We start from the raw sequence: 144,179 nt of genomic DNA, 5'->3' as shown, positions 1-144,179 counted from the left end.
CTCAAGTAGAGGGTTGCAAATACAACCATATCTCATTGCTATCAACAAAAATTTACAGGAACTGCGAAAACGAGGACTGATCCCCCAAAGCGCCACTCTGGGATTCGCAATACACCAGATACAGCCTGGGGATAAAGTCCTCGTCAAAGCGTGGAAGGAGCTTCCCCTCACCCCCCATTGGGAAGGACCTTTCCTGGTTCTCCTGACCACAGACACAGCTGTCCGGACCGCAGAAAGAGGGTGGACGCACTCATCTCGGGTAAAAAAAGTAAAAGAATACGACACCTCCAAGTGGAAAGTCACCACCCCTCCGGGAGAACTAAAAATTAGACTTCAGCGTCACCACAAATGACCAGTGACGACCAGATAAGTTGTATCAACCCTGAGTGTGATTGTTTTCCGTTTATACATTTTAAGTGCGCCTATTGTAACCAGATTTGAGTAACCCACTGTTGGGGAGGGTACAAACCTAAGGGATTGTGTACAAAGTGTCTAGAAAAGGAACAGGATTTGACTAGCCGTCTCTTAATACTTGCCACCAGGGCGGGGTTGTTGGAACTCGACTCTCCTGAGTGGTTCCTACTCTTTCAAAAAGGGATAAGAGGGAAGCTAGGCTCCAAGGCAGAGGCTTTGAAAATCGAGTGCCGAAAGACAGTAAAAGTACCGTGCAAGACAGACACGATTAAGTCGTCTCGGTGGGCTGCCTTCAAAAGAAGGTACGCCATAAGGACTACAAGGGCCCCTGAAGAATATCCTTGCTGCCGGGAAGATGGTAATCCCCGCTGTATATTTTTATATGGGCGAAGGGCAAGGCAGAGAGATACACCGGTGGGGAATCCTGATAGTCCTGAATCTAACCATGTGCTTGACCAAAGGAATGAGCCCCGAGGTGCCTCTGGGGGATCATCCCCTAGGGAAGTGTGAGCGGTGCCAGACTGCCACAGATGCCAGACGAATAATTGACTGTCCTCCAGAACAACAAAGGGGGTTTTGTTTATCCAACGGCACTCAGTATAATCTCTGTGAACTACAGGGGGAGGTCTGGTGTTATCACCCAGCGGCGAGTCTTAAGGACGGGCAGTCTAAAACTCCTATGAAAAGAAAGACTGAAGCTTCCCATTTCAGGTATAGGAGAGAAGTGGGAATGCTCCCTCCAATTCCAATCTGCAGTCAATGTAACAAAACTGTCTGGATAGGGAGAAAAAGACAATCCACCTTTTTGGCATATTATAAGGTTAACCCTTTATGTTACAATAAAGCAAACTTAAAAATGTGTACCATGGGAGAGAAAGTATATTGGGAAGGTAGAAATTTAAAACATGAAGAGAAAGCTTTTTTTAATAATGAACCGATAATTCTTGATTTGTTAAAAAGTGGTGATGACCGAGTATGTTTGCAATTCGACCAAGTGTTCTGCTTCTCCAGAGATGAGGAAGGGGTGGACCCTGAAAACAAAATAAAACAACTAACCCTAGAGTTAAAGAGGCGAGAAGTGGAAGCTCGGAAAAAGAGGCTAGAACAAGAGAGGCTTAACTCTCTTAGTGAGCACTATGAGCAATTAGAGAAACAATACAGCAATTGGGGATTGCCAACCCCCAACCAGAACCTTTTCATAGATCTAATGCAAGAAATAGCCACAGAATTAGGTCTATCTAACTGTTGGATCTGTGGCAGTTTAAAATCGGCTGAAAGGTGGCCTTGGAAGGGAGAGGGACTAACCCCAGAGCAACTTCTAAAATGGGAAGGCTCTAAAATATCAAAAACAAAACAAAGACCAGAGGGATGGGTTATAAACCAAAAAATAATCGGTACTGTCTGCATTAGCAGAGAAGGAAAAGAATTCACTGATTTAGTAGGCTATACCCCGTGTGTAAGCACACTCACGGTGAATTCGGACAGCAAAACAAAAACCTAGCAACCTGAACCACCCGCGGGCTATTGGAGTCGCTCCCGGGGGAATAACTGTGAATGGATAGAAATAATTAGACTTTGCTGGTACAAAAACTCTGGGGCCAATCCCTTCCATGAGCTAATAGGACTGAAGGAATATTGGGATGATCCGGCAAAGTTGAACAAGGGTTGGGAAGCTCCTGATGGTATATATTGGATATGTGGAAAAAAGGCATACAGCGAGCTACCTAGAAAATGGAAAGGATCCTGCACACTTGGAATAATTCGGCCCTTTTTCTTTACTCTACCTAAAACAGAGAGTAAATCATTGGGAGCCCCTCTCTTTGAGACATTAAACAGACAAAGGAGAGAATTAAAACGGGAACTACCAATAGCAGGAGGCAACCAGAAGTGGAACGAGGAAGAATGGCCTGCCGAAAGAATCATTCAATATTACGGGCCCGCTACTTAGGCAAATGATGGCAGCTGGGGTTACAGAACCCCCATTTATCTCCTCAACAGACTTATCAGGTTGCAAGCGGTGGTAGAGATAGTTTCCAACCACACTTCAGAAGCCCTAGAACTCCTAGCCAAACAACATTCACAAATGAGAGCTTTTGTGTATCAAAACAGACTAGCTCTCGATTATCTGCTAGCCGAGGAGGGAGGAGTGTGTGGCAGATACAACGAATCCGAGTGTTGTATGGAAATAGACGATTACGGAGAAACAATAAAAGGATTGGCTGCTGAAATAAAAAAAGTAGCGCATGTGCCAGTCCAAAAATGGAATTCAATCCTACAAGCCTCCTGGTGGGACCAGATATTCGGGCAAGGGGCTTGGTGGAAGAAGCTAGTATTTTTCATCACTTGTTCAGTTGCCGGAATCATTTTCCTTCCCTGCTTAATTCCTTGCTTCATCAGACTAATTCACTCTGTTGTGCAAGGAATGCAGATTGCCACACTTCCAATCGATCCTGAGAAAGCACAAGGGAGACCTACTTCCCTCTCTAAACTAATGAAATTAGAGGAGGAAAAGGAAAACAAAAACGCGATGAAGGCCTTAAAGAATTTTGAAAATAGACATAACCTGGCACAAGCATATAGTGAGAATTCGTTAACAGACTGGGAAGAAAATGAATGTGAATGAAAATTATAGTCCTTCCCCTGCAGAATTGGATGAAATAACACGAATTTTTAATGTAATGGATTATTAGGTGGGGGACTGTGATAAATGAACTTGTAAAAATTCGTAGAAATCTAAATAAATGTATGTAGCAATAATAATATAAAATATAAAGTACAGTCTGGCCCACAAGTCCTTCCCAGATCTAGTCGCGAATTCCCACTCAAAAGATAACGACCCTAGCCGGCGCCCATCAACGGAAAAGAATAGACAGGACATGGACCATCAGGCTGACAGGGAAAGGCTCCGACGAGATACTCATCACCGGACCTGAACACCCCGCCTTGCAGGCCACCGTTGGGGGAAGTAATCAGGTAGACAAAGGGAAAAAGTCCAGCCGAGATATCCATCAGCTCCAACCCGGATCCAACCATCCCATCCAGATGGCCTGAACCACAATGAAATCAAGAAACACCCAGAACTTCTTTACATATGAGGAGACTCTGTCCGGACGTCTATTTGACTCTATTCTCCAACGCCAGGAAATCAATTCATACAACAATCAAGGACCCTTGGTGAATGGTGCCTGCCTGGAATTTGGCCTCAAGGCACAAAATCCCTATAAAAACCCCAGACAGTCTACCCTCCTTCGTGGATTTGGGAACACCTATACCTTTGGGTATAGACCCCTGTCCACCCAGCGCTGCGCTGTTTGTTTTATTGTGGTTTTTCCTCATTGTTTATTTTTATTATAAAAATTGTTTTATAATAAATTGTTTTTTATTTAACCCAAATTTGCCTTTGCATTTATAACAGAGGGAAAAAAAGAAGAGGGAGTTTTGGGTCCCCAGTTAAACCCCCCAACCCCGTCAGCCCCTCCAGGTGTCCCCGAACCCCTTTCCCTATCTGAGAGCCAGTCGGCGGGTGGACATTGCCCCCGGGCACAGGGCTGCCACCGTCTCCCTGACGCCTCCCTACTGTCTCTCTGCCCGTACCAGGGCAGTAGTGGCCATGCCGCCCTGGGTCTTTCCTCTACCCTCTCTCCCATGCCCTCACACCCGGTTGTGTCCCCCCCAATTCCTAGTGTTAGCACAGCTGGCGCTGGCCGCATGGCCAGCCCCGCCGTTTTGTCCCACTCCCACCCCGGTTTTCCCGCCTTCACCCCTTCTCTTCCGGCCGCGTCCTGCTCCCCCTCCCCCCCCACTGCGTCGTTGGGTGTAACCGTGTCGGGCCTCCCCCCCCATCCATCGGGAAACCTTTCACTGTCGCGGGCCCCGCTCCTGTCCCTTTGTGCCGGGGCTCCGTCCTCAGCAGCGCGCCCGCTCCAGAGTCCCAGTGCCCCGGATGTCGGGACTGCTCCGGGCAGAGCGGGGCCACTCCGGCTTCCCCACCCGGCCACAAAAGGGCCAGTTCTAGGCACCCGAGCCGGCCCCGCGCTGCTAGCAAGCGCGCCCCATCTCCACTAGGAGATGAAAGCAGTGAATCTTCTTATTCAGACTCTGAGTATGAAGACCACTGGGCTGAGGTGCAGAGGGAAGCCACACGAGCGGGGAGCTCAGCTCTGTCCCGAAAAATACTTGCCTTTCCTGTAATAATGAGGAGAGACAGGGCAGGGGCACAGGTTGCTGCATGGGAGTCCCTTCATTATAGGGAACTACAGGAACTTTGCAAAGCTGCCGAAGAACATGGCAGGGGTTCACATTTTTTTAAACACTTGCTGGAAGCCTCCTTCTCTGCCCACGTCATGGTCCCCCATGACATCAAAAATATTATGAACTGCCTTCTCTCTCCAGCAGAATACATGTTGTGGGAGAGGCAGTGGAAGAAACATTTAAAGCAATTGCCAGATGTTTATGCAAGAGATGCTAACAGACCTAATTTTACTTTAGAGCAATTAGCAGGAGAAGGAGATTTCCAAAAGCCCCGAGATCAGGCCTGGGACCTGCCTGAAGCAGCCTTACAGGATATAGCTAATGCTGCTAAGATATCTCTTTTTACCACCCCTGATGATAAAGTGCCAACACAGTGCTTCACCAATATTAAGCAAGGGGCAACTGAGTCTTTTATTAAGTATATTGACAAGTTAAAAGTGGCCATTGAAAAGCAGATAGAGAGCCCACAGGTGCAAAAGGAATTATTAGTAAAAATAGCAATGGCCAATGCTAATCCAGAGTGCAAAGCAGTTTTGCAAGCCCTCCCTCTGGACCCAGAACCAACCATAGATCAGATGGCGGAAGCCTGCACCAAACACTCCTGCCTCAAGTGAAAATACTGTGGCACTTGCAGTGGCTAAAGGAGTGGCAGAGGGGATATCTGGAGCCTATGCTGCAGACCCCAATAGAAATTGTTGTTTTAATTGTGGTGAGCCTGGACATTTTTTCAAAGACTGTCCAGAGAGACATTCTATACAACCGCCAGCCCACCAACGGTTCCCCAGACAGAACTGGCATTTGGGAAACTTCAAGCAGAGCACGGAACGGCCCTGCGCTTCGACATCAAATCAAATGCCGCACCACTCCACCCCTCCTGCCAAACTCACCATCCTGCCTCCATGGGGACCCCAATATTAAGCCCAGCAGGTGGAGCGCTTCAGATGGGAACCCGGCGCCAACTGGTAACTAGACTCTCTTTACATATGAAAGGTGACTGTATTTATAAAATCCCCACAGGGAAACATGGACCACCAGGCGGTCCCTCTAACATCTTAATACTTGGGGATCCTACCAACTGTCCAGGACAAATTCATACTGTTCCTGAGGTCCAGACTATATACCCTGGAGATGAAATTTCCATCTCTCTGACCTACATAGACCCTCCTTATTATTTAAAGAAACAGACTCCTGTGGCACAGGCCTTTTTACTTCCTAGTGACTGCCCAGATCATGTTCCCCTCAACCCCAGTGCTATGTGGACTCAGGTTGTGGGCTCCTGCAAACCTATCGTGGACTGTAGCCTGTTTTGTTATGGGGAAAGGATTCAGCGCCCAGGAATGATAGACACTGGAGCAGATGTTACCATCATCGCCCACTCCGAGTGGCCAGACAATTGGGAATTACAACCTGTAGCAGGCATGATTTCAGGATATGGAGGGATGACAGCCTCCATGAGGAGCAAACGGAATATTGTTATCGAAGGACCTGAGGGACAAATGGCAACCATCAGGCCATTTGTGGTGAGAGCACCAATCACCCTCTGGGGACAGGATCTCCTGTCCCAATGGGGGGCTTCTCTGCGGATTCCCAGCAGGGATTTTTAGTCGGGGTCACTGAGAAGCGCGCGATGCCTACCATCCCCCAACTCACCTGGAAACAGCACCATCCAGTGTGGGTTGATCAGTGGCCCCTATCTGAGACCAAACTGCGCGCACTGGAAGCCCTTGTGGAAGAGCAGCTTGCCAAGGGCCACATTACAGAGACCAATAGCCCTTGGAACTCACCTGTCTTTGTCCTACGCAAACCAGGCAAGGACAGGTGGAGACTCCTTCAGGACCTCCGGAAGATCAACGATGTCATTGAGGATATGGGACCCCTCCAGCCTGGCATGCCCTCCCCTTCAATGCTCCCCCGGGATTGGAAGCTGGCTGTCATTGACATAAAGGACTGTTTTTTCAACATACCACTCCATCCTTGGGACGCTCCCAGATTTGCATTCTCAGTTCCCTCTCCAAACAGACAAACACCTTTAAAAAGATACCATTGGCTGGTCCTTCCTCAGGGGATGAAAAATTCTCCTACCATCTGCCAATGGTACGTGGCCCACATCCTGTCACCTGTGAGGACCCTGTTCCCAGATGCCGTCATCCTCCACTACATGGATGACATCCTGGTTTGTGCTGCTGACGATGACTGCCTGCACCGGACTTTACAAAAAACTATCCAGACAATTGAGGACGCTGGATTTGAGATCCGTGAGGACAAGATCCAGCACACCTGCCCTTGGACCTACCTGGGACTCCAGATCTGTGAGCGGACCATCGTGCCCCAGCAGCTGACCATCAGAGATGACCCCAAGACCCTGCGGGATCTACACCAGCTCTGCAGGTCCATCAACTGGATACGCCCTCTGCTTGGGGTAATGACAGAAGTCCTTGCACCCCTCTTGAACCTGCTCCGTGGCAGTGAGGCCCTCGACTCACCACGCTCCCTCACACCAGAGGCCCGGGAATCCATCACCAAGGTCCAGGAGGCCCTGTCTTCATGGCAAGCCCATCGGTATGAGCCCAGCCTGCCCTTCCAGCTGGTTATCCTGGGTAAGGCCCCGCGCTTACACGCGCTCATTTTCCAATGGGACACGGCATTGAAGGATCCTCTCCTTATCATCATGTCGGTTCTAGAAGACAGGTGTCTGCTAGGGAGAGCAGGAGCTTCCCTTGGGATGAAAGAATGTAGACCCCCCTCCCTCCGAATTATTATAATTTTGAAATCAAGGGGCTTCCAGGCAGAGATCTGGGGATAGGAATAACAGTTCTTTACTAGTATAACCAGGCAAACAAACAAACAATAACTACAGCAATAACAAGAAAACAGAAACAGGGACCCTGTGACAGCTTTCTCGGCTGAGATGGGATGGGGGAGAGGCTTTGTTTCACAAACCCCCTCGGGCAGTCAGTCCCGGTGCTCCTGCAGGGCTCTGAGGAACAGCCGGCTGGAACAGCAGGAATGAGCTGAGATCCTGGGCTGGTGGCTGAGGTGTATCAGCAGCTCCGCAGCGGTGCCTGGCACTGCCACACATCCCGGCAGGACAGGGGGTGTGAGGCCACCAACAAAGAGGGAAGAAGGAGAAGAAGCAGCAGCTCTGTCTGGGTGATGGCGAAAATTCCCTTCTCCCCACCGCAGCAGCTCCGCGACCCAGCAAAACGAAATGTCTTTTTTCCCGAAGCCAAAGAAAGCCAGCCAAAAACTGTCCCCACCCTCCTTTCCTGCCCCCTTCCCCCCCCCCCCCCCCCCCCCCCCCACTCCCCGGGCCCGGCCACTTTTTGTCCTTTGTCGAGCACCCTTAAGTACAGGTCGTTAGGTTGTCCCAGCACATAATGGGTAAAAATTCCACGGGCAGGCCAGAACACAAAACAAAACAAAACAAAAAAAAAGAATACCTAACCCTCAACACATCAGTGGATCTTTACACATAACCAGCCCACTAAGACCATTACCACTCCGCAGGAAATCATGGCTGAACTCATTAAAAGAGCTAGAGTCTGTCTCCGCACTCTTGCAGCCTGTGAGTTCACCTGCATCTTCCTCCCATTGGCAACTGGAAGTTTGGAGCCTTTGCTTCAAACCAATGAGAGCCTTCAGTTTGCTCTTGATAGCTATTCAGGCCAAATTTCTATACAGCCACCTGGCCTCAGACTTTTCAAAACTACATTTAATTTGGTCCCCAAATCATTACAGAGCAAAAACACTGCTCCAGGCCCTGACGGTTTTCACAGATGGCTCAGGGAAATCCCACAAGTCAGTCATGACTTGGAAGGACCCCAGGACACAGAAATGGGAGTCTGATGTCCAAGTGGTTGAGGGATCACCACAGATTGCTGAGTTAGCAGCCGTTGTCAGAGCTTTTGAGAAATTCCAAGAACCTTTCAATCTGGTGACTGATTCGGCTTATGTGGCTGGAATAGCTATGAGAGCAGAACATGCATTTCTAAAAGAGGTCTCTAACCCAAATTTATACCAATTGCTTTCTGAATTAGTATATCTTATTGTGAGAAATGAACTTGTAAAAATTCGTAAAAATCTAAATAAATGTATATAACAATAATGATATAAAATATAAAGTACAGTATGACACACAAGCCCTTCCCAGATCTAGCCACGAATTCCCACTCAAAGGATAACGATCCTAGCCGGCGCCCATCAACAAAAGAATAGACAGGACGCGGCCCATCAAGCTGACAGGAAAAAAAACTCCTCAAACTGACAAGGACAGGCTCGGTGACCATCAACAGGGAAGAATAGGCAGGACACGAAACATCAAGCCAAAACGGAGAGGCACCGACGAGATATTCATCACCGGACCCGAACACCTCGCCTTGCGGGCTACCGTTGGGGGAAGCCATCAAGTAAACAAAAGGAAAAATCCAGCCGAAATATCCATCGGCTCCAACCCGGATCCAGCCATCCCATCCGGATGGCCTGAACCACAAGAGCCACTCAGAATTTCTTTACATATGAGGAGACTCGGTCCGGACGTCCATTCGACTCTATTCTCCAATGCCAGGAAATCAATTCATACGACAATCAAGGACTGTTGATGAATGGTGCCTGCCTGGAATTTGGCCTCAAGGCTAAAAATCCCTATAAAAACCCCGGACAGTTTACCCTCCTTCGTGGATTTGGGAACACCTATACCTTTGGGTATAGACCCCTGTCCACCCAGCGCTGCGCTGTTTGTTTTATTGTGGTTTTCCCTCATTGTTTATCTTTTTATAAAAATTGTTTTATAATAAATTGTTTTTATTTAACCCAAATCTGCCTTTGCATTTATAACAGATTGGTGCCGTGACTCGGATCGGAGAAACTGCGGGGAATCTCGCTGCCCAGGACGGGTACCCCCGCTGATTTTGGCGGCCTGGTGAGTGAAGAACCCCCGTAGTTCGTTCCGATATCCGAACCAAATTTAGGCGGAGGTAAAAACCACAATAAAAAGGATAAATCCGGATCGGAGAGCTCGGAAGGCACGGAGCCTTCGGAAGCCGCGGCTTACTTTGCTCGTAAAACGTCTAGTGCGCACAAGGGACACCCACGCAGGAAAATAGCTGTAAGTACTGCTGGTTGAGCGGGCGATCGGGCGAGTGTGTGAGACGTGATCTGATCACGAAGCGAGTGCGGACTTCAAGGTCGCGTTTCCATCCTCCCGCGAGGGAATTGGCCGGCCGCGAAGGAAGCGATACAGAGTGAAAGTTTTTTTTTTCCCTCGACACACACTCGTAAAACCTGAGACCAAAGGGTGTCTCGGGAACTGATCGCAAGGTACTTGGAGGGGAAGGGACGTCTTGTCGAGCTCGAGGCTGGTAAACCCTCTTAGTAACGGACCCAGGGAGAGGTCCAGGGAAGAATCAAAAGTTCCGATTACAAGAGACCTCAGCTCAGCTCGCTGAAAGGTGAGTATCGGCAAATTTTGATTCCTAAGTACACAACGCAGAAACTGATATCGACTCACGGAGAAGTCGAAGAAAGGTAAGAATATATTTGCGAAGTATGGGGCAGAAAAAGAGTAAGCTTCAAGGAAGAAGCACAGGAAAAGATTCCTCCGATCAGGGGGAGGAATCACCTGACATCCCACTGGAAAGTCCCTTGGGGTGGATGCTAAAACACTGGGAAGATTGTCCCCAAAGGAAGGGGAAATCAAAGGAGAAATTAATACATTACTGTATGGAGATTTGGGGAGGACAGGAGTTGAGAAGTCACCTCACTTGGCCAGTGTTAGGCACATTTGAAAAATGGACGTGTAACAAGTTGTTCTCCTATGTGGAGAACAAAGTCCCCTCAGATCCTGAGGAGAAGGAATACGCTAAGCTCTGGGTAAATGCCAGAGTAGGGCTATTTCCAATAAAGCAAAAAGAAAAACGTGAGTCGAAAACTGAGTCCTGGGAACCCCTCGATCACTTACCACCCCCGTATCGAGGACCAGCGGGACCTTCCTCTGCCGATCAGGTGGTGCCCTCAGCACCCTTGGGCCCCCGAGACCAACCCACTGAGATACGTGTGTCTCAAGCGGGAGAGTCGGGGCCAGCAGCAATGCCGGCAGCCCTTCCCCTTTCCCCGCCTGTAAACACCGTAACCGCAGCAACCTCCTCGGAGGTTTTTTCTGCGCAAGGCTGGGGAACACCCTATCCGCCCCTGCCGATCCAGCCGCCACTACCGGGACCCTCCCATACAACGGAGGGGGCTCCTCCCTTCAACCGGGTGGCGGCAGAATTCCCACAATTAATAACAGGGAGGCAACACACAATCACCAATTCCCCTCCCGCAAGTAGAACCCGTTTAAGAGCAAGAATGATAGATAATGAATGGGGAGAGAGTGAAGAGGGGCACCGGTTGCTCCCTCTTAGGGAAGTACCGACGGCCCCGGGAGTGATCGGTTTTGTGAATGTCCCCCTTAACTCTGGAGATGTAAGAGCATTTAAAAAAGAGATGGGGCGGTTGTTAGATGACCCTCTCGGAGTGGCTGAGAGGTTAGATGAATTTTTAGGGAGTAGCATTTATACCTTTGACGATCTTATGGCAATCCTGAGATCACTGTTTAATCCGGAGGAAAGGGAAATGATTAAACAAGCCGGGATCAGAGACTGGGACAGACGCAATCCACAGGGGACGCCAGGTAACCAGAAATGGCCTAGCGCAAGCCCGAGCTGGAATGCACAGACGGAGGAAGGCAGAAGGAACATGATGGATTTAAGGAACATGATTATACAAGGTATAAGAGAAGCGGTCCCTAGGGGCCAGAACATTAGCAAAGTTTTCAAAGAGTGTCAAGGAAAGGAGGAACCACCCACTGAGTGGATCGAGAGGTTACGGCGAAGTTTACAGATTTATTCTGGGACTGACCCGAACTCTCCTGTGGGGGAGGTTCTGTTAAAAACACAATTTGTTGCTAAATCTTGGGAAGATATTAGGAGGAAATTAGAAAAGATCGAGGGTTGGCAAGATAAAAGTCTTCAAGAGCTCCTAAGGGAAGCTCAAAAAGTGTACATGAGAAGAGAAGATGAGAAGCAGAAATCGCAAGCTAGAATTTTAGTAACAGCGGTAAAAGAAGTCCAGAAACAAGAACAGATGCAGGGTAAGTTTAAATCACTACCCGGAAAAGGTCGAGATTCTCACCGGGCAGCCCCGGCCCCATGGAAAGAACCCCCTGAATGCTACTACTGTAAAAAGGTAGGACACATTCAGCGAAAATGTAAACAAAAATTAAAAGATGAGAAAATTTTTCAGGAAGACTAGGGGTGTCAGGGGCTCTTTAATTTGGGGACCAGAACATCCAAGGAGCCCTTGATAAAGTTAAAAGTGGGACCCCAACGACAAGTGGTAAGTTTTCTTGTAGATACTGGGGCAGAAAGAAGTACTCTGCAAAAATTACCATACGGATGTGTGGCGAGCAGAGAAAAAGTTTTTGTAATCGGTGCAAAGGGAGACCCCTTTGAAGTACCTATAATAAAAGATGTGGAAATAGAATCTGAAAATAAAATTTGCTTAGGGAATTTGCTATTAGTAGAGGAAGCAGATTACAATTTACTGGGTAGGGACATGATTGTTGCTTTAAGAATAAATATCTTGATTAAAAACTCTGAATTGGTGGTAAAAATATTTAGGTTGACTCCTAAAGATGAAGAGAGAATTAACCCTAAAGTATGGCATTCAAAAGGAGAGGTAGGTAAGCTAGATATCAAACCTATCAAAATAAAAATCGAGAACTCCGAGGACCCTATAAGAATCAAACAATATCCCATCCCGATGGAAGGGAGAAGGGGGTTAAAACAAATAATTGATGACCTCATAAAAGGAGGAACTTTGGAGCCTTGCATGTCCCAACACAACACCCCCATTCTGGCTGTAAGGAAGACAGATGGCAGCTTCCGATTGGTCCAGGACCTACGAGCGGTAAACGCTAGGACCCGGACTAGATTCCCGGTGGTGGCCAACCCCTATACTTTACTAAATAGACTCTCACCAGAAGATGTGTGGTATAGTGTGATTGATTTAAAAGATGCCTTCTGGACTTGCCCTCTGGATGAGAGGAGCAGAGATTATTTTGCATTTCAGTGGGAGGACCCAGAAACAAACCGCAAACAACAGCTAAGGTGGACGGTCCTCCCCCAGGGGTTTGTGGAGTCCCCGAACCTGTTTGGACAAGCTTTAGAACAAATATTAACCCAATTTACTTTAGAGGGCGATACAAAGCTTTTGCAATATGTAGATGACTTGCTAATAGCTGGACCAACTGAAGAAAGCGTTAGAAAAAGCACGATTGCCTTGTTAAACTTCCTAGGAAAGAAAGGTTTGAAAGTATCAAAATCCAAGCTGCAATTCACAGAGCCTGAAATAAAATATCTTAGACATTGGATATCTCAAGGGAAGAAAAAATTAGACCCGGAGAGGGTAGCAGGCATCCTCGCATTGCCTGCACCAAAAACAAAAAGGCAAATTAGACAAATCCTGGGGCTCCTGGGATACTGCAGGCAGTGGATTGAGGGTTACAGTGAAAAGGTGAAGTTTTTATATGAAAGATTAAACACTGATAGACTAAAGTGGACTGAACAGGATGATTCCAATTTTCAGAAATTAAAAATTGTCCTTATGACTGCCCCGGTACTAACCCTACCAGATACAAATAAAGAATTCCAGTTGTTTGTGGATGTGAGTGGACAAACAGCGCAGGGAGTCCTGACTCAGGAATGGGCAGACAAAAAGAAGCCTATAGGGTTTCTTTCAAAGATCTTAGATCCGGTCAGTCGAGGTTGGCCTACGTGTTTACAAGCAATTGTAGCAGTAGCTCTGTTAGTAGGAGAAGCAAAGAAAATAACTTTTGGGGCTCCTCTGGTAGTCTACACTCCCCATGATGTGAGAAACATATTGCAGCAAAAAGCAGAAAAGTAGCTGACTGATTCCAGGCTCCTGAAATATGAAGCCATCTTAATCAGTTCACCCGGTTTAGAATTAAAAACTACCTCTGCACAAAATCCTGCTCAGTTTTTATTCGGTGAACCTTTAGAGAAATTAGTTCATAACTGTTCAGAGATCGTGGAGCTGCAGACCAGAATAAGACCGGACTTAGAAGATCAGGAGTTAGAAGGGGGAGAAAGGTTTGTAGATGGATCCTCGAGAATTATTGAGGGAAAAAGAAAATCAGGATATGCGATAATAAATGGTGCATCTGGGGAAGTTGTGGAATCTGGACCTTTGAAAGCAAGTTGGTCTGCACAAGCTTGCGAGCTCTATGCTCTCCTAAGAGCCCTCCGGAGGTTGAAAGGAAGGAGAGGGACCATATACACAGACTCACGGTATGCTTTCGGTGTGGTACATACTTTTGGAAAAATTTGGGAAGAGAGGGGTCTAATAAATACCAAAGGAAAAGATCTAATTCATGGGGAAATAATCAGACAGATTCTAGAGGCGGTCCGGGGGCCAAGAGAAATATCAATTGTCCATGTAAAAGGACACCAGACGGGGTTGCAGTTTCAAACCCGAGGTAACAACTTAGCCGATAAAGAGGCAAAACGAGCAGCCCTGCTTACCGTAAGTATTCCCGAGGTGACTCCGGAGGAATCCCCTGAAATCCCCATGCTCCCTTCAGAGAAAGAGATTGAAGAATTCAAAAAAATAGGAGGAGTCATGAAACAGGGAAAATGGTGGTTACCTGATGGGAGGGAACTAATCCCGAGGGGAGTGGCAAGGAGAGTGTTACAAAGGCTACACAAACAGACCCATTGGGGAACTCGGGCGCTGGCAGATCAGTTCCTGAAATTTTTTGGATGCAAGGGGATTTTTGAAATTGCCAAACAAGAGGTACAGGGGTGTGTGGTTTGCCAAAAAGTAAATAAATCCAACTCCAAACAAACCGTTTGGGGAGGGCGGCCTCTCTCATACCAACCATTTGAGAGAATCCAGGTGGACTTCACCGAATTACCAAAAATCGGGAGATATAAATTCTTATTAGTAATAGTTGATAAACTTACACACTGAGTAGAAGCCTTCCCCAGGGCAAGGGCTACGGCCCAAACAGTATCAAAAATTTTATTGGAAGAAATCATCCCTAGGTATGGGATAGTGGACTGTATTGATTCGGATCAAGGAACTCATTTCACTTCAAAAATTATAAAACAAACTTCAGAAGCTCTGGGTATCAGATGGCAATACCACACTCCCTGGCATCCTCAGAGTTCAGGACAGGTGGAAAGAATGAATCAGACACTTAAATCCCAACTGTCTAAACTCATGATAGAGACAAAAATGTCATGGATTAAGTGCCTCCCTCTTGCTTTACTAAATATAAGAACAATGCCCCATTCTGAAACGGGTCTGTCCCCTTTTGAAATGTTGTACGGAATGCCATACAAACATGGAATGCCGGTGGGACACCCCCAAGTGGAGGATGTACAAATACAACCATATCTCATTGCTATCAACAAAAATTTACAGGAACTACGAAAAAAAGGACTGATTCCCCAAAGCACCTCACTGGGATTTGCAATACACCAGATACAGCCTGGGGATAAAGTCCTCGTCAGAGCGTGGAAGGAGCTTCCCCTCAGCCCCCATTGGGAAGGACCGTTCCTGGTTCTCCTGACCACAGACACAGCTGTCCGGACCGCAGAAAAAGGTTGGACCCACTCGTCTCGGGTAAAGAAAGTGAAAGAATACGACACCTCCAAGTGGAAAGTCACCACCCCTCCGGGAGAACTAAAGATCAGAATACAGCGTAACCACAAATGAACAGTAACGATCAGATAAGTTGTATACACCCTGAATGTAATTGTTTTCCGTTTATCCATTTCAAGTGCGCCTATTGTGACCAGATTTGGGTAACCCACTGTTTGGGAGGGTACAAACCTAAAGGATTGTGCACAAAGTGTCTAGAAAAAGAACAGGATTTGACTAGCCGTCTCTTAATACTTGCCACCAGGGCGGGATTGTTGGAACTCGACTCTCCTGAGTGGTTCCTACTTTTTCAAAAGGGGATAAGAGGGAAACTAGACTCCAAGGCAGAGGCTTTGGAAATTGAGTGCCGAAAGACAGTAAAAGTACCGTGCAGGACAGACACGATTAAGTCGTCTCGGTGGGCTACCTTTAAAAGGAGATACGCCATAAGGACTACAAGGGCCCCTGAAGAATATCCCTGCTGCCGGGAAGATGGTAATCCCCGCCGTATATTTTTATACGGGCGAAGGGCAAGGCAGAGGGATACACCGGTGGGGAATCCTGATGTTCCTGAATCTAGCCATGTGCTTGACCAAGGGAATGAGCCCCGAGGTGCCTCTGGGGGATCCTCCCCTAGAGAAGTGTAAGCGGTGCCAGACCAACACAGATGCCGGACGAATAATCGATTGTCCTCCAGAACAACAAAGGGGGTTTTGTATTTCCAATGGCACTCAGTATAATCTATGTGAACTAAAAGGGGAGGTCTGGTGTTATCACCCAGCGGCAAGTCTTAAGGACGGGCAGTCTAAAACTCCTATAAAAAGAAAGACTGAAACTTCCCATTTCAGGTATAAGAGAGAAGTGGGAGTGATTCCCCCAATTCCAATCTGCAGTCAATGTAACAAAACAGTCTAGATAGGGGGGAAAAGACAATCCACCTTTTTGGCATATTATAAGGTTAACCCTTTATGTTACAATAAAGCGAATTTGAAAATGTGTACCATGGGAGGGAAGGTATATTGGGAAGGTAGAAACTTAAAACATGAAGAAAAAGCTTTTTTTAATAATGAACCGATAATCCTTGATTTGTTAAAAAATAGTGATGACCGGGTATGTTTGCAATTCGACCCAGTATTCTGCTTCTCCCGGGATGAGGAAGGGGTGGACCCTGAAAACAAAATAAAACAATTAACCCTAGAGTTAAAGAGGCGAGAAGCGGAGGCTCGGAAAAAGAGGCTAGAACAGGAGAGGCTTAACTCTCTTAGTGAACATTATGAGCAATTAGAGAAACAATACAGCAATTGGGGGTTGCCAAACCCCAACCAGAATCTTTTTATAGATCTAATGCAAGAAATAGCCACAGAATTAGGTCTATCTAACTGTTGGATCTGTGGCGGGTTAAAATCAGCTGAAAGATGGCCTTGGAAGGGAGAGGGACTAACCCCAGAGCAACTCCTAAAATGGGAAGGCTCTAAAATATCAAAAACAAAACAAAGACCAGAAGGATGGGTTATAGACCAAAGAATAATCGGTACTGTCTGCATTAGCAGAGAGGGGAAAGAATACACTGATTTAGTAGGCTATACCCCGTGTGTAAGCACACTCACGGTGAATTCGGAAAGCAAGACTAAAACCTGGCAACCTGAACCACCCACGGGCTATTGGAGTCGCTCCAGGGGGAATAACTGTGAATGGATGGAAATAATTGGACTTTGCTGGTACAAAAACTCTGGGGCCAATCCCTTCCATGAGCTAATAGGATTAAAGGAATATTGGGATGATCCGGCAAAGTTGAACAAGGGTTGAGAAGCTCCTGATGGTATATATTGGATATGTGGGAAAAAAGCTTATAGCGAGCTACCCAGAAAATGGAAAGGATCCTGCACACTTGGAATAATTCGGCCCTTTTTCTTTACTCTACCTAAAACAGAGAGTAAATCATTGGGAGCCCCTCTCTTTGAGACATTAAACAGACAAAGGAGGGAATTAAAACGGGAACTACCAATAGCGGGAGGCAACCAAAAGTGGAAAGAGGAAGAATGGCCTGCCGAAAGGATCATTCAATATTACGGGCCCGCTACTTGGGCAAACGATGGCAGCTGGGGGTACAGAACCCCCATTTATCTCCTCAACAGACTTATCAGATTACAAGCGGTGGTAGAGATAGTTTCTAACCACACTTCAGAAGCCCTAGAACTCCTAGCCAAACAACATTCACAAATGAGAGCTTTTGTGTACCAAAACAGACTAGCTCTCGATTATTTGCTAGCCGAGGAGGGAGGAGTGTGTGGCAGATACAACGAATCCGAGTGTTGTATGGAAATAGACGATTACGGAGAAACAATAAAAGGATTGGCTGCTGAAATTAAAAAGGTAGCTCATGTGCCAGTCCAAAAATGAAATTCAATCCTACAAGCCTCCTGGTGGGACCAGATATTCGGGCAAGGGGCTTGGTGGAAGAAGCTAGTATTTTTCATCACTTGTTCAGTTGCCGGAATCATTTTCCTTCCCTGCTTAATTCCTTGCTTCATCAGACTAATTCACTCTGTTGTGCAAGGAATGCAGATTGCCACACTTCCAATTGATCCTGAGAAAGCGCAAGGGAGACCTACTCCTCTCTCTAAACTAATGAAATTAGAGGAGGAAAAAGAAAACGAAAATGTGATTAAAGCCTTAAAGAATTTTGAAAATAAATATAACCTGGCACAAGCATATAGTGAGAATTCGTTAACAGACTGGGAAGAAGATGAATGTGAGTAAAAAAATTATAGTCCTCCCCTGCAGAATTGGATGAAATAACACGAATTTTTAATGTAATGAATTATTAAGCGGGGGACTGTGAGAAATGAACTTGTAAAAATTCGTAAAAATCTAAATAAATGTATATAACAATAATGATATAAAATATAAAGTACAGTATGACACACAAGCCCTTCCCAGATCTAGCCACGAATTCCCACTCAAAGGATAACGATCCTAGCCGGCGCCCATCAACAAAAGAATAGACAGGACGCGGCCCATCAAGCTGACAGGAAAAAAAACTCCTCAAACTGACAAGGACAGGCTCGGTGACCATCAACGGGGAAGAATAGGCAGGACACGAAACATCAAGCCAAAACGGAGAGGCACCGACGAGATATTCATCACCGGACCCGAACACCTCGCCTTGCGGGCTACCGTTGGGGGAAGCCATCAAGTAAACAAAAGGAAAAATCCAGCCGAAATATCCATCGGCTCCAACCCGGATCCAGCCATCCCATCCGGATGGCCTGAACCACAAGAGCCACTCAGAATTTCTTTACATATGAGGAGACTCGGTCCGGACGTCCATTCGACTCTATTCTCCAATGCCAGGAAATCAATTCATACGACAATCAAGGACTGTTGATGAATGGTGCCTGCCTGGAATTTGGCCTCAAGGCTAAAAATCCCTATAAAAACCCCGGACAGTTTACCCTCCTTCGTGGATTTGGGAACACCTATACCTTTGGGTATAGACCCCTGTCCACCCAGCGCTGCGCTGTTTGTTTTATTGTGGTTTTCCCTCATTGTTTATTTTTTTATAAAAATTGTTTTATAATAAATTGTTTTTATTTAACCCAAATCTGCCTTTGCATTTATAACATTATCTCTCACAGAAAGCATCTATGTCATGGATGTGAGGGCGCACACTGACCTCCCAGGTGCCATTGCTGAAGGAAACAGGAAGGCAGACGCCTTAGCCATGCCTGCTGAGGCAGCCAATGTCCCTGACATTGTCGCACAAGCGAAATTGTCCCACCAGTTCTTCCACCAAAACGTGTCTGCACTGATGAGAATGCAGATGAGGTTCAGACTACCCAGAGACCAGGCTAGTGCAATAGTTGCCACCTGTCCTAATTGCCAATCCTTCCAAATACCTGTCGTTAACTCCGGGGTTAACCCCTGAGGACTGAACAGCTGCCAGATATGGCAAACTGATGTCACTTACGTCCCGTCCTTTGGGAGAGTCAAATATGTACATGTCTCCATAGACACCTTCTCTGGTGCAGTGTTTGCCTCAGCCCATGCAGGAGAAAATGCCAAGCACACCATCCGACATTTTCTCCTTGCTTTTGCTACCCTGGGAGTCCCAGAACAAATTAAAACAGACAATGGACCTGCTTACACCTCTCACAAATTAAGAGACTTTTTCAATGAGTGGGGGGTGAAACACACCACGGCATTCCTCATTCCCCCACAGGGCAATCAATAGTGGAGAGAACCCACCAAAACCTGAAAAGAGTCCTTGATCACCAGCGGGGAGGAACAGAAATCATTCCCCCCATTGAGAGGCTCTGTAAGGCTCTATATGTCATGAACTTTCTAAATTGCTCGCCTACAGAGCCTGACCCCCCTGTAATACAGCACTTCTCTAATTCAACTCATGCCAAACTCATGGAGAAGCCGCCAGTGCTGATCAAGGATCCTGAATCACAACTGACATCGGGACCTTTCCCACTGATTACCTGGGGGAGAGGGTATGCGTGTGTATCCACACCATCAGGACCTAAGTGTCTCCCAGGGAAAAATGTAAAACCTTATTTAGGACCTACAAACCCTGCACCAGATTCAGAACTTTTGAAGTCTCCTGAGACCCACACAGGTCCAGAAAAACAGCAGCCCACTGCAGCCTGGAAGCGGAGACGTCGTCGGAGTCCACCGAACTGACCTGCCACCAGACCAACAACCAGACAGAGGCCAAACCGTCCTGCTACCAGGGCCTCAACGAGACTACTGCCAACGTCACGCCTGACACCGTGACAGTACACAAGTCTTCTTAACTCGCTTCCCCTTCCCCTTCTTGCTCTCGTTGCCTAGTCCAAATTGCCAGCCTACACCAAAGTGCACCTCTGTGCTGCTGCTGGTGTCGGGTCATGTGTCCCCAACACACAGAATAACCTTGCTTATAATTGTTTGGGGTTTTTTTGTTTGTTTTTGTTTTTTTAAAGAGGGGGGAGACTGGAGAGAAAGGGAAAAAATAAATTAGCCCTCCCCCCTCCAAAAATCAGACCTAATCTTTTATGTCCTGTTGTAGAAAATGGAGAGTAAAACCATCCTTGAGTTCCTGATGTTCCTGATTATCTGGATGCTCCTGAAAACATCAGCTGTGGATGCCTGGCTAGTAGCACAGCCCCAGGAGAACATGTGGATCACCCTCGCAAAGACACTCAAACAAGACCACATGTGCTTGTCCATGGGCAGCGCCACCAACCCTCTGTCATCCTGCCTGCCCATGGACACGGCTGCGAGGAATCTAACGGACTGTGCTGCTTTGACCTCTCCAGCCCCAGTGAAGGCATCCACGCCCACATCCAGAGACCCCAACACGTGGTCCAGGAACTCCAGACTGAAAAGGAGCCCCAGTAGCTTGAGGACCTTTTTGGGAGCTAAGGGCTCAAAGGATGCCTCCCTCCTCAAAAACGTTTTTTGGGTTTTCCTAATTGTTATTATCTTCCCAAGTATGTTTTCATGTTTTAAGAATCTATTAGCTAACTCTCTAGGTGATGCCTTTTTAATAAGTAAAGAAGGGGGAGTTGTGGGTACGCAGGAGCCCGCTGGGCCCGAGATCCTGGCTATACCCTGGAGACGAGATACTTCTCTGTGAGAGAGACACAATGTATCGCTCCCAGGGATCTTTGGGTTAGATATGTTAAACTGTTGTGTTTCATTGGTGTTCCGCCCTGCTGTCCCACCCTGATACATGTATCTCGGGCTCCCCCCGCCCCTCTCCTTCCCCATAAATACCCCGGCTTTTCCCCTGTTCGAGAGATTCACTGTTACCGGCGCCCTTCGCCGAAGCTCTGCCTGAATAAAGGCTTGTGCCTCGGTGGAACGCTGGACCAGCTTTCTCGTCCCTGCTTCCTGTGTTGCCTGCCTGCCACTGCTGAGCTGAGCTGAAATCACTCTACTATTGCTGAGCTGAGCTGGGATCACTTGACTGCTTGAAGCTGCTCACACGTGCTTCAGGCCGGCCCTTCTCAGGGCTGTGTCTCTAGAGAAGTCGCGGTGCTCCGGGCTTTCCATTGCCGTGGCACAAGACTGTGCTGCACAACTTCAGTGTTTCTCAAGATTATCAGGAGTCTCCTGACTCCTTGGGTCTTGGCCAGTCCACAGCTGCTCTATGCCTTGGTGGAGGAACAGATTATGGAGTCACACTCGGGGACCCAAAGGTCCTGCCCACCAAAGACACTGTGCACACTGTCTCTGGGCAACATGTTCTGTTCCAGAACATGGGGTAGCTCCTCTCTACTTCCCTGTAGAGGACCTCAATGATCACCATCTAAATTACCCCTTCAGTGTATTTCATGAACCTTTTCAAGGGGCCCTTTGGAAATCGTTAATCAATGGACAGATTTTTTTTCCTAAAACTGGTGTCAGTAGTGTGAGGAGCATGGGACTACCAAGTAGAGGTGCTCTGATGGCATTGAGCTCAACAAGCACCCTCTATTAATACGCTTCTGATGCAAGATGAAGGAGACCACTGGAGCATACCTTCCTCACCATGAACAACCTCATGATGACCCACATGGAGTTGGTGGGAGACACTGTTGTGGAGGGCAGTGAACCGATCAGCAGTGTGGCCACTCTCCCCTGGAGAGGAAGCCATTAGGATTCAGCTTGGGACCCTCACCCCTGGGGACGAAACCCTGCCTGGTAGCCCTTGCAGTTGTGGTGGGCAAAAGAAGTCGCTTCCCAGCATGCTTGCAGCCCATGTAGATTCTAGGTATCTCATTGGTTCTTCCCCCTTGCCCTGCTCCCAGCCCTCAGAGGATGTAAACCTCATTTTCTCTGACTCCGCAGCTTTTCGTTCTGGGATTTCTTGGAGGAAAGAGCTGATTAAAATCTCCTGAGTGATCTAATACGAAAGCTCTGTCTCTTTCATCTGTGTCACCCAAAGAGCTGCATCTCACTCCAAAGCCCTTCTCAGGGCTCAGAGCTGGAGTGGTTGAAGAGATTCCTGGGCTTCCAGCACATCCTCTTATGAGGACGCTTTCCTAGGAAAGTCACAGCACCTGACCACTGCAACCAGCAGCGTCACATCATGACTTTCCAAAGGTTTCATAATCCTGGTGACAGCCCAGGCTGGTGCAAAAGAGGCTTCCTGCCTGTCCTGTTCTTTTCCTCTGCTACCTGAATTGGAACCTCTCATGTTGGCTGCCCTCAGAGAAGTCAGCACAATCCTCTTTCTCCAAGATTACGCCTACACCCCAACTTCAATCCAACACAGATCTCCCACTGGTAACCAGAAAGGTAAGAAGGGCTAACAGAAATCATTTTACCAGCAGTTTCAAAATCCATAAGATTTTTTCCACCAGGGTGGAGAATTAGTTTCAGTCCAACTGGTCTGCTTATTTATTTGTTTAAGGACAACTCCAGCAGTGAGCAGGGAAGAATTACATTCCCGCATAATGTAATGTAAGGAGTGTGACGCCAAGTTCCTCTGACTTGCAGCATTTTCTCACCAGCATTTCCTGGTTTCCTCCATCCTGAAAGGCTAGGAAGACATCTATTCTATACCTTACAGCAAACAGCAAGGTCTTTTGTATTGCAAAGGAATAATTCAGCTATGGAAAATGAATTTACCTTTTCTGAATGTACTGAAAATTCTACTTGAGTATAGCCAACTGAATGTATTTCCACATAAACTGGTGATAAATGGAGAGGAGGAACTTGCAAGAAGTGCCATTTTGCCTGTACCCAAATCAAAGCAGTTGCTACTTGAAAGTATTAGGATAGCAGCATGCGCAGAAGCACATGGAGTTCCTATTGCAAAAAGAAAAGCTTGCACATTGTGAGAATATAAAATCTTGTGAGGTATAAAATCTTACATTCTCTTCCTCATTAGCACAGTGGGACAGTAATATCACAGGTGTTAACTGGCAGGTTTGTTCATGCAGAATTGTTCATTCCTGTTGTACGATGTAGCAGAGAACAGAAGTCAGGTTTAAAAATGAACATGCATCAGGTCTCTTTTCACTCAGGCTAGGCCCTATGGCCATAATTACTATGGATAAAACATATTGTTCAATAGCAAGTTTTTCATAGATTTTAACTCTGCAAGAAGTACAATATGATTTCTAGAGGTCAAGTCCTCAGAATAAGAGGGAGGGCTGAGAAGCAGCATGTTCAGTGTAGACAGTAGCAGTAAGCTACATGCAGCAGCCCTAGCTCATGCTCCCAGGGCTCTCTAACATGCTAATATTCCCAGGCTGCTCTGAAAGAACGCATGAGTGCTGCCAGACTTTTCCACCCCAACAGCAGAAATAAGGCGAGAAAGAGTTTTTAAGAGGCTCCTGGAGACATACCCAGGATTTCACATTTTTAAAATCTTAGCATGCAAAGTCTCCAATAGGTGTAGGAGCATCTATTGCAATCCATGGAGATGACCCCTGTGATCTCATTGGTCAGAGTAACCTGTCTCAAGAGTTGACCCATTTGCTTCTCTCTGGATAAATAACTTTTCAGACAGCTCATCTAACACAAATCTGTCTTGTCTATGCATACAAGTCTAGAATTGACCAATTTATACAAATAGCAAGAAATTAGCAAGCCCAGTGATAAGCCGTAGAAATAATCAACTACATCGACTGTGGCTTTTCCTCTGTCACACATTTGTGGCTGTGATTACTGCAGCTAGGAAACACCAACTTTGTAGATGCTGCCATGCCCAGGCTCACTTCAAACTATTTTCCTTACAATAAAATCTTTTTCATTCTTTGTTCATTTTGTAGATGTTTTTTTTCTTTACACAGGAAATAAGCTACAATATTCTTTGAACAAATCAAAGGATATTGTTCCTATAACCTATGTGCTCTCACCATGCAGGAGCTGGAGTGCTTCACCTCAGAGCCTTTTTGCTGGTTTTTTTTTTTTTTGAGCGGGGGGGGGGGGGGGGGGGAATTGTTTGGTTTTTTGTTGCTGTTTTTCTTTAGATAGCATAAAGAAAATTGTTGCCAAATTGGCAAGTCCTTACAGCAGGACTAGAACAGAATCCTATTCCAAAGCTTTAAACAAAATTCATGGATACAGGAAACATTGCCCTGGATTTCTACATGCCAGGACTGTACTGATTTGATGCAGCAGGATGCTGTCACACACTGTCAGCCAGCTCCTGGCCTGGCTGACATCTTTTACTGCTCTCAACGGGAACTGAACTGGCCTCTTCACTCTCTCCGTCACATTTTGGCTGAATAAACCATTTTTCAGTCTGGATGGGATGGTAAAAATTAAGAGCCTTTTAGGAACGGCATAGCCTGAATTTCCAAGCTCTCTAGGTCACCCAGAGTCTAGCTGGCTGGTGCACTCATCCCCAGTATTTACACTGACAGTGGAAACATGCTTGGAACAGCTGCAAACAATTGCATCTCTGACCCTCTCATGGTGAGGCCCTGTAATGCAGGATACTGAATTACATATATTACGACATTCACACTGCACATTACACCACCTGCTGCTCACTTCCCATGGAAAACATCCTCACTTATTTTATTAAAGCTAATTGGCTAATTGGCACCCAATTGAATTATTTTAAAAGGTGTGCTTTGGTGTGCTGTCATCTCAAAGGATGTTTACCATGAGGAAACATCTGTCTTCTCTGTGGGTTTTCTGCTTCCACATTATATATGTATATCTGAGAGTGTCAGAGCTCAGTAAAAGAAGTGTTTGAAATTGTAGCATGCTCTGCTATTGACCAAGCTGTCAGTTCCAGTTCTGAGGCCTCCCACCCATATTCATATTTTTTCCCACCTCTCCCATCTGTCCAAAAGCATCCCCTAAGCCATTGCCCACTTTCACTACAGCATTTGTCCAAACCAAAACTCCAACCTCAAGTCATACCTACATACTGAGCCCTCTGCATTCTCCTTTATTCCCTACCTAGACCTGCGTTACCAGCCCAGAGTTGTTCACTTGATCTCAGCACAGCTTGGCTTTCAATGTCAAGACTTGCTCCTGCCCTGGGCTAGGAAGCTCATACCTTGCCACAGGCTCACAAGTGGAGTTTCAGGTAGGAACAATCACTTCTCACAACCACACTACTCTGAAAAAGCCCCCTGCACATCACATCATTTACACAGCTCTGGAGCAAAAAATATCAAGAGCTATGCCTGACATCCATGATGATCTCTACCTCCCTCCTCTACTACTGTAGTTCTGCAAGGCACGGAAAGTTATTAATTACCTCAGCAAGAGTAGATCCTGGACTGACAGGGAAAGGATTGCTATCACCTCAAAATACTCCTAGCACAGGGAATGTACAGAAAGATGGTTTAGGAACAGAAACATTAAGAGGAAAACAGAAACTAGCAACCTGGCTGGTGTGACTGAAGGCATCAAATGCCAAGGCTCTTCATATTTACAGACTCATGCAGTTTATGGGCTTAACCAAAAGCTTCAGTAAGAGAAAAAATAATAAAAATTAAAATAATGGAGTCATCAATCTAGAGCCCTTGAGACTAATGGAAAGAATGACTGGACCACAACAGTCAAGCCACACTCTTGTCTCTTTGGCCTTTTATTAGAATCTTTCCTTCCTTCTCTCATACAGACTTTTAAAGTAACATTTTAGATCTAAACTCTTGCACACAAAGAAAGCCTGAAACATGGGCAGATAAAAATACATGGAGTTGAACAGTACAACAGCCCTGGACTTTGGCTGAGCCAGCAATTGAGCAGCTTACCTTTTGCTGTACTCCTTGATGGGCTGCAAATAGACACTCATACAAGTCTTGTTTGTTGTCCTTCCTGATACAGGCTTGAGTAATTAAAAGAGAAACAGCATATAAAACAACTCTGGCTACTCTGGTGGCTGAACTGAGAAGTTTTCCTCCAAGGAATTTGTTAATTGAGAAAGCAGATTAGAAAAAAGTGGCAAGAAATATGATTGTAATCTCTCTGAGACTAGAAAATGTATTCTATTGACTAATAAGTAACAGGAAGAAATTTTACATTTCCATTTACACTAGCATTTCCAGTTATATAGTTAGAGAAGAAATTATTGGGAGGGTTTTTTATTAGTGGACTCCCAAAGGAGAAGACAGAAAACAGAAGAATATAGAGTTTGAACGTAAGGATAAGATTTTCCAGTGCTCAGGAAAAGATGTCAGCTTCCAAATGGCAGGAGAGACCAGGATCACAGCTCACTGTCCTCTACCACCTGATGTGAGTCTGCTGTAACTTGTTATTCCCTTTTGAGGACACTGTTTGTGAGGTTACCAACAGACCTGCATGGCTGGCAAATCAGCAGTAAGCAAGACAGCTGTGTAACACTCAGGCCACACCTGCTGGAGTCACCCTTTAGCCTTAAATTTTCTGAACTGTACCCCTGAGTCTTTGTAAAGACGTGGACCACTGCTCATAATTATCCAAATTATACAAATCTCCTCTTAAACTAACACACATCTTGTTGAAGATTTTCACAAACGGGACGGAACTGTCGGGTGATGTTTCACAAGCTTTATTTCAGGCACCAGTTTCAGCTACAGATACAGGAGATGGCACAAGCTCATGTCTGCCACAAGCAGCTGGAGATTTCTTTGTTACAGAATGTTTTGAAAGTTTTTCAGCCAATAGCATATTGCTAAAGCTTACAGGCAATTGTTCTACCCAATCACTAAAAATACACATGCACCTTCTTCAAACAATGCTTGCTTGTTTGCTATTATCAATACATAATACTCTATTATTAAGCTTAAAACCTTCTACTATCTTGGTAAGCATATTTTTCTGCAGTCTGAAGGTCTATTTTAGCCAAACCTAAAAACTCAACTATTGCTTCATGTCCTTGCATGTTATATTATTGTATCTTCTTTACTTTTAGGCTTTGCAGCTGCAGCTAGCTCTAAGTTCTCTGTTTTTTCTTTTCTGAGGCCTATTTGCACAACTTCTGAAAGTCTTCCTACTTTTACTGTTTCCCACACATCTTACCAAAGTATCCCTGTAACATGTAGTAAGTGCCCCAGAAAAGCAGCTCATTCTGATACTAAAATAGCAAAACACAAAACCACAAAATCCAACAAAAACATTTGTTTAACTGAAGAAAAATACTGTCATAAGTGCTTGGAAGTCTGAGTGGCGCTCAGGGCTTATTGGAGCTACAGCTACTCCCAGTGAATTATCCACCACCAAACTCCAGTGGAAACAGTGTGAAACTCACAGAAGTGGATCAGCAGTGTACAGTATGACACAGAGGCAGAGTGGTAGACTGGATCTTTCAAGTCCAGCTTGTGTGTTCAGTATGAATACCTTACATGAACTACATGGCACACTTTCCCTAAGCCTGGCAGGAGTAGGGGAAAGAGGAAAAAACTAGTTTGTAATTATTTTAAAAAAGACGTTGTATTAATTTCATGCAATAGATTGAAAAGAATAAATGACAGAGTTTCACATGTCTGAAAAGTGAAAGCTGGTTTCTAGACTGCCTGTTTGAATCAAAACATATACCTAGTATTGGTATTAGTAGAAAGAACAACAATCTGTCACTCGGTACATTATTGTGGTGTTTTACTATTGATACCATGATTTTACATGCCAGTGCTGGACTGTTCAGGTCCTGATGCTCGTGAGGTTTGGGCTTTTGGATGCATTAAGAGGGAGACTGCTGAGTCCTGATCATTTCTAGCCATTACTTGCCAAAATAAATGGCAACAAGATCAATATTTCTTGGCTTGCCACTCATAAGCTATGTTCAGGCTGTAGTTTGCTGTTTGGGCTTTGCATTGAAGATAGAAAAATACAAACAAGTAGAAGAAAAGAGACCATGGCCTTTCAGGAGGCAACAAGCCAGGAGGCAAGACAGATGAGACTGTCAGTATCTTGGAAAATAAGTTTGGACTTTAAAACTTTTTTGACTGCAGAAATGTTCTGGGAAGGTGGGGCGGGGGCGGGGGGGCGCAATTCAACACAGAAAATTGAAAGATGCTTCTGTCAGGCAGGAAGAGTCAGATTTGCAGCTAAGGGAGGAAAACAACTTGTCTAGGCAGCAGCTATTGCAGAAAAGGACCTGGAGGTGGATGGGTCACCAGGGAAACCAGGAGTCAGTTGCACCACTGTGTTGCAGAGTCAAACACAGCACTGGCATGAATAGACTGAACTAGAAGCTTCCACTGCTCATGAAGTCACACATCCAGTGCACACAGCCCTGCTCCCAAGTTCCATCTTCCTCATGCCAGGGCTAGGCACCGCATCTGACAAAATATGAGAATGACTGGAATGACTGGAATGAATACAGGGAACAATAAAAATGTTGGGACTGTTTTCTGGCCTTTCAATCAAGGAAAAGAAGGAAGATTATGAGATTATTTAATCTAAAGAAACAAAAACTGGGGAACTCATGAAAACAGTTATGGATATGTAAAGTCTGTAGCTTGGAGGAAAGAAATAATCTACTTTCTAATGTCCATAATACTCAGAAGAGTGTAGGAAGTGATAAGTTTGTTGCACAGCTGAGAAGATGTGGTTCAGGCATGAGATAAATCCTCTGAAAGGTGAAGGGGAAGAAGAAAAGCTAGAACTTACATTGGGAAAATGTAAAGTTTCTAGCATCCAGGAAAAGCATCCTTCAGAAATGAGAAGTAGTGCTGATCCTGCCTTTGGCCAAGAGCTTTTTCAGGTCTGCCTAGCTCCACAACAACACAGGAATGGTCTTTTCTGGCCTCTGGTAAGCCATGCTCAGAGTGTCATATTATACTTACAGAAGCAGGGAGTCAACTGGAACACTGCAAAGAGTTACAGCACATATTGGGAACATCAAACTTTATTTTATGAGAAGAATAATATATAGAACAAGGGCATAATTTAAACTCAAGGAAAGGAAATAATACCTTTACTGGCAAAATTAGCATTTGCTCGCATGGTCAGCCTATAAATTTTTACAGCAAGTTATTATCTAATTCCATTCTTTACTGTAAATTGGAGTTGCTTGTTTAGCAGTCACAAGAGCTTATTTCCTACAAGAATGGGGTAATCATGGAGTGACATGCAGTAGCTGGAAACAGAGAACATGACTTGTTGAGCCCTGAGACAGAGGAGGGCTATACTCACTCTCTCCCCATGAAGACACACAATTAACTGGACTGGACACCTGTGGCTAGAGAGAAACTTTTAAAAGTATCCTTCTTAAAATATTTTCTAGGCATAACAAAAATATATGTATTACTTTTTAAAAGTTGCCATATCACAACTAGACATGTAAATAAAATGCCACTTTCCTTATACTGACAAAATGCCCCACAAACCCCTCAAAAACTGTTGTGCTTTTTAAGCTGCTGCTGTGTAAGAAGGAAAAGAAGAGTCCATTTTATTTTTTTTTTTTTTTACTGGCATGAAAGTAATTTGGAGCCTTTTTGGATCTTGGCCCTAAAATACCAAGCCTGCCTTCCCATTTTGGTAGAATATGTACAGTAGGAACAGAACCCATCTGAGAGTCAACAGCAGCACTAGCCCAGGAGATATCTCTTGGCTCTCAGAACAGCCTTTTCTCTGCATACCTGCCCAGCATTTACAAGAGACCAGCATTCCCAACACAGATTTTTGCAGCAGTGCAAAGTTCCCACTTTGGTTTTGATCTAAAGGTGTTTACCTTTCCCACACAGTCCACTTTGATGTCTCTTAAATATAAAAAATAAACATGGCCTTGTTTCCATTCATATTTTAGTTGTGAAGCACTTAGTGCAGAATCATTTGCATGATGATTTAGCAAGTGGTAAATGTCACCAACAAGAGAAATACTGGTAAACACATGTATTATTGTCTTGCACAAAGGAATTTACCTTAGTAAAATTCTGTGTTGTGTTGAACAAAAAAGAGCTAAATCATAACCTCTTATCCTCTACTCAGTTCCCTAAACATTTTCCTACAGTATGAGCTCTGAGAAAGCTAGAAATTGTTGAATTATTATTCTGCACTCATATGGGCTGAAAGTGGGACAGAGAGTGACACTGATGATTTGCAACAGTCAGCACACCTGGATCCACTGCTGTGCATCAGCACTAGTAACCATCTGCCCCTATGTGTTAGAGTAGTGTCTCTCCTTACGTGGGCAACCTGTTACACCCTCTACACACTAGAGTATTCTACATGTAGGAAGAAGTTATTTAAAGAGTACCACAAGACATGGATACCCATGGCACTTGACCACTTTGTGTCACTACAGAGATACGGACTTTTACTTTAAAAAACAACAACAGAAAAAAAAACCCCAAAAAAAACCCAACCGAAAAAAAAAAATCTCAAGTGCATCACCAAGACAGCAAGGAGGTATAGCCAGCAGCAATGGGCATGCCTGGTCCACTGCTGTTGATAATTCCATTTGATCCTTTAGAAATGGTTCTGTCTGCTGTATGTGTGGTCTTAACCCTTTTCTAAAAAAGTATAAATGCTTTGTATTTGAAAAAAAGAAAAAGCACTAACATAACAAAGCTGTGTTAATATTAGAAGGAGTTGTGCATCACTGGTTCATGTTGAATGGATATCAGCATTATGTTTACTGGTGCTAGGATACCATGGTGATGGGCCCTGAAGAATTACCAAAAATAGATTAAATGCATGTGGCAAGTGATAATAAGTACAAAATGTTTTCCATACAGTAAAAATGCCTCAGAAAAGCAGGATAACACATTCTATAAATCAGCTCAAAGAATCAACAACGTCCAGGCAGGATACTTGGGTATCTGAATGTGTAGTCAGAGTTGAACTCCTAAGCCCAAAATTGTCAAGAAACCAAATTTGGCAATAGTGTTTGAACCTAGAGAAATTCAGACCAAGGAGACTGGCACAGAATCTGCTGTTGCTAGCAAAAATATATGAAAGGAGCTGAGAGATTTGTATTTAAATAAGAGACATTAATCACTGGGTAACACCTACCACAGTGACTGCATCTTCCCAATCTATTGGAGTCTCATCCCTTTTTGGATTGAGTCAATCAAAATATTAAAAATGTCATTCTTTGAAGCTGTTCTGAGCCAGGCTGCTTGTTCACTGCTGTATAAAACAAATCACTTGAAAGCGTCGCGCTGAAGCTGCCCACTGATTCAGCAGGGTTCTCATACACAGAATCAAAGACACATGTGAGCACCAGAAGCTCTTGTGTGGGAATGACAGGACACAGTGCACCCCACTTTCTCATTAACAACCACTGTGCTGCATTGCCACCACCACCAAAGCAGGTGATATCAAAGGGACAAGAAATGTCTGAATGGCACCGCTACTTGCTCACAACTGTCAGCAGCACTTGGCTCAAACCATCCCTTAAGGAGAAATATGCACAGCAAAGCCATTTGTTTATGAACAACAGCTACCTAAAGCCATATAGAAAATTCATTAACTAGGATGACTTACCAAGGCGACTCACTGTATGTAAACACATAAATATTTATGTTACTGTTCCAGGTGTTAAGATACCCTCAATCCGAAGTGACAAGACTTTCTGAAGCAAAATTTCTCTATGCTTTAGAGCTTGGAAAAGCTACCACCAAAGGGAGCTTGTACCAGAAAGCAACTGGGAAGGAATATTCCACTGCATATCAACATACCAAAGGTATTCAGAGGAAAGCATGCGGACCATGCTGGAGGAAAAGATACCAAAGGTAGGCATTTGAGAAAGAACATGTCACAGATTTCCATGGCTTTGGAACAGTGGAATTAATGCAAAATCCTCAGTGCCCATCAGCCAGAACAGATCTTTCAACAGCAGCAGGGTCCTCCTGAGGTTGGCAGGATTTTTCAAGGTGCAGGGGCAACAGAGATATCTAATTGCAAAGTCTGTTACTAGGTGACACATCAAGTCCTGACAAACTATAATGAGTATTTTGATATATCAGTGTATGCAGCAGACTGCGCAAAAAAATCACCAGCTCCACCCTCTGGTTTTTTTTGATGACTGAGACATAGGGCCCCCAGAATACACATGCCTAGAGAAATCTCCTGGAGACCCGAAGGTCAAGGATTCAAGGAGGCCAGAATGTCAAGGATTATATTTTCTGTAGGAAGTGAAGAAACATGAAAACTGCTAAGATATAATCATAGAATCATTCCTGTGGGAAAATACTACTGAGTCCAGCCATCACTGCTTGACTGCCAAGCCTACCACTAAAACATGTCCCTAAGCACCACATCTAGAAATCTTTTAAATACTTCCAGGGATTGCAACTTCCCTGGGTAGCCTGTTCCAGTTTTTTGGTAGAAATTTTTTGTAACATCCAATCTAAACCCCTCCTGGTAAAACTTGAAGCCATTTCCTCTTATCCTCTTGCTTGTTGTTTGGAAGAGGAGACGCATACACCCCACCGCCACACACACACCCTGGCTACAATCTCCGTCCAGGTACTTGTAGAAAACCATAAGGTCCTCCCTGAGCCTCCTTTCATTCACTAAACACTCCCAGCCCCCTCAGTCACTCCTTATCACATGTGTGCTCCAGACCCTTTCCCAGCTTCATTGCCCTTTTCTGGACACACTCAGCTCCTCAACGTCTTTCTTGTTGCAAAGGACCAAGAACCAGTTTCATGGTTCCTTAATAGTATGGGAATAGCAGAATGAGGGCAAGATCTGTAGCAACAAGAAAAATGATACCAGAAATATATGTACTGTATTAAAGACAAGAAATGAGCAAAGGGGTAGATTTGAGTTGACTGTTCATCTCCATTTCAGCTATAATAAAAACCACATGGTTTTTATGTACAAAGTACAAAATATCAACTATTGCTTGATGTAGCACCCACTTACAAGCCTTTTGTGCCTTGTGCACAAGTTACCTTTTATGGACGCTAACTATGAGCAAAGGCAGGGAGCACAGTGCTTGTGGAATAGCAGGCTGCATACCACTTGAGAAAGTGGCCTGGGAAATCATAAGGAGGAATTAAAACAATCCTCAGAGATAGAAAACAGCCTTGCAGGTGCTGTTGGTCAGTTTCTTGTTTTCTTGCTGAAGAAGGTCGAGGGGTGGTGTACCCCACTGACCAATGATGGTGATGTGTTAGTTTACTAACCAACAAGAGTTTTACTTCCTTGTACTTTCACGTATTGGTCTATAAAAGAATATCTGAGGTAATAAACCTTGAAAGAACTCTCCTGTTCAACTCCCAAGAGAGTCTGTGTCGTTCTTCTCACTGTTCCTAATAAAGAAACAACCTTTGTGTGCTGCCATGCAAAAGGTCTATTCACAGAATCAATTTGCTGTAGTACAGCAAATGCAATGTTGAGTGCAAGCACCCAGCACATTGTGAGAGTCATCCTCAGAGCAGCTTATGGGGCCATGCCAAGCAACTGTGATTCCAAACGACCAAAAGTCATGGAAAGGCATTGGATAGATGATACAGAAACGCACAGACACCTTTATGATAAGATCTGAAGGGGACATCTGACTTCTGCTTTATAATTTCACAATGCTTGGGCCTAATTTGCTCCACACAGTGCTTGAGAAAGCAGACCTGTCACTTTCCTGATCACAAAATACTGTTCTGAAATGACAGGACTCATTTCACTTTTTCATAACCTTCAGGAATATAAAATATTTCACATGCAAATCATAGTATTCAATATGAAAATTAAATTTGGAGACAGTAATCCAAGGAAAAATTTTTCTGAAATCAGCATGGTACTACCAACCTCACATCTTAAAAACTTAGCAAACCCAAAATGTCAAGCTAGGTAGAAGAGTTCTTTGCAGTAGAGAATTTAGGTCACTAAACTGTTATTTTTCAGCCAGATCTGATGTGCTCACTTTCATTATCTGATGTCTCCCGAGAACTCTCTAAGACTCTCTTGACCACTCTTGCTGTATATAAATTTGAGATGCTTCAGGGTCTTGATAAATTGTTTCCTTATTAAAAGGAAAGACCTACATTGACAGGACTTGGTTTTGAGGAAGTAACAGGAAAAGAGGAGCTATCAAGCAAAGGGCTTGCAAGGGAAATTCTGCTACCAACTTCCCAGTAGCAGCCTCTCTCTTGTCCAGAGAAACTTAACCACGACCTAAACTTTCAAAAAGTTTCTATTCCTTCTAGCATACCAGATCCCTCAACACTTAGAGACCCAAAAGTAAAGAACCGTATAAGCAGAGCTACTGTATGGACAAGGAGGAGACAAAACGTCATCTTTTGGGCATTACTGTCCTGGTCTTTCTCCAGCTGAAAAGATTATGTAGGTCGCATCCAGGTGAGGAGAGTCGCCAGCCGGGAAGGGCGGGCGTTGCTGCAGAGAAGGCACGGCCGCTGGGCTGGCGGGGCCGGGCAGGGGCTGCTGCCGGGACCGGGCAGGGGCTGCTGTCGGCTCCCCCGGCCGCGGGCGGGCCCCGCTGCCGCACGCAGCCCCGGCCGCGGGGCCGAGAGAGGGCGCTGGAGCCCCAGGCAGAGGCGGGGCCGGCGCTCCACAGTAAGATGCCCGGGGCCGGGCAGGTGCACTCACAGCTCCGAGTGATGCCTCTCTGGAAATCCTAGTCATAGCAAAGGGGAAGTCGGAGAAGCGCCGTAACATTTTTTTTTTCTTTAAAAGAAGTATATACAAGAGCATCTTTCGGGGCTTTGAATGGCTGAATTCTCATAGGAAATTACATAGCATATAGTAAAAGAGGAAAAAAACCCAAAACATTGAAGATGTGTATGACAAGAAAACAAAAAAGCCATTTTCAATGCACAGTCATTCACCATGACTACGTTTCCTTATCCATGACACCATCATATCTAGTCTAGAGACACTGAAAGCTTCAAATAATTCTTTTGCCTAACATATTCTCCCTCTAGAGGAGAGCTGCTGGCCAGCTCTGCCTGCCCACAGCCTCTCCCTTCAGCAACAAGGAATCAGAGAAGGCAGAGCCAACAGCCACCACATCTCAGGGACATCACATCCCAAACAGCAATGTGAACATCCATATGGAGACAAGGAAGACTCTCCAAAAGTAGAGATGTCCAAGTCCCATTGCAGATTTTATGAAAGATTCACCTTTTCTGTTGGGTTGGCCTCTTCAGTTTCAAATAAAGCAAATTCAACTAGTTTATGCTTCATAGCACTGAAAAGCATTCCTCATTCCTCATTCCTCATTCCTCATTCCTCATTCCTCATCCAAGTAACTACTCTAGACTTCCCTTGAGCACAGCTAAAAAACAATTGAATGGAGTCCTGAAAGCTAAAGAGAAGTCTGGTCCCTGTGCACAGATATCTCTTGTTAATAGTATTTCAGCATGAAAAGTAGTTTGTTCTACTCTGCTCTCTATTTTGCCATTAGGTGTTCTCCTGAATGTAGGTCATAAAGGCACAAATACACCTCATATTGGCAAATACTGCACAGCTGATCTGAGGGCAAATTTCAGTACCCTGTAATAATTCTTTCTACACTTTTTACCCAATAAACATCTTCAGATCACAGCCTAAACAAAATATTGTGATGACTTCCAAGTAATTTTGGCTTGAAATATATTGCTGATGTGATGTCCAGAGCTGGGTCAGTTTTACAATTCCATTTCAAAAAAATCAAGGTTAATTATAGCTTCTGTCCCCAAAACAGAACATGTAGGACAAAAATTATGGACTGGCATTGAATATTGCCAAGGTGAACCTCTGCACCTGCAGTCTCACTCATCTTCTGGTTCTCCAGACAAAGACATAAAAGACCTAGGCTGATTCCAGATTAGGCATAGTGCAAGAGTTTTGCTTAGGAGAACCATGAACTTTACTAAATTTTATACGTCCCACTGGAAAAGTGGAAGACTGTGTCAGTGGATTGTCCCCTCCCATTTTTGATCTGACACACATTTCTAATAAATTTTCTACATGAGCATGAGGAATTTCAGAAAGAGGCTGCAAGAGTGTGGTCACCTTGACAGCTATCAGTTGACTCAAACACCCTGAGCTCCAGTTTGGCCTCAGCTGTACACCTCATCTATGAGGGTAGTATTCAGGATCTCTACAGCAAGTAACAGATAAGCTGCTCATCTGAAATCATTCCTGAGCTTAATATGTCCTGAAGAGGTCCCCTCAGAGAAATAACAGCCTACTCCACATACCTGAAGGTAGCCTTGACTAGACTAAAATACTTTTAACTTATTTTTGGTCTCTGTCTGTTGTTAGTCTCCCAGATTCACAACTCCTGAATACATGCAGCAGAGACAAGATTATTACTCCAAGGCTTCAGAAGCAAGCTAAATTTTCCAGTAAATATGGGCTCCTAATTCATATCCTGCACAAGAGTTCAGCAGAAAAGAAACTACACAACTCAAACTACTAAATAATTTTGCCAATGTAGGTTGGCTCAGGACCATCACTTGCAAATTTGAAGGACTTGTAAATGTGGAAGTTCCCAGGGTGCTGTTCAGAGGTGTAGGATTAGAGCTTTCCAGAAGAGAAGATAGTGAAGATAGGAGAGTCAGTAGTACACAGTACTGGGAAAATCTGGGAGTTAAATAGATATTAGTACATCAGGACTCTTGAATCTTTTTCTTAATTTTGACAAGTAGGTCATTTTGCTCTGTTGTCCAGACCAAAAGGCTATATAGGGTCAGAAGGCACAGTCAGGACTACATATGTTTTACTCCTTCAGTATGGGGTGTCAAGGGCCGTCCCTTTGGTGTGATGAAACACTCTCTCTGTTCCTAGCTGCCCCAACCCTGAGCCAGTTCTTCCTGCTGGGCCAGCCTCTAGACTGGAGGTTGCAGCAGCAGCAGCATGTCACTCTAAGCTCCAGGGAAGATCTCAGGTCATGTTGACAATGGTCAGGAGTAAACATCAACTACTGCTTCTTAGCCTTTGAGGCAGGAGAAACTTGTGATAGCAAGGCCAGTGGGCAGAATTCAGACCATTTCCACCAAAGTGGGGCTTGTCATTATCTTACTCCATTATCACTCATTATCCCAGCTATGGAGGACCCAAAGACAAAGGCCAGGTTGCTCCAAATCTCCCAGCCAACTTGTATTCCAGCCTTAATCATAGACCATATACAGCCCAGACTATACAAAACTCAATCAATCTCTGCCGGTAGCAGAGTTTCTTATAGCAGTGCAGGCTCAGCAAGAAAACTGCAGAGGAAGGGAGGATGTTAAGAGGTTTGATCTGGAGTAGAAAAGTACCACTGAGGGGAAAAAATGAGCAGGGGAATGATCTCAGTATTCCCCAGGCATTATCAGCAGGCATAGATGCTACCAGTAGGAATGAAAAGGAAAGTAAGATTTGGTCCAGAACATGTATGAAAGGGAAACCTGATAGATAAGAGGACTGAAAGGAACAGAAGATGGTAGGGGAGAAAGGGAGAGAGAAGGGGAGAAGGGGAAGAAGGAGAGAAAAAAGGGCAGGGGTACAAGAGGAAGGGCAAAAACTAGGACTATATCTGTCACCCGTCTTTCCCCACCCACTCTAAGAAGCTTCAAAAGAGATCTGGAAATAGAGAGGAAAAAAAATGACAGCCAGAAATTACTGTTCCAGCCACTGAGTCATGGCAGGAAACTCCTGGTACTGTAAACTAAGTTCTGTAAGATCAAAGACAATTTGAGTTTTGTCAAGGTACACTGTAAAAGGAACAAATATTTAGTGCTGAAGATTTGCCCCTTTCATAACTCTTGATGTTACCATAGAACCATTTCACAAAGCATGTTTGAAAAAAGCTGCCTTTATTTTATCATTTCACACAAATGCAGACATTTCTTCTCTTTCTCTCTTCCTGCATCTTTGATTTCATTGCAACAGATGCATATTAAGAAAAGGATGTGGAGAAAGGAGGAAATGCCACCAGTCTTCAGTGTGCTACTGGATCCTTAGTCTACTCCAAATCTCATAATTGCTATGCCACAGAGAAATTATTTTACTATGATCTTCTTTTCTTCAAGTAAGTCACTGACAGTTGTCAACATTTATATGGCATTTTTAGACATGGTCTGCATCAGCACAGTACATCTCCTGTGTGGAATTGCTTCTACCAGAATGGCAGTCGTCCTAATTCCCACAGAAATACAACAAAGAAAAAAAGCTGGAACTTGCTGTTGTGCAGAGGGCTCAGCAGACTCCTCCCAGCCCTCTAGGAAAGCACCCTTACACTCCTTGCACTGCCCAAACATGTTTAGGTGTTTTTGATTCCCACTAAGAGTTCAACAGGTAGTGCATCATGGGATTCCCAGCTGCAAAAACAAAGGCATATGCATGCCATCCAGGCAAATTACATTTTTCAATTGACAAGCCCATTTGGAAAGGTAAGATGCTACCTAGCCCTGAAGCACTGAAGAAAGAATAACAGCAGACACTGGATTCAGAGATAATTGGGGAAGGAGAAATACAATACAGGACATGGATTCTTGGGAAACTTATCTGTGTTACTTGTTAATTGAAATTTTTGATGACCAAGTTTTGCTCTGTTGCCTAGGCATATCCACCACAGCTTTGCAGGTACCCATCACAGCGAACACAGGCAGGAGCTCTTGTCCCATTTCAGAGGTTAAGGCATTATAGGATACTTGTGCATCTGCTACAGAAACCTACCTTGAAATCTACCGAGCAAGTTTCCAACTCAGTCATCTAAAGATAATTGCTTCCATAAGTCCTGAAAGTGTCCCTCCAGTCCATTTGAGTCACTGTACCAAGCCTGAACCAGATCTAGTCAAGAACAGCTCAGCAGAAAGAAAGACATGTTGTCAAGAATAGACCTGTGCAATGCCTACCAAATCAAGGAAGTCAGTCATATCAGGGAAAGATACTGGTGACCCTGGAAACTTGTCCCATTCTTCTTCTACCGAGAAAACAGACCAAAACAGAACTTTACCTTATGAGGATGGAGGCATTCAGTCCAGTGATACATGGAACAAGAGGATGCATGAAAGTTGCAGAGCAAGGTCCTGCACAATCTTCTTATGAACTAGGAAGTCACGGCTGGAGGCAATACACTTTATGGTAGGCTACAGGAAAGCACAAACACAGACACCTGCTGCTGAGAGAAGGGCCTTGAGTGTGGAATCCCTCCACCTTTTCCTGAGAGTAGCTTTAAAGACTGATTAATAGCTTTGATGTTTTAACAAATAAAAGAATTTGTGACATTACAGAAACTAGACAGATTCTATCTATGTTGCATCACCACATGTCTGAACTTCAAAACATTCCTGTCAGAGATCACTGGCTAAAAAGAAAATCTATTCCATTTTTGTTTGGGCTTACAGGTACTGATAAACTTGATAATATGATAATGATTTTCAGCAGGGGAATAATTGTCTCAGTTTCCACACCAAAAGCAGCCATGGAAAAGGGCAAAGAATATAATGACTCAGCACCACAGGGTGGAGACTAATTAGCAGCAGATCAGGAGCTGGCAGTGGTCTCTGGAGGAAGGTGCTTTCATGAGCAGAGCACAATTTTACTCACCACTTATCTTGATCAACTGCAAAGGTTTCCATGAAACAAATGCTACGGCTGCCTCAAACTGACCAAAAAACTTTGGTGCTATTACTATATGTTCCCCAGCCTCCCTGTGACTGCAGTCCACCCAGCCGCTGCCCAGAGAGAGAGGGGGAAGATACTAATAGCGAGAACTAGAGGAATAAAAACGAGGCCCTCTTCTTCCTGGGATGGTGTCCCAGCTTTATTCAGGGAAATCCAGTGCAGAAAAGAGGAAGAGTCTGATCCCGTGCTGCCTTTTGAAGTGAGGGAGAGGGGGAAGAGTTACATGTTACAACCAACAGGGAAAAACTAGGAAGGAGGAGTCAGGGGAAGGAACTAGTACTCTGCAGCTCAGGGGGTATATCTCAGGATTATACCGTATTTCTTAATGCACTACAACACCTCACCCTTTTTTATTATATAAAATTAAAAGCAGGGCTTTGGGCTTATTTTTACGCAGAACACGAGTTTGTCCACCACTTGTGATTGGTGGGCTGGTTAGGCTGCTTTTGGTTCACTAGTTCTATGTGGTTGACTTCTGAGGTAGAGGAGATTAAAATGCTAAGGACTTTTAAAATCAAGCAATGAATAATCCCAAATGCTAGAAAGATCAGGCACAAAACAACAAAAAACAACAAGATTGTTTTAACTATGGAAGTCCACCACCTTGTGAGTCCCTAGCCTTTGAACAGTTCACTAAACCAGTCTTCGGATTCTTGTTTCATTTGTCCAATCAAGTTTTTCAAATCTCAGAGGGCTATGTGGATATTGGGAGCTTTTGAGGACAGGTTTAGGCAGCAAAGTCCTTCAAATTCCTGGCATTCGTGTCCATGCAGCAGCAGAAGGAAATCTATGGTTGCTTGGTTCTGGAGCGTGGCCTGCCTGGTGATCTTCTCATCTTCTAGGAGGGAGCTGAGGGTGGTGGATGTTAAATTTGCCTGTTTGACTACCCAGCACTCCAAATGTCCTAATTCACCTAGTGCTTTGGCAGCTACAACCCATGGAAGAAATATGGATGCATGAATTCTTTCTGCCTTTGCCCAATGGAAAATTTCAGAATCACAATTTGGGTCCAAAATATCAGTGGTTCTTTTGTGGACTTTGTGGGTCAAATTGTCTTTCCAAATCCATTTAGTGATTTGGGTTTGGTTGGGTGCTAACAGGGACAGCGGTCTGAAAGTACACGGCCCTCCTTGATGGGAACCCTGCCCATGCTCTATCCCCGCAAATAAGAAATAAACCTTTAGGGAGTTTTTTTTGGATGTGAGCCGAGAGGATTGTCTGCCGTGACATAACTTAGCATACTACACCATTTTTTAGCTTTGAATTCTTCTCAATACTGGATTATGTGGTGATATAGTTTAGTATCAGACAGCGAGTTGTAAGTGAAGTGGACACAATAGGGTGCAGGGGAAGAACCCAATAGCTCTAATTCTTGGGGTTCCTTATCTGCCTTGGGCAGTTTTGGTAGCCACTCATCCACAGGGTTCTGTACTACAGCCCACCACCTATGGCTTTCACGTGGCTGGGGGCTGTGTGTTTTGGGAACTGTGTTAGACCTGGGAGTGTCAAAGCTGGCTGGAAAGTCTCCAGCCTGTAGTGGGATTCCTATCAGGCAGGTAGACATAGGGCCTTTTGCTGTTGCAGTGGACAAGCAGATATTCTCTTGCTGCAGTGTCTGTGCCAGGGTCACCCAGATGTTCTGTCGTGGCTAAGGGAAGATCCAGGCAGCTGCCAAACTGCTCAGCATAAGCAGATTGACAGCTGGGGTAGGGTTTATCATGGGTTTGAGTGGGAGGTAGGTTATCTCTAAAAGAAAGGAAACAAACATTTTTAAAGCATGTTCACAGCCAGGGTGTTCAGGTCAGAGGCGAGAAAGGTTTCCTCTTGCTCTTTCCAGTGGCATCTTCTTTTGGAAGCAACTGTTACTTGTTTCCCATCTCCTTCCGCTGGGGCTGGGTTTTTGGGAACAAAAGGCTTTACCCACTTCTGAGGTATCCATCAGGGGCCTGTATGGGTGGACACACCTGTATAGCCACGCCCCCAGGTAACAAGTTCATAGGGGCCCTTGGTCTGCCAGGCTTCTGGGTCCCTGATTAAGATCAGCAGACGCTGACAACTTAAATTGATCACTACTGTTAAAACGCCAAGCCACCAGGGGATTCATGTTTTCAAATTAACAGTTCAGGAAATTGATAGTAAACATGGCTTTGCAGAGCATTTGTTGTGGTGACATCCACACTGTTGCACTGCTCTGCCTGGCTAAGACTTGTCTGAGTGTCTGGTGGGTACGCTCAATCACAGCTTGACCTGTGGGGGAGTGGGGGATGCTACTTTTATGTTCCACCCCCCACTGCTGGACAAATTCTAGGAACTCTTTGGATTTATACAATGGGCAATTATCAGTTTTAATTTCCCTAGGGATCCCCAGCACTGAAAAGGCCTGTACCAAGTGTTGTTTGGCATGCACAGCCTTTTCCCCGGTATGGGCTGAGGCATACACTGCTCCTGAGTATATGTCAATGCTCACATGTACATACTTGACGTGCCAAAACTGGGAATGCGTGTGATGTCTGTCTGCCACACTTCGCAGCTCCCAAGGCCTTGGGGGTTATCCCCGATATCCAGCGATGGCACAGCCTGGAGCTGGCAACTGGGACAGGTGGCCACAATGGCCTTAGCCTGACCCCGTGTCAGCTGGAACTGACGGATCAGTCCTGGCACATTTTGATGGTTATTGCTGGTGGCTCAGCTTGGCCTGCTGGAATACATCTGGAAGACGTACCTTTTCAGCTGGGGCAGCAAGGGAATCAGCTTTGCAGTTCCCTTCTGTGATTTTGCCTGGCAAATCAGTATGTGACCTCACATGCATCACATAGAAAGGATGCTCTCGAGTTGAAACTAAATAAATTAGTTTTGAGAGTAACCTAAAGAGATGCTTGTTCTTGATGTCCTTGAGAACTTCCTGCTTCGCTCTGGACACCACCCCTGCTATGTAGGCCGAGTCAGTAACCAAATTGATTGGCTCCAAAAACTTCTCAAAGGCTCTCACGGCCGCAGCCAGTTCGGCTACCTGGGGTGACTCCTCCACAAACTCAACATCACCTTCCTAATGCTGAGTCTGGGGATCTCTCCAAGTCATCACCGACCTGTGGGATGCCCCAGACGCATCAGTGAACACTGTAAGAACTTTGAGCAGCCTACAGCTCCTTTTCTCACGAAGAATGAGGTGGAATTCCTCATGAAACAATTTGTGCGACGGCACATGGACTGATATTTGCCCATTGTAGCTGTCCAGAGCTAACTGGAGGTAAGCATTTCTCTGCATCAGGTACTCAAACATCTCCTTAGTCAGTTTCTCAGGCGCGAGCTTTCCCTTCTCAGAAAGTCTGACTGGGAGGTAAATACACACAAAGTCACAACCAGCCAGATCCCGCAGCCTCACCCTGGCCTTTTGGATCAGCTGAGCCATCAGCTCTCGTGGCTTGGTGATAGTTTTGGATCGTGGGTGGGAGAGGAAGACCCACTCTATGATTAAGAGTGAGTCTCTCTGCCCTTCAGCCCATTGGAATATCAACCCATGTAAGTGTGGTAGTTTCCCCAGGACAATAAATTTGAAAGGCAGCTCAGGCTTGAAGTGATGTGCCTGTCTTTCTCTTAAGGCCCTTTGTGCATTTTCAATAGCGGTTTTTGCTTCTGGAGTCAGTTCCCTGGGAGAAAGCAGCTCTATCTCCCCCTTCAATAAATTGAGCAGGGGACTCAGGTCTTCATTACTGAGACCTAGCCAAGGTCTGACCCAGTTCAAGGACCTGTACATGGAAAGATCTCCTAGGGTTTTGGGATCACTAAAAATTTCCAATTTCTGCAGAACCACAGTCCGCGCAGTGATCTCCAGGCCCAGGTATTTCCAAAGTGACATCCTTTGAACTTTGTCTTCTTGCAGTTGGAATCCAACAGAGGTTAGAACTTTAACCACTAGGTCAAGTATATTTTGGGGTATAGTGTCATTGGGGCAGTACACAAGCACATCATCCATGTAGTGTAAGATGATGGCTTCTCCTTTTTCAGCGTGAACAGGGGATAATAATGACACTACATACCACTGGCAGTTAAAGGGACTAGTCTTCATCCCCTGAGGTAATACTCTCCAGTGGTATTGTTTCTTTTGGGCCTCCTGGTTAACTGTGGGGACTGAGAAGGCAAACCGTGGTGCATCTGCTGGGTGTAGGGGAATTTGGAAGAAACAGTCTTTGATGTCTAGGACAGCCAATTGCCAATTTTGTGGGAGCATTGTTGGAGAGGGCATCCCAGGTTGGAGTGACCCCATGTCCTCAATTTTCTTGTTTATCTCCCTCAAATCCTGAAGGAGGCGCCACTTATCCTTCCCTGGCTTCTTTATTAGAAAGACTGGGGAATTCGAAGGGCTGGTATTTCTTCTATGTGGCCTTTGGCTAATTGTTCCTCCACAAGCTCTTTGAGCGCCCTGAGCTTTTGCTTACTGAGTTGTGGGCAGCTAGGGTCCAGCGGTCGGAAGATATCGTGATGTACGGAAAGATAGAGTCACGCCCCTCCTCAATAGTTTATGGTAATTACCCCCATAATTAGCCAATAGCACCTAGCTGTGATGAAAGCAGATGGGAGTGACACTGTGAACCCAGGTTATAAAGTGTCAAACTCTTCACCAATAAATGCCATTTTGCCGTCTACCACATTGGTGTTGCATGCAGATGGACCAAGTGACCTGGGATTGGTCACCGTGCCGTTCCTGAACCAGGCCATCTGCCTCACAGAAGGCAGCAACTGCTGCCGAAACCCAGGAACCAAATCCGGAAAGTGGAGATCGCCTGGACAGGGGAACGGCAGGCGGGGCAGCACTGGACCAGCCCAGCGGGGAGGACGCTCCTGGACCCACAAGGAGATGGAAGCTCTTGTGAAGGTCGTATCACAATTACATAAGCAGTGGGGTATCGATTGTAAACCTAAGGATTTTACTCTTGCAGTTGCAAGGCTTTTGCATATTGGGGTCATAGACCAGCCAGCAGATATTCTCCACGCTGAGGTGTGGGACAGATGTACTAAGGCCCTTGCCGAGGAAACCTTGGAGGGCGGCAAAAAATCCCCAAAATTGGGAATCGGGGCTGCTACACAGATGTTACAGGTCCCAGACGAGAGCAGCTCTGCTGAGCTGAAGTGGCCACAAGAGGGCGATACGTCCCCTCAATTCCCAAATCCTGATTTGCTCATAGGGAAACAGCAAAAAGCAGAAACTTTCTGAAGAGAGTTAACAGAAGAAGCCAGGGGTGCCGCCAGGAAAGCCAGGGAGGGACCACCACCCAATGTGCCCCAAGATGGCGCCAAGCAAAAAGACAAAGAGCAAAGTGAAAATGTCCTTGGTAGGAGCAGAGAACAAACGCTGGCATTGACATGCGTACATGGTTGGGAAAAGAATGAGGACAAGAAAGATAAAGGACGTGAGAAAGAAAGAGAAGGTGAAGCAAAGGAGATAAGATGCGGGGGTGGTGCACAACAAGGACAGGAGAGGGATGTGAAAGAGAAGGGTGGGGGGGGAGCCGAGAGGGGGAAAGGAGCGAAGGGCGGAGCAGAGGGCAGAACAGAGGGTGGAGCAGAGGGCGGGGCAAACCAGGACGGAGGGAACGACCCGCCCACAAGGGACATACGCGGGGTCGGAGCCCAACCAAAAGGCACGAGAACCCGGAAGTGGTCAGCCAGTCGAGTTCCGACTCCGACCGAGACACTAGCGGGGATGAGTGGTCCGAGACTGATTCCTTAAAGGAGGAAACAACAAAGATAAACAAAAATATCCCGCTCCATATTAAAAAAGAACTGAGAGGAGATACTCCTCTTACGGACTGGGGAGAAATAAAAGCTGCATGTGCCAGCTGGGTCCCTTCAGCTGCGCTGGCGTTCCTGGTCCGGGTGACAGATGGGGGACAGAGGATCCATTCACCAATAAACCCCAAATTGCAAGGCTCCAGCCTGCAGCGGCTGATAGGCACAGACCCGACAATGATTACCCCATGCCTATCTGTTTGTGACTTTGGTGTTTCTAACGATTTTTGTGTGCAAGTTGTGATTGTTCCCAGGGTCCTGTACCACTCAGATGAGGAGTTAAACCTGCAGGTGGAGAGACCCACCCGACTTCAGAAAAGAGAACTGGTGACAGGTGTGACCATAGTGATGCTGCTTAGCCTGGGAGCAACTGGTGCTGCCACAGGTGTCTCTGCCCTTGTGACCCAACAACAGGGACTGTCTCAGCTAAGAATGCACTTAGTCACCACCTGCTCAGTGTGCCTTATGTTTGTTAATGAAAAACTGTGGTCTCTATTTTATAAGTTTTTAGCCTTTTTAGTTAAGTATAGTGCACCTTATATTTTTACTCACATCTGTTATATCTACTCTTAAAACTTTTCATAGTATAGATAAGTTAGATAAAATGTTTAAAGACAGATATAGATAAAATAATGTTAGAACTTTCAAGACTAATACACCTTATATTCTAGCAAATTTAGTTAAGCATAAGGAGGGGGGGAAATGTGGGCAGCTAGGGTCCGGTGGTCAGAAGATGTCGTGATGTACGGAAAGATAGAGTCACGCCCCTCCTCAGTAGCTTATGGTAATTACCCCCATAATTAGCCAATAGCACCTAGCTGTGATGAAAGCAGATGGGAGTGACACTGTGAACCCAGGTTATAAAGTGTCAAACTCTTCACCAATAAATGCCATTTTGCCGTCTACCACACTGGTGTTGTGTGCAGATGGACCGAGTGACCTGGGATTGGTCACCGTGCCGTTCCTGAACCAGGCCATCTGCCTCACAGAAGGCAGCACTGAGTGGCCACTGATTTACCCAGACTGGATTATCATCCAGCCACGCTAACTTTTGGGTGGGGCGCTCAACAGTGCCCCCCCCCTGAAAACCCTGGGGAGTCTCAGGAATTGTTAGTTTGACTCCCCACTGGGACATCATGTCTCTCCCCCACAGGGGACACTCGTAGTCAGTGACAAATGGACGGACACTAGCCAGTCTTCTGTCCGGGCCCTTGATCTAAACAATGTTCTTAGAGATTTTTTCCAATTTTACCCCTCCAACACCTTGTAGTTTGCCCGCCAGGGGTTGCAAGTCCCAGTGTGAAGGCCACACCCTTTCGGGTATGATAGACAAATCTGTCCCCATGTCAATCAACCCTTCCACTTGGAGATGATCTTATCCATGGGTTAGGTTGCATTCCATGATGGGTCTATCCTCGCCAACCACTTCTGCCCGGTAGACTCCTGCTGCTTTGCCATCTACTGGGACCTCTGCTGGGATAGGGATCACCTAGGCTATGATTTGGCCCTTGATCAAATAGCAAGGTGGCTGAGGGCAACACACCAAGAGAGTGAGGTATGTTAGGTGTCCCTTAATTGTCACGGGAGCCACCTCAATCTCCATGGGTGTGTGTTCTGTGTCCCCAACAACAAAATACCTACTATCCAGTCCTGCCATGTCTTGTGAATTGTCCTGCAGGTCCACTCCAATGACTGTCCAATGAGTAGACCTGAAAAGAAAAGCTTCAGCAGTTACAAGTCTGGATTGCTTTTGAGGCTGCTAGATCTTGTTAGGTATGCGTTCCCCACAATTGTTTTTCTGCAGTCCCATGCCCTGCTTCCCTTTCTCTGCCTTTTCAATTAAAATAGAGGATTTTTTTATTTTTTGGCCCGCTTCATTTGTGTCTTTGCACTGGAAGGGAAAGCATTTCATTTCTGGTTTTTTTTGTTTATTGGCTGCAGCTTCTTTTCGGTGTTCCTTTTGGTGCTGGCTTTGAGGGCAATCTGGCAAAATGTCCTGGCCTCTTGCACTGGAAGATGATATGCTGGAGCTGTTCTCATGGCATCTGTGGCTTGTTCATTCCTGGTGCTGCTGCTGCCACAGTCCTTGGATTTGTCAGTCCTGGCTTCTTGTCGTGTGCAATGTACATATCTGCTTTCTTGGCACATGCTCCTATCATCTCTGCTATAGTGGGTGGAGGATTAATGGGCAGTCCCAGGACCACTCTGCAGCAGGCCTCATTGACATTCCTCTGAGCCATCTCCTTAATTAGTTCCATCTGGGCCACTGGTCCTTCTACCTGCCTCTCTATTTGCACTTGAGGCTGATCAACAAACTGCAAAAAACTTTCTGATGGAAGCTGTTTAATATTAACATAGCTGACTTGAGTTTCAGCTGTTGGCAATTGGCTAAAAATCTTTTTTGCTACATCACAGATCTTATCTGCAGTAGATTTTGTTAGTACCTGCACTTGGTCTTCAGGTTTATCCCACACTCCTTCCCCACATAGATGTTCTAAAGTGATTTCATTCTTCTCTGCATCTTGTGCATCCTGAGTGTTTTGCTTAAGCTCCCCTAGGCAGTTTTTAAAGGACTTTTTCCATAAGCTTTCCCAAAGATCAAACTTGGAGGGAGTTAAGAGACACCAGAATAGGTCTTTGAGATGAGCAGGAACTGAATCCTGAGATTTTAATGTAGCCCTTATCATCCCTTTCAGTACTTCACTATCTCTACCAAATTCCCTTTGTACCTTGCAAATCTTGTTTATATTTTGGTAAGAGAAGGGTTGGTAATGTACTTTAATTCTTCTTTTACCAGTGTATATTACAGGAGTAGCTGAAAGCATATCTTCATCTTCCCCAGGGCCCATATCTCCTGGGTTTCCCCACCCACCCCCACCCACGCTGGGCCCAGGGGGCCCCGCCCCACCACCAGGTCTGGGGAGGGACCCAGCCCCACCCCCACAGGAGCTGGGAGGGGACCCATTCCCCCTGCCCCAGGGGGCCAGGGCCGGGGGGACACCCCTCGCCCTGTCCACCGCAGCAGCAGGGGGCAGAGCCATCTCTCACACCCCCACCCCCCTGCGGGGACAGGGGGAGGGGGCATGGGAACCGGGATTGCAACATCTGGAGGCAGGGTGGCAGGGTGACGTCACACAGGGTGGGAGCATGGTGGAGGGGGGAGGAATGTCCAAGGGAAGGAAGGGGTTGTGGGTGGGGACAGGTGGGCAGAAGGGGTTAGGGGAAGGGGAAGTACGATGGAGGTCCCCCCATGTGGCCTGCTGGCACATGGCCAGCACCATCCAGCCAGGTGGGGATAGGGGAGTTCATTGCCTTTAACAGTAGGGATAGGAGGGTACAGGGAAAGACCCCTGATAGTCTGCACAGCACTATCAGGGATAGGGGGCTGAAGGAGACACATGGAACCAGGAATGGCATTGTCAAGGTGCATTTCCTGTGTTTCTTGGTCTGTTCCATGTGTCTTTTTCAGCTCAGGAGCAGAATTCGGAAGAAGGGTTAGGGGAAACCAATAGAAACTGCGGTGGCTCCCTCTTCGCTTCTCCTTCTCTGTTAACCAGTTCTTTCCAAATTAAAAGAAAAAATGGGAGATATTTTGAAGCAGATCTGTTTCCCTCCTCTACTTTAAGGGTTAACAAGTTTCCAATCCTATCTCATTCATGAACACAATCTACATCTAGCATGTCAAGCTGTGGGAAGTTATGAGACAACCATGAGATAAAATGTTTCAACTTGTTTCTAGAAATCTTAATCTGTGGTACTTAAGAAATCTTGTAATTTGGATTCAAAATTCTTTTGGGGTGCAGACAGCTGTGATCCCATTTCTGCTGTTAAAAAGCTGTTAGCAAAACTCGTTTTTATCTTCTTTCACTGCAAAAGCAACAAAGCCAGGAGTGGCAGGTTTCGCTCAGTTAGGCTCCCTCCCCACACACCGGAGTAAGACACAAACCGCTAAACCCAGCTGCAGCCACTTCTGCTGAGCCGCTAAAAAAACACATGGCCAAGGCCATGAGGGGGTGAAGCGCTGCCGCCCCTCCCCTGCGCCAAGCTGCCAGGTCACGTGGCCTCCACGCAGTGCCCACGCGCCTCTGCCAAGTGGATGTCCCATGTGGCGCCCACACGCCACGCCAGGAAACCTCGTGCTGCAGCCACGCGTCTCCACGCCACCCGCTGCTTGCGCCACCCGGGGCCCCCCCCTGCCGCTGCGTGCACCACCTCCGTGGACCATGCTCAGAGCCACTCCACCGCTGAGTGGGGGCCGCTGCACAGCACCACTTCTGGCTGTGTGCGTGCTCGCCCGCAGTGACATTCGCTGGCAGCACGGTCACTCGCCCGCTTGCATGCAACTGCTTACCATTCCTTGTGTCTCCTGGTGTTCCTGGCAGTGCAAAGAAGGTCCCCTTCATTCTGGAGCCGACCCTCTGATGATTCAAAGGGCTATCAACTCCTCCCTTGTGAACTTACAGCTGTATAGAAACAGCATGTGTCTCGCAATGTAATTGATTATCCTCGATAAGACTTACAAATCCTACTTGTGGATTTCCAGTCGTTCGTACGGAGCTCCAAAAGGACTCCTCACACCAGGGCACCAACTGCTATTACTATATGTTCCCCAGCCTCCCTGTGACTGCAGTCCACCCAGCCGCTGCCCAGAGAGAGAGGGGGAAGATACTAATAGCGAGAACTAAAGGAATAAAAACGAGGCCCTCTTCTTCCTGGGATGGTGTCCCAGCTTTATTCAGGGAAATCCAGTGCAGAAAAGAGGAAGTCTGATCCCGCGCTGCCTTTTGAAGTGAGGGAGAGGGGGAAGAGTTACATGTTACAACCAACAGGGAAAAACTACGAAGGAGGAGTCAGGGGAAGGAACTAGTACTCTGCAGCTCAGGGGGTATATCTCAGGATTATACCATATTTCTTAATGCACTACAACACTTTGGTGTTTTGTTTGATTATTTGAAAAGTAGTGCCTCTGTTTGGGACCTTCCCTATTCTTTTCTTCCAGTATCCATTTTAATCTCGTAGAGTGGGACTCCACCTCCAGCAACCAAAATCTCACTGTACAGCAGGAGTGCTTATCAGGCAGTGCCTCTCCATCAGCCCTCTCATTTCACTGCAGACAGATAAAAAAATATTATGAGGATAGTATCATCCTTTCACTCAATCATTGTAGGTGCACTACAGGGTTATTTCAGCAACTGCTTTTTTCCAGACATACTATTCTCCTCTGTCATTTCAGAGAACCAGTGAACTAGCAGCACATGCCTTTCCACTGGTGCAAAACCATTACAAAAGCATTTTGTCTAGTTAGTTATCACATTACCCCATCAGCAAGGTGAATTTTATTCCTGCTTTAACAAACCTATCATCATTTTGGGTTTATTGGAAAGATATACTGTGAATACACTGAAAGATAATTCTGGTCTAACAAATTATTTAGTTGGTTTTATTTAGGAATATATTGGGAAATTATGGCAAAACTAAGATTTGGGTCTGGGTCTCCTAGTGCTTCTACTATTCCTAATGGGACTCACTGGATTGCCTCCTAATAAGTTTTTTCTTCTAAAAAATCTATTGCTTACTTGAGGAATCTTAAATGCTCAAAAGCCCAAGAATTGATTTGTTTATTTTTTAACTAAATCAGCAAGTGCATGTTTCAGGAGTTGATGTATGCCCATTCATACTGAGAAAGGCCTTGACGATTAGCATTTATCTTTAGCTACGCAGAGCTGAATGATGGCACTGACATGAATTTTAAAGTCTCCATTTCTCAGGGAATAGAGTGTGGCTCTTCCTACCATTCTCAGCTTGGCTGGAACTGCAGGAGGGCCAGTCAGGATGCTCTATAAACCAAGAGAATTTGGGCTGTGTGCCAAGCACACATCTCCCTGCTGGCACAGGTGCCTCCAAGCAGTTCCCCGATCTCATACAGGCTGGAACACTGGAGGAATTCCTTCTTGAAATAAGAGACTACCTAAGCACTTCTGTTTAAAAAAATTACAATAAACATGGGCAAATGCATGCCATGTAAAATAATTCTGAAGGGTTTTAACTATCACGTTGTTGTTTGGTGACCAGGAGTTTGTCAAGCAAAGGTGACAGACACCATCCACTCACCCCAGCTGAGGTAAGAAACAAGTCATCAATATGACACAGTGACAAGGCCCTCTGTCTCTCTCTTGCTTTGCTGGTCTGCCATTGCATATCTTTAATGCAGCAGGAACTCTGGCATCCCAAAAATCCTCCTCTCCTAGGCAACAAACTGTCTCAATCATTGACATTTCTTTGGGGTTTTTTCATTCATTTTCCATAACTGGCAGTTGCATCTACTAAGTTAGATCTACTTAAGATCTCTACTTCTGCAGCTTATGATTTTTTTAAGCAGACAAAGGGATTTAGGAACTTAAATCTTCCTGCAACAGCATAAGGGCAAATTTTTACCAAAATCAGCCAGGCTAGAAAAGGCACATTAAGCACTTGCTCTGATACAGCACAGTCTGGATGACACATCTGGGTGCTCACAAGAGCTGAGAAGGTGTGTGGCAATCTGTGGCAGGATGAAAATAGAGATGAGTGAGGACAGATCCCTTGATTTATTTTGGAAACACCACCAAATTAAATTTGTTAGTCAGTTAAATTTGTTTCCTGGGAAGCCTGGCCATACATGGAACAGCCCACTGTTTTGCACCACTCTGCAGCCTGAAAGGATGTGCCAGGAATAGCACCTGTGAGCAGTGGTGTGGAGGACAGTGAGCCAACCCACGGTAGACCCATCCCTCTGTGGAGGGAAGAGAGCTCTTAGGAGCCACCTGTCCCCAGCAGGTTTCTCGTTTCATGTTAAGTTTATGTTTCTCATTGGTAATCTCCTTGGAACCACCCTGATCTAAAAGGACATAAAAGGTCAGCTTTTCTGTAAACCCCTTGGCATTTGATTGCAGATTTCTTGGGGCAAAGAGCTGGATTGAAAGCCTCCAAGAGATCAGATATGAAGCCCCATCTCTCTTTCCTCTGCATTGCTCCAAAGAGCTGATTTTCACTCACAACAGCCTTGCTAAAGGCTCAGAGCAGAAATCAGAATTGCAGCTAGGGAAAAAATCATAAGCTGCAGGTGCAGGATCTCTGCATCCCACTGACTCCCCAGCTGTGATACAGTGGCACAAGCAGAAGGCAGCAGTCCCATACCTAGGACATGTACTACCAAGGCAGCTCTTGTCTCTCTCCTGGGTGCAACTGGTGAGAAGTACCTAAATGAGATGTCCATGCTGCATTGCCAGACCTGTGTCCTTCAGAGAGGCCTGACAGAATTTCACACTATGTCCAGTGCTGTGTGATGACTGCACAAATGTCCCCACTGGTGGCTTCAGCCACTTGTTTGGTGTATTAAATTCCAGCCTAACTCCTGAACATCACCTCAGAGAACACATCCCCCAGACTCAAAACTCATTCCACTCCTGTGACAGCTGCAAAAGTTACTATGGAGAAAAACAGTTCAGTATGAGAAAGTACTGCAGTAAATCTGTCTCTACAGTTTATCATTAGAAACAAGGAGGAATGCAAGAGGCCAAACTGCTTTCTTGGGTGTCACAATGGCCTCCCACAGCCCACCGTCACTGCAGCTCCTGTGCCTCCAAACTGCTCACTGGTCTTCTGCTGGATAGCTCTAGGAGCCTCCAACCAATGGATATATCTGACTTACATAGATATATTTCAGTTATGTATAAAAAGCCAAATTCATTACACATCAAAGCATGGCAGTTTTAACCTAACACTTCTAGACTCTTCCCTACTTCTGCTGGCAAGACCACTCTATTTTCTCATACATGTGAGGAAGCTTTCCTGAATAGTATCAGAGAGAAAGAAATCCCTTTGTACATCATTCTCTGTAGGATGCCCAAATCACCAAGCTTGCAGTGAGTGATCCAGTAGCTGGGGAGTAGCTGAGAGGATTGAGCCTGTGCCTGCTCAGTGGGAGGCATGAGGATCTCCTCACAAGGCATCAGCAGATGGCTGGGTGCTGAAGGTATCTCCCTGGTGACACCCACAGGAAACAGCTGGCAGAAACCTAGGGTGAGGGACATTGCCTTACAAGATGTCCAACACAATTTAGCCACTTCTGGGCGTCTAACAGGTCTTCACTGGGCTGAGATAATGGCACAGGGCACTTGGAAGGCCACTGCTCCTCTACAGCAATAACTGAAGTTCAGGCACCTCAAATAGCACTAGTCCTCTTCATTTACACACTTGAATCATTCCTCTGCAAAACAAACTAAAAACAACTGAAAGAGCAGATAACCACAAGAACTCAAGTTATAGCTCTCCTGTCTGCATTATTAAAATTAGATTTAAGGGTTCAATAAGTGAATATCATGATCTGATAACAATTAACAGAAAAATACCAACCTAAAGAGCAGTGACACACCCTCCTTGCTCTGTTTACAAATGTCACAGTCATATGAGATAGCAGTCAAACATATCAGCAGACTAAAAATAAACCACATAAGATATGTTGATAAATATTTATTTCAAAACAATATAGCTTTTTACATGACTAATACAATTTAATATGATTTCAGACTGAGAAGAAAACAACTAATGTTGATTGTTTGCTAATTGTCTTTGGAGGAGTGACAGGTAACAAACTACCATTAGCTCTGGCATTATATTCTCCTGGTAGAAAATTTGAGTAAGTAGATCAGTCAACACCATCATTGCTTTTAATACACCAGTGAGGACTAATGCAGGATGCAACTAGAAGGACATAGGTATCATCTTGGAAGAGGAGCAGCCGTTTACATGCAAAGGGGTTCACCCTTCATGACTGTGTGGGCTGTTTTCATGCACCAGCCAACACAGCCTGAAAATGTCTGCCTGGACCTTTAAGACAATTTTATTCCCAGTTAAATCACCATCCAACCCTTTTCACAATAGCATCTGCTGCTGAACCACTGCTAATTAGTCAGTCCCTGTTCAGCGAAGGAGGAAGACATGACAGCAAAGATGACATTTTTTTTAAAAACAGCCCAAAAACCCCTGCTAAAGATTGCAGCACTTTGTGACCTACACCATGCTTGTCACAGAGCAGGGAGAGGGAATTTGCCTACCACTATATGTTGCAATCACTACCGAAATGTCTCTTTCTTCTTGCTTCCTCTCCACCCTTGTTCAGAAAGTTAAGGTAAGATGGAATAGCAGCTGCAGCTTCCCATAGGTAGGACATCCTACATGGGGAGCCAGGACAGCACTGGCAATGTTCCCTCACTGTGCTCTATAAGCCTCAGTTGTTTTAATGTTTTCTCAGTATAAATTTTCTAAGTATCAATTTTCTCTAACTGTTGTGAGCACAAAGAAAATTCATGGAAGATCTTGAACAGTTCAGGTATGGTACAGTAGGGGCCACAGAACAGACAATGCAGTCAAGGGATTTACTGAAGCAAATATTTCTGTTGTGCTGGGGGAGAGAGAATTGGGAGAAGCATCTTGACTTAGGGAGAGGGATTCATAACTCAGTGAAAGTCTGTGGAATGACTATTCTAACACTTAGAAGTTTTCATTCTGCACACCAAAATCTCCAAGTGAAAAAACAGGTCTCTTCCAGGGATAAGTTTACGAGGTTGAAAGGTAAATTCCTGAGTCCCAGGAGCATGAGCCTTCATTTGGCTCTTCGGTCCCACGAATATGCCTGTATTAAAAACGAGATTCACTTAATAAATTATAAAAATAATTTAATATAAACAAAAAGACAATTAGGAGACAAAAGAAATAAAGCAAAGGGTTAAAAAGGCCGGGTGCCCTGGCAGGTTGCCAGGAACACACCTGGTATCTTGGGAACACTCTTTTTATCCCCACTTGCTGTGAGGATTTTATGCATATTCAAACTTTTTCAAGAAGTATTTAGCATGTCCCCTCCCTGGTTCCACCTATTTAGAAGATTTTTATTTTCTGCTGGTCAGCACTATTTTTGCTGGTCATCATTATTCTTGCTGATGAGCATTATTTTGGAGTTTGGTTTCCTTTCTTTTGCAAATGGTCACTTGTTGATAACCATCTGGGCCTCTTATCCTTCCTTAGAGGGCAGCTGGGCTTCACATCTTATGCTGATAACAGTTTGGGCTCTATTGTTCTCCTGATAAGCAGCTTGGGCCCCAGTGTCCTTGCCCTCTGGGGTTTCTTTGCCTTGTATCTAGGAAATTCTTTTAAACTTAAAACTTGTTAACAAGAAAAAAGTACATACATAGCTAAAAAGTATTTAACATATAATATTCATCTGCGAAAGCCAATATCACAATACAAATTTATAACACCTGGACATATAGAGCCTAATTACCTAAGCACAAGAGAAGCTTTATTGGAATTCCTTGCCCATCATTCTCCCAGGAAGACGGAGGGAGAGGAGATTACACAGTTGGATATTTCTGCAGCTCTTTGGTGAGAGCAGAAGCATACAGTCCACAAGGCTTTGAGAAAGATCTTTGAAAAGATAAAGTGGTGTGTTTCAAATGAGACACCCACCTTCTCTAGAGTGATGTACCGTGGAGGAGGCCCAGTCCTCCGACAGGCATCCTCCCTGGAGATCAATCCCCTAAGATAAGACAAAACTGCCTAGTCACTGTGACTAAGCTGTGGACCCCTTCCTGCTTCAGGAACCCATGTTATCTCCCTGTTAACTATTGGTCATCTTATCCCCTCTCAGACCACTGGTCCCCTTCCCAATCCTCCCCTTCCCTATAAAAACCCCAGCTTTTGCCCAGATCAGTGGTTAGATCATCACTGGCCCCCTTCGCTGAAGCCTGCATTAAAGACTCTGCAGAATGTCATATGGTCTTTCCGTCTCTTGTCTGTGTCGGCAGGGGGACCACGAAAGGAGCTGGCTAGGCTGAACAGAGCTGATCACAGAGCAGAAAATGCTGCTGAAAGACCTGGTCACCTAAAACCCCTGCCCATGCCCCTAAGGGTTACCCCTGGCTGGAGACTGCCGGAAGCCCCAGATGGCGGCTCTCCCCCAGGATGTTTATCTGGCCTTGTTGCCAGCAGAAGCTGGGGGTCGGACAGGGCCCTAAGACCCAGCCTGCAACAATGTGATACCAGAACAGCTCCTGGAACCTCCACCTGAAGCCCAGGGGATCAGAGCGTCGTCTCCACAGAGCGCAGCTGTGGACCTGATTTTCTGAGAGAGTTCCCAGCCTGTCAGTGGCTGGTCTGTTCCCAAGGGAAAGTCTCTTGAGAACATTTTTTCTCAAGGACCAGTTTTGTAAATAACTTCATTTTTTCTCAAAACAATTCTGTACAGCTGTGCTGAGTGTTTTTCTCTTGTTCCACCAATGGGACGAGAGGTGGTGTTCCCTTTACCACTCATGTTAAATGTGTATCATAACACCCTATAAAGAAGCTGAAAAGTTCGGAAAATAAACCTGATGATTCTCGCTCTGCCTGTTGCATACAATCCACGCTCTTTATTTCATGTCCAACAGCGACACACAGCCTCGGGACAGAAAATGCTATTTGGATTCGTCACTCCTCCAAAGACACCCTCTTTCTACAGGGAGTATCTGAAGGGGCAGTTCTAACACCCTCACATCTAGGAGAAGAAGCCCTGAGGACTAGAACAAAAAGCTGACACCCCACCCAGCAGTTTAATTTTGACCCGACGAAAATGAGAGTTGTGAGTTAACTTAGCCTTTTCTGAGCGCTACTTTATTTCTTTTGGGTATTTTTGGGGTTTTTTTTTCTCTTCTTTCTGCTGGGCTGGGATCGAGACTTAACCTTTTGTATGTTATGTATGGGGTTAAAATTAGGAAAATTTCAGAATTCCCGTACTGAGAGAGACGTATATTCCCAAATTCTACAATTCCTATCTCCTAAGAAGTTCTTTCTCTAAAGGGAATCTCTCTAAGACTAACCTAAAAGCATTTGTTCACTGGTTCGCTGAGAATTTTACTGACTTTAACGGATATTCTACTCATCTCAACTCTTTCTGGGATAGTGTTGGAGCCAGGATTTATGCATGTCAAGCTAACGCAGATTTCTGTCACGCGTTTTATTCCCTTGTTTCACATTATACCTAAAACTGTAGAAAAAAAAGTCTTCTCACTTTAAAAACTCTCTCTACAACCCCCATTGCTGTAATATATCGTATCCACCCCAGTATTCAAATGCTAATGTATCTGACTCTGACCTTGCAAAACCGGTTCTTCCACGTCGACCCACCCCCCTCCCCCTCCAGGCACACTCCTCAGTGCCAACCCCCACCCCGCTTCCAGGACCAGAGAGCAGGGGATCCGCCCCGCTCCCGCTGGGAGCCGCCCCCTCCTCCCCCGTCCCGCTTTCTGGGGCAGGGAGTGTAGGACCCGCGTCACACTCACTCCTGCTGTTCCTATATCCACCGCTCCCCTTCCCCCCACTCCCGCTGTGTATCCTGCTCCCCCACACCCCACCACACCCTGTCCCTATCCTTACCCCGCACCGTCGTGTACCACGGAAAGCCCCCGTTCCCCCCCCTATCCCAGAACACCCCCACTCACACACGGCCGCCCTGCCACCCCTGGCAGCGGCATTGTGTGAGTTGAATGCGGTGCCACCCCCCGCGGCGGCACAGCGCGAGTGCGGCCCGGTACCACCCCTTCCCGGCGGGCCCACGGCCCCACTGCCGATCCGCGCGGTGTGCACGGCTCCCGTCCTGCCCGTGCCCACTCCCGGCGCGCCCTTGGGTACACCCGCCCCTCCCGCCGTCCCTCCCGTGCCCCACCTCCCCGGTGCTCCCGTCTCCCCCGCTGCATTTCTCCCCGCCACGGCTTCTCCCTCCACCACCACCACCACCTTCCCCCGCCACCGCGACTTTTCCCCCCTGCCGCTTCTACCCCCGCCCAACGCGGCTTCTGCTGCCATAGCAACAGCTACTGCCGCTGTTCCTTTGCAAAACCCGGCATCCAGCACTGCAAACGCTGCCCCCACGGACATTAACAAGAATCCTCCTAAGTCAAATACAAGACCTACACAAAATGAACCACGTCAGCATGGAAACGAAGGCATCGCCGAGCATCCACAAACCACAGAGAAGAACATCCCGTCACACGGCAGCACACAAAACAGAAAGCTGAACAAGATGCTGCTGCCATCAGCCAAGCCATAGGCCAGACACAGCCTGGCCACAAATTGTTGCCTGGTTTATATGTTGTTATCCTTTTTCCCTAAAAACACTCGTGTCCCCATTCCTCAACCTATGCCACAACCTTCTTGAACCCTATACCATCTCCCCCATCCTCAGTTTTTAGTAAACAGAAAAAGGGGGGAAAGAATGGAGAAAAGAGACAAGGGAGAAAACCTTAAACCTCCCCTCTCCACCATAAGGATAACAAATCTTGCTCATATTCCCTGTGAGAAGCCCCATCCTTGTCTAAAGATGAAAATTATCTCTGTTGGTGCTGATCTCACTGCTGCTCTTCACCATGTCACCCACCTTCGGCTGGATTAGCCCACAGCCTAACCATAATGTTTGGTTGACCCTAGCAAGGACACTGAAACAAGATAACTTGTGTCCATAACTTGTGAGCAGTGTTGACAACCCACTTTCCACGTGTCTGGTAGGGATTCCCATGGTAGCAGATGACTGACTGGCCCCTCTCTAATTCAGAGCTCCTCCACAACACAGCTAAGAGACCCAATCTGGTAGACACTTGGCATGAGTGGACAAAAATTCTGCCAAATGCTCTGGAGGAACCCCAAGAATTGGATCTGCTGGGGTCCTCCAAAGCAACATACTGTGTAAAATTTTATTTTAGACGACCAAGTGATCATTGCCCAGGAATTGACCAGGCAAAAAACACATACAGAAAAGATATATCACCAATTAGCAAAGCCTACAATAATTTGAATTGGTATAATTACACCAGTGGCACACTTTCTGTGTCCTCTCTCCACCCCAAAGTGTTGCCCTGGGGAATGTTTTTATCTGTGGTGATGGAGTTTGGGCTGGAATCCCCTCACGTCTCCAGAGGGGTCTCTGTAGCTTTGGCAAGCTATCTATCCTCACCCCAAATATCACATTGTTACATAATTGCAAACAAAAAACCGAATTGGCATGTCAAAAAAGATCCTGTTCAGAATTCAATGAAAATTGTGACAGCCAAATTTACAACTGGAACCTAGGAAAGCGAGTTGTGGCTTCCCTGTTTTACCCATGGGTAGCCACAGCTAAAGCCCTTGGTGACATAAATCACCTGGAGTGTTGGCTTAGCAAGCAGGCCAATGTAACATCTGCTGCCCTGAGTGATCTCTTAAAAGACGAGGAGACCACTAGACACACCTCTCTACAGAATCAAGTAGCAATCGACTTCCTACTACTCAGACATGGCTGCAAGGACTTTGAATGGATGTGCTGCTTCAACCTCTCTTCAATTTCAGAATTCGTCCACGTGAACATCCAGAAACTGAAGGAACTAGTGAAGGACTTAAAAGTGCAAAACACCCTGGACTGGGTCAATGACCTTCTCAGTCAATGGGGACTAATGGGATGGGTGTCATCTTTAGTTAAGGGAATTTTGTGGACTTTTATTGATTATTGTTGTATTAGCTATGTTCTCATGCCTTCATTGCTTCAAAAGAGCTATAGGGAATGGCTTTTTACTATATACAGAGAGAGAAGTTGTGGAGAGGCCCAGTCCTCCGACAGGCATCCTCCCTGGAGATCTGTCCCCTAAGATAAGACAAAACTGCCTAGTCACTGTGACTAAGCTGTGGACCCCTTCCTGCTTCAGGAACCCATGTTATCTCCCTGTTAACTATTGGTCAACTTATCCCCTCTCAGACCATTGGTCCCCTTCCCAATCCTCCTCTTCCCTATAAAAACCCCAGCTTTTACCCAGTTCAGGGTTAGACCATCACTGGCCCCTTCACAGAAGCCTGCATTAAAGACTCTGCAGAATGTCATATGGTCTTTCCGTCTCTTGTCTGTCTTAAAAACGAGATTCACTTAATAAATTATAAAAAGAATTTGATATAAATAAAAGACAATTAGGAGACATAAGAAATAAAGCAAAGGGTTAAAACGGCCGGGTGCCTTGGCGCGCTGCCAAGAGCACACCTGGTATCCCAGGGATCTCCTTTTTATCCCCTCCTTGCTGTGAGGGGTTAATGCATATTCAAGCATGTCCCCTCCCTGGTTCTGCCTTCTTGGATCATGCTCTTCACAGTTTTATTTTCTGCTGGTCAGCATATATTTTTTGCTGGTCATCATTATTCTTGCTGGTCAGCATTTTTCTGGAGTTTGGTTTCCTTTCTTTTTGCAAATGGTCAGGGCAGATAACAGTCCGGGGCAGTCATCCTTCCCCTGAGGACAGCTGGGTTTCATATCTTCCGCTGATAACAGTTTGGCCTCTATTGTTCTCTTGATAAGAGCTTGGGCCCCACTGTCCTTGCCCTCTGGGGTTTCCTTGCCTTGTACCTAGGAAATTCTTTTAAGCTTAAGACTTGTTAGCAAGGAAAGAGTACATACATAGCTAAAAAGTATTTAACATATAATATTCATCTGCGAAAGCCAATATCACAATACAAATTTATAACATCTGTGTCGGCAGGGGGACCACGAAAGGAGCTGGCTAGGCTGAACAGAGCTGATCACAGAGCAGAAAATGCTGCTGAAAGAGCTGGTCACCTAAAACCCCTGCCCATGCCCCTAAGGGTTACCCCTGGCTGGAGACTGCCGGAAGCCCCAGATGGCGGCTCTCCCCCAGGATGTTTATCTGGCCTTGTTGCCAGCAGAAACTGGGGGTCCGACAGGCCCCCAGGACCCAGCCTGCAACAATGTACTGGCAATACGTGAAAGTAATGGGCTGCTCTGATGGTTCTTTGAAGACAGGAAAGCCTAGCAGGGAGATGGCAGATTCTGTATTTCCCTCTCTTCTACCTCTTTCCAAACAAAGCAGGGCTCACAGCACTGGAGGGGTATTTCTGGTGAAAAATAATATATATACCCCAACACTGTGTACATCATTCATGCAGAACAGTAAAGCATTCGGTGCAGTGGGAAAGTGTCATCTTCCAAATGCTGCAAAACCCATAAACAGACAAAAGTTACATTCAGTTCCTAAGTATGGAGAAATACACATAAAAAGGAGACCTCCTACCAAGATGGCAGAAAGCACAAACAAAAGGAAGAAGGACAGTATGATGCCCCCTTGTGTCCTGCTGTTTTCTATTATTATGAAGTGCTCTACACAGTATGTGCAATAAGAACATACTTGTATAGTAAGGTAGTCAACCAAAATCATCAGCAGAAAAATCATGGGAAAAGTTATTTTTTCCAAGTGCTTTTAGTAATTATACAAGTTCAGAAATTAACATAGGTGAAGTGTTATCTCAAGAAACACTTTGTCATTTGCACTGTGTTTGTGAGACACTGCTGAAAACCCACAGACCTCCTGAAATCTGCCATAGTGTAAATGTCTGCTTCAGTCATGTTCCATTTCTCTGTAGAGGAAACTAGATTAAAGACTTAGCACTCTACAGAGCGAGGTCTATGATAATCGCCAGGTGGAAACGCATCATATCTAAGAATCTAAGACATTTTTCTTCTTTTCTAAGACATCTTTAATTTAATCCTAACCAGTCACAGGAAGACAGTGAAATATATATAGTCTAAATTGTCAACTAGTTAATACACCAAACAAAAAAATCAACCTCTTTTCCCCCCTCATTTATTTCCCCCAAGCCTCTTCTATAATCTTTTCCTTTCAACACACCCCAACTACTTGAAAACCACAGGCTTCCCCATGCTATTGGATTGGTTGAGTTTTGTAATGGCTGCTAGTGTGAAAATCCTTCATAATAATCTAACACAAACTAATAGTTTTAGCCAGTTCCCTTTACTACATATGCTTATTTTCCTCAGGTCAATTTAAACAAACTTGTAATTAGTAATTTATTAAAAAGTAATTTAAATAAAATACATAATAAAACTAAAAAACGTATTTTCTAGTAAGATGTTTGAAAGCTGATAGGAACATGCAATTCAGGTATCATGTTAATTTTTAATTACCGTTTGTATGAGATCATTTCAGACATACTAGAAACATAGAAATTATCCAATATATAACTTTGGCAAATATATTTACAAATACATTCCAGAGATACTGACAAAAGTTGATACATAAGAATAAAAGCCATCAATTAAAAGGAAGGCAGTAGATAATAATCCTTATGGTGGAAAAGTTATTTCAAAATGTGACTTTAACCACATCCTCTTTAGTATGTACTTATCAACATTCCTACAGTCTTCCTGAATCTACACACAGTCTGTGACATTTTAGAAAGGCATATAAATATCTATTTCATGTTAAAAGAAAGTCTCCCTCTGAAAACCACGTATAATAATTAGACATTAATACTCAATGACTATATCCATGTTCTGACCTGGTCTGTGCTCTCTTGGAGCTGTGAGACACTGCAAAGGCTGCAGGAGGACCACCATCTCTTTGGAACAACAAAGAGCAGGAATTAATAATCCAAGGTCTTAGATTTCAAGGGAAGGGAAAGGGAAAAGAAAGGGAAAGGAAAAGGCACACTGAGAACTTCTTTCAAGTCTAGCATCTCATAACTGTAACCCAGCTCCAGTGCTTTCCAGGGTGGCCAAACCTCCTGACTTCATCTCCCACACCTGCTCATCCAGCTTCCTTATACCTTCAAAACAGAGCCCATTCTGTCCAGTGAACCTGAAGAACACTTAGTCTGTGGAAAAGACTGCATCTGAACACAACACAAAACAATTTACTTTCCAGCAGTTAACATGAGGAACAAACACACAGAATAAATTACTTCTAAGCTTTGTGCTTTTCATACTAACAGCTTAATTTCTGACCTTACGTGTAGCTGCTACATAGCTTGGAGTTTACTGCAGATCCACACCTGTCTTGCCATTTTCATCACATATGTAACAGGAAGGAGTGTTCTCTTCTTTCTAGGAAGCAAATGAAAGACACAGGTGGTTTGTGGGTATTTATTTAACCCACATTCCAGTCATTTAAGTAATGCCCAGGGGAAGGAAACAGGAAAAGGAAAAACAGAGACAGTTTTAACTCAGCTTAATAATCTCCAAGCCATCTGTCCACACCTTTACATACACAACAGCCATATAAGTGTGCCATGCTGACCATAAGTGGTGGCCAAATCAACAGTCTATGCCTCTATATGGGCGAACTCTCAAAGAACTGGGCTGCAAACAAATAGTTTGTTGCACTGACACAGCTGATGTTCAAGACTATAATCACATAGAACACACCTGATCTAATTGGGATTCAGCCTATATCATCAGCACAAGAGGACATAATAAAGCTTCCACAATTAAGTGAGCTATTAAAACTATTTTCCATCTTTCTTTCTTTTAGTAGTTTCTTTATGATAGAATAAGCACTGAAGTTAGTGCTCGTAAGATTCATGATACATGTTTTGGTTTAAGTTTAGAATTTTTCTGTGCTAAAAGCAACAAGCTTTGTCCACTGCAGTTCCTATTTGGCTGCCACAGGCTGCAAAGCAGAGAGACACTAGGGATTTGCAAAGCCCAGCACTGTGCTCCAAGGTGGAACCTTGCTGCTCAGCAATCTCTCCAGAGACTACCATGGTGTTTCCAAGGCAGAATTACCACCTCTTTTACTTATGTGCAAGTTTTGGAGTACTTTTGCCCCCCTTCTTCCATCCAAAATCCCAGTTTGTGCTATTCTATCTCTGTTCAACCCCACAGCTTCTCAGCAATGCCCCTGCAAAGAGAAGCATGGGGAGGGTGATTGCAAGTTCAGCCTCAACTCAGAAGCTTCCTGACACAGGTGCAGGGGCCAGCACCTCCCCAGCTCCTCCAGAGGGCTGGGGAAAAGGGGACAGTTAAACGCACATTAAGGGAATTAATTTAGGTCTTGTTGAGACTTTAAAATAAACATCTCCAGAAAGGAGTGCAGGGGAGAGTCACAAATCTACACTGGCCAGCCTGTGCAGCCATGTCCACAAGGCAAAAGCTGCTCAACTGCACCCACACTATACTCCAAGCCATGACAGCCCAGTGACGCCCACAGCCTTCCTGCCATTGTCTCAGCCCTTAAGGACAGGCATCCCCACAGCCCTCTATACCAACAGCCTCACCTGCTGGGGAAACCCAGACTGTCATGTGAGAGAGCAGGAAAGTGGAGCCATATGGCTGTAGGGCAGGAGGCACAGTGCCTGCCACTATGGGACTGCCTTGCCCAGGCCACTAGAACCCGTGAAGCCAGAGAATTCCTACCAATGTAGAAATTATCTTCTCTTTGAGTACCTGAGGGAACAAAACAGTCCATGAGATTACTGGAGAAGAGCAACTCTGCCCAGATACACAGGAGATCCTGCTAGAAATGTCTCAACTCCAACAAAATGCTAACAGTGATTTTAAAAAAAGAGTATAAATATGGGAGCTGAAAAAGCATGGAAAGCTGCTCTCCACCTGGTAGGCTCCTCCTGGCTGTATAAGCAATTAGGAGACCTCAGGAAAAAAAAACAATCCCAAGATGAACAACTGCCCTTATACTGTGGTGTGGTGTTTTTGCTGGTAGAGCCTGTGTGGTGTGCAGGAAACAGTGGCAACAGCGGGGAATTGAAAGCCTTGGAAGTGCTCTGAGAACCCACCTTCACAGCTTCTCCTTGACTGCTCCCTGTGGCCAAAACCACCCAGTTAGGGCAACTGGTGGCAGAAAGGGGTTGTGTGAGCATGTGAGGGCACTGGATTGAGCAGAGAACCAGGGCACCTCCCACTGTCCATGGCCCCGTGGGATGCCTCAGCCCATGCCTACATCCAACCCCCCCTCCTGGCACTTAGCCATCCCTCAGAGCATCCTCCCTTCAGGCCATCAGAATCCAAGGCAATGGCCAGTCTTTCTTACTGACATCCCCATCCCTAAATACATTTTCACCATGGAGACTGTCTCCCTCACTCATCTCTCAACCCAGGAGATGCAACTTTGTGGGACTCCAACTCCTGCTTGTTAGCTCAAGCCAAAAGGAATAACTATCAACTAAGAATAAATACTAATTAACCTGAATCTTTCATCATATCGTGATCTGAACCAGATGCTATCTCTAACTTTAGGCTGCTTTGAGATGCAACCTCTATCTGTAGCAGGCAAAAATAAGATTCCTTCTTTTGATAAAGTTAATTGTGGGCCTCAACAAGACACATTTCTTGGCAATACTGTGCTCTTATCTTTAAATGCTGTGAACTCACAAGGGTTTGAAAGGTCTTACATTTTAAGTGGCTCCCATATGAGTTTTGTGACTGAGAATTCAATCCAGGAAACTTCCCATGTCGTGCTGGAAAAAGAGGTGCAGTGAAGACAGCTTTAACACTGCACACAAGCACTGAATAGAAGCTGCCTCAGAACATGCAGCCAAAGGCTTCACAAGAGCACAGCCAAGATTTAGCCCCCCAGTGCAGGGGACAGTGGGCTGAAAGCCATACTGTATCTTCCATTGAGCTGGTTGAAATCCATAATGCTTTATACTGGTTTTAGTATCAGAGAAATAATAGAGCAGAGTTAAAACCAAAGATTTATTTGCCAAGTTGTATCAACATTTTCAAAGCTGCTTTGTTTTGATTTTTTTCATTTGTTGGAATTAGCTCCAATGCTTTCTAAACTACTGAAAACCACTGTTAAAAATCCCTGTAACAAAACTGTTTTTCATTATGACTATTGGTACTTATGCAGACAATATACACAAACCAGACTTACTGTAAAATCCAAGACCTTTCATAAATGCAGCTGTGTTCTTTTGCATAAAAATAGGTTATTTGGGGGAAAATATTCTTTGACATCAAAAAACAGTGACAGGGATACCAAATAACTCTTGGCAAAAGCTGCGCAAAGCTAAACTCTGCCCAGTTCCACCTCTCAGGCACCTTCTGTTCAACAGTCTACACTGGTAACTAGGATTAGCAATTTAATCTTCACACCACTTCAGCGTGGACATATAACAAACCTGCAGATGAGGTCATAAAATTAAGCCTCTACCATTTTGAAGTTGCATAAACAGTGTTTAAGTGGTCTAATGGTGGGATTTGTTTGTACGGCATAAATGTCATCATATATAGCAGCTCAGCAAGTCCAAAGATGTATTCAGCAGTGCCAATTCCCCAGGTGCTGGCAGACCTTCCTATCCACAGACTCTCTTCTGCAGATCACAAAGGGCCTCTTGGTCTGTAAGACATGCTTCTCACTTGTGAGCCCAGACATTACCCAACCCCTTGTTACATGGCACAAGGAACTGCTACTGTGTGCTCTGAAATAGACCTTGCTTTCCTAGAAGAAAGCCCTCAAATTCGTGCTAAGGGAACTAATGGCAGCTCCATCCTACAGGAGAGCTGAAATAGCCAAAAACACTGAGAATTAAAACACTGCTCTACCTTCTTGATGAGTCCAATCACCACCTACCTCCTCTCTGTTTCCTATGCAAATGGGTGTTTCCTATGGTAGTAAGGCACAAGTGAGCAGTGAGAACCACTCAAGATAACCAGAAGTTACCCAATTCTTACCAAAACTGATGTGAATTACATAACCAATTTTTTTTGAGAACTCTGTCAAATGTAATGCCAAAATTGCTCTTAAGTCTTCTATTTAGGGTACTGGCTAGCTGTAAAAATCTCTAAAGATACATAGTCAAGTGGAAACACCAGCCAGAGTTTCAGCCATCTGAACAGTCCCAGGTACTCAGGTGTATTTTAGGTACTGAAAACAATGTTTAAAACTTGAGTCAAGATTCCTTTCCTTGAACTGAAGGTTCATAATCTTTGATGAGTCCCATAACCAAAACTGCCAGCATTACAAATGCACAGGCATCTCCTTTCCTGGATGTGGGTGGTTTTGATGCCTGCACTGGTTATAAGCAGCAATGTACTAAGGGAATACAAAACCATGAAATTTAGGAAGATGAGTAATGTATGAAGTGTGGAGGAAGTGAGAGATGATCCTCATATTATGTGCTTTTATTTAATAATTTATAAATAAGTATCAGCTTTCCCCAAACTGCCCCTCTGCCTAGCAATTACATGTCGGCTGATTTCTGGTTACTGCTGTTCTTTTATAGTAACAAATTGTTCCCAAAGCCTCACATACAGAGAATTAGACAATCAAAGTACTATGCGCATTTTTCCACTTAATTCATTCAGTTAGCTGCAATTAAAACAATACAATTCAAGGCCTTGTGTATTTCTCTGAAAAAATACAAAACTTTACTTGTTCCTATTAATATATACAACCTACAAGAAAGAGTTAACAAAGCCCATTTTTCTTCGCTGTTGTAGTAGAGTAATTTTCATATCTTTTTCTGTAGATACCCTGGCAGTCATCAATATTTCTTTCAGTTGCTGTTCTTCAGAAGACACACACTTTTCATTCAACTGCACAGAAAAAAATGGAATCCAGTGGGACAAATTCCCTTGGTGAGCAGATCCACTGTAGCTGCCTGGGAAGGAATCTAGGTGAAGGGGCAGGGCTTGCATTAATGAGATGATAGAACCTATTTAGAAGGGAAGAGGCAACATTTTATAAAGCAGTAATCAAATTTCTCTTAGATTTCACCTAGATATTTTACCTAAATATTTCACACTTCTGGAAAAGCAGTGTTTCATGGCTACTGATCTCTGTTCACCCCCTTTGTATAAATGGCATACCAAGTTTTAGCATGACTATAGAACCTTTTTTTGTTTTATGGAGCTTCACTAATGAAACCTAGTAACAATCTAATTAATGTTATACCAGATTTGAGGGTGCAAAAGAGAACAGAAGCTGTACCTGTCTCCACAAGAAAGTGATAAGCCACCCTATTAGAGCAGCTGTTACTGTCTCCCATAACACAAAGCTCCCCCAAAACTGGGCATTATTTCCATCAGTCATGAACACAGAGTGTGCAGTGCTCAGAGAGCAGCAACATCTCTGCAATCAGAGGATGCACTGTATCTGTCTGAGTCTCATGATGTTTCCAGAGCTTCTGTGAACAAGGTGTATCTCCACACTATTCTTGGTAGAAGGCTATCTTCCTGATGTGCTGGTCTTGGGTATGTTAATTCAGTATTGCAGAAGTGGTTCTTGACAGAGGCTTGATTCAGTCTACTCCTGCAGAGTAACAAAGCACTGATTTGGATCCTGTACTCTTAATTATGATTCCACTAACATAAATGAGCATTTCACTTAAGCTCAGATCATCAAGAAAGAACTATTGTCTGCTTCGATAAGATGGTATGAAATTTACCCAAATATTTATCAAACTATGTGAAATCTTATTGGAAGAATGTATTCTGGGATTTTGTGAAAGTCCTTCAGGATAAAGTAACCACAAAATACATGTCAGAGCAGAGACTCCCAAACTCTGGTCTAAAGGGAGCTCACAGCTCATCTAGTGCTCACTTTAATTCTTTTCTTGCAATACACAACATCATAAAAAGGCCAGGACAAAAAAAGAACCAAAATCAGTATTTCTTTTCCAGAAAGGCAGACCTCTTCCAACCCCAGTTCCAAGAAACATTGTCCAGTATTTTCCTTCCAGTTACTGTTGATCTACAAAGATGTTAAACAGCGATGAATGACAAGGAAGGCAATTCACCAAACAAGGTACCTATTCCAAAGTTATTTTTATTAAAAGAAATGCTAATATCATACTCGTGGCATATGACTTTATGCTTGAAGAATCTTGCAATTTGCATATAATCTGGGTGAAAGAAATTTAGTTGAAAGACCACATCTCCAACTATTAATGAATGTTCCCAGAAAGTCTAAAAGACAAAAAAAAACCAAAAACAACCACCTTGGCTTGGCACTTTTTTTCCCAAATGTGCTTCCTTAGCTTAGGTTGCTTTCATAGAGGTAACACTGGCAGACAGTAACTGTATATGTTCTGTACTAAACATATTTTTGATATGGCATTTCAGGACAATTGGATTACTAAAAAAAATTTTTATAAAGCTACATTTATCATCAGTTTATATCAAGGATCATGTTATTACAATAAACTATATAGAGTTAGGCACTGTCCATGAAAACACGGAGATATTTCATATCACTTGAATATGCTGACATTATCAACTGACCTATAAGTACCAATAACATGTTCATTATCATCTACATTTAAGCTTCTTCAAGCTTTCAAGTGCCCTTATACCCAAAAACATGCAATTCAATTCCAGCAAGTACCTCAAAAAATCACATCAAAGAAGTTCTTTATTGGTTTCTCTCAATGACTTCCAGATTTAATCTGCTCTTCTATAATCATAGAAAATGCTTCCTGTAAATATCTCATCTAAAAACACATGGAGGAAGCTAGATATTTTCAATGCTACAACAAAGGATCATGCAACTAGAAAATAGTTAATAACTCTCCTGATGGAAAGTTATTTTTCTGGAAAAAGAAAGGTTTCACATCAAAATATTCTTCTGAATAGAAGTTAGTACACCATCTTACCATCTCTCCTTGTAAGAAAATCTTTCATTCATAATGTTTGCTAGAAGACAAGATCTTTACTATACCAGACAGCAAGAGAAACTTAAAATGCCCTTTCAGGCCCATGCGTCTTGAATAGTTTCAATTACGAGTGGACAAGTGTTCTTCACACCTCGTAGAACAGGGAAACAAAGAGGAGCAAGAGAAGTCTTTTGAGTCCTCCAGAAACTCAGCATTTCCACCTAGCTTTCTATTCAAGTATATCTACCCTTGATTATTGATACTAAATAAATCCATGGATGCACTGAATAGCAACAAATCAGCAGCAGCTAATAAAATTAAACTGAGCTAGACATCGTTGCTATACTGAACAAAACACATTCTTCCCTCCACCAGTAGTGGCTAGAGCAGACAGAAATGCAAAAGTTGTGTGATGACAGACGTTCATCAGGGAAAGCAAACGGGCAGGCCTTGGCAGCTGTGTAAATTCTGTAGTTTGGTCCTGGAGGTTGTGGCTTCAGCCCCAGGTCCCAATTCCTTATCACAAACCACTAGAGATCTCTCGGAGTAAATACATGACCAGCTCCTTCTCAGAGAGGCTCCATCAGATTTAAATATCATCCATACAAAAGGCCTGCAGCTGAAGCATCCTGCCATAGGCATGGCTACTCAGCACAGCTGTGGGCATGATACAGCTTTCAGCTTGACAACAGAAGAAAATGTCCTGAGCACCTTCCATCCCTGCAGGCTGCTTGCCTTCTTGGACAGACCCTCAGGAACACACATCAGCTGCTTTCTCTGAATCAGACCCAGAGTACCACAGATTAATTAATGCTGCCTGCATCCCAGGAATATCCTGGAGACCATAATCACAGTCCTTGGCTATACTCCACTAGGTACTTCCCATGCATTAGGCAAAAGGCAGGCTCTGTACGTCAGGGCTCCGCCAAGAAAGGGCTGTCCACCTGCAGCAGAACCTGCAGAGCAGCAGCTTTTGAACCACTCCACAGTCTAAGCTGCCACTCCCAATATCCGAACGTAGCTAGCTCAGCCTGTTACTGTCAGTCTTTCTGAAGTCTGGCAATGAGGTGAACCTGCACGACCACCAGTGGTCACAGCCATCCAGGTGCTCCAGCTGAGACAGAATATAGATGAAAGTCATGTATGGGGCAGCCTTGCTTTGCATTTTGGTGCAGATGTACACAGAGAAAGGAGTGAGGACAGAGCTGAGACAGTGGGAAGCTTAGAGAGCAGGAAGGTGACTTACTTAAAGTTATTCTAAAGCACATTACAGATCTGTTAAATCATTGTGGCTTACCCTATATTTCAGAGTAAATTAGTAACTTTTCAGAAGGAGTGAAGAAACCACCACTCCACTTTTAAATAATGAAAATGCTAAAAAACCTACACTTAACAGATCTAAAACTGCAGCAAGTCACCCACCAACACCCACTCCTCTTGTCAGCAGGCTTTTTTCAGCTTTGCCTATTATTTGTGTTAAGTCAGAGATGTCTAATGTTTGCTGTGCTTATCTGTTCAACTTTCAGGAGACCCAAATGTTACAATATGTACCTATGCCACTGACCTTTTTCCCCACAGCATTTTCATCTAAATAAGTAAAAACCATAGTTTCCAAAATCATTTAGATTCACTGCTCTGAGTGCATAGCTGTAAAAAATATGCTTTAAGATTAACATCCAATTTTATTCATGCCTGAGGCTTCACCACAGCATCTATTTTTGTAAGATTAACAGCAAGATCCCAGTTCTCCAGGAATGTAAAGAGTAACAGACAATTGTAAAAGGAAGATGATGTTTCCTAACTTGCCCTGCTCACATCAAAGAAGGTACATTTTCCTAGCCCTTTCCACATTGGGTGTAATTTCTATTTGCATTTTTGCACCCACAACATACACTATGTTTATTAGTCCTTCCACCTCCCATTAGCTAGAATGCAAACCGTGGGTGCCAAAAAATACTAACATAAATCTCACATGTGCAAAGCATCCCCTGAAAGACAGCTTTTACTCTGGAGGAGTTAAGAAACAGCCATCTTCCAGTACCTTGCACAAGAGCAGTTTGAATCATCTAACTTGAAAACAAAAATATAGAAAATGAGCACTTGATATTTTGTCTAATCCATTTGAAATGAGTACACATAAAAACATTTGTTTTTGGACATGGCAACCTGAAGACAAATTGAGGGCCATTTTTAACCTAAACATCAGAGGAGATGTTGTTTTCAAATAGTGCTGTTGGTGTCTGTCAATTAGAGCTACTGCATTGCTGTCAACTTGCATTCCTGCTTTAGTTCCAGCTTTGCTCCATCCTACACAGATCTGTACAAATCAATTGTCTCTTGCAAACTTGCACTAACCACTGGAAAGTAAAATTAATAAAGTGTGAGAAAATCTGATTCATAAAGCTGACACTCCTGTGCCCAACAACTCTTCATATAGGCAGGCAAAGTGGTAAAAGATTATCAAATTGCAACTGTCATTCCTGACAAAATGCATCTCAATGCTGGAAGGAATTTTAGGTTTTAAGCTAAACCACCATCTCAAAGAGTTCCTCAGAGCCTGTCAATACCTGTACTTTGGATGGAAAGCTACCACTGAGCGCAGTGTGCCCAACATACAGAACCTGCCACAAAATGAAGTTCTTCATAACAGCTCATCTCAGTCTTGGCTGGTAACAATAACAAGAAGACAAGATGAGACCATCAGTCTTAATTGTGAAGACAATGTTTTCCTCCCATATTATTCTGTCTGTCATGTTCCCTTCAGGTTCCAAAGGAATCCCTGTCTCATATATCATTATTTCCCACAAAGCTTGAAAGCACTCAGGGGGGGCTTCTTCCTGCCCACTCTACCAGCCTTGAAGTCTGAGTACCTTCAGAACAGTGACAGAGGCCTCTGCCAGCAATAAAGGGGAACATCTGCATACCAATTAAACTGCTGATCGCTGAGGAGTAAAAAAAAAAAAAGGGAAAAAAAAAAAAAGAGGGAAAAGCTTGAAAGTAAATCTGAGCCAAGTTCTAATTAATGCCCTAGGCCCCGATTCACCACAGCACTTAGGCATGTAGTTAACTTTAAGCATGTATTTAGTTCTATTGAAGTCTAAAGACAGCATCGAAGAGGCAAACTACATTAGCACAATTTAATACTCTTTGGGTTAATTAATCAGCCATAAAAATTTACTGTGAGATCTGTATTCCTTATTTCCCTCAGTATGACATTTCCAGATAAAAATACTTGAATGTGGCTGGAATAAGCAACAAAAAGCACTACCCGTTTGGCTGTCATGGGTTGCTTGGTCCTAAAAACACTGAAGGCCAGTCCCTAAGAACAGCTGTAGGAATTAAGCTCTCTCCACAGCCTACTGTCTGTATCTTCTGTGTAGCTGCAGCTCACAGACACAAAAAGCACAGCCCTTGTCCTGAGAAGCAGTAATTGAAGAAACAAAAAGAACTTGCAACAGATGAGCAGAGCAGAGCCACTAGGCTCATTATCAGACACATCTTTCCTTTTCTCTATAAAGGGGGATTTGCTCACTGCAGCACATCGGTGTCAGTTGTGATTGGAGATGGCAAGGAAGGGCAGCAGATGGGGCTGGGTAAGTGAGGGAGGCTGAGAGCAGATGCAGGTTTGGAGACAGAGCTGGTGAGGTTCCCAAGGAGGCACTATCAGGCAGAGCTGGGGTGAGGGAAAGAGTGCCGATGTCTAAAGGCTAGGCTTGCCCAATGTGGGCAAGGGCTAAACTCTCCTCAGTTTCAGTGCAGCAAAACTAAACCTTGTAAAAAAGAAGCCCAGAGTGCAATCTCCACTTAGCTGAATTGTCCTAGATATATCCAACCCTCTTCTCTATTTGGCAAGTCCAGCATGGAGAACAGCTGCCAACATTGCACCAACAACACGCTGGTATGTGGCCTAAACATGGTCTCAAAGGGCCAAATGTCACCAACTTTTAAGGTCCTGTTGACTTCAAAAATGCATGTGTAACAACCAACCATTCTGTAAATCAGGAGACAAGCTGGCTGACAAATGTGTTCTTGCTAGGAATTTCTGCAAAAGTGAAGCCCAAGAAAGTTTGCTATCATTAATACTATAGATGGACCTATAAAAGCAAGAAAAAAGAAAGCAGGGGACATAAGCTCCTGATTGACAATACTTCTTTATCTCATCCATCATGAAAACAAAAAAGAACAAAAACAACCCTCCAAAAATTAGAACATGAGAATAAAAGAAAGTACCAGCACAGCTTTTCAGATTAACTTTGAATTTCCTTGCTTTCATTGGTTTAAGAGCTCTATTGTTACTCCCTTGTTTTTTTTAATTGCAAATACTAAAAATTCTTTTATCTTTCAAAGTCTTTAGAGTATATTATATAATTATGTAATTAAGGCCTCTTTCAACTGGATATAATTTACTCTATAGTTTACAACAGCTGCACTAGAGTCATTACAGTTTATCATTTAAAAGCTTAATTAGAGGCTTCTTAATTAGTGGATCCTTCAGTCACTAGACTGTGACTGTGTAAAATATGCTTGGCAGCTACTGCATTTTACAAATCTACATGAAATGTTTGTGTGAAAACAGGGTGTGTAAAAGTCCAAAAACACAGTGCTTGTCCTTGCAGGTCAGCCCATCCAAGCATGCAGAGCTCCACACGACATCCCCACTCCCCTTAGTGCCTGGCTGCTCTGCACACAGCCTTCCCCTCATGCCTGTGTTGCTAGGAACTCCCAAAAGAAGACCCCAGCCTCATTGAGCTGATGTGACTGTTGCCATGTTCAAACATGATCCAAAGAGAGGATGGGGTTGTGCCCACTGACTGCCCAGGCCAGGTCTTGCATGGCTCATCAAAAACTTTCTCCAGCAAACTCAGCTCCTCACTGGTGCTGCCATCTCCCTCAGGAGCTCTACTCCATACTGGATTCTGCACACACTTCCTCTGTGCTGCCCAAAGTACTCATATCACTAGAAGGAAGAAGAGGGGGAACTAGCCTCTCCGTTTATAGCCACTGATACATATTTCTCATTAATCACCACCAAACTAGCAGTTGGTCACTGAGATTCTAAGTGCAATATTAGCCCAGAGAAAGAACTTCATCCTCCCCTCTGGGTAGCACAATGCTGGGGAGCAGCTGGTGGAACTAAAGTGAATCTTAACAAGAATCACTCCTGTGGTGAGTTTTAGCTCTAGCTAAAATCACCAGGGTACTTACTCATTTCTTGCTATGAGATATGGATTAGTAGAAGAGCAAAACAGGCTTAAAACTTAAAAGGAATAAAGAAACTTTAACAGGACTACAAGAATAAGAAACTAGAATAAAACCTCCTGAAACCTTTTCTCCCCCCACCCAAGCTTTCTTTTCCCAACTGACAACATAAAGACAAAACCTGGGATGTTAAAGCAGTACCAACTATACAATAGTCTTTTCATCAGTCTTTGTAGGGAGAGGAGTTTTATCTTGTCATTCCATGGAGAGCTCTTCACAATTAACAGTTTTCTTGTGGCTTTTCATTTCTATGACTGGCAGCCGCCTGGGCATAAACTCTGCCATCACGCTTTCCTCCCATTTTTACAGCCTTTCTAAAGGTGTGTTCATGGGCCATGAACTTAAGGGGTATTATTTTAAGGAAGAGTTATTCAAAGGCAAAGGTTCTCTCCATCTCTTTCTGTGACCATCTCTGGGAACAGAGGTTTTCTTCTTCTCTCCCTGGGGGCAAAGGGTCTTTATCAGCTCCCATCTCTCTCTCCCTCTCTCTCTCTCTGTTTAAGTGTATCATGGGATACTCCACCATTTGCATAGCTTTATCAATGGATACCTTTGCTTAGATCTACAGCTTGAATACTTCATTCCCCTAATACTCTTTCAAGAATTAAAGGAGTTATTTTTCAGAACATTTTTGTCCATTTCCATGGCTCTACCAAAAGGATATTTCAGCTTATTAGAGCATCTCCTCATTCTCTTTTCATCTGAGGCTAGACTCTTTCTTTACTGACCTTGATGTTTCATGTTGTCTCTACGTGTTGATCGCTCCCATCTTTTTCTCTCCCTGGAGAGAAAAGTCTGCAGGTATCATCTGTGTAGTGAAAGGGTTAAACCTGGCCCAGGTCTTGTGGATGGTCACGTGATCTCTGCTGGGGCCAGTGGCCAGAGCTGTTTACGACGTTTGATTTTTCGTGGCTGTGCTGGGGGAGGGTGGCCACCATTTCAACAGCCAGGCTAGCACTCAGAGGCAACAAGCTGAGGGCTGATGGCTTCCCCTCCCCCTGCCCGGCAGCTTCTGGTAAAACTCAGTGGCGGCAGAATTTCAGCCGAGCCGGGGACTGGCGTGGCCCAGCAGCACCGCTGGAAAAGGCTCGGCGGGCTCCCCGGGAAGGCTCAGCCCCCCCTGGGAAAGGGCTTCTGCCACCCTGCCGGAATGGGACCTGGAGGGCTTCCTAGGAGGGTCAGCGCCACAGCACAGCCTGGCCCGGCCTGGGGCCGGGCTCCCACAGTCTCCATCTCCCACCTGGGAACCGATGGAGTCAGCCCACCGCCCACCCTGCCCCGCCACAGGCCACGGGGGAGCTGGGCCAGCCCCACCAGAGTTCTGCTGCCTTTCAAGGCCAGAAAGAAAGAGAAAATAAGTTCCCAAGCTTGGGTTTTTAAAAGATGGTATTCACAAAGGTGAACCTACTTTTCAGTGGTGCAAAAGGCTGACAGTTCTCAGAACTGGCCAGCTACTGGCTTGATCTCAAGCAGAGAAGAAACTCCCAGCAGCCTCTCTCAGAGAAATCACTTCTGTGGGTGTTTCCCACTTCTTTCCCTAAATGCCAGAATACCAGAACTCCCTAGAAAGAGAGCCTCATGTTAACTGGAGGTTCACAAGATCCATTGCTCAGTGAGCAAAGAGCTTGTCCAGACCATACTCTGCAGGATGGGTGGGGTTTTGTTCAGTTTTCTCCAGCTTGTAACACAGCAGCTGTATTACAAAGGTCAGATTTGGGGCCTGGCAGCATTGGGAGTGCTCCTTTAAACAGTACAGTGACAAAATCATGAGTTCTTGTTGACTGCAGGATAATATAAATCAGCTATTGAAAACCTGTATCATTAGTGCTATTGCTTTCCAGTGGTAGATGGCTGCAGTAATGGATTGGCCTCTCTATCTCATCCTCCCACTGGAAAGCGACATATACAGGACTGATCAATAACTTGATCTAAGTTACTTGTAGATATGTCAGCTGCAAATATCACCCTTTCTCAAAAGGTTTTAAAGGCCAGGTATTTTTGCAAAATTTAGGCCAGACAACAAATTGGTTTGGATAAATTGTCATTATGGTGGAGAACAACATAACCAAACCCACATTGTTACACACAAGTGTTAAATAGACAGAAAGTAATTCTATTGTATGCATGTATTTCTTCATGGGGTCAACAGCTCAACATGTTCCATTTGAAAACATTTTCTGGAATAGCCATGTTGCTGAATAGCCTGTTTGATAGGAAATAATTAGATTATTACATCATGGAATTTACCACTAATTTCTACAGCTGAAATTGTAAAATACTTCCAAAATCAATACCAAAATCCGCAGTCATTAATAGGGCCAGAATTTTATCCTACTGTGTCACAACATACTACCCACATAATGCGTAGCATTGTCAAACCTGAAGTCAGTGGAGACTCTACAGGTTACAGCCTTGTTTACCCTTGGATCAGTGGGAGACTAGAGATGGGTTTAAGGGCCTCCCCTGTCTATAAAGGTGGCATGACTTTGATGCCATTACTGTGACTAAAGCATGTACATGTGTTTTTATCCCTGACCCCACCTCTGCCACCTGTATCACACAGTATGTGTGATCAAGTAGATCAAGTAGATTATATGATATGATCAAGTCGATTATAAAGCAGTTCAAAGGCAGAGATATTTCACAGTTATCATTTTACAACCCCCAAGGATGTCCATGGACACACACACACAAGAGAATGTAAGCTGAATCCTGGCTATACACTGAGTCTTGCTGTGGCATTGATATCAGGGCAGTCTTTTTGGGGAAGAAAACAAACATGGGCCAGGGCATTCCAAAAGGTGAGCTGTCATCTTCTGAAAACCCTTGTGACAAGCTGCCTACTGAGATTTAGCTAAGAACTTCACAGGGATATCATATTCTTTTGAGCTGACCTTCTTAGAAAACTTTGTACTCCAAACTTCTGGAAATCCTTGCACCTTAAATCAAATACCCTTTTAAACTAGTCCTCATACAACACATTCTGTGGCTTGCATGGTACTAATACCAACTTTCTTCAGTAAACAGCAAGTGAAGTGATGTCATAGAAATTGTTTCACCTGAATAATTTTGTACTGACTTGTGTGACAAGAGCAGGAGAGGAAAAGGAAGGTGGTGGCTAGGTTCAGGTAGCCATAACCATAAAGCAGAGGAGAAAGCTGAAGACAGAAGAAATAACATCATACTAATATACTTTGTAGTCAATTTGCCTGCTGGTCCAAGCAAGTACCCTGAACTTCCTTGTCTTCACAGCAGGGCAGCTGTGCTCCACCATGTAAAACCATGGGAGAGCAGAGCATGCGACAGCCAGTGGCTTGGCAACACCAGGGACCCTCTGGAGCATGATGCCTGCAGCAGATCCCACCAGAACACCTCACCAGCCCAGCTCCCTCAACACTAGGGCACCACAATGAGGAATCCAAGTACTTGCACTCAGCCCACAGTCACCCCAGCTACACAGGCTGGTGGCTGATGTGCTCCAGCCTCAGCTGCTGCCAGAACCCTTGGGGTCAGAAGAAAGAAATGGATCTCTCTGGCAGTCAAGAGATCCCTTTTTATGGGGGCAGGATAATGGATTATCATTTTGTGTAGATCTCTGCTCTTTTCCACTCCCACACCTTTTTTTTCTTTTTTTTTTTTCTTTTTTTTTTTTTTTTAAAGAAATGGAAACATACCAGAAAAGCTCAGTGTCTTCTTTCAAGACTTCTCTATTTCACTAACTTGTTCCAACCTCCGTCACAGCTCTTCCCTTGAGAGCAACTGTACAACTGCACTATACCTCTGCCCACACACAAATGCACTGGTTCAATGCACTGGTTGAAGGTATGAACTGGAATCTCACTATTAAAGGAACAAGCAGGCATCCCAGAGATTGACACAGATGCTATTTGCATGTAAAAGAGGAAAAGAGGTGCATGACTGAGCCCAAATTAACATGAGCAAAGCCTCCCACTGCATTTGCAAACTACAGCTTGCACAGTGGTCCTAGTAGAGGCGCACACTTAGCTCACAATGAAGGATTTATACCTCCATAAGGTAGAAACCTTATTAGGAAACATATATATATATATATATATATATATATATAGTGTAACAGTAGTCCACAGAATTTAGCATGAATTTTTAAACCCCTATTTTTTCTGAAATATATAGAATGCTAGAAAAATAGAAAAACAGTGGATGCAGTGTAGTGTGGATATGCCCATTCATTCCCACTTCCGGCTTGATTCCTGAATCTAGCTACCTCAGAGGGACATGCTTTTTAAGGCCTCTATCCCTTCTGTACCCCAGACTTCTGAATGTACAGACATATTTACAGCACTCACTGCATCTAAAAATGAAAACCAAAATAAGCAGGGCAAATGCAGATCTAATGCTCCATTTCCATCTTTCAAAAAAAGGAGAACCATTCCTTTTCAATATCAGCTCTTTCAAAGGGATTAATTTATGCCTGCAAAGTCTTGCTGAAGACACACATTTCATGAACTGTAAGATTTCCAGATTTTAACATAAGTCTTTGTCTCTCTGGCTGTGTACAGAGATATCTAAGCATCCATGTCTGTGCCTATACCTACTGAGTCAGAAAAAGAGAATTAGATGTCTCAGTAGACTGTTCAAGAAGTGCAATTTTATTGGCCCCCCAAACCAAACTGCACTTTGAGGTTTTCTTGCAGAGAAGTTATAGACTCTTTTTATTTTATCCTCATACTTTCATGGAAGCTGTTGGAACAATTCAGTGCTTCCACTATTTTTGCAGTAGGTTTAGCTCATCTGAGAAACTAGAAAGAACAGTAAATGCAAACATTAATGGTAATAGAAATCAAAGCTAAGCTCTACATGAAGAGAAACAAATTCCAAAATGAAAAATTCGATTACACAGTACCTGTCTCCTGTCTTGACTTCCTCATTATACATAGAAATTAACCCTGTCATTAAGTACTTTGATCAGGCTGTACATAAACAGCTTATAACGGCATGAAATCTACCACAGCAAGCAGACAAATGAATGAGTGGATAAATACTGACATTTGGGGCTGCTGTCAGACATCAAGTGCTCCTACCTCCCTCAAGGCCAAACTGCTAGAGTAAATGGGGTTACTCTGAGGATTAATTATTCCCTCCTGGTTTGCACTACTTCCAGAAAGTTTCAGCAATAATATCCAAGAGGCTATCATTTGGAGATCAGTACTGATCTAAGATCTCTGAGAGATTTATAAACTGGGCTTTTTATAAACTGCTCTTTAGGTTAAAATACAGTATAGAAATTCTTCAGCCCGCAGTTGACCTGAAGCAATATCCCACCTTTTTAAAGTGTTCTGATGTCAAAAGAGGAACAGCAGCATCTAAAATATGAATAGTCACTATCATCTGTCTACTTAGAATTAAGGCATGAGAGGAAATGTGCCCATGGCCAAACTGATGCAGGTTTGCATTGCTGAGAAATGAGGTATGGCACCATTTCACACACTCCAACTCCAAATATTTGCCACCTACATTTGGAGAATATCCATGTGCTAACACCCATTACAAGCAAAACTTCTGGGCAATTGAGAGTTTGTTTTCTGGTTGGTTAGTTAGTTTGTTAGTTTGTCTGTCAGGATTTTGAAGCAGAAGTTGCTTTCTTCTAGGATGCATTTAATGCAATGTAACTTTACTTAGTTGTGATCCTATCTAAATTCCTTGCACACACAGACTGCTACATGATCAGAGGTAGTCAGGCCAACAGCATCCCTCCTCAGCTGTGCCTCTGGTTTGCCATCAGTCCCTTGCCATCTCTGAGCCTTGTTGTCAAGCAGCTATGTTCCCTGCTGACTCTTCCTACCTCTTTGCTCAGAAGACCCTCAGCATGGAGACAAGCAATGAGAGTGCCCAGGCACAACATCTGCCCTTGAGCACTACCTGGAGGCACTGCACTGAATTTCAAAAGTACAGCTCAGATGCTCTCTGCTTTCCTAGGTTAGCTGTGATGGGGTTCTGGTCATTTACCAAGTACAGTAGGCACTGTAGGAGGATACAAGGGAGGAATCCTGATCCAAAAGAGGCAAAGGCAGTTTTCCACTGTATTCAAGATGGCCCAGATTTTACATTTAACAACCTAATAAAAGCTTGGAAAAACACTAAGCAACCCCAAAGATTATTTGTTTCTGTATGTATTGCTAAACATATTGCAGAGCAGACACTGTATCACTCCTAAAAGCACCAAAGTCCAGTATTTGCTTTACAAACCACAATCCATTATTTTATCACATTGCTACAATCAGCCCCAGGATGTTATTACAATCCATTGTTCAACATGGCTATAACCACAACTCAGAAAACTCAGCCACACACCAAAACAGCTGAGCCAAAACAGCACAGGCACCATTGAGCCTCCAAGAATACCACTCTCAATATATAAAGCTGCATAGCTGTGTTTACTCATGCCCCACATACCAGTTGGGTGTCAACAAAAATGCTTCTTTCCAGACCCCCAAACTCATGCACTTCCTTCTGTACAGTCAAGCAGAGGGCAACCATACCACACCAACACGGGTATACACAGAAGATATCATAGCAAGACAGTGTGCAAGGGATGGAGTTATCTGAAGGCAGCATTTTTACATCTGGCTCTGACAAACCAGCCTAATTGCAGCACCTGTGTAGTCCCTGGTAATAAAGCAAATAAGCAATTTATTTGGACTTTGCAATTCCTGTTCTAAATAATTTACTTAAATATCGCTGGGTATTTTGTCTACACTAAAAGTTGTAATAAGTGTGTACCTAAAATTTCTAGCAAACCTAGAAGCATGTCACAGTCGAGGCTGCAAATGCACATTCTGTATGTCAACTACCATAGCATTATCATTTGATATTTTTACAATATGCCAGCTTCCGTTCTAAAAACAATTCACTATTAATATCAATTTTATGTAATTAGCAGCATGCCAGGGATTTCTCACAGATTATATCCCTGAAGAATCCCCAAAATTCAGCAAGGTGATCAAATCTCATATGTCAAGTCCTTCAGTGATTACTCTCTTCAGTTCACCTCCAGTGTTCTGGAGTTTGCTTCTGCTCCCACAGATCATCCAGCCTTCCTGGTGAACTACAGGATGCAGAGCAGATTAAGGGCTCCACTCCTGACTAATCAAGACATTTTAAGCATATCTTACCCGTAAGTGCATGTGTTGCTTTAGTAATCAATGGTATCACCTGAAAGTATAATCAATCAAGTTGTTACATATCACCCTGAAACTAGAGCCTTCTGATTTTGTTTAGAACATTGGTTATTTTCTTTGTTATTTTCCTTTTGATTGTTTAGAATATTGTTCATTTTCTTTGTTCATTTTCTTTTCCTTTTTTTTAAAGAAGAAAGGGTGAGATGCCGCCCTGAAAAATAAGCTTCCTGATTTTGTTTTTCATAGTTTTAGACACTTTCCCAGGAAAGTAACTATAAACATAGATGTTTATACATTCCTTCTAAGAAACGTCTTTTGATGGACATTTTGCATGACCAGTGTGATTGGGAAGGTGGTAACTTAATTATCCAATCCCTGGTCATTGTCAAGAATCTATAAATACTGAAGTCGGAAAAATAAAGCTCTTCTTTTTTTCTATCACACCACTGAGACATGTTTGTGTGAATCATTACGTGTCCTCTAGTGACAGTTACACACCAGTCTGAATAGCTGATGCTATAAATGAGAAAAATCCGCTGATACAGCCTTTGAGCTGCTTTAGAAAAACTCACAAGTAATGTACTTAGGCACTGAAACTTATCAGTCAGGAAAAGTATAAACAAGAGAGGAGCAGGAACAGCTACAGTGGCACTGTTCCTCAAAACACACTCAATGGCTGTTGGAAAGCAAGGCTGAGCCTTATTTTAGGTTTAAAACTGAACCTGGGAAGGAAGGCAGCTGCTCAGGGTTGCAGATGAGTGACAGAAGATATGTGAGAAGTTGGCCTACCTAAAATATTTCAGAAGATGGTGAAAACTGTAGTCAAAGTTTTATTAAAGGTTTGTTTTCACTAAATCTCTGTTCCTGGTTTTACATGGGATTTAAAGTACTGTGGTAACTTTATTTTATCAGTGACAAATCCCAGCCAATGAGTACAGCATATATTCCCAAAGACAACTGAACAGCGTGGCTCCCTGTGAGGTGAGCAGATATAACAAGATGCCCAGTACCTGCAGTGGCTATTGAAGCTAATGAGAATTGCTAGTACTCAGCAACACTGATACTTGGTCAACAGGAGAGGATTTTGTGATTTATCATGAGCTTATTGATTACAGATGGAGACTGTTACAAAGACACACCCTTGAAAGGAATTGAAGTTTCCAACCCTTATGTAGCTGTGCACCCATAGGCTTCTGTCTACAAGATGATGTTTGAATTCCAGCCACATAACTGAGAAGTCGGTCTCATAGCACACATGCTGTGTCCTCATCAGGGAAAATCTCCTCAAACAGCTGCAATTAAACTCAGGTCACACAAGAGGAGATACTTGCTTTGGTATGTCTCCAAGCACTCCTGATAGCAGGCTGGGGCTTACAGGTGGAAGAACACAGGCCTTTGAAAAAGTATACTATATGCAACTGTCTTCAGGACATGACAAATGTCAGGAAGGCAGTACATAAAGCATTTCCAGACTTGAGTCAGAGAACAAAAGTGTGAAGATCCTTAATACAAGGTCTAACTCCATTTCATATCTACAGGCCCCAGAGGTGCTGTCAGGTAAAGAGCATGAGTCATGGGTATCTACAATATCCCTTCTCAGCAGTCTTTATTCATCATTGCCATTGCTCCTCTACTAAACAGCCAGAAAGTCATGGAGAAATATTTTGTCCTCATTTTACCTGCAAATACTTTCCAGAGACTTAATTCTAAAGAAAACAGAAAAGAAAATACAACCACTTGCAGATGCCTGTCCCTGGGACAGAAGTCCCCACTTCTTCATGAAAAGCATCATGGTGCCCCTACCACAACTGCTTCTATTCAGAGCCATCTCTATTGAGGTGTCTACTCCAGATGCAGGAATCCTTTGGAAACAGGCCTTGGTTGCCCTTCCATTTTTCCTGCAGCCTGTATTTGCATTCAGACTGTGTGATTTCTGAATGCTGGCTAGAAAAGGCTGATAATGACACGCCACAGGTTTCTTAACAAAATAGGACATTCCAGTCTTTTGGAAGTCTCGCTGTGCTCTTTTGATCCAAACAGACGTTATTGCTAGCAGCATGGAGTACATAATCAATGACTCTAAACGGACAGTGACTTGTTGATTTTCTTGGATTATCAATTATTTACACAATCTAAATATCCTGCATACCATCCAAACCACTGCTCTGCGTATTATGCATCATATATGCTCTGCACTCTCTTCCCCAACAAGGTCATGTATCAGGACTGTAAGAACGGCCAGTAGGAGTTGAGATGGTTTTAAACTGGGCATCTTGGCTTCCAAATAGTAAAAAATTATATGTGTAAAACTGCTTGGGCACTTGGTTCTCAAATAAACAGCCTAGAAGAAACTAAGGACTTTGCTGATCTGAAATTGTTAGTGCTTGGCACTTAAGAAAGCTCTTCAGAAGGCACCTGACAAATTACTTCATCAAGATTTGGGGGGACTTATGGGAATGCTTTTCAAGTAGTTATTGAAACAGAGGTGCTCACAATTTTCTTAGGACATATGTCAAAATTAATAAAATAATTCCAGGAGCAGAAGAACGCTGCAGCCAGGTTCCTTATTCATCTGTGTCCAAAGGTTGGACTCTTCCTTGGTATGAAGAAGGCACAAGCCATGGTTGACATTTCCCTGCACCTGAGACTGTGATGACATCTCTCTCACAAGTGCCTCTCTCACAACCTCTCCTTAGCCCGTATGTGTTTTTTTCCCCTCCCCCACATACATAATTTAATTTAATTTGGTCAAAAAGATATTTTCAGCTACCTGTCAGATTTGGATTACACTAGTCAGGATATCCAAAGTTATACTGGAGGAAGGACACACCTACACCAGAGGCCAGATTTTAGTGGCACGCTGAAAATTCCCCAAAATGTTCAGGACCTGCAGATGGAAACCTGAAGAAGAGCTTCATTGCACCTAAACAGCACCAAATGTTCCAGAGTGGGACCCCACAGAAAGGAGCAGTCCTGGCAAACCCTGTGCCCTAGAGACTGCCTGAGCCCCAGCCCAGCACTCCAGAACAGCTGTATGCTCCAAAGGCATACTTCAAGCTGCACTTCAGGAATAAACACCCCTTGAATGAAGACCCATCTCTCACTGCAGCAATGGGCTGCTTTCACACAGACAAAGGTGGGGAAGTCAGTATGCAAAACCCACCTACCTGTTAGAAGATTAAGTCTTATCCAACAGGCCACTTATTTCCTCCTGGCAGTCAAGCTCCCACCATACAGCCAGCACAATAAATGAGATTTCAATGTGGGCAAGCAGGAGGCCAGACACAAGTCTAGAAGTAAGGGGCTTTATTTCTTCCTGATAACAAAAGTGCCATGGTCATTCTTCCTAATTTCAGGGACCTTTTAAATAAAGTTCCACTCCAGAAGCCAAGCATGAAAGGAGAGGAATGAAAACTCTTTGATAGATAAGGTATTACACAAGACTGTCAGAAGTTTGCTAGAAGAATGAAGTAACACTCTGGATACTGTCATTGGAAACAATAATGAAAGAGTACACCATTTTCTTAACTGAACTACTATCAAATCTATGTTACTGCCACATGTATTTTTTGTCCAAAAGTGCCAATTTCAAGCTATGACTATTGATCTCTATCTAATACTCAAAATGAACTGCACTACTAAGGAAAAGTGGCACCAAATCGTTTGAGAACATCAAACAGTAAAAAGCCAATGGGGTCAAATCAAGGTCAGAATTTGATGAGTAGAGTGTCAGAAATTTAATCCATTTTGTCCAAGATAATGTATAGCGCCTGTATTGGGGCTTTTTTTCCCTCTCTTTTCTGTAATTTTTTTATGTTGGCTTCTCTCAAAAATATCACACTAGACTTCAACTTTTTTTTATGAACTTTTTTCCATGACTGGAGAGAGAAAAGATTAAATGGACTGCAACACAGACAGCAATTATGCCTCTGTTTATTTTCTAATGAGTCACAAGATTATTTTTTGCCTTCTGCCACATCATTTCAGAATACAAGGAAACCTTATCTTGGAGGAGACTTGAGGAGAAAAAATAACACTGTTTAAAGTTCCAGTCCAGCAAGAGACTGAAGTGCATTTAAAAAACAAACAAACAAAAAAACCCCCAAAACAACAACAAAACAAAAAAAGCCCAAAACCAACAACTAAACAAAAAAACCAAACCCCAAAACTTTAACCACAACTGAAGTCCCGTTCACTTAAACTCAGAAATGATGGGTAAATCTGTTCCACCAACTGGTGAATGTGTCTATCAAGTTCTATTAGTGGTCTCACAACAAAATATTCAACAGCTCTCAGTGACATGTTGCATGTACAACTCAGCATTCGGAGAAAGTTAATTCCCTAAAACTGTGGCTAGAGAAGGCTTCTCCTCTACCCCCACCAGAGCCATCTGTGCCCTTTAACTGCTTCCCATATCACCCCGCCTGTCCCGGATATTCCCCAGCTTCAGACAGCTGACAGAACTTATTTCCAGTCTGAGAGCCAATCCCAGAGAGCTGTGGAGGCAGCACAGCTGTGAGCACACTGACCCAGCGCTGCCAGGACTTCAAACTTGGCTGAGGCCACTTGCTTTTGAAACCCAGGCCGAGAAACCAATTTGATAGTTGCAACACTGTCTGCTTCTCATATCACAGTCTAGTAATTAGTATGCTCTTGAAAAGAAGCATGAGATATGTATTCATCAGTTCAAACCCTTGTCTCTCACCTCCTCAAAAAATGCCTTAACCACAGGGTTTTGGATAGGGGGACTCCCCTCTAAACAAAAATTCAGGCTTTGATCCTACGAGCACTGAATTCTCAGCCTAGTGATCAGGACACATGGCTGAAAGAGAAAAATCCTTTATCTGGGAACTTTTCATATGTTTTAGGCAGTAACTGGGGGTGGGTAATATGAATTTGGATCTTGTAAGGAAGAGTCTCAGTGTGACCTCCCACCTCCTACCAGAGTACAAAATATGCAAAAGAGGATCCATTTTAAAGGGAGAGCAAGATATACACTCCTTTCTGGAACAGCACTACCTCCGTGCTGGAACATGCTTTCTGCTGTAGTAGGTAAAGACATCCCTACTCAGAAGATGTCTGGTGCTTCAGAAACACCCACGTCCTCAGGACATTCCTATTTCCTGGCTCTAGAGATTCTGCTTCAGTGTCTGGAGATTCCTGCTGCCTTTGGTGAGCCTCAGGCTTATCTATCCCAAGGAAGTTCAAAGACAACGCAACTGGTGTGGTAAAGACAGGGCACAGTTAGGTTGAATAATTTGTTACCTAAAAATGCTTCTGACAGATGGCAAGGCTGTTCTGGAACACTGTGAACATAACAGATTTTGGGACAGGGTGCTGAAGAGAACTGATTTTAGTGAAAAGTTGGATTTTTATCAAAATGACCTTTTCCACTCCAAGTGCCTGCTTTGCATAGAAAATTGCAAAGAAAACTCCAAAATTTGATAAGAAATTGAACATCCCAGTGACTTAACTGGAGTTCTGGTTTGGATGTCATTATCCCTCATGGCCCATTAGCTGCAACAGGGCTCCATGTCCAACATGCATCATTGCCAAATGTTCCCATGATGTATCACAACAGCACAAGAAAAGAGAAAACCATCATTCTCGTTAAAAAAGCTCAGAGTTTAAGGAAGAGAATGGAACACTTGCCCCAAGCACTCGCAAATTCCTTAATCAGACATGGAAACCAGTTGCTTTTACCTTGCTTCCCCTGCCCCCTCCAACATTCTAATCCATTCACAATCCATTCTAATTACCAAGGCATTTTCAGGTTGTATTTCTAAAGAAATGAGGCTTAGTCGTTGGCATTATTCTCCATTTATCTGTCCAATGGTCAGTTCTTTTTCCCTTCCCTTCCTATCTCCTCAATGCCTTCAGAAACTACCTGACAGACAGGGAAGGGGGAAGAGTTGTTGGGTGGGAAGAGTAGATATAAAAATCCTTAGTTCTGTCTTGATACTTTGCAACCACAGCACAGATCTACACAGCAGGTCAGCAAGTGTCTGAGGTTTGAGAGGAAACACTGCCAAAATGTGGTATCTCTTTCCCCTTAAAAAAACCAAAAGTTAAAACAGTTTATTACTAGGTGTTGTATCACATCTAAAGCTTTCAGTACTTATGTGACCTATATATCAAGTGGAGAGGGATCTTACTAAAACCTTCCAGGACGAAAACCCTCACACTAGCCAGTCTAGATATTCTCTAGCAAATACAAAAGTGGGATTAGATGGTGCTGCTATTTTGACCTGAAATAAAAATCAATATAAATTAAATAATAAAAAATTAATAAAAGAAAAACAACTAAATCAGGTGAACGTTAGCTAAAACAAAGCTTATTTTGAGATGGTGAAATACTACAATATAGCTTAATGAGGTAAATCCATTAGAATACCTGTACTTTCTAAGGCATGTATATTTTATATGTATATAAGGAAGTATATTTTTGTCTTATGATTATGCAGAAACTTTTTTGTAAGAAAGAACTTGATTTTCTAAAGTAGAGTGGAAACCAAATCATTAGCTTCTGTTTGGTACTTAGCTTTCTACATATCTAGCTATTAAATTAAGAGCTTACTGCATTTTTAATGTCTACTTATCTCTTGGTTTAATTCATATTCATCATCTAAATTGTTTCATTTAAGTGAGATGAAAGTTGTTGATTTTTGATACTTTACTGCATACCTAGGAAACAGAATCATGGAGCATGAGGAGACACTTGAGTTAAATTATAAACATTTGTCTCTTCAAGAAAAGATTTTCTATTTGTGTTGTGATGAACTTTTTTCCAATACCTGGTAATTCTCCTGGTTTCTACATATTCCACAAAAGAGGCAAATGTTACTGGTGTATAGCATTAATTCTGTATGATGCTGTATGCTTTCAATTAGGCACTCCCACAATGATTTCCATATCTAGCCACTCGTTCTTCTTATTTCTTGATAGGTGATGGCCTTATCAGGAAGACGGGGGCGAGTCTGTTACTGCTTTGAGTAAACAACCTAAAGGTCATTTTAGATGTTGGTTTTGACACTCTTGGTTCAGTAGACACCCACCAGAGCTGTCACCAGTATGCTGAAATCACCACTGTGGAAAAATAGCCTTTCAGTGGGTCTTGCTGTCTCTTCAAAAGAAGAGACCACCAGTGGGCACTTAATGATGAAATAAGGAAAATTCTATCAAATTCCCCTCAAAGATACCTGACAGAGGCTTTTGGTCTGAGGTCAGGATCCAAGTGCTGGAGTTCTTCCCTGAGGTCTGCTAAGGTTAGGGGAAAGTCCTCAAGTTAATGGGGTCTCTGAGTCCTTGTGTGTCCCCAATGGTTGCCACAGTTCTAGCCAGTGCTCATGGACCTGTTAAAGGAGGTTTCTCCAAGAAGTGACAGCAGCAGAAGACATCCCAGCTACATGGACACAAGTGACTTTAGCAGGCATGGCTATACACACTACAGTGAGAAGGGTAAAACCCATGGCTCACATGGCACCCCCACTAGGGTGTTCATCTGCACAGCCATCACACACCCCACTGCCCTCCAACACAGGCTTCTGCAAGTACCATTTCTCTCCTACAAGGCTGAGCAGTAGAACAGTAAAAGGCACAGCTTTGCTGAAATAGATGCATCCACTGCCAAAGTGTATTGGCAGCACACACTACCACTGTGCCTCCATCAATAAAAGGTCGTTCCAACACTGTATTCTTGGCCACCTTCTCCCACACACTCTTCAGCATGAAAGCAGGAAGAACCCAGCAGACAGATCTAGAGATACTAACACCGTGCAAAAGAAGAGTTGCATGACTAGAGCTAATATCCAGAGCAAAGGCCAAAGCACCCACAGGGCTGATATAGCAATATGCCTTGTATTGACAACTTTACAGACTGAGCAAAACATATCCCACAAGGGATACCACCACCCAAGGCAGAATCCAAAGTTCACTGCAGAATAACTCCCGAAGTCCTTTCAGGAAATTTCCTACAAACAAAAGTAATTTTCTTGTCTAAATTAGGTACTTCAGGCTCCTAGGCTCTCATTTTAGGCACCTGAAGATAAGGTACTTCAATAGACTACAAAACAGATGACTCTCATTAAGTCCCAGGTAAAGAGTTACTGTGGATTCAGGTACTGCCTGGTGCTTCACCTCTCTCCCCTCACACCAGCATGCAGACAGCTTAGTAGCAAGGCATCTCAGACACTTCTCCCCAGACTGAACACAGCACCTCCAGTAACTGAGGTACAGTGTCAAATCATTCATCTTGCTGGAACATACTATCTGTGTCCACTTTACAAAAGTGGAAAGGTACAGCACAGTCCAACTCTCCTTGTCCAGCAAGACACAGGTCTGAGGTTTTCCTAAAAAGTGAGGGGACAGGTTGTACTGATACCTCCATTTTTCTGTAAAGTGAGGTACATGCTAATGTATATGCCATTAAATTTCTATATGAAGTGCACCTTGTATCATCTTTGCCTAACTTCTGTGCAGCTAAAAAAGAGAAGAGAGAAACTAGAGCCATAACAAACAAACAAACAAACAAACAAACATAACAAAATACATGTGTGTTCTTCCAAGATGATGCTGTCTTTTCAGAGCCAGACACTCAGGTTACTGCATTTACCAGCCCTTTTGCTTCAAGACACAAGACAGTAGCTACCAGAACATCCTGTTCCTCTTTTCCACCATGCCTTGTGAAATCCAGCTGTAGCCATTGTGACCTCTGGCACCACCCCCAAAACCAATACAGGCTGTTCTGCTGCCCTTAAGAAACTTCTGGTTTTCAGAAGAGATTCCTAGCACAATTCACTCTGAATGGCATTGTGGCAAGGCAGCTAGTAAAAGACAAAAACTACTGAGGACACATCCCATTGCTCTTTTTCCTCCCTTCACTCCACAGCAAAGAAGGTTCAGAGCTCAAGGATTCAGAGACCTCTGCAAAAGCAGTCAAGCCCAACTTCCACAGAGCCCTGTATGGTATTATACAGGCACAGTCAGAGCTGCTTTCTCCAAACACAGGGCTCTATTTTCCAGTACATAATTTTCACTTTGTGCTAAACAGACAACAGTGTGAAAACTCCCTTTTTTTGGGTTTGACATTATCGTACAGACAAGAAAACCATCTGCAGTTTTCAGCTTCAGCTTTTGCTTCAAGTTGGGATCTTTCTGTTACTTTTCCCAATACATTTTCAAGCCCAGACACTAATTCAGTCTACTCCCTACTTCAGCTGGTCTCCAACTCTGAGCAATGTCTGCTTTTCAGCATGATGCAGGAGTCACTAAACAGCACCTGATCAGGGTGCTTATAACCCCAGGATGCCATACCACAAAACAGGCTCCTTGAATCCAGTACTTATCCAAAAAGTGCATGAGCTTGCCAGCTACGCAGCCCAGCACTGCTCACTCATGAGGGGCAAAATAGCCCAGTGGAACTTCAGGGCAGTCTGATATCACAACCTGGCATATCTTCCTTGCTAAAGGAATCTGGGTAAAGAAAACACAAGCTGTATTTAAGCAATAATACCTTCTGGGAATGTCTAGCAACAAGTGCTCTGAGGAACAAGCTATGCCTCTGGCCCTTACCCTCACCGCTCAACATTCCCAGGCTGACTGAGTTAAAACAGCTGACTTAAAAGTCCTAATTGCTATTCTTAACAGTAAAATACCTTTTTTTTAATGTACCTTTTAACATGCTGCAAAGTTAAACATGGCTTGCATGTTGCCATGGATATGATTTCACATTTATAAGACTGGTCTTTCCTGGCAGCTAAATGGCGGCATGGGAACAAACAGCAGAACAGGGCTTTGTTTGGCATTTTGCTTCATTTAGGATAGCAGCTAGCTGCTTTTCTTATTAACAAGCTTTTGATTTTACTGGAGTTTCTCTAGGACAGAGTTCATCCCAATGGCATTAAACACATCACAAACAATCATCCAGTCTGTGTGAGCAGAGCCCAGACCTCTGTGGCACCATTTATGACAATCAGGGTATAGGGTCAAGCCTGAGTATGTTTATACATCTGCCGTGGCTGATATCAGACAGGATACAGTGCATGAAAACATCCTTCATCTCTGTTTGCTTCATCTCTCAACACAGAGAGCAGGGGTTGAGCTGGAACTAACTTTTATTCAGAATAAAAACATTATCAATTCTGACAAAAATAAGGTTCTGAAGTTAGGTTTCCATTTGAAGAGAGGAGCAATTTCATTCCATAGGGAATCCCAGGAAGAATGTCCAAAATGGAATTGCTAAATTCATATCAACTTCAAACCAGTTACATTCATGCAGAAAGGCTAATGGAGCAAGAATAAAACCCAGACTGGCAGGAAGGTGTTACTGGTTCGGAATACCAGGTCTAAATGCCTCCTTCACATCCACATCTAATGACTCATGCCCACATCTATTTCAAAGACTGTGTGTATACCTCTAGCCCTGCTGGATGACTTATGTGGCAAAAGTCACCTGGTCTTCAGAGGGACATTTCAACGCTCAGTGAATGAACCCAGGGATAACTTTTGCCTGCTGGTTGCTTACATGTAGGATTGTATCAACTCAGCTGCTGTCACTAAGAAATCTGAAAATAAGATGTAATTGCACAGACAAATTTGGGGATTACACCACACCATGTCCCTCCAAATCACACAGCCAGACTGTTTACCTCTGTCTGTGCATTGCTGTCATGAAAAGTTCTGTACCTATTTCAGTGTCAGAGATACATATCAGTTAAACCTGACTTCAGCTTTTGAAGTGGGTGGAGAGCAACACCGCCCCTCTCCTGTGCTGGAGCCTTCAACTAAGCTGCATTTTACTCACAAACATATCTGTAGTTCTGCTGTGTTCTGACTTTTTAAAAAATCTCATTGGACAGACACCACCAGCAAGTTTCTCCACTCCGTGGAGTGTCTTCACAGCCCTCCCACATAGTGAAAATGACTCAGACTAAACTACTAAATTTAGGGCATTGGTATTCTATGTGTTACGCTGGTGTTCATACAAGTAATGCCTTAAACAGTAAATTTCTGAATTAAGCATTCAGGCATCTTTTCTATGCTGCATTTGCCACTGAAAGAGAATGGCAATAAAGGTGGGCTGAGGAGGAGGTTATTTGGATCATGATTTGGCTTGTGTTTTGGCTAGAGCTATATGGGAATTTGAGTAAGGTTTGCATGCACTTTTAGAAGTATCTAACGACCCAGTATCATGATGTTAGATCTCAAGTGATGAGGTTGTGCAAGATTAGCTGCCCTTGGGAGATTTCCTTCATCTCAGGCAAGAGACAGCAGGCTTTGACTCATAAATGGAGAGGATTTCTCTTGGGATGACTAGACCAATTCCCACTCCTCAGCATCCAACTCACCCATCTTTGTGATGTTCCCTCCTGGAAGGACGGTTCATGAAGCAGCTGCTGAGCTGCTGGTTGCAAATCCGTCCAAGTTAGTTACTGATCCAACTAGATCAGTACTTCTGTAACTCAATATAAAATACAGAAAATTATTGAAAGTTTTTAATTTGCAAATCAGACCCTGACTCATTGCAACAATCATCTACGTAGCAAAGACAGGATAGTCTGGAACAAACCTGCAGTGGCCATGAAGTTATGTGGCTATCACCAACAAGTTAGGGCTTTGCAGAGAGATTGGCCATGTGGTTACCACCCGGAAAAAAGGACAGCAAGTCCCTGGCCCTACAAGGAGCAGAAGAAGCAATGAGAAGGCTGGGATGAGAAAAGGAAGGGTAGAAAGAGGAGTGCTAATGAACCTTGTCAGTTGAGGCACTCTTTCCTCTCTGTTTGCTTAAAATCACCAACAAATCAATGTAAGCCTGAAGTCAGGTCAGAACCTGGCCAAGAGACCAGAGTCTCCCCTTTAGTCTGACCACACCAAGTGACAATCAGCAAGAGTTTATGTGAGTATCTCAGGCAAGGACATAGAAGCAATGACTCATCTATTAATGAACTTTGGTTCTTTATCTGGTTTCCAGGTGCCTCCAGAAAGGCATATTTTTCTTAAATATTTGTGGCTTTTTAAACTGTTGAATAATCTTTACAAATACAATTCATGATCTGTTACCCAATTAAAACCATGCAATTGCTAGGAGCAATCTGAACTGTTTACACTGCACATTTCTATCACATCCCCTTCCTTTGTTCCTCATCATTGGACCACAACTCTTCAACAAAAATTAGGTTAATGCAAAAACATTTTAACACTTTCACGTAATCTGCTGTAGCTTCCAGGAACACTTATACTGGTGTGATGCATCGTATTTCAACCTGGGAAGCTGGGCATTCTTGTCTGAAGTTCTGCAGAGCAGATAAAGAATAATTCTTTTCAGTAAAACCCAAAACTTTTTCTTGTATGAACACCTGCCCTAAGGAAAATTTCCACAGTAAAATGTCTATCCTTGTCCTGACCCCATCCAAGAAGCAGTGATCTTAAAAGACCCCAAAGTGCCCACTTAAGAGAATCTTAAAAACCCATACCTAGAAGCAGTCTGGAGGGATTATCTCATCTCTTTCCTTGCTCTAAAACAGAATAGCTTAGACCATCTCTGAAAAACATTCATCACGCTTTTTCTTGCAAAAATTCAGACAATATGGCACTTTCTCCCTAAGTAAACTGTGCCATGATTTTACTACTCATGCAATTAGAGAACATTTTCCTAACACTTGAGCCGTGTTTCTTCACTTTATCACCTCATATTTGTCCAACCAGGCAACTTTGACTGGGTCAAATGACCCAGTTTTATCCCCCAGATTTTGACTGGTAGCAAAGTCAGAGAATATAATGAAGGAAAGATGTTGAAAGCCAAGATTAAGAGATATACCAAGATCAGAATATCTGCATGATACCTACTGCATACTAGTTGCCCTATAAACTGAAAAATTACATTAGTTAAACATTAATTATTCTTGGAAATTATGTTTTAAAATCATTTTACAATTTAGGTCCATACAAACTGTCTGACAAATCTGTTCCACTATCTGTCCAGGAATCCAAATCTCTTTCTTGAGTGAATTCCCAACTTCATTAACACTTCATTCCTTAGAATATTAAAGGGGACTTTTGAAAAAGATAGGGAAAAACTTTTTAGCAAAGCCTGTAGTGTCACATATAGGTAAAACCAAAACCTTACAAAAGAAAGGTCTTGTAAAATCATGGTTCAGGCCTTTTTACTTTGACTAGCCTTGTTACTTCAGCTAAGTATAACTAACAGCTAACAGCTGATAAGTTCCCATGAGAAAAGAATTATAACAATGAGAATCAGCTTGCATATCAATCTATCCTGTAGGAACCGATTGCACCAGTGAGGAGAAAGATTCTACCTGTGTGAAACATCCACTTGCCAGGAGACAAGAATGTAAACATACCTAGTAAGAAAGTTTTTGACTGACACAAACACTAGCAAACTCTAACCAATGAACTAAATTACAATACATAGCTAACCAATTAGAATTAAACATGATGCCTTCTGGTAACCTTATAAATATAAACTGTGAAGAATGAAGTTCGGCTATGGTGGAAAAAGAAACAGGTGTCTTTGTCTCTACTGCGACAATGTAGGATAGGACAAGGCATGATATTTTTAAACTAAAAGAAGTCAGAATTTGACTACACATAAGTAAGTAATTTTTTTACAGTGAAGATGGTGGAACAATGATACAGGTTGCCCAGAGAGGTGGTGGATGCTCCATCACTGGAAACATTCATGGTCATGCTGGACAGGGCTCTGAGTGATCTGATTTAGTTGTAGATGTCCCTGCTCACTGCAGGGGGCTTGGACTAGATGGCCTTTAAAGGTCCCTTTCAACCCAAACTTTCTGGTTTTTGAATTTTCTGAATTCTGTGATTCTGTGGACAAATAAATCTTCCTTGGTAAAATTCAGTTAAAATATCTCCCCAAGAACTTCTGCCTTGTGAAACAGAGTTGCCTCAATATATCCTACTACAGTGATACATTAAAGGAGTTTTGCTGTATTGACTTTCCAAGCAATATTCACATAAAGTGTCCCTTGCCACTAATAAGTACTTCCAAGAGTTGCTGAAAAGCATCTTTCTATTTGTCCCAGGCAGGTGGCTTAAATTACACCTGCCTATCAAAGAGGCTCTGCTCTTTCTCTTTCTATCCTCACCCAGACAAGTCTGGACTTTGTTATTCCACAACTTCAGGACAAGCATGGATAACGCTTCTCCACTTCTCCAAGCCTGTCCTTTACAGAATGAGCTGTATGAATGCTCCAGTCCTGTGACTGATCTCAGCAAATTTCTAACATATCTGAGAAATATTTAATTTGACTCTATTGCTACAATGCTCCTTTTCCCATATTTGTACTGATGTTGGCTTCTTACCCTTCCAAAGGTGCTGCTGTAATATTCACTCTTTTAAACCTTTGCACTAACCTCTTTCAAACCGATCATAAAGTTCTTTTCCCACTAGGCTGGTGAAGGTTGCACTGTGATAGAACCCTGTTTCTTCATCATCTAAGAGAAATTCACATCCCTGCCTTTGAAGTATGACATTAGCAAATGCCAAATATGTTGTTTCCACACTTTTGATTTAAAAATGAAGTGAAATGAAACACTTAATTTCAATGAGCTGAACTAAAGCAAAATATTTTGATCTGACCCAGTTTGACTTCAGTTTGTATCATCTGTCTAAAGTGAGCCTCTCTGTTCAAGTTTTTTCCCATGATACAGCACTACAGTAGGTAAGAGGAGAGACTGCAACACATCCTTGGTTAGATAATGCAGAGAAGGGAGTGGCTGTAAGAAATAATCATGATACAATGCTTCCTGTCCCAAAAATACCACAGCAGTTCACACAAATGGCTCAGACTCACTATTAAGTAACACACAGCAACCTAGCTCAGCAAACTTTTGAAATGCATCAAACTGACTCAAAGGAGAGTATTTCAGTAATACCCTCCCGGCAAGTCCCCCTTAAATTTCAATCTCACAGAATTTTTGCATAAAAGTCACTTGAACACCAAGTATTTTTTAACATCATATAATTAGCAATGATAGAAATAGATCAGTCATCATGACTTGGTGCACAGGAAGATCAGAATTCTGATTCATACATACTTTCTATACATTGAATTGCTTTAGAAACCAGGTACTTTTACATCTTCTTCATACCATGACAGTTCGAATTGAGGTCTTTGCTCTCCAATGGTTTCCACATGATGGGAAGTGATGCTAATCATGAGAACCACCAGAAAATTCTTCTGAGCCAATTAGATGGCATCAGTCACAATGATATTAGTCATCCACTCCTCAGTCTGAAAATTGTCATTCATGTACTCCTGAAGCTGCAAAATACATGAGGGAAGTGTACTATTTCCCATTCTTTTCGCAATCACAAAGTGACATGAGCTTGTATTTTGTTCCTTTTTTAGGAGAATGGTGGTTACTCTCTGTGCAGGTTATAAGAGAGACTTTGATCTCATTTAACTGCTTCATACTGCCTCTGCTCTTTCTTGATCACCACATTGCCCAGAAAGAAAATTGGACGAGCAAATGCTGCCATTAGCCTGATGCCATTACCTTCTGCTGCTTCTAAGGACAAGATGAGTGAGATGTGACTGCTGGTTAACAGTGACAGAGGAGAGAGCTATCACATATGGTGCCATGACTCAGCACAACAATGAGAATAATTAGAAAAGCATGAGAAATGGTAACCAACATGTGGAAAAGTGGACACTCAAGGAAAATCTTCCAAAAAGCTGATAGTGAAGCATCAGAAGATGCTAATTGCAGAGGGTTCAAAGTGGAGGATTGTAAGAATAGATTGAGGAATAACACTGCAGCAGAGAGATAGACTGCCCTGGAGCAGCTAGCCTAACAAACCACACTACTGAGAATACTAAGTATCACTGATGTCAGTGAGCTATGAGGTGGGGGAAGTCCAGGAGGAACTGATAGGAGGAGAGGCTGATCATACCCTATTTTTCCAAAGCAGGATGGTTTGGGAATCCCAGAAATGCTGGTGTAGCAATCTATCACTTTCTCCCAGCCAGGAGACCAGACTATCCAGTGGCCCTGGTGAGCACAGACATCTCTGTACATGATGTTGTTCCAATGTGAGAGGCACCTTTGAAGCACTCAACATCTCCAAAGAACAGGCTGGCCAGCTCTGGAAATACCAACTCTTGAAATCCCTCCAACACTTTGTTTTTGGAAGACAGAGGTAGTGAAAAAAGATGAAAAATCAGAAATATCAACCCTTCTAACAGAGGGGTAAATAGAGCAAGTTAATAGTAAAGTAATATTCTTGAGAAGGCAAAGAAAAATCTGTGGCTGAGAATGCATCTAGCACATCTGGTAAAACTCTGCCAAGGTTTTCATGGCATCTGGTCCTCTGGGATGACATTTCGGCTTACTGCCCAGTTAGAATTTGCCCTTGAAGGATTTTAGGGGCTAGATTCTCAGCTAGAGTAAACTGTGCTGCTGCTTTTTAGAAGCAGGACGATTTTGAGCAGGAGAGGGTTATGCCCCAGACCTCAGACTGGTAGGATGGTTTTCTCAGGGCAGCTACATCTGACAGCTTAACAATGAAAGGAAATGTTATCCATGGCATGAAACTCCAATTCAACAAACAAATTGGAAACTGACTTTATAAGAAGTCATGTTAATAAATGGTACCAAATCCAAGTGGCAAAGATCACAATTACCTCTTCACATTTTGCCTTTTCACTGGATGTGTGTGTGTGTGCTTCAGCCCCAGAGAAATAGATTATGACTCAAGAAGTGGAGCTAAATAAACTATAACATACTAGAAGGAGATTTGGCTGTGTTGATATATCTGGAGTGTGGTACAGCAAAATATTCCTCTGTAAACACTGAGATACCTCACCAGGATTTCTCATAATTATGAAATAATTCAGAGTATCTCCAGAAGAAGTCTTAGATTTTAATGCCAACCCTAAAACTAAAACATGCCTGAACTAGATAAATCAGATAACCTAAGACCTAAGACCATATTTACGTATCTATAAAAAGAAGATAAAGAAGGACAACTGGAATAGTAACTGCGCCCTGCAGTTGTTGCTAGGCTCAGCCTTCTACATCCAGCTGCACTGAAAAAAGATTCATTCTCTTCAAGAGATAGTATCTAAGACTCCCTGATTTGTTTTTCATACTGTCCAGTAGAAATAACTTGATCACAGTGAAATAGGACTCACAGCAGCCCTCTTTTTCTCAGAGAGAGATCTTCCAGAAACTTTGAAGATACTTTATTCCAATGTGCAATTATAACAAATGCTTTTTTGCACCATGCTAACAACATAAAAGGTCTCTGAGGCAGCCCCTGCTTTGCTTGGTGAATGAGTGAAGCAACATTGACCTAAGAGGTGTTGATGTATCCCACAGGAAGGGGAACAAACTTCCAGTGCAGAGCATCTTCACACCAGTGCACTTCTCCCTTCTCCAGCCTCTAACTGACCTAGATATACTGCTGGCAAAAGAATATTAGGAATGAGATTTCTGGTAGATGAACTCCACTAGCACCTTCTACTACATTTTAGGAGATCTCCAACCTAGTTGTCTATGCACATCCTGCCAGAAGTTACAACTGCCCCTGCAGAGACAGTAAAAGGGAGCGTTTCTCTGTGTATCATCATCCAAGAGATGCTCACTGTAGACATGGCAAAGAGGAGTTCTGGGCACATGCAGTATGCTCAAGCATCTGCAGCAAATCAGTCTGTCTGTGGGCAACAGATGCCTTTGCAGACATGCAGCACTCCAGGCTCTTTTTATGCTCATCTGCACTTAAATACTGATAATTGGAACTCAAACTCGTACTTCCCTGGCTATGAGCAAGAAAAGCATACCGCCTTTAGCCTAGAGTTAATGCCTAGGCTTAGCTAATTGTCCTGGCTCTCTCCACTTCCAACAGGCAGTGAAGCTGTATGATTCACCCTCCTAAATCCATAATGAATCACTCTGACCACATTCAGTGAAGAGCGAGACACACAAGAATGCTCATTCATGTTGCTTAGACTACAGAGCCACCCTCCAGACAGCTCAAGGAGGGTAAGACATAGCCTACCTGAATGGCCTTCTCTTTTGAATCCAGTGGTCAAGGCAAATAAAAAAGGAACTTGGGCTGTGGCTTCTTAACACAATAACTTTACGAAGATATAATGAAAGCAGTAATCCAAATGCACTAGTATTAATTACAGTAACACAGGGGGCAGTTCCTGTAGAAGTCAACAGCTGTTTCACATGAATCTCAAGCGTACCACAGCTTGTGTGTAGATGTATACCACACATCTGCCCAATATGAAGGCCACTACCAATTCACATGCTATGTATGTTTTCAGTCAGAAAAGAAATTAAGCGATTGATACAAGGGTCTAGAAACCAGGTCATGAGATTCCTTCTGCAAGATCCTGGTGTCCTGCATGAAACTTCCTGTCCAGACAAACACCTGCAACCTCATGCTTTCACCATAGCTTTGATTTATATCCTTTGCTTGGCTTCTGCAGTACTTTTAAACCTTCTGGAGAGGGTCTGCTTGGGCCCAAGCTGCACTTTTGGGGAAATGGCAGGGAAAAACAAGCTTCTGGCAGTGGGAAAACAGACTCTCCTATTGGTTTCAAAGCTTCTGCAGGGACACACCAGCCAGGGCAGGCTGCCAGGCTTCTCTCAGCAAGAGCTGCATTGCCAGAAATTACCCAAGGGATCCACTACATCATACAGAGGTGCAATACGTACATGCACAGACCTTGTGCTCCAGTGTTTCTGAAGCAGCTGCCCTTCCTGCCGTGAAGGTTCTGCCATGTCCATAAGAGGGCTGTTCAAGGCCCATTGGAACAGGCCCAGGCACTGGGTCAAGTTTGATTGGCTCTGAAACATCCAGCTGTGTAGTGTGACATGACCCTTTATCTGCTGGAGGAAATGGGATTTTATGCATTTTCATTCTGAATACATAAAGCAGGTAGCTAGATGAAATACAGCACAGTCAAGCTCTGAAAAAACTTACTGTAGGTGTGAAGACTGCAAGTGACATACATAATTCTTCATTTAACACTGATCTCTGACTTGTGGATTGTTCTCTCTTTGAAAAACCCTAACTATTCTTTTCACATGGGAATTTTGACCAGAGCTGTCGCTCTATTAGGAACGGCTGGGAAGAACGACACAGACTCTCAAGGAGTCGATCAGGAGAATATCTCGTAGTTTATTATTTCAGCTCTGTTTTATAGACTGATACGTGGAAAGTACAGAAAGGAAACTCTTATTGGTTAGTAAACTACTGCATTATCATCATTGGTCAGTGGGGTTCACCACCCCCTGACTTTCTCCTGCAAAGAAAACAAGAGACAGAGAAACAACACCTGCAAGGCTGTTTCCTGTCTTTAAGGATTGTTTTGAATCCTCCCATGAATTTCCCAGGCTACTTTCTCAGGCAGGACTGAGAGAGCTATGCAGCCTGTAATTTCTACAGGCTCTCTGTTTCAGAGTTAGACACAGAGTCCACACAGAGCCACTGAGATGTTTTTACACATAGATTTGGCATAGAGACTGCAGTGAGACATTGATCTGGCTGGGTTTGTACCTACCCTGTGGCTGAGGCAGAAGAGCAAATGTCTATGTCAGCTATATCTGGAAAGAAAAAGGGTTTCTGTTTGAGTCAGCATACAGCATCAGGTAGCCAGGAACTGACTGCTCCACTGGGTTCTGACACTTATGACAACATCACTCATCAAACAACTTTTGAAAGATCACACATTGAAGTGTATGCCACCAATTGAAATATACTTATTATGCAACATAAGCTGAATGCTTTGAGAGGACTACTTACTTTGAGAGCACTTTCTCCTGTACAACTCCCTGTAGGATCCTACTTCCAAGGCTTATAAGCTAACCAGGTTGTCTAGGCCAAGTTCTGTATGCACTGTGGATAGATACACCACAAACCAAGAGTAGCAAGAGGACACAATTTCTTCCCTGCATAATTCCCTGCATATTCCCCAGTATATCATAAATAATACAAATCAGTCTATGAACGATGGGAGACTATCAAGTGTATGCAACAGCCATGACTTACACCTACCAGAAATGTGTGCCAACACATCACATCAAATGACTTTCTTTTCACTTGGTCTGCATATGACCTTGCCGTGTTCATTCCAGTAATAGAACAGCTTCAACCTCAAAATTATCTTTCAAATAACATTTTTCAACATGCTCCCACACTTAAATTAACCAAACTTTTAACAACACTTCAGCCTATTTTTTTTCATACAGGTTTAATGCCAGAATAGTTGGGAAAATGGAAGAGTATCTTTTTAACAAAAATAAGTATTTTTGTAATGACTAAAACAGCACATGTGAAAGTCAACAATCAAATAGCTCAGATAATGCAAGGTGATGCATGTTTTCATACCAATTATTGGTTTCTTAATTTAGCAAATAGGATTTTTGACTGCATTTAAAGAGGAAATCAGCAAATCAATACTAAATTTTCTGTAGAAGAAAGTCATAAAATAACTCAGGTTACCACAGAAACAAATTTAAGCAAACTGGTACCACAAATCAAGTAATTAGTCAGAAAGAACCATTTAATGTCTTCAAAAATTAATGATTTATGATACTATGTCATGTTTGGGACATAAATATTTATTATCTTGCATTTTCTGATCCTTCAACCCTTTCTAATAAAGGGCAACTCAGACAAGTCCAAGCAGCAAACAGTAAGACAATACAATGTTGTATTTGCCTCTCCCTTGAGAAGCAGAAAGCACATTTTATGTCAAATTACTCCATGCACAGGGAACATTGCAATACTGTGTACCTACAGCCATCCATGGATTACAGAGTCTCCTGTGTATACCTGGCAGCAGTCTAATAAATTTAAATTAAACTTCCATAAAGTAGACAGAGGCAGTCTTTTTAGTCTTGCCCTACAGTACAGCAAGAAATGTATTGTGCTCTGTATTTGCCTTATTACTTAGTTCTTCCTGCCAAGAAGCAAATTTCCCTAAACACCAGAAGCAGAGAGAGAACTTTAAGGTTTAAATCCTTATGCTCTTTCAGCTGGACATCAGCAATAGCCATTTCTTCAACAAGTCACAACGCAAAGGGTTGTTATTTTCCCTGCAGGACTCTAATCTGATAAGGAGTCAAGACTCAAGCCAAATCTCAGCAAAAAGAGAAAGAAAAAATATTCTGTCTTCTTTATTTTCCCCTTGCTCACAGAACATTACCAAACTGGCCTTTAGTATAAGTTCAGCTCACAGAAGTAATTCTTGAAAGTCCATTGGTGGAATGTGCATTTCCTTCTCCTTTCAGATTGAAAAGGAAACTTTCTGTGAGTTTACTGTAATGGAGTATTTGTATCAAAAACACCCTGACCTCTCCAGACATAAGACTAAATACCAGCAGCCCACTCTGTCACTAGTTCACTATTAGGAAATTACATGGGAGGAAAGACACAACATAAAATTCACAGGAAGAAAAATAGAAAAAAAGAAAAAAATACATCAGTAGTGGTGGGAGTGAATGAACAAGCTTAATAATGAAGTCAGTAAAAAGAAAAACACCCTCTGGCCAATTGATAATAAAAGGTTACTTGAGGCAAAGGGTCAGATCCTGAGCAGTGCACACTGGCCCAGCTTCTCCAACCTCAGCAGAGCAACAGTGATTTATGGCAGCTGCAAAAAGCCCCAGGAGACAGAAAAACCCAGCTATAAAAATGGTACTGGAGGCCCACATTTTGAAAAGCTTCCACTCACTTTTAGCACCAGACTGAGGTACAGAGGTGACTCTGAGGGTTTGTTTCTGCGGAGGAGCTGCTATGAAGTAAGCTGAAGTGTGAATTTACACTGCATTTATTCTGGGTTTTAAGTAGGCTGTAAATTCACACCCAACCTATTTTACAGGGATTTCCCCAAGTATATAAGCCCTAAATTTGCCTCCTAATCATGGAGGTACATGAAATAAATAGATGCTTTCAAAACTGCAGACCCACAAAGGAATCTCTCTTGCTTGTAGGGCAAGTGGGTACTAAATAGTATATATTGTATTATAGTCCTGCAAGTGCATGGTGCCGTTCTTTCAACCACTGACCTTAAGGCCCCCTCCAGTCATCTCTCTCAAGATCTTCTGATACCCCTGGATCTATTCCAGTTTCATGGCAGACTTCCATATGCCAGCACCTGGCTTCTCCCTTCCCCATTCCAGTTCCACATACAGAGGTCCACATTTATTTACCTGACCCTCAGGGGGAGCAGTAACTCCTCATCCTTGTGCAGAGGTGTTGTATCCTACCAGCTTCCTACCTCTGAACTAACCTAACCATGCTCTGATCATTCATGACTCACCCCCAGAAGCACTGGATCCCTGGGTTAATGCATGTCCTTTGAAACCTCTTTCAGAGTCATAAGGTTAACTCCATGCCAAGAAATGCCAAGAAATGCCAAGAAATGCCAAGAAATGCCAAGAAATGCCAAGAAATGCCAAGAAATGCCAAGAAATGCCAAGAAATGCCAAGAAATGCCAAGAAATGCCAAGAAATGCCAAGAAATGCCAAGAAATGCCAAGAAATGCCAAGAAATGCCAAGAAATGCCAAGAAATGCCAAGAAATGCCAAGAAATGCCAAGAAATGCCAAGAAATGCCAAGAAATGCCAAGAAATGCCAAGAAATGCCAAGAAATGCCAAGAAATGCCAAGAAATGCCAAGAAATGCCAAGAAATGCCAAGAAGCTGGGCAAGATTATTCACACTTTTTTGGCTGAAAGATGCTTTTACACACAGCCGAACAGGCAGCCAGAGGCCTTTGTCAGGAGCCAAGAGGAAGCAGCTGGTATTGTCACAGCCTCATCAGGGTCCTCAGGATGGGCATTTGGTCTTCAGCAGGCCGGGGTGACCAGCTTGAATCACATAAGGCCTGGGCTCTTTCCCTGGAAGCAGCAATGAGGCTGTAATGGAGCATAGCATTTATGTCTTGGCTAATTTGGGATGTTGCACTGCTTGAACAGCTGCCTGTGCTGGCTCAGGTGTCAACTAAGTCCCACCTGCGGCCGTACCACTCTGATACAGTGACAGCATGGTATCCTGAAGGATCCTTCTCAATAAGTCAGTTTAGTAATATTCTCTGTCACCTGAAGCAAACACCAGGTTTCTCAAAAGCAGACTGGAAGGCTTCCCTTCAGTGAAATGCCTTATTCTGAAAAGCATGAAAGACTGAAAGTCAGTTTAGAAGTTTTAATTTTCAGGGTATAATTTCTTTCATTTGTAGCTTTCCCAGACTATAAATTTCCTGTCTGTTGTCTCTCTCTCAGTATTTAATACTCCACAGCCAAACTATTCTAAGTCCTTACTGAGCCTACCATTTATAAGGTAGCACTATAATATAATGATAACCACCAGCGTATTCCCTAAACAAGGCACCCCAGAGAATTCAGTCGCCAAAACACATTCCTCAAGGCAAACGAACAGGGCCCTCCATGTTATTTTAACAACCTACTATCCCCTGAAATCATTGACAATACTAATCTATTTATCTTGCAAGTAGACAAATGTACATGACTTTCCCATGCAATAACATACTGATTAAACTTAGAGCATTTCAGGCAGATAGTATTTCTTATTATTATTACTTCTTATTAGACCTTATTAACCCTCAAAGGAAATTCCACATAAAAACACAGCATCAAAAACCCAAGAGCATGTAAGAATTCAGTCTGTATTTCAGCCAAAATTCAATGATTCCTTTTAACTGCTTCAATTGCAAAGTTTTCAGAAGAACACTAAGCTGTCCTTTGAGAGCTAGCCAGTAGAAGGATCATGGCTCTCATCCTTACCCTGTCACATAGTAGGGAGGCCTTTATTCCCTGCTAAATATAAAATATTTAAGAAAAACAAAACCAAGAAACAAACTGGGATTTGGTCAAGAGTTCATGCTGGCTGAATCACTGTGGTATGGAAACCACCAACTCTAAAGATGGAATGTCCAGAGCAATTTATTACCTCAAAGAAAGAGAAGAAGGAAAAAGAAGAAAAAAGAGGCCCTCAAGACCCATTTAGCTTGCTGGTTAGCTCCCCCAACACCTAAAACATAAAAGAGGCTACCTTTTGACAGATGCCTTGATCTTTTTCCTCTTCATCGCTCTCAGAGCACAGCCAGCAATTTGATCTGCACCACAGTTTTTCATATTGGGTGCAGTGAGAATTGTTTAAATGTCACTACCTGGCTCAACATGCAGAAATACTGTAAGGCCAGGGCACTGCTTCTTTCCTGTACATCCTGCACCTATTGCCCTCCTCAGCCTTTCCCCAAGGGAAAAAAAAAAATCTACATACTTTACAGATTGAATATGGCCAGTTTCTAAGTAGAGATCCATTTAGACTTCTCTGGATTGCCTCTAGTTATCTAAGAGGTTCCAAGGAAATATCTCTCAGAAGCAATTAAGGTCAGCTGCTCTTGGACAGACAATGGAAACATTTAGGGAGGCATCACAGCCATTTTGAAAGAGGCCTGGAAAATCTTAACATTGTTAAAATGTGCCTTCACAACTGCTGATAGGATCTAGTAATGATGTCTGTGTTGTGCTGGTGCATTTCATTGCCTTTCACAAGCCAAAATTTTACCAGCAAATCATTTTAGCTAACTTTAAAAGGCAGTGTTGTGCCCATTGCTTGTAGCAAGAACAGTTCCTGACAACAACCTCACCATACATTTTTTGCTTTCCTTGTTTCCAAAGTACTGGCATACAGAAACACATTATACTTAGGCATTAAATACATTTGTCTCAGTTAACCATCATGTTATTTGACATAATGCTGTCACTAAAGCAAAAAATCCTATCAGCTTCCAGACTTACCTGAATGCTGTGCAGCCTTTTTGTCCATGCTGGATGGAGTGACTAAGAACTGCAGCACAAATGAGATGAACCTGTGCTGCAGAACAAGAGAGCTGGTCCAGAGGCTAAATACTGTAACATGAGGAAACCTTGGATCAGCAGTTCTGCAACATATTTCTTTACACAGACTTATCTCCATCATTTATCTCTCTGTGTCCCTGCTCTGTAAAATGGTACTTTTATATAACAGTCTCTGTGAGAATATGGTAAGAAGTGGCACATTGACAGGGAACATGGAAATACCTCTGAATCTATGATAACTCCACATTACCAATCAATCATCTTAAACACTCAAAAATGAATGATTCCATAGAATATTACAGCAGAAGTGACTCACAAAAGACTGAAGGAATCAACACCCTCCTGAACTGCATTCAGTTTTGTGAGTGTAAGCTTTAAAGGGTTCATTTACCATAGTGATTGCATTTGGAATCACTATGGTAAATTTGGAATTTGGAAAGCAGTCTTTGAAAATTTAAGTATCTTTCTACAGAGTAAGCTGCCAGCTAGCTGCAATGTTATTTCATAGCACTGGTGTCAACGACCACAGAAGCCTTCCAACTCAGCAAAGCATCCTCCAGGATGTCTTGATAAGAAGATCTATAAAAACTGCACATTCAAAAGCCTGGGACTGTTGGGCACTAGTTTTGCACGCTTAATGGATCTGCTGCTACAAAGTCCTCTAACCCTATCAAAATTTCACAGGCAATATGTCAGAAAGCAAAAAATACTGAAATAGTAAATCACAGTAGACTTCAGATAGACACTAACTTTACCTACAGAGGCTTGCATCAACCATTGAATCATTCTCCCTTTCTCTTTCCTGCAGGGCTTATATATGTCCTGCAGTCATGACAGCTCCTGGTGACCTCCTCTGGTGCCCCAGTCCTTCGGACTTTCACTGCTCTCAGCTCCACATGCTGTCAGCACCTGTAACATGAAATAGTACATTCTGAGTATTCCCTCTGCCCCCTCCCATTACATCAGTGTTCAAGTCTGGAGTAGCAGTGTGCTTCTGAAGCCAGAATGCCCCACATACTGTGCAGTCTCCAAGCACAGACCAGATTCCTTTCAGATGGAACTAAGCTGGAAGAGGTACCCCAGCAGCACAGGCAAAGCACAAAGGCCTCACATGGTGTGCAGGCCAGGGGCCTTCAGCAGAGCTGAAGCTCTCCAGGTCCACTCCTAGTTCCTACTACCATCACTTGTGGAGAAATTGCATTGAAGTAGCAGACATTCTTTCTCCTCCAGGCAAACTTAACAAATCTTTTCTAATCTGTACAATGACCCAAAACATACTTTGTTCTTCTCCAACCCCTCAAAAAACCAGCTTGATGCCCATCTTTTCAGACATATACCCAGCCAGCACCTCCAGTGGATCATAACATTTGAACTGTTACATTTTTTGACTAGTCATTAAAATTGTCATCATTTAGGTCCTTGCCCATCTGCCACTGTCTGCCACTGAGTATTCTGTCACTCACCTCTTCCCTTTTACCTATTTCTAGTCTTCCTTTTGGACTCACTTGTCCTGTTATTATTTTAGCTATGAATAAATCTCAAACTCATCACTTACACCAAATTAATATGAAGTAGCACAATTTCCTGTGATTTCATAGATTTCATGTGACTGAATTTCTATATAATTTCTACCAGCGCAATTGGAACTTTCACATTACCTACAGAGAAATCATGTCCTTTTTTCTCTCCATTAACTGTAGCATCTCGTTGTGGATCCACAGAACTGAATGGAAGGACCTCAGCTGAATGCAAGAGACAGTCCCCTAAATGCACTTAATGAAGTCATTCAAACAACTGATGCTATTTATATTGAATTTCATGACTATATAACATTCGGAGACAACCATGTATGTTCTGTATCTTTAGAAAATACATTTTTCCTATTATACAATCTGAAAAATACTGGTTTTGTTTTAATGTAATTGTAAGAATCAAATTTATATACAAGACCTTTAGAAAACAGAGACCCACCTCTAAATGCAAAGAACAAACATTTGCATTACCTATTTATATTAAAATATGCAGAAATTTCCAAAGTATTCAGTCAACTTATAAATTTTTATAACTTCTTCGGATTGTTAACATTTTTTAACACACAGCATTATTTCAGCTTTGTGGAAGGCTCAATAACAATCTTTCTGGTCTGGAAAAAAGGAAAGAGCATTATAATAAAGAATGCAGAATAAATAAAAACAAAACAGTACAAGACGTACATCCAAGTATACAAAGACAACTTTCATGGTGAGCTATAAGCAAGTATAATAACACAATGTGCTGCATGTTGATTTCACCAAGGAAAAGAATTTCTCCAGTTATTGAAGACTTTCCTGGCAGAATTTCAGAAAAAAAATTCTGACATTCTCCCAATCTGACTTCTGTGCAATGCAAGTCATGCACATTTTAAATACCAATGAATAATACTGCCTTTCTTCTGAGAACTGTTAACAGCTGTAGAAACTATTATAGCCTGTTTAAAATCATCTCTGTAGTCAATACTCTCCAGACACTTAGCAGTACTAAAGCTATTCCAGGGACTAAACTAGAATTACTATGTTTGATTTATGTTGAAATGAAACAACAAACATCTGATCTTTATTTTTTTTTAAATAGCTATTCATATAAACACAAGAATCAGCTGCATAACTAGAAAATAATAGTTTGAAATAAAGGAAAAAACTTAGCAACTGAAAAATCTCCACCCGCTTGAACTGTGTATAACTTTCTCCCCACGTTGTCCCAAAAATCTCCCAATTGAGCAGAATTAGAATTAACTTTAAAATGCTTAAAAATCCAATTAACAAATCTCTTTAACTCCCCTTTTGAAAACTTAAAATTTCCTGTATTAAGGGTGCCCACAACTTGGAGATAAAAGTCCTTCTCAGGAGGGCTAAGCTTAGGCCTACTAAGGTTATTGCCCATCTTAGTCCCTTTCCCCACTCAACGATAAAAGAGGAACAAAAAACAAAAAGGCCCCAGAAATATGAAACTTACAATTTTCTTCAGGCCGATGCCTGCTGGGCCAATGGAAAACCGATGGGCAGGTTTTCCAATGGAAAACAGACGGCCAGTCCTCAAGGGCTCTCTTCCTTTGCCCCAGATGGTCCCAGTCGATACCCTTCGGATTGCCCCTTGCTAAAACGCAAGGGGTTCTCCTCAGGGAGTGGCAGTCCCAACAGCGGCACACACCACAGTGAGAACTGCAGACAGACACTTCTTCAGGGGCTCTTTGGATGCCCCATGTTGGGCGCCACTTGCCGTGACTGGGTCAATGGCAGGGGGTGCCACGACTACCCTGAAGAAGCTGTCCTGAAAAGGACGGCTCAGGGGCACAGGCACATCCCTTGCCCAGCTAGTGGTCTCAGCTCAGCGGCAGCTTGCAGGAGACACGGAGAGAGAGACTAGAGCGCTGTATGGCATTCCACTGAGAAATAGCCTTTATTATAACAGGGCCCTCAAGGAAGGGAACCAGTGACAGCAGCTCCCCGAACTAGGGAAAACCTGGGGTTTATATAGGGAAAGAGAGGGGTGGGGGAAACTTGGATACATGTATCAGGGTGGACTGATAGGGAGAAACACCAATGGGGTGCAATAAATTAACATGTCTAACTCAAGGATCTCTGGGAGTGACACTTTTCTCTCTCTGAGAGAAAGTGCCTTGCCTAGGGAGAAGCTCTCCAGGTGAGAGCCAAAATCTCTTGGTTGGCTGGTTCTTCAGCCCCCACAACGATGTACTGAATTTACAGAAATTGGACAAAGGAAGACTACCCACAGTTACCTTCAAAAAGAAAAGATCTGTGAAAGGGTGAAAGATGGCTAGTTAAGATACTTTATACAGCCACGGCCACCCTAATATCTTTGTGGCAAGGCTGTGGTTTATAAGTGTTGTTTCATTAATCTAGTTTTTCAAGTTTTCTGAAATACACAAAATTATCAGCAGCCCAGTCCAATATCTTGGCAATGCTCATCACCAGCTACTTCAGACAGATCACAGGTACAATGGACTGCATAATAAAATCATCCAGATACATTCAAGAGGAAGTTGAGATCTCTGTGTGACTATTAAATAAATAAAATAAATAATAATTATTTAATAAATAAATTAAATAAAATTGTCTCTATTAATTTTTTTCACATCACAGAGCACAGGTGGGAACAGGATAAATGCTCTGTTGTGGCTACTCTGACATTTTTTAAATTATGACTGAAAAAAGAGACAAAACAAAAGTGGAACAAGTGCAAATTTCAAAAGGCATAAGATTTCAGATTATGTTCTACAGATTCATGTATATTACTAAGATTTTTCATTCTAACTGCCACCAAAATTCCTTATTTTTTACACATCTTCACTTTTCAAAAAATAAAAAGGCTAAGTAAATATCAGATTTGTTGAGGGTTTATGATCTCTGACAAAGACAGCAATTAATTTGACCAATAATAATAATAAAGTGAAGATTAAGCTAGTTTCAAGTAACAGTCTCTTCTTCCAGAAGAGTGCCATAAATCAATCAGGAAACGTTAAACAGCTTCAAATTAATTCTCCAGCTTCTTCTAGATTAATTCTGAATCTTTAGCTCTTAAAGTATCTAGAAAGGTGAAAGATAAGTTATTTGTTACCTCATTATTAGTTTTTCTTCAGTCAGTAAGTTATCTTATTTATAGCATCACACCTCATCCTCTAATCAGAGCTTTCACAGCAGTTTTGTTGTATTACCAGTATGGCACAGGGACATTTCTACCTTCTCAAGCAGACATGCAAGTAGCAGAATAATCTGTGTGCCCTTCTGCTGCCCCAGGTGCCATCAAACACAGCTCTCCACATAGCCCCTGTGCTTGGCTGGGGAAAACATGACTATGGTATTAGTGTTGCTTTCCTAAAAGCCACTGTTAGTTCCACCAGTAACCTTTACTAAAAGGCATGACTGGTGCAGTTGCCCAAGGATGGAAACTCACTGTGACCAAGACCTGACTTGTCCAGCCCTGCTGTAATGGGACTGAGCAAGACTGATGACTCCAGGGGCAACACAAAGCTTGAAATTCTGAATGCAGACTTAACATAGAGCAGAAATGCTGTCATCCTCTCAACTTTCAGGTCAAATTCGAGTTCTTGTGCTCAAGATCCCAGTTTCCCTTTACAAAGTCCTATGTCAGGCTGTTCCCAACATCCCTCTGCTTTTCTTCCTCCCTACTCGCTCACTCTGCTTTTCTCACTCCTTTTATCCTTGTGGGTCTCCTTTTCTTCTCTGTGCTCTGAGTCTTATCCCATACTGCTCTCTGGGCCAAGATCTCTCCCCCTGGGAAGCCTTTGGATGTCCTGTCTCAATAAATTTGGGACAACACTCAAATTCAATGGGAGTAAAGCTGACCCATATCATTGAGGCTCTCTTGCCAAGCACCCCTTATCCTTCCTCTTGCCTCATCCTGTCTTTATTTAGTGACTGTAACTCTGTTCCCTTCTTCTCCTTAGCTGTTGGCCTACACTTCACATTTGCCAATTTTGCCATACTCAGACGGAGATCCTACAGGCAGAGTACCAAGTTGTTAGATTTTCCCTTACTCTGTCTATAAAATGGTGCCTATTAAATGTTTCCCCATAGCAATGTAAAGAGATAATCAATTTACAGCACCAAAGGAAAGAAAAAGTGTGCACATAAGTGGGAAGAGGACACACTGTTTTCTTAAATTGTAATAGGTAACTAAGGAACTACTTTTTTCAAAATCACTGATCATATACAAGGCAAAAAGGCATTGTTTAGAAAAAGCATAAGAAAGGCACCAAGGTTACTATAAACTATCATATCCTTTGGTCTGGGAATTTCAGCTGGGCTCTTAATTCAGCACAGTTACAAGGTAATTCTGCAAGTACAATCCTCTAGGGACTGCAAATGAAAAGAAAAGTCATGTTCAAATCCACCAATTTCAAGGTCATGCATTTGAAATCAAGACAACAGGGAACCAAAAAGCCTTGCAAAACTTACAAAATAAGCAGAAATCATGCAACCCAGAAATTCTCACAGGTATAACACCAAACCTGGATCTGCTAAACTCAGTGGTCAGTAGTTCCACTAAACATAGTAAGAAAAATTAGGCTGTGAGTTAAGAGATCAGATAATTTGTAATGGGAGTCTAAGTAGACCACATGGAAAATTAAGTGTCTTGGAATGAAGACAAGCTTATAGAAAAGGTGAAGCAATGGCTGTTTTGAGAACCCCTACTGGGCACTGCTATAGAGTGCTAATAACAGATGTCAAATGCACTAATGGCTGCAACACAGGCAGAAGGAGTCAAACAACTTTACATAATTATACAAAAAAGTGATTTCATCCATCACAAAAAAGAAATGTAACAGAAAAATCTCTAGCACGTAGTCATAAGTGTAAGAACAGATCTTCCCAGCAATGGATCAGGAAGATCTGATCTTCAGCACTATTTCCAGAATGACAAAACTTTTAGACAGGTTACCTCTTTACTTGTCTGTGGATAGGAAAGTCACCGATAACTGAAAAACTCTTAAGCAACCTTCTGTGCTGTTTTCTATTGCATCAATTGTACATTGATTGCTCAGAACTGAATGGTGCCTGGTATCACTATTCAAAAACATGTAACTATCCATCCAGATATTTACACTGCATCTCTCCTACTGCAGAGAGACTACAAATATGAGCACACAGGGGCAAACAATACTATTAACACCTCCTGGTTTGGCTGGTATTGCTGTGTTAGGGCAGTCCATGGGCAGGTGCTGTTGTTTCTGATAAGCCTGTTGGATAACAGCAACAGGAATCTGTCAGATGCAGCCCACACACAGGATGTGCCCCGCACAGCATGTTGACCTCCTCCAAAGAAGTTTCATTTTAGAATTCTATGGAACATGTTACAAATACCAGCTGGTAATGTGCGATGTATCAGAGAGAAAAGGAAAGGCGCAACAGGCAATACAAATAACATGGAAACACCCCTCCAAGGGCAGCAGTGGGCTTGCTGGAGCACACTGTGTGCTTGCTTGGAGAAGCAGGCAGTACCTGCGTGACAGAAGGATGCTTGGCCCATCAAACAAGGAAATGTGCAAAGGCACTTCTGTGCTTCTCGTACAATTCCCTGACTCTGCAGTTGCTAGAAGATTAGCGCTGTCTTAAAGACAACTCAAGAAGCTTCAGGCTTGGCCAAGAATAAACCTAGTAATAAAAAAAACTAATTAAGTATAAGTGCCCTTACCTTCACAGGATCATATTCACACCACATGCAACTCCTTTCCCCCAGGAAAAGGCCCTTGCTGGTGCATAAGATGCAAAGGCCTTGCACATTGCTTCACTACAACCACACAGCCTGCCATATCTTCTCCCCAGGATAAGGCAATTCTGAGGGACCTACTTACTCCTGATTTTCACCTTCTTTACACCATTTAAGGTGCTAAGCTGATGGAGATGAACTACCAGTCACACCTCCTAGGCAGACAATAAAATGTCAGAGGCTCCCAACTAGTAGAAGAGCCTTTGCACACCCAGCCATGGCAGCTCAGGGTGTGTCTGCTCCCATGCAAGAGGTTACGAGACCCACAGGAGAGCTTTGCAGTTTAAATTATCAGACCACCCACCTGAGCCTATGAGGCAAGTATGTGTCCTCTGTCTCCCACTCTGCTGTGACCAAGCTTCCCACTACTGGAGAGGGATTGACTGGATAGGTGTCAATACCTTGAATTACACAAATATATTCGGGAGAGCATTTCAGCAGCATGCTGAGAGCTCGGGTTCAGTATGGTATGCAACAAATAACAGCAGTATTGTCTTTTTAACAAAAAGGTTTTTTAAAAAAGTCCCTGACATTATGATTTTGCTTTTGAAAATTCTATTAAGACCAGTGCAGAAACTATTAGCAACGAAGAGATTCTTTGAACACAAACAAAAGGATTCACCAGTCCCTCACTAGGAAGATGTGATATCATTGCATCACATATCCATAAGAAGGGCAGAAGAGATGCATTGTTTCACAGTACAGTGAAATGCTGTATTCTCTAAAATAAAAGTATTGAATCTGCAAGTGTGTATGACAAATAAGAGGAGTAAAATTGTCAGTGCTCTGGGCAGTGACGATCAGATGCTTGTAAACACTATTGAACATATACAGTCTGGACTGGGATAAATTGCAAGCTGAGACTATATTGTACAAATTATACCACAGTCAAACCAGATTCTTTTCTATCTGATCCATCACTTCTTGCTTAATTCTTCAAGCCAAAACCAGTGAAATCCTTTCCTGGTCCTTGTTTAGCAGCCATATAGTGAGTGTGTTCTGATATTCTCTTACCTAATTCAGAGTCGCATGCCCTCTGACCCACATCTCTGCATCTCAGAATAGGCACTCAGTCTTGTTAGGGATGTATACGTGTTAGCAGCACACCCGCTCTTACCCTTTGTCATGCCCAACATCATTACCCAGGAACTCCAGTGCTTCTTAGGTCAAAAGGCACAGGACTGCTGCACAGTCAGGTGGCCTAAGGAACCTGAAAGCTCTCCCAACCCCTGTGTTACACAGATTCGTGCTTTGTGGCTCACACTAAGGAGAATCTGGATACGAGTATGAGGCTGCTAGGGAGGCAGAGAGCAAGGAGGTTTTAGGTTTCAGCATGTCAGCCACATGTCATCTTCAAGGATGACACACTGGATAACAGGATTTTTAGTTTTAGAACCAAAACTCATGTTGGACATGCTCTCTGCAGTTATGCTGGTGCTATTAGCTTGTCAGCACCTCAAAGCCCTAAGTATGCTGCACTCTTCCATGCCTTTTAATTAATTATATGCTCCTTGCACAGCAGACAGCAGGAGGCTTGCAGCTACATAACTACTGAACTGAAAATGACAAGCTGACATTACCCAGATTAAGAGGATTTTCTTTCTCTTCATCTTATTCCTTTTCCTCAGCCTGTTCTATGTTCCAAGAGGTCAAAGTACTATCCCTCCAGTTCACTTAACAGTGATGCCTCTCCCTCACCTACATCTCTTCTCTCAAAACCCTACACTTAAAGCACCTAACATCAGCAGCCCCAAGCACTAAGAAAGACAATAAAACTTGTGTTGCCTTCCTCCCCAGTCTGCTGCCCACCTGTACCAGAGATGAGGGACACTTTGATCCCAGGGAATTACCACAGAAGAGAATGGCAAATTTTTGGCTCACTAATTTTCTCCAAAATTCCTTTAACTCTCTGCAGGAAGACTGGCAGGTCTGTTGCTATGCAGATCTGCTGGCCCACAGCATGCCAGAGGCTGCTATCAAATCAAGGCTTTAGGAGCAATCACAGAGCAGCAGGCACATCCAAACAGCATTGGAGAAGTCATCTGCAAGGAAGAGCAAGTCCCATGCCGTGTAACATGAAAGCAAGTTGTAAGTATTTATTCTGCTATCACTCCTAAACTCCCGGGGACTGGGACTTTTTTATGCAACTCATATCCTCCAATCTAGTAACCTCAGTTCCCTGGAGACTGTTGCTGTAGGACACACAGATAGGGCTGAGATCTGAGAAGTTCTGGGATTTCTGATGCGTCCAGACACACTCAGAGCGAGCCAGAGTGATGCAGGACTCTTCATGCAACCCATCTGCCTCCCTGGGTTCACCCAGAAAAGCAAACCACCAGCCCTCCAGCTCAACCCTCAGTTACACAAAACAGCAGAGTAGAAGGAAAGCTGCTGTATTTATTCCAGCAGTGCCCACAGGCTCTGGTGCACTGACGGACAGTTCCCGTCCCACAGAGTTGCATCTAAAATAACAAACAGCCAAAGGGAGGAGACACACACCAACAGGAAACTTGACTGAGTAATATTTCTGTGTGGTAGAAAATGAATGACTATGTTCTTGATGCAGTTGCAGACAAGACCTCAGGGGTCTTGAAAAACAAAATGTAAATGCCACTTCCTTAGACACAAAGCACCGGGCCTGACTTTCCACTGGTGACCCTTACCATCCATGTAACCTGAACAATTTTCACACTTACTCCTCATACAATTAAAAAAGCTCATCTAATTTTCTGTTTGGTTTGGAGAAAAAGCTACTGCTTTTGGCATACAAAAGCATAAGTAACCTGTTAGCAAGCATTTTAGAGAACATCTCTGTTTGGTGAATATACTCCCTCAAGCTATTTCTATGATCTAAGTGAGCAGCAAGTGCTGTACTCATCTCTTTCAAAATTATCCACTATCATCAGTTAATGAGTCCTGCATTACAAATTCCATCGAAAAATCCTCCTTGTTGTGCATGCACAGCACTTCACTCACTGACATTCTCCAGACAGTCCAGCAGACTGGAATAGAACAGACACCCATTCTGTAATGATTACCTGGAAAAGTGAACATTTCCTTTCTTCTGTGTATTATAAAACCTCATGTACCACAGAAACAGAAGCTTAAAAGCCATACAGTACTTTCATTTCATTTGTACATCTTCCAGTGAGGTCAGCTGAGTGTGAGGACCTGATTCTCAGCCAGTGTAACTTCTGTATTTTCTAACATACCCCATCAACTCTGAGCTCACACTTGTATCCCAACAAATTTTCACATCTCTCCACACCATCAACACTTGTACTTAAAAGTGGCAATATTTAGCTTGCATAAGTAAAACTTACTTTATCAAATACTGGAGGCTCTTTGAAAGCTGAAAGCATTTATATATCTTGGCTCCAGGAAGAAAACATTCTCTGTTTTCCAGAGTTTAAAATGGGATAGCCACATTTCTAGGCATAAGGACAGCTGACAACTTATGGTGAGATTACCACAGTTTAAGAATTTAACAAAATAAAGATAGCTTAAGCCATCTTTACCACATTACTTCTGCATGAAGAACAGAGTTCCTGGAGTTCAGCTGGCTCCTGAAGCACAGCCTGAAGAGTGACAGTGTTAAGCTATAGCATCATGGATGCTTCAATTGTCTCTTACATTCTAAGAGCTAAACCATCCAAGACATGGGTCAAAATACTGCAAGAAATGCAGGTCATGGAGTAGAATAAAGGTTATTTTGAACTTCTTAGACTTCTCATAAAGTTTTCAGACTCTGCAGATAGATTTAACCAATTTCATTCTTTTGGTTACATCAGAACATCTTTATATCAGAACAACCAACTTTTTGTTATCAAGCCCCTTTTCTTTTAATTCTAGTTATATGCCATTCCCTTGAACTCAAATAGCTCAGATTCACACATAAAGATTGAGATGAGATCACGGAAATAAAAGATAATGAATCAACTGGTTTTGTACACAAAATAAGCATCTGTAATTACAAAGCAGTCAACACATTGACTTGGACTCGAGTTGCATTACACACTGGTCCCTTGGACTCCAGGACTTAAAATCACCTTTGTTCTCTCTGTCGCAGGTCAAGTATAGCTCAGCCAAACCAGGAGATTTGTGCCAAACAGTTTGTATTTCCAACAATTAAACACTGAATTCTCCTTTTAGGAGTCATTCAGAAGTCACACTTGCACAATTATTTGCACACATAGCCACTTTATTTCAGCATCAAATACAAAAAGCTATTAACAGTTGGTCAGATTCTGCTCTCATTTGCCTTAAGTGCAAAACCACATCATTTTCATTAAGACCAGTGGAGCTAGAGTTTCATATCACACATGGGAGAACACCACTCCTTTCTCACTGAGGCAGCTCACATCACCAATGAGTTGCATGCCTGTGGCACATGTGGCCTGAAGGTTTCTGTTCTGTGGCACAGGCCATCAGTTCTACTCACTGTTCTTCTAACTCCTCTGCAGCCTCATCATATCCCTCATGGCCTTAATTTTAAATGGACTTTGTTTCATTGACAGACCAGGGCACGTTATTTATTCCCCTTAATTCACTGGATTTACTAGAAGCACACTAGCTGAGTACCACTGAACAAAAGGCAAACTTGTTTCTACAGTGTATTTACATACAATAAAATGAACCAATCAAGCAAACAAACTGTACACAACATTCCCTGTTATTAACTGAAACCAGAAGAAACTCTCTTCAGTACTTCCAGTACTTACAAAAGCATGTTTATGTCCTATATAACCCAGGGCTTACATCAATTACTTGGTTGCCAAAGCTTTAAGCCAAGTTTTCTCCACATGATTTACTCCCTGGAACCTAAAGAAGAAGTCAACAGATAACTGGTCTCCAACACTGTTTCTTCAGTGCCCTCCAAACTGAGGGCAAATTTTTCTCATTCTTCCTGACGGACAGATCAACCTGGTTTAACTTCTCCTGGATCCCCTTTGCTATTCATGTCACACCCACTGTCACTCCCAGGCATGGTAACACTCCCAGGTGTAACACCTGGCCAGAGAGGGATGGGCAGCTGGGTGCCGGTGGGTACCAGGACAAGTGCACTGAGAAACAAGCACACTGTTGCCAGTCAGCAAATTATGAGCACAAGAGCATGCACAGCCAGCCTGAGAGAACAGAAATCTTAATCCCACTGCTCTACCTGCCCACAACAGCTGCACTAGGAGTTACTGCTCTGGTCTTCTACAGACACAGCGTTTGGAAATGCGTAACCATTGCTTTGTGCTTGTTTCCTTCTGGTAATGTAATAAAGCAATTCCCAGTTATAAGAAATGAGACCATTTGTGACCACGATGAGGTTCAGAGAAGGTACAATCCTTGGTATGCAACACACACAGAGCTGTGGCTGAATAAGCTCCCATCAGGCAGCCTGACCTCAGACTGGAGCCACACACCACCCCATCCAGCATCATCCTGCAGGATTACGTGCCCTACAGACACAGTTTTCTGACACTTTGTGTGACCACACAGCCTGAGACACAAACTCCCCTTTGCATAAATGGACTTAAAGAAAGTAACTTATTTCACAAATACAACACACACTGAATCACCCCAGCTTGACTACTGATCCAAGCCAAACAAACAGTGCTAGTTTCAAGGACCTCCTTCTGACACCATTCCACTGAATAATTTAATTGAAGGGAAAAACTTGACATGTCACAGCACAGTATCTCTGATGCTAATTCATATGTCTTTTTTTTCCCTATTAGAATACATGGAAGCAGATGATTGTCACATTTTTCAAGTGAGAAATGCTAAGAAGTGGGTTTTAACTCTCTGGTAAACCTGGAAAACAAGACAAGGGGCCAGCCAGCTCCTCTGTGCACAATTCCCCAGTGACTCAACCACAGCATACCTACATGAGACAGGAATCAAGAAGAGAATCAGATAATTATTCCAACTGTGTACAGCCAGATTTGTAAACAGAGAACGTGGTCACTGGCTTTGAAATGGAGTATTATTGTCTCAATAAAGAAGCAGTATGAGACTATGCATTCAACATCTTAATTCCCAGGTAAAGCTAGGGTAAAAGCACAGCAAATTTACAAAACAGCTCTTAACTACTTGGAAAGGACATCAGTCAGGTGGCTTGGACAACCTTACTTGCACTTTCTTGTATAGGGCATGAGTGACTGGATACTGTAATACACTATTTGCCTAGAATGTAAGTCTAGTAACAGCTTCAGAGCCTTCTGCCTCAAATACCCATATGCTGACACATCATATATGGGTTACACATACATTCTATTTAACATTATACACCAACAAATTTAGATGCATAAAATCTTGATAAATCAAGTACTTATGTGATTTTTTTTAATATTCTCCCAAATATTGTGGTGGTGCGTATTTCTGGGAGTTACCTGGTTTCTGTGTAAACCCTCCCTGCAGCTGTGACGTGTTTTTCCCCCTCCCTGTCCCTGAAACATTATCCCATTGGTTGGTGTTATATGTCCCCCCGCCCCTCTCCCGAGGTTTGAAAAAGCCCGGGAAGGAGAAACCCGGCCTCTTTTTCCCCTGGAAACCAGCCAGAATAAACATCCTCCGTTACTCCGGGGGGAGAAGCAGCATTTTTGGTCTTTTTCTTGGTCATGAAGGATCTCCCTGAACACCTCCATCGACAGAGCTAGCGTGGATTACTTCGAGGGGCTAAGGGAGGATCTCTTCAAAATATTTGCCACTGTTACTGCAATCCCTTCCAAAGGGAGTAGCACCAGTACAAGTCCAAAAGGTTACATGAATGAGGACCTCACTCCCCTTGCACACCAGGAGCAGCAACTTACACTGCATAATAAGGACAAAGCTTTTAGCATAACACAAAAGCCCCAAGGACCTACATCCTACTACAGAAACACAGCAGAAGAGACCAGAGATTTTGTTAGGTGAAAAGAAAGTAAAGTGTGCAAAGTTACTCAATTGTTTTGTGGACTTAAAATTGTGCTGGCATCCTCATACAGTGTTGTATATTTAAGTACATACATAAAGATACAAATACAGTTACGACACTGCCCATGCAAATAGTTCTATATGAACCATGTCAACTCCTGTGTGCAAGGCTCTCTAGAGGATCAGGACTGTAACCTATGTACAGAAATGCTGGTAAAGTGTGTTTATGTAATATGTAAATAGATAAAGAAAAGTACATTCACACCAACTACTAAAGGAAAGAAAACTAATCATTTTTCTACTGCTAAAACTACTGAATCACTTACCATCTGGTTTGTGAGGGGAAAAAAACTCAGTCCAATTCAGCTATGAAGAAAATCCTATCTAAAAAAAGTAATCACATGCCAGATCCTTCTAAGTTTAATTTCCAATCATTTTAACACAGAGACATGGAGAATTTTGTTTTCCTAGAGATAAAAAAAAAAAACCAAACCAACAGTAAGAAGGATGTGTGGCTTGTTAGGCCCTGATCCTGCTATGGGAAAGAGTGGAAGCTAGTTTTTAAGAAAAAGTGGAGTTTCTGCATCAGTTTCTGCTGGAATTCATTCTAATTTTCCAAGAAAAATCTACCACACTTCTGTTACCATGCTGTGAAATGCAAAAGTAAAACCAAGATATCTAGTATCTGAACTAACTTGCCATTATACCTTGATAACCTTGTGTTTTTTTCCTCAGTCATCCTAAGTTATACATTTGCAGAAGTGGCATGTTACGGACAGGCATATTATTCTACCCTAAAAAGGTCATGTGATCATGTAAATACTCTGAGCATTAAACCAAAACCAGCGAAGGTCAGGTTTATGGCTCTGGCAAAGATTTGTCATTTCCAAACTTGTGACTTATCACTTTGTCCTTAAACACACCACTACTGTCTTAATTTTTAAAGAAATCAAAATTTTTATATCAACATTTCAATCCACACTTCAAAACTCAGCCTACACACTGCACTGATCTTCCAAAGGCTTTTGTATGTCCCCTTTAACAGCTATTCACCTGCAGCTGTATGTCATGGAATCAAACTTCCCTCTTCCCTCCTTGCCTCATTCCCTGCACCACTCCAACTCACCCCTTCATGCTGCTTCTCTGGAACATCCCCCAGACCTCATTCACTAGCATTTCACCCATACAAGCACCTCTTCCTTCTCTTTTGCCTTGACATTTTTCTCTAATAATTGCCAATGATTTCTAATTGTTGTCCTTTGATTTGGAAGTAGTCAGACGCTGGTTGCTCTCTCAAAGGGATATCAGTGCTATGCATGGGTAGCTGTAACTGTTCTGTGGGTTTTGGGCTTTTTCTTCTGCTTTCCTCAGTCCACCTTGCTTGTTTCAACACTTTAATAAAATTTCCTTCCTCCTCACAGAGGCATGGAGCCTAACACAGACCTTTTACCCATAGGACAGAGAAGGATTTTATTGGATTGAACAATTAACCTAAACCTTACAAACATCTGAAAACACTAAAAGAAATTTCCATCCCACTAAGTTTTAACATTAACCTCTTTTGCTGCTGAAAATTAAGTCTTTCCACAAAAAAAAAAATTAAAATTTTAAAATATTCTTTGGCTGTTCTTTCCTTCTTAAATTTATCATTGTTGATTACACCTATATAGATCCCCACTGGGATAAACTTGATCCCAAATCATTAAGAAATTAAGTAGTTCTCTCTCTTGCTGAAAAATAATTCTTAAAATAATGTGTTACATGCATAACCAAAGGCAACCAAATTACTATGGCCTTACCTGCGTGACAACCATACCCAGTCCTCACTCGTGATTTTGAGAAAGAAAAGCTTAGTGTCAAGATACTCTGTGCTGAAGCATTTTTGTCAGTGAGGGAAGGCTATGAGTGAGCTAGTGTGAGTCAATGGCACAGCAGTCACTGGAACAGGATTACTTTAGACCTTGCTAACAAGGTTGTTCCAGAGTTGGTGTGTGACCACTACTTAGCATAGCACAAGTAGTGGCAGACCCTCAGCTCACAGCCTCTGGTACCCCAGTTAGTGAGCAACCCGCTGCTACATACTGCCAACTTTCAGGCTCTGAGAGTGGAATCACACTCTATCCTAGGGCAAAAGTGCTCTTTTACTGCACCTATCACACAGCAGGTAAAAGTAAATACAGCACTGAGGTTGGTGATAATGAGAGACCAGGCATGCACAAAGACACAGGGCTTTCCCTGCAAGGGAGCAGCTTCTCTGCTCCTCACACCCAGGACTGGCCCTATAGAGTGAGCGAGTTCAGAAGGCATACAGCCATGGCTAACTCATAGCAGCCATCACCACAGTCTAACCTGGGCAGCACCAGAGACATCAGCACAGATCTGATTTGCACCAGTGGAAAGCATGAAGTCAATGGAGGTGAACTCAGATGATCAGAATAAGGCTCATTATGCCTGCAAATTCATGCACAGGGAGTTATATTCTGCACAGTCTTTCCTACTCTGAATCACTGCAACTCCTGCTCTAGGCTGTTCTGTAGCAAACTGTCAATAAAACTCATTAATGATTTGCTTTATATAGAAGTAGTGCATTTAACTGAGGAGCTACAACACATAGTGAGTGCAGCAAGGGGTGAATTACATAGTTCATAGAACGGCCTGGATAGGTAGTGACCTTAAAGATCATCTACACCTAGTTCCAATTGCCCTGCCATGGGCAGAGACATCTTCCACTACACCAGGATGCTCAGAGCCCAGTTCAGCCTGGCCTTGAACACCTCCAGGGATGGGGCAACCACTCAGGGCAACCTGTGCAGGGCCTCAACACACCCACAGTAAACATCTTTTTCACAATATCTACTCTAAATTTACTCTTTCCATCTAAATCCATTCCCCCTTGTCCTGTCACTATATGCCTCAGTAAAAAGTCCATCTCCATCCCTCTTGTAGCCTCTCTTCAGGTACTGGAAAGCCATAATTAGATGACCCCCAAGCCATCCATTGTCCAGGCTGAACAAACACAATTCTCTCAGCCCTACCTTGCAGGAGAGTTGCTCCATCTCTCTAATCATCATGGTTGCCTCCTCTGGACTCTCTCCAGCAGTTAATGGAATGCAGGATGCATTTCAGTAAAGTGGTAAAGGTGAGTGGGAGTCATAATGTTACATAGATCTGCTTGATGTTTGGTATATATATATGAACCTAATTCCCCTTTTTATTTCAGTGTAGTTGTATCTAGCACTCCCCTGTGTTTCTAATGATATATAAATTCTCTGATGACTAATTGATAACCAACTTTCTTTTACAGAAGTTTTACTAATGAGTGGAGAGCCAGCAAATATTACAGATGTTGTTTGTCTTCTCTCTTTTTAGTCCTGTTATCATCGGAGTCACGTTTGGCTAGCCTTCCTATCTAGCTCCTTCCTTGGTGGCAGCTATTAAAACAAAAACAAACAAACAAACCAAGCTATTAAAACAAAAACAAACAAACAAAACACAAAAAACCCCCACACCTTTGAAGAACCAGTGGCAGGAACAATGCAAAAATAGATGCTCTTTGACAGAGATTCTTGGGTTTTGTCCTATGTAAATGCACATCTGCAGCTGTTGGCAACATTATGATGGAGGATGGGTTCTGTACTGCCTGTCCAAACTCTGTGTATTGTAAAATATTTTGGTGTTATGATACAGTATTTAGCAATAGGTAACCACAGACTTTCTACACAAGCAGCTGTCATTTTCATCCACTACAGATGGTTTTATCTGATGGTTACAGGGAATTCTAACTTCTCAAATGAAATCAGGAGGATATGGGCAGCAACCCCTAGAAGAAAGCAAAAAATAACCAGTGTTTTTCACAAACTTGGAGGGAGTTGTAATATATAACAGCAACAAAGAAGCAAGCACTTCTTCACAGTTTGGAGTCCAGGTAGAAAGGGGAGGAGACTGAAAGTAATGGGGTTGGGCAGGAGAAAACAGCTGTGACACTTCTCAGCACACAATTCTGTGACATTCTCTTTTGGTGTGTGGAGAAACAAAACAAACACAGGAGGAGACCAACACCATAATCTCACCTCTCACTCACTGGTTGTATCATTAAACCTCCAAGCTGAACTTTGGTCATTGCATGACCAACAAAACACAGCCCCAAAGCCTAGCCGAGCAACTACACCATGATTTTTTTTTCTCACATATGCTCAAGATAATAGAGGCTAGCTAAGAATATGGCCTCTCAGAAGAAAAAACATGTCAATTTAACTGCCAGTTGACTGGACAGTTTGCTTTTCTGTTGAGGTTGGTTTGTCGGTTTATTTATTTTATGTCCAGTTGTCGGAACATTACTGCACTGAAAATATGTGGGTGTGATACAGGATTTAACTAAATCAGTAATATATTTTTGTCTGCATCTGTTAGAAATGGCAAACAATACAGCAGTTAAAAACATTGGTAATCATAAGATGATCAACTACACAAAATATAAACCTTATCACCAGTTTAACATGGCATCAAGATTGTACACATAAAGACATTCTTAAAATCTTAATGAATATCATATTTAGAACCTATGATTCATGGTTTACAGAGTGATAAGTAGTTAAAGGGTCAAGTAACTCACCTAATACCACTCAGCAAGGCAAGAGCAAGCTGAGTTCAGATTCAGGATCCTGCTTTTCCATGCTGATCTTTCCTTCAACTGCAAGTTACTCCAAGCACACAATCTGCTACAGATACCAAGCATTTGTTTCCATAAAGGAGCTGATTTTTGTGCTGCATAGAAAAAGAACCAGTTTGCCCAAAAGCAAGTATTCAAGCACTCACTTGCAAGCAAAGTGCAATTGTTGAGGCAGGACACAAATAGGTAGCCAATAAAGAATTTATCATTACCACTGATAACAGTAATGCCAAAAATTCCAGTGCACATCTTAACAATCAAATTGACTGCCCCTGTGAAGGGGGCTGAATAGAAGAGCACACTGATCATGGAGCCTTCCAAACCTTCGTCTTCTGATAAAATGCCAGTTGCCACCCAATGCAACAGTGATGAGTGTCCTCAGCAGTTCATTCCCATACAGGAAGGCTCACAGACCTTTAAAGACTCTCCCTCCCCACTCAGGATAATTCCCCCTCATCCTAAGCATCCTGCCATACAGCCTTGTTCCTGCCAGGTATAGAAATACACACAATCTTCACCCTGTGCTCCCAACACTGGCACAGGGCAGACTTAGAAATCACTTAGCACTTAACAAACAGCTGAAGATTGCAATATTTTGTGGCTTCAGGTGGAACTTGAAAACAGCAAGTCAAATGAATATCCTTCTCTGTAGAGGGAGATGCAACTATGCCATAACCTGAATTTGCATTCTGTGCACTGAATTTATTTATAGAGGGCAGGAAATAGTTCTGGAAAAAGAGATCAAGACACATCTTTGTCTACAGCATCAGTATTTCATTCTGGACCATCACATGTCATGACACTTGTACTTCTGATTCACGTAGAGTATTTATAGTTCATGTAAGGGTGGTCAGATACTTCAACAGTTGCCCAGAGATCCTGTGGATACCCCACCCCTGACAGCTTTCAAAGCCAGGTTTAATGGAGTCCTGAGCAACCAAATCTAGCAGGTGGCATCCCTGCCCATGGTGCTATGTTCCAGGAATCAGATGACCTTTAAGGTCCCTTCCAACAAAAACCATTCTATGATAATGTGTAAGAATACTGTAAAGCCATGCATATCTTACTTAAGCTTAATGCATATCTTATAACTGGAGTTTGCCTTTAATCGAGAAAATACATTCATCTACCTCGTTTCAAAAGGAAGTTTTTTAACCTGGGAGGCTGCAGCCCCTGGAGTCACATTTGATTAAGTATTATCATTCAGCTGTGATCTGTTTAAAAAATCACAGCACAAATAGGCTAATTCCTTACTTCAAAAGAGTGGATTTTTAAGCATGATCTGCTACACACAGCCACACCAATTAGAAAGAAGGTAATAGGATCATTGCCATAAATATACAAATTGAATAAAAACCTGGCAGAATAAATGCAGTACCCTTTTTGTACATTAGCCTGAAACAACCAGCAGGTTCCACCAAGCTGGAGCTGAGCCAACAGATTATCCATCGTTTCAGTCATACATGGATTCTCTGAGGATCGACATCTGGAACTCTGTGTGCTCTTTGGTGTTCACCTGTAGTTAAAGGTAACGAATTCAGCCACAATCACACTCAAAAGTGACCAAAAGAAGATGCATGAAGAAGATACATGCCGTACAGCACAACCTCGACCCAACACTGAAATGAGAGGCAGTGCCACAAAACTCGAATCTGGTAAGTTTGCCCAAATGGTGTGGTTATATCAAGCAATTAGTATTAAAATAGAAATTGTCCAGTTGTTATATGCCCATGACACTGCACCTGCACTACCTTGCTCAGTTTTTCATGGCTTGACTACAAGCCAGGCAACAAGTTGCTCCTGTGCTTCCTCAGCCCCGCACAGGGGTGCGGGAGGAACACGTGTCATGGCCAACTTACTGGCGTGGCTTCCCTGGCCTCAGCGCAGCCCCCCAGGACAGCCATGCCAGAGCCTCGGGGAGCGGGACCCCTCAGCCCCGGAGCAGCGGGCGCTCCCGCAGACCCGTCTACCCTTACGCCCGTCTCCCCTCACCGCTCAATGGCAATGGCCACAAGCTCTGGGAACTGGCCGGCATCGCAGCCGCTCGCGCCCCCTCACCTCTGCTGCCTTATCTTCTCCTTCCTCCGCGCTCCCCCGGCCGGGCCCTAGCCCGGACTACGAGCCCCGTGGTGCCCGGCGGCGGCGCAGCTGCGCGGCGGGCCGGGGGGCGGTGGCGGAAGCGGCGTTGGGTCCCGCCCGCCGCGGCCGGGCCGGGCCGGGCCGTTGCCGCCATGCCCCGGGACAACATGGCCTCCCTGATCCAGCGGGTGGCGCGGCAGGCACGCATCACCTTCCGCAGCCCGGCGGGCCCTGCCTTCGGGGAGAACCTGCACCGCCTGCAGCAGCTGCTGGACGAGGTGCGCGCCGAGGACTTGCACTTGGCGCCGCGGGGCCCGTCGGCCGCGGCGGCGGCGGCGGGCGGGGGTCCGCCGTGGGCCGGCGTGGTGCCTCCCGTCAGCTACATGCACATCTGCGAGACGGAGAGCTTCAGCATGGGCGTGTTTCTGCTGCGGAGCGGTGCCTGCATCCCGCTGCACGACCACCCGGGCATGAACGGCATGCTGAAGGTGCTGTACGGCACGCTGCGCATCGCCTGCATGGACACGCTGCCCGCCGGGGCCGCCGCCGTTCCGCCGCCCCCGGCTGCTGGCAGCGGGCCGTGCCTGCGCGCCCTTTTCCGCTCCCGCCAGCACTACACGCCCGCCTCGCCGCCCTGCCTGCTCTCGCCGCACAACGACAACCTTCACCAAATCGACGCCGTGGACGGGCCTGCCGCCTTCCTTGACATCCTGGCGCCGCCATACGACCCCCAGCACGGCCGGGACTGCCACTACTACCGGCTGCTGGAGGGGCTGCCAGCGGACGTGGAGCCGCCCGCGCTGCCGCGGGAGGTGTGGCTGATTGAGACCTCGCAGGCCGCCGACTTCTGGTGCGGAGGCGAGCCCTACCCTGGGCCTCGCGTCTGCCTCTGAGTCGCCGCCGGCGGCCCGTGCCGGGCGGCGGCCGCTAGGGACGATGTGCGCTCGCCCCGCCGAGAGGGGAACCCGCTGCTCGCCGCCCCCAGCCCGGCCGCCCCCTGGAGCCCACCGGACAGCAGCACCGCGGGGACGCAGTGTGTGCGCCGAGTGCGCGAGTGCGCCGTGGATCAGAGCCTTCCTCTGATCTCGGGCTTCGTGAGTCGGGGAAATAAAGCGCCAGAACATCTTTATGCGCTTGGCGCCGAAATGCGTGAGCAGCACGACTAAGCTGCTCAGCTGAAGGGTCGGGGAAATATTCCAGCATCCTGTGTAAATAGTTAGGGCCACGCATCAGGGTGCATCAGGCTCCAACGGGAAAGTAAATGCAGTAAGATTTGTCACAGGGTGCCCCGGCTTTTCCCAGTGGATCTCCCACTTCCAAAGCCAGCTGACACCACAGGACCAGGGAACTGTACCTGAGTCTGGGAAGAGGGGTTGGTCTGGCTACAGCCTTTGAGAACTGTCTCCAGAGTGATTCTCAAGAAAAGTTGTACCCTGCTAGTAAAAAACAAATCCAGAACAACTCCTGAGCCAGGACATGCTCCTCCAGTAAATGCCAGTGATCAGTCCCCAGGGCTGGAGTTAAGGAAATTACTGCTCCAAATGGATGCTGTCAAGTTCAGTTACTTTTCAACAGTTTTTTAATGTGTCATATACAAGATCTTACTATTGCAACTGAGAATTGCTGAGTGCATCTATGCATACTTCCTTCAGCAAGAAGGAGACAGCTGCTAATTAACCTTGCTTGGAACCTCTAATGCAGCAGTGGCAGAAGGTGGCAGAAACTGGGCATCATAAGAGAAAAAACAACTATCTACTCTTGTGGAAGCTATTCTAGAAACACGGCGTATTTGCAAACCCTCAGTATACAGCAGTGCATACCTTAGATACTGATAAGATTTGACCTGATGTCTTTAAAGTGTGGTCTGTGTTTTTATATGTGAACGCTTTAGGCTTTTGAAGCCTTGCAGTTTCCCTCTTTATAGTATTTATAAATACTACTTTTTCATAAGGCTTTTAAATAAATGTAGAGTAGAAGAGACACCGTGAATTTTGCCTTGCTATGATGGAAACAGTCTGGAGATGCAGTTTGTCCACAGGAGGGGATACAATCTTTCTAATACAGGCTAAAGTTTCTCTACAAGTGAAATGCCCCATCTGTGCTGCAGGGACTGGTCTGGTGCCTGTTCATCCTAATGCACATTTTGTACCACAAACCCAGGCCAGGGCAGCCTTGGACATCTTAGTCATGATGTGAGAAGTCGAGTAAAAAACCACAACTTAGCAACCTCCTAAGTGAGGTACCAACCTGCTCCAAAAATCATTTCACAACTGGCTTTACTTTTCTGTGTATTTATAAAAGCAGACTTGTTTTTCCTGTACAGTGTATGTGTGAATTTTTAAATGATTCTGATACGGCATTGCTGCTTTTTTTTTTTTTTTTTCCTGGCCTGCATAAGAATGAATGCAATATACAGTCAGCATTATGCATGCATGGATAAATTCTTTTGCAAGGAAAAATTGGTAGAAATTATTTCAGGTGGTTTCCATATATTCTTAGAGCATTTAAAGGTGTCTGATCTTTCTGCAGCTGGCTTACCTGTTTTTCTTGGAATTCCCCTTCAGCTTAGCGTTAGTTAATGTTTAACAATTCTTGATTGAATGTAGTCATTAATTATAAGGCAATGCCTCCCTGTGTTACAGCCTGTTTCTACCTCTTTCCAAGCCTAATGAAGACGGTTGCTCTTTTTCAGAAGTCCACAAAGAAGACAGCATAGTGGTGCATGCAAACAGCTGTACTGGAAAAACAAACTGTGAGCATTTTTTATCCCATTTACTCTATCTTCCCCTTAGGTCTTTCTGCTGAGTTTTTAATTTTTTTGCCCCATGTGTAAAACCTAGTCAGGATGTTTAGTGGGACAGTATTTAATGCATCTTTCTGAAGAGGACAGCATGGTCATGCTGTGGAGTGCTGTTAACCATGGCAAAACCAGGTTTTTTTCTTGGTTGTTTTTTTGTTTGTTTTTTTTTTTAATTAAGGTGTTAATATCAAAATACTTAAAGCTGGAAACATAGCAAAGAAAACCTGAGATTCATTTTTTTAAAAACCTCTGTGTAACTTCTTGCTTACTCACTAATTGAAACTTACTTCCTATGTTCTAGATATCTGTTAGCAGAAGATTTAAGTCTGTAATGCCATTCCTTCTCTCTGCAGTCTGGTTATTGTGTTTTCACAACAGCAAAATAACTGTTATTGCTGAATTGTAGAATAAATACAGGATATCTCACCACCGACCTGTCATTACTTTCCGTCACAAGTATGCTAGCCTTGAGCCATGTATGGTCAGAGCTCTAGTTTCTTTTGCCTGACAGTCTGAACAGTGTGACTGGCTTTTCCTTGGGAGGTGATGCGTAGAACAAGATTCTCAGCCCAGATCAATCTTGCAGGCAAATCCAGGCACATATACTATTGCTGCTTTTGAAGCTGGCTCTCGCTGTAAGGAGAGTGTAGGATCATTGATATTATGCCATGTGAGGTGCTCTTGTAGCTGTACACTAGTCACCAGCAGTTTCCTTAGTTCAGCTCTTTTATGATTTCTGTGTTGTTTATATCATTTTTGCTTTTGATGTGGGTTTAATTTTGTAGCATGACTGGAGACAATAGTTTGGGGAGTGCAGGGGGAGCCTTAGATGGTGTGTCTGGGTAGCTGAGACACCAGTTTTGCTTAAGATGCTCTCGTGTGTGACCAAGCTGTGGTTAACCAAGGCTGTGGCAGTACCTGCAGAAGCCCAGCAGGTGAGGAGGCTGCAGCTTCTGTATGACATCCCTCCAGCAGCAGGTTGTGGTTTCTTGGGGGCCAGGACCACATGGGATCACATAGCAAAACTGCAGCCCAGGATCTGAAGGCTTACTTGTGCTGTTAAGGTGGATGGCGGGGCAGTAAGTGCAGCTTCTCCTGCACAGGCTGGTCCATGCCCAATTTTAGAAGCCATCCTGATTCTGAACCAAACATGTCACTTCAGCTCCCACTGAAGAGCAGCTGCCCCAAAAGCCAGCACAAGTTCCAGAAGATGGGGAGCAGGGTTTCTATCAGAAAAGGCTGCTGCTGGGGCTTTGCGCTATGGGACCTAACACCTGGGCAAGCAGAGGCTGGGAAAAACCAAGCAAGGGCTTAACCCCTGCACCCTGCTGTGCTAGGCTGTGGCATTAGCGATGTGGTCCATCCTGCACAGGTCACTTCTGCAGTGCGGACCGCACTGGGGATCTTTGTGGCAGAAATGCAAGCGCGCGGGGTCCTTACAGCCCTGTACCGATGGCAGGATCCAAGGGTGGGCCGAGGCCGGCATAACATCTTAAAAAACAATAAAATAAGTTACCAAAAAAAAACCAAAAAAAAAAAAAAAACCAAAAAAAAAAAGCACGATATTGTGCCCATGTGGGTTCAGCAAAACAGTTCGGCTTATGCCGCGGGGGTGAGCGCCGCCGCCCCGGGCCGCTGTGGAGCCCGCGGGCGCCCCGCCGCCCGCGCAGCCCCGCGCCACCGCGAGCCGCTTCCCCCGAGTGGCCGTCGGGTCGGCGGTATTCACTGTTCCGGTGCCCACTCGCGGAGGTTGCCTGGGGCGGATCGTAACCGCGGAACAAAACAGAATGAGTCAAAAAAAACCCGCCCTGCTCCCTGGCTAATATAATCCTCTCGTCTCCGAGGGAAATACCCGCGCCCAAAAGCGAGTGTTTGTACTCTGGGGCCGAGGCCGCAGGTTTTCCACGCCGAGGCTTTGCGGGACAGTGTGCCCATCGGACCCGGCCGGGCTGCCCCGCAGCCCTCCGCTGCCGGGACCCGAGGCGGGTCGGGGACGAGCGGGGGACACTCCCTCCCTGGGTGAGGCTGGGGAACCTACAGAAATAAACATTTAAATTTAGCATAATTAAGAGATTTATTTGTCGTCCTTTATAAACTTTGTTTATATCTATCCTATTGTCGAAAATTTTATTTACAGTGTGACCAGAAAGATTACCCCCCACCTCCCTCCTTCCAGCCCCTGTTAGTGGTTGTGTGTTATTCGTGTTATCTGCAGCGCACTGGGTCCCGGCCGACCACAGCCGCCGGTCCCAGCCCGAGTATTTTCATCCTGTCCCAAGTCCTACTACAAACGGAACACTTTTAAGTCACCAAAAAGAAAAACAAAACCAAAACCCCGAACCAGTGCGTACAAAAATATAGTCTCTAAGAAAAAAAAAAATCCCAATATTAATAGGCAGAAATGTACAGCCATACTAAAACCAGGGAGGGAAAAACTTTCCGGTCTCGGTATTGCCGCTGTCATCGGAGCGGATCGGTAAGGCACCCCCCACATGCAGACAGGGGACCGGGCTCTACACCACACAAGGCACCAAGGACACCTCACCACGACGGCACTGCATGCATCCATCCTCCCGCCGCAGCCCCTATGTACACCCGCCGCTCTGGCCCGCTCCGGCCCGCCCCGACCCGGGAAAGCCCCGCGGCGCCGCCAGGTGCTCGTCGCGCCCCGCCGGGCCCCGCTCCGCTCCGCGCCTGCCGCTTTCGGTGCCGGCTCCGCGCTGGGTCCTGCGCGTCCCGCGCCGTCAGGGCGTCCGCGTCCTCGCCGCGCAGGGGGCCAGGGCGGCGGGCCCGCTCCCGCCGCCGGGTTGCGAGCACCCGCCGGTGGCGGCGGCTCCTTTCCGTTCCTTCTGGCGCAGGTGAATCTTGGTGTGCCGCTTCCTCTCGTCGGAGCGGGCGAACTTCCTGCCGCAGAAGTCGCAGGCGAAGGGTTTCTCGCCGGTGTGCGTGCGGATGTGGGTGGTGAGGTGGTCGCTGCGGCTGAAGTTCCGCATGCAGATACGGCACTGGAAGGGCTTGTGGCCCGTGTGGATGCGGATGTGTCGGGTGAGCTCGTCGGAGCGGGAGAAGCGGCGGTCGCAGCCCTCGGCCGGGCACGGGTAGGGCCGCTCGTGGACCGGCGTCTTGCTGGGCCTATTGGGGTACTTGCGGGGCCGCAGAATGGGCCGCAGAGGCAGGTGGTGCGGGCTGTAGGCGCCAGCGGGCAGCCGGGCGCCCGCACCCTCGCCCCCGCCGCTGCCTGGAGCGCTGCCGGGGGCGGCGCCCGCCGGGGGCGCCCCCATCGTGAAGTTGCGGATGGTGGAAAGCGGCGTAAGGGGCGGCGGGACGCGGAGCGAGTCGAGGGGGCAGGGGAAAGGCTTGCGGTCGGGGCCGGCGTGGAGCTCCCGCTGGCACTGAGGCGGCGGGAAGAAGCCGCCGTAGTCGGGGATCATGGTGAAGAGCCCGCCGTCGGCCGCCGTCGCCTTCGGTGATGGGTAGGAGGGTGGAGGGGGAAAAGGCAGTGCCCCGCCGCCGGCGGCGGGCAGGAAAGCCGAAGAGGAGTCTTGCGGGTACAGGTCTCCGCAGCCCGAGTAGGGCGGCGGCGGAGACGAGTAGAGATGCTCCAGGTCGGCTGGTTGGCCCTGTGCCATGGTGCAGCCGAGGGCCCCGGCCAGCGGGTTGGGGGACGTGGCGGAGGCGGCGGTGGCCGAGGAGGCGGCGGCGGAGGAGGCGGCGGAGGAGGCGGCGGAGGAGGGCGTGCTGACCCCCTGCAGGATCCCCGCGCTCACGATATTGATGATGCCCTCGGGGTAGCAGCCAGCGCCAGGGTACTGCGGATCGATGGAGAATTTGCCCATGTAGGTGAAGGTCTGATTGCGGGAAGTCGGGGCATTGGGCGCGAAGCCGCCACCGTAGGGCAGGTCCAGGGCCCGCTTGTCGCCCATGTCCACGTTGATCATGCCGTCTAGGGGGGCAAGGAGCAGGTCAGCCTTCCGCGCCGACACACGCCGGACGACCGGCACCAGTCCCAGCCACCGCCCGCCCCAGCGCTGGGCTGCGGCGCGCACATGTTGCGCTCCGGATGCAAGGGGGCTCCGCGCCGACTGCAACTTCTCCCCCCGAGCTGGGTGCGGAGGTAGGGCTGCCGCGAAGGGTAGGCGGGGACCCCGGCCGGGCGGCGGGAGAACCCCGGAGAGAGTCCCTGCGCCCCATCCCAGTCAGACTCCCGCCCGCCGCCCCGGTCTTCCCTCCGCTCCCATCGGGCGGCCCGGCCCGCACCTGCGAGGGCTCCGCTTACCTCCTGCCACACCGCTCATCTGGTCGAACGGCCCTGCCAGGTCGGCATTGGGGAAGATCGCGACCGAAGTTGGCAGCGGGGCTGAGAAGTCATCCGCAGGGTAAATGCCCTCGGGGAGCTGGTGCACGAACCCACCGAGGGTCACCGGGATCTTGTCTACCGCCTTGGCGGTCATCATGGGGGCAGCGGGGCGGCCGGGGGAGCGGTGCTCCTGGCCGGTGGTGAGCACTCAGGGCGGGGAGGGGAGGGGGTGCTTCCCCCTGCCTCCCACTACCAGCGCGGGGGGACCGCGGGGAGCTGGTGCGGCATGTGCGGGCGGGCGGCCGCCCCGTCGCGGCGGTGCGGTGCCCCGGGAGCGCCGCGCTCCCGCCGCAGCTCGCGCTGGAGGACAAGTCTGGCGGTAACTATTTATGGGGGCCCCCTGAATGCCCGGGACGTCACTGCCCATATAAGGACTGAGGAACGGGGCCCGGCGGTCACGTGGGCGCCCGCGTGCGGGGACCGCCGGCCCGCGCCCGCCCCGACCCCCCCTCTCCGCCCACCCTCCGCGCCCCGCGGGGGCGGCCCCGACCAGCCCCGGCCCCACTCGGCCCCCGCCACCGCCCGCCGCGCCGCCCAGGGGGGTATTCCGGTGGCGGGGCCCTTGTCCTAAAAAGGCGAGGATCCGGCCCCGCCCCTCTTGTCCTATTAGGGCTCGTTCCGGAAAATTTTCAAAAGGTTCGGAAAAGCAGAGGAGGTCCCGGGGCCGCCCCGCCAGACCCCGCTCACTTTCTCAGCAGCCTGTAACCGCAGACCAGCGGCGGGTGAGGAGACAACCGCATCCACGGAATGGAGCTTCTCTTTCCCAAATAAATAAATAAAAAAAAAAAAAAAAAAAATTTTTTTTTTTTTTTTTTTTTTCTGAATTATGGGTGGAAGAAGCCGCGCCGCGGAACAGAGCGACTTGGCGGCGCTGCTTGTTTTGGAAAGTGTCTGATCTATATATACCGTGGCGAAGACGGAACCGTTTGCTCCGCCGTCGCTGGGTTGTTAATGTATCGACTGGCACAAGCGAGGATGGGACGGGGAGGGGTGGCGGGGTAACCGGAGTGCCCCTCCGCCGCCCCACCTCGTTCCGTTCTGACCCTACCGCTCCCGCTTTGCTCTGTTCAATCTCTTACTCCCAGTTCCCATCCTCAGTAACATTTCCACTCCCGCTTTTGCTTTATTTGTCCATGATCCCCTCCATAACGAGGGTATCAAACCACAGAGTGCTTAAATTCTGGCTTTTTTTTTTTTTTCTCCGAAGTACTAAAAATAACCTCCCTTGTGCCTCCTTTCCCAGGAGAAGCTAAGCTTTCATACACTGTTCCCAAGCTTAGAGCTTGCAGCCCCTACAAGCTGCTGATGAGGGTGTCAAATGTAATTATTTTTGAAAGCTGTATCCCATGTCAGTAATCTCATTATTTGGGGATATTTTATCTCGTGGCTGTTTATTACTGCATTGAGGAAAGCAACTCTCACATATGGTCTGCAGCATGTGAGGCCCCTTTTCAATAGTCTGCAGTGAAAAAACAACCCATTGACAACCCAAGCAACAGCAAGACATGGCAACACGTAAGAGATATTATGACAGTGCATTCCTGTTCCAAAGCAACAAGCCCGAGAATACATAGGAAAGCTAAAAATTCTTCACTTTCATTTTTAACTGCAGATACCAATATTTACAGGTCTAATACATTACGGCCTGTGCCATAGAAGAGGGGTGTGCTCAGGCATCCCTATGGTGGACTTACCTCTGCCTTGGCTCCCAAACACTGTCACAATGTATCCCAGGACCCTCTTTATCCATGCCACACCTCACACCCCAGCTGAGAAAGGCTCTTTCAGTTCCTCCAGTTCACTGCCTTTGGTAGTGATACTCTAGGTTCGTTACTTGTCCAGGCACCACAGAGTCCAGACTAGACAGCAGCATTCCTGGAAAAGTAAAGGGGTATTTGCTAAGGAATACTAGGCATAAATCTAGATATTTCCCTTGATGGGAGATCAGGGAAGTATGCACAGTAATTATTAAATATATAACAGTGTTTAATGTAGATTTTTGTTTCCAATCCTTTCTAGCACTTAATGTACAGCCAATACAGTTTGACATGAGATTTAGTTGAAAGCAAGGCTTCAGTGGGATTCTAGATATTTTAATTTAAAAAACCATCTCACTGTAAAGGTTAAATTTGAAAGTGTGACAGAGAGATAGGTTATGGGAAATTTGGGAAGTCTGAGAAGTAGGAGCAATTGTATTGTACCTTTCTCTTACAGCTGAGGTATAATTGATCTAATCGCTATTATGAAAGAACAAAATATTGGAATCTGTTGTGCAGTGGGGTGAGTTACTTTACATGAATTTGAGAAACAGTAACTCTAAGTGCAGTATCCTCCTTACTGCCAAGTATTTCAGATATCTCAGATTTAGGGCTTATGGATATTTTACATAATCTTTTATTAATTCAAAATACCACATGCCCACTGATGACACTTAATCATAATGCACACAAGAAGAAAGAAGAACCAAGGTTTCACACCCCACCTTAATCCCTCCATGAATCAGCTCTAGCTTTGAACTAACTTGGCTGATTTAATGTTCTTCCACTATGGAGAAGGATTCAATGAAAGACCGACATAAATAAAATTTAACTGCACCTGTGGAATACTACTGTAGTTGATTTGGCTGGTTAATTTTAAAGGGCTTATTAAGAATGGAATAAATCCATTCTTATGTCTGATTTCCAGCCTTTCCAGGGGCAATCAAATCACTCAACATCTTTCAATGGGGGCTTTCTCTCAATGGCAGCAGGATCTGGTATCGGGCAAAATGGAAGCATACTTAATGCTCAGTTTCAGGAAGTTGTTGACAGATGCAACTCAAATGTTTCTGGGGCCTTTTCAGATATCCTTGCTGTATTGCTTTACATGTGCTTTGTGCCTTTGATCCTTATTTGGCTGATTACAGCAGACTCTGAGGGTTGGACTGTCCAGCTCACGCTGACATCAATGGCCCTTATATGCAGAAATATCCTACTGATTTCTGTGGTTCCTATAAACTATGTGGTTTCATATGACAGATTGTTGGTACAAATTGCCAAATCTCTAATCACACCAACAGCCTCAAATATGCATCAGCTCTTACTGGAGATAGCAGTGATTGAGGAGGGTTCCAAGCTGAAAGGCAGAACTTCTCTCCTATTCCCAACTTTTTTGAAACCGAGCCCCTTTGGATTTGCTGTATTTGCTCTTTTCACAGGTTGCTAGCTGACATTGTGCTGGGAGTATATTTTCCTGCAGTTGTTCTCTACCACAAGTACCTGAGACATGAGTTGTAGAATAAAATTATCTTTGCCTCCATACCTGAGTTGAGAGCGGCTAAGGAGGAAAAGGCAGTTTATCATCTGTAGAGCTGGCAACACATTTAACCAGCTTAGCATCACACATTTGAGTAATCTCTCCAGGGGGTCACTATGCTTTTGCAAAACTCACCTGACCTCCTGTGCTAGCAGAAGAGATGTTAGTAGGTCTGCATGGGAAACATACCCAGCCACTTCCACTCTGCATCCCGCTGCTTTCAGGAGGGCTAAGGTGGCCCCAGGTCAGCAAGTGCCCTAGGGAGTAGAAACTCATTTGAGAACAGGGAGTTTACAGATAGGAGACAAATGACCCTGACAACAGGAAAGAATGTCTGTCCTAAGTCTGGGCATGTTGAGGTTGATGGGTTTTTAATGTTTCATGTGAAAGAGAAAATCTTCTCTCCAAAGCTGGATTTCAGAGTTTCCTAAATTTGCTCCTTCTCCTGGGAGTAGAAAGATTTGTTATGTCTTCACAGGAAGAAATTCTTGCTTCGTATTTCACCTCCTGTTTTGGCCAGGGGTGTGTGCTGGATTCCCAAGCTGCTGGCAAAAGCCACTTCCCTTCAGTCTGCCCTGCCTGCCCCTCAAAGGCCTGATATAGGTTCTTAGTCTGCACTGACCAGTCACCAAAACCTGGAATCCAGCCAGGGAAACCTGTTGTAAATATGAACCTACAGAAAAAATCTGTGTGCTGGCATGTTAGGGGAAGGGGATGGTTAAGGAGCAGAGAAGGCATTCCAGTCTGCTCTTAATTACAGTACCTTGAAAATGCTCTGTGGTTTTCAGCCAAGGCTGTTGTCTTAGAATGAATGCCTGTACCTTTGAAATAAGTAAATAACTTTATTGTTAGAACTTGGCTTAGGATAGCAGTAGCAGCATTCTGAAGGGCTATTTAAATGTCAATAACTTTCTCTAATTCGGGCTATAGGAATTAAATAAACCCATATAGAATCAATAAACTAGTTTAAGTTTGTGTGGTTGTGAACAAGTATGTGTGACAGAGAAAACTTCCAGTCAAATAAAAGCAACAACAAACTTCTTTGCTCGAAACTTATTCTCGTTATTAAACACGTAGAACATTTCCCGGAAGTTCCTGTACACTTTTTCTAGCATATATATAAAATCCATAGTCCTACTTCCACTCACCCCATGAATTCCCACAGAATACCCGAGAGAACGGATGCGCCCGCCGCCGTCTGGAGTGTGCGGGCTCCACTGCCCTCTCCTGGGGAAAGGCGCTCCCGGGAGTCAGCGAGGATACGGCAGCTGAGCAAAGAGCGATGCACTGCGCTGAGTTCTGCTGGTGTTTCACCGTATAACAGCACCCCTAAAGGTTTTCATCACAGTCATGCTACTTATAGAGACCCTATTGAGTCAGAGATCCGGGCCACAGCCTGTGACCCCTCAAAACCCCAGCAGTGTCGATGGGGGAATCACGTACTGCAGTGAACAAGCCACATAGGGGCATCCCTGCTGAAAGGCTAAAATATCAGCTTTGCTTGCTGCGGGAACAAAGACAAGAAGAAAAAAAAAGAAAAAATGTTGCTTCTCAACTGTGAAAATTACTGGGGTACACATGTCATTAATGAGATGACTCAAAATAATGACAGGTTTGTTTCTGAATAGTGATAGTCTGCCTGCAAAGCTTTACTTTCCAGTCCTTTCTTCTGAAACTAGTTTCACTTACCCTTGTATTTCCTGCTCTAAGGTGCCTCCTGTGTTTTGTGTAAATACTGCCTCGTCCCATGGCTAGGCCTTCAGTCCAGAGAGAGACTAATTGAGCACACACCTTCATGACACAAGTGGCCTTCTTCCTTGAGGGACTGAAATAAAATATGTATATCAAGAGTCACATTTTCAGTTCTCTTGGTCCCATTACCTAGTGTTTGAGTGCTTAGAAAGCCTAGAAAGTCAGAAGGGTTTCTGACATATTCAGTTTATAGGAAACAGTGCTTTCAGAACTGGGCATAGCTTTTTATCCTCAGGTGATGAGTAAAGTCAGGTATAACATCTCCCTCCAGCAAACCACGAGGGAAAGCAAACCTCTAACAGCATTTTACAAGCAGTCTTCTCTTGAGAAGAGATGGAGAAGAGCTCTGTGGCGTGTTTCCCAGAAATTTCTCATCCCTCCAGGGAAGCTGGAGCCACTTACAGGACTTCTAAATTTCCAAGCACTTGTTTGCATTTGCTCTGTGTGCCACTTCTCAGAACTAGTTTCCATTTTTGTCTCATTTCTCTGTGTTTTGGTCTTAAAGAAGTCTACCTTCAGCCCTGAAAACCCTCAGCTCTTTGCTCTGGGTAAGTCAATCTGTGTCTGGTTCTGGCTTTCCCTTAGTTTTTATCAGCATTTATTTTCTGCTCCTGAGGGCATGTCTACATGCTCCAGTTTCACCAGAAGAACATCCTGACTGAATTCTTTAGGATAAGAGGATTCAGATTGATTTTCAGCAAAGTTACCAAATGGTAACTGAATGGCTTTCTGTCAGGAACTGACAGCAAATTTTATTTGCAGCTGGGAATTAAATAAGCAAACAAACAAACAAACAAACACCCACCCACCCCACAAGATATTAAAATAAACAATATGTTTGCTTTAAAATTTCTAGGGCCAGATATTAAGTGATATAAGTTAGCTTGGGTTTTCTGATCATGTACCCTCTACAATCTGAGTGAACAAAAAAATTTGGCATGATTTTATTTACAGTTTGGTTACTTTTCAAGGCTAAAACTCCAGGTTCTCCTGAGGGCAGGCATGGTCCTTTTCATCCTATATTTAGGCTGCTTCCACCTGTTTCACAGGAGTTTCTTGGTATCTTGATTTGTTTTCTCTGCTGTGATGTACTGTCCTTGTTCTTTCACCTCCCTTCTCATTCATGTCTCTCTCTACTCTATTGTCCAACCTCTTCAGCTCTCTTTTCCCTCTTCCTCCTCCTGTCTTTCCTCTTCCTTGGTAGTTCCTTTTCCTTCCCCCTTATCTAAGCAGTTGCTGCCAACATCTATATTTGGAATAGAGTGGGAGAAAGCTATTCTTGTGACTTTACTTTGAAATAACTGACAGGAGCAGATGATTTTCTTTGAATAAATAGAGGATACATTGAGAAGACAGGCTAGTAAAGTCAAAATAGCATCATTAGGGAATACCTGCCGAGCAAGTTCATTTATCCCAACTCTCAGGATAACTTAATCAGGTGTTAGTTCTTGTTTGCTCTGTTTAAGCTTTAAATCCTCCTTTTGTACACAATTCCTCTCTCATGGTTAGTAAGCCGAGGTGCTAACAGAGACCTAGCTCATCACCACAATGTCTGGGCTCTCAGACATCAAGGGGACTGACTGCCACCTAAAATCTGAGATGCCAAAATTAGATTAACCTGGTTATGTATTTGTTTAACACCTAAACTCAATGCCATTTCATCTTCTAATGTAGTCACAGGGTACTGTTTTAGAGTCCCATTTACATGGGCTAGCACAGAAATATGCTGGGAAGAACAATTTCCTATCGAGCAATATGATTTCTTCATGTCTTCTCAACATTAACTCTTTCTCATCACCAACTGTTCTTCATCCCCCCTGCCATTTAAACTGTAAGCAACACATTTACAAAGCCAGCAAGAAACAGAGCTACCTGAACAGGACAGCACAGAGCACATTTCTCTCTATCTCTCCTATCTGTGTTTATACAATTAACTCCCACACTGGCAGATCAAACAGGAAATTAGGCCAAATAAGAAATTCAGCATCATGGCTTAGCATTGTGTGCCTGTGCCATCGGAAGACCCAAGTCTATTTGTCTACTCCCTAGTGAGGCTGATTCTATTAAAACTCTACTCCTGTAATGTGTTTGTGTGTGAAACAGCTTCATACAGGGAAAGATACATGAAATTACAGGCAGAAAAGTGCAAAGACAAGATCTTTCCTTACAAGTTAAACATTTAAAGGAGAGATGGCTATTAATGTCAGACAAGAAACTAGGAGGAAGTAATTCTTCTACCCATTGATTACTTCCTGGCATTTTATAAATGATCCAGCTAACAGAAATGGTCATTCTGACACAGTACTTCAATAGTTGTGTCTGTAATAATCATTAATAAGCTCAGTTTGCCTACAGAATATAAGTCAATACCAGTATCTTTGGCAAGGCTGACAAAACTCCAATACTTTTCTATCAGACTAATGTAAAAACAGATCAGTCTTCAAGTAAACAAATTCTTTTCCATGTTCACACTACTACTACTGCCACCACACTGCAGACCTTGAATGTGCAGTGTAGATCAACAACGAACAGCCTAAGCAAAGGGAAAATGAATGACCCAGGCTAAGGTGTGACATTTACATTAGCAGCATTTCCCAGGAGAGATTTCCAAGTGTCTCTGGGCTTCTGTCCCTTAAAACTGAGCACAAGGGAATTTGGTGCATGCAGACATAACAATATAATAGTGTCTCATACTAAATTAAGCGCATATGCAATGGTTAAGTGCATTTCATCGGTATCAGATGAGTTTTTGTGATTTTGTGCTGCCATAGAAAGGACATATACTTTATTTATGTGTTCTCAACCCAAAGACAACATACAAATGAGCTATGGAATATTTAGAGAGCACTGCAAAAAATGGTGAACTCAGAGACCTTCCCTTGTTACATCTCATCCCCTGTCCCATTCCCACCATGCTGGCAACTTGCAGCTTTCCTCTCAGTCCCCTGGATTCCACATGTTCAGTGCAGCTGAATAAAAGCTGCAAAGAGCATCTGAAAAACAAACTTTAGTTTAAGGCTCACAGGGCATTAAGGCCACAGACCTGGGCCAGTTTTCTGAAGAGGTAGGTAGCCCACAGATGTATGGCCACAAACAAGTCTGCATTCACTGGCCCGGGGACCAGAAACTGCTTCCCAGGCTCTCAGGAGTACCAATGTGTCAGTGATTTCTATTATCAAGCAGATGTAGAGGTGACTATGGCTTGATTGTACCTAAGTCATAATTAAACCCCACTGAGATGTGCACCCCAACTGCTGCGGCGGCTCGAAAGCCCGGAGCACCGCGACTTCTCCAGAAGCAGCCTTGAGAAAGGCTGGTCCGAAGCACATGTGAGCAGCTTCGAGCGGTCGAGTGATTCCAGCTCAGCTCAGTAATAGTAGAGTGATTTCAGCTCAGCTCAGCTCGGCTCAGTGGCGGCAGCGGCAGGCAACACAGGAAGCAGGGACGAGATAGCTGGTCCAGCGTTCCACCGAGGCAAAACCTTTTATTCAGGCAGAGCTTCCGTGAAGGGTGCCAGTAACAGCAAATCTACTCGGACAGGGGAAAACCCTGGGTATTTATGGGGAAGGAGAGGGGCGAGGGGAGCCCTAGATACATGTATCGGGGTGGGACAGCAGGGGGGAATGCCAATGGGACACAACAGTTTAACATATCTAACTCAAAGACCCCTGGGAGCGACACATTGTGTCTCTCTGAGTAAAAGGTGTCTTG

The 144,179-nt window shown here is 44.1% G+C and overlaps 2 protein-coding genes, 2 long non-coding RNA genes and 1 pseudogene across 6 annotated transcripts; 3 read left to right on the top strand and 2 right to left on the bottom strand.

Annotated features, from left to right (window-relative positions):
• Positions 1 to 45,425: 45,425 nt before the first annotated feature.
• LOC148183754 (uncharacterized) lies at positions 45,426 to 56,717 on the top strand. The gene is made up of 3 exons (XR_015773227.1): positions 45,426 to 45,913; positions 47,258 to 47,352; positions 56,421 to 56,717. It is a non-coding gene; the product is annotated as an uncharacterized LOC148183754 (long non-coding RNA).
• Positions 54,076 to 128,334, bottom strand: LOC148183752 (uncharacterized). Of its 3 annotated transcripts, none has more exons than XR_015773226.1 (9): positions 128,245 to 128,334; positions 127,565 to 127,702; positions 126,130 to 126,281; positions 109,328 to 109,467; positions 108,075 to 108,233; positions 107,265 to 107,375; positions 64,693 to 64,861; positions 63,422 to 63,520; positions 54,076 to 55,252 (listed from the first exon to the last, which is right to left on the bottom strand). It is a non-coding gene; the product is annotated as an uncharacterized LOC148183752 (long non-coding RNA). The 3 variants fall into 3 exon arrangements; XR_015773224.1 differs by having other exon boundaries at positions 108,080 to 108,233; XR_015773225.1 differs by having other exon boundaries at positions 108,084 to 108,233.
• Positions 58,225 to 60,410, top strand: LOC148183753 (uncharacterized; annotated as a pseudogene).
• Positions 128,335 to 128,410: 76 nt separating the features above from the next.
• On the top strand, positions 128,411 to 131,494 carry ADO (2-aminoethanethiol dioxygenase). Its single transcript, XM_014261522.2, has one exon. It carries the CDS (start codon positions 128,418 to 128,420, stop codon positions 129,156 to 129,158), a length of 741 nt encoding a protein of 246 aa, XP_014116997.1. The 5' UTR covers positions 128,411 to 128,417; the 3' UTR covers positions 129,159 to 131,494.
• A 2,265-nt stretch (positions 131,495 to 133,759) lies between these two features.
• EGR2 (early growth response 2) lies at positions 133,760 to 135,665 on the bottom strand. Its single transcript, XM_005532992.3, has 2 exons — positions 135,342 to 135,665; positions 133,760 to 135,008 (listed from the first exon to the last, which is right to left on the bottom strand). Exons 1-2 carry the CDS (start codon positions 135,517 to 135,519, stop codon positions 133,810 to 133,812), a joined length of 1,377 nt encoding a protein of 458 aa, XP_005533049.2. The 5' UTR covers positions 135,520 to 135,665; the 3' UTR covers positions 133,760 to 133,809.
• Between the last annotated feature and the right edge of the window lie 8,514 nt (positions 135,666 to 144,179).

The sequence above is a fragment of the Pseudopodoces humilis genome, chromosome 9, assembly GCF_049639895.1.
Source record: "Pseudopodoces humilis isolate 2021_Gansu_Grassland_sample_001 chromosome 9, ASM4963989v1, whole genome shotgun sequence".
NCBI classification, from domain to species: Eukaryota; Metazoa; Chordata; class Aves; order Passeriformes; family Paridae; genus Pseudopodoces; species Pseudopodoces humilis.
This window is presented reverse-complemented; position numbering and strand designations above follow the sequence as displayed.

Bases quoted from the DNA above. Each gene is read 5' to 3' on its own strand.
- ADO (XM_014261522.2), top strand. From the start codon at position 128,418: ATGCCCCGGGACAACATGGCCTCCCTGATCCAGCGGGTGGCGCGGCAG.
- EGR2 (XM_005532992.3), bottom strand. From the start codon at position 135,519: ATGATGACCGCCAAGGCGGTAGACAAGATCCCGGTGACCCTCGGTGGG. The intron at 135,009-135,341 runs GTAAGCGGAGCC...TTGCCCCCCTAG, and splicing joins GATGAGCGGTGTGGCAGGAG to ACGGCATGATCAACGTGGAC.